The 144179-nt window shown below is 42.6% G+C and overlaps 5 protein-coding genes across 8 annotated transcripts in view; 4 read left to right on the forward strand and 1 right to left on the reverse strand.

Moving 5' to 3' along the window:
- Positions 1–10053: 10053 nt before the first annotated feature.
- Positions 10054–26765, forward strand: LOC120057364 (sentrin-specific protease 3-like). Of its 2 annotated transcripts, XM_039005956.1 has the most exons (12): positions 10054–10212; positions 10914–11138; positions 13294–13982; positions 14254–14433; positions 22478–22592; positions 22855–23002; positions 23330–23377; positions 23617–23694; positions 23960–24097; positions 24660–24743; positions 24835–24885; positions 26214–26765. In XM_039005956.1, the coding sequence occupies exons 3-12, from the start codon at positions 13343–13345 to the stop codon at positions 26322–26324; spliced, it is 1593 nt and encodes a 530-aa protein (XP_038861884.1). In that variant the 5' UTR covers positions 10054–10212; positions 10914–11138; positions 13294–13342; the 3' UTR covers positions 26325–26765. The 2 variants fall into 2 exon arrangements, with proteins under 2 accessions (XP_038861884.1, XP_038861885.1); XM_039005957.1 differs by lacking the exon at positions 10914–11138.
- A 13751-nt stretch (positions 26766–40516) lies between these two features.
- Positions 40517–77273, forward strand: LOC120057365 (eukaryotic initiation factor 4A-I). 2 transcript variants are annotated; one of them, XM_039005958.1, is made up of 11 exons: positions 40517–40592; positions 51851–51908; positions 52120–52252; positions 52882–53021; positions 53722–53890; positions 55757–55866; positions 66390–66533; positions 70373–70510; positions 72003–72092; positions 72465–72544; positions 76199–77273. In XM_039005958.1, the coding sequence occupies exons 1-11, from the start codon at positions 40570–40572 to the stop codon at positions 76341–76343; spliced, it is 1230 nt and encodes a 409-aa protein (XP_038861886.1). In that variant the 5' UTR covers positions 40517–40569; the 3' UTR covers positions 76344–77273. The 2 variants fall into 2 exon arrangements, with proteins under 2 accessions (XP_038861886.1, XP_038861887.1); XM_039005959.1 differs by lacking the exon at positions 40517–40592 and having other exon boundaries at positions 51845–51908; positions 52067–52252.
- Positions 77274–90552: 13279 nt separating this feature from the next.
- On the forward strand, positions 90553–92578 carry LOC120056671 (transcription factor Sox-19a-like). The gene is made up of 2 exons (XM_039004880.1): positions 90553–91199; positions 91475–92578. The coding sequence occupies exons 1-2, from the start codon at positions 90553–90555 to the stop codon at positions 91785–91787; spliced, it is 960 nt and encodes a 319-aa protein (XP_038860808.1). The 3' UTR covers positions 91788–92578.
- A 35135-nt stretch (positions 92579–127713) lies between these two features.
- Positions 127714–130445, forward strand: tm4sf21a (transmembrane 4 L six family member 21a). 2 transcript variants are annotated; one of them, XM_039005960.1, is made up of 5 exons: positions 127714–128091; positions 128683–128748; positions 129153–129286; positions 129403–129589; positions 129940–130445. In XM_039005960.1, exons 1-5 carry the CDS (start codon positions 127915–127917, stop codon positions 129949–129951), a joined length of 576 nt encoding a protein of 191 aa, XP_038861888.1. In that variant the 5' UTR covers positions 127714–127914; the 3' UTR covers positions 129952–130445. The 2 variants fall into 2 exon arrangements, with proteins under 2 accessions (XP_038861888.1, XP_038861889.1); XM_039005961.1 differs by having other exon boundaries at positions 127716–128091; positions 129943–130445.
- Positions 130446–136140: 5695 nt separating this feature from the next.
- Positions 136141–144179, reverse strand: part of slc25a15b (solute carrier family 25 member 15b) — a 13963-nt gene continuing 5924 nt past the window's right edge. The window contains exons 4-8 of the mRNA XM_039004881.1: positions 141317–141463; positions 141067–141204; positions 137321–137496; positions 136897–137055; positions 136141–136565 (exon numbers count right to left, since the gene is read on the reverse strand). Of these exons, the coding sequence (XP_038860809.1) occupies positions 136444–136565; positions 136897–137055; positions 137321–137496; positions 141067–141204; positions 141317–141463 (742 nt within the window). The 3' untranslated portion in view covers positions 136141–136443. The remainder of the gene's footprint in view (positions 136566–136896; positions 137056–137320; positions 137497–141066; positions 141205–141316; positions 141464–144179) is intronic.

The raw sequence follows: 144179 nt of genomic DNA on the forward strand, positions 1-144179 counted from the left end.
ATTGTCCAAATGTCAGCCACGTTGGCCAGGGAGTTGGTCTTACCCGTGATGAAATGTTTTCCACACATATAGCCACATTGGACACCAGGTCCCCACATTTCCTACACCGAATTCATTGATGATAAGACTTAGACAAGTTGTAAATGCAACAAGTACTCATATGTTATTATACACTGCTCAAAAAAATAAAGGGAACACTTAAACAACACAATGTAACTCCAAGTCAATCACACTTCTGTGAAATCAAACTGTCCACTTAGGAAGCAACACTGATTGACAATAAATGTCACATGCTGTTGTGCAAAATGGAATAGACAACAGGTGGAAATTATAGGCAATTAGCAAGACACCCCCAATAAAGGAGTGGTTCTGCAGGTGGTGACCACAGACCAATAATCAGTTCCTATGCTTCCTGGCTGATGTTTTGGTCACTTTTGAATGCTGGCGGTGCTTTCACTCTAGTGGTAGCATGAGACGGAGTCTACAACCCACACAAGTGGCTCAGGTAGTGCAGCTCATCCAGGATGGCACATCAATGCGAGCTGTGGCAAAAAGGTTTGCTGTGTCTGTCAGCGTAGTGTCCAGAGCATGGAGGCGCTACCAGGAGACAGGCCAGTACATCAGGAGACGTGGAGGAGGCCGTAGGAGGTCAACAACCCAGCAGCAGGACCGCTACCTCCGCCTTTGTGCAAGGAGGAGCACTGCCAGAGCCCTGCAAAATGACCTCCAGCAGGCCACAAATGTGCATGTGTCTGCTCAAACGGTCAGAAACAGACTCCATGAGGGTGGTATGAGGGCTTAAGCCTGATGAATTTACTGTGTTAAATGAGGCCTCACCTCCTGGTTACACTAGTGACCATATCCCCCGTGCATCCCGCAAAGGTGGAGGTGTTGTTAGCATTTACGATAGCAAATTTCAATTTACAATAAAAAAAACACGACGTTTTCGTCTTTTGAGCTTCTAGTCATGAAATCTATGCAGCCTACTCAATCAGCCTATTCAATCACTGTATATGGCCTCCTGGGCCATATACAGCGTTCCTCACTGAGTTCCCTGAATTCCTATCGGACCTTGTAGTCATAGCAGATAATATTCAAATTTTTGGTGATTTTAATATTCTCATGGAAAAGTCCACAGACCCACTCCAAAAGGCTTTAGGAGCCATCATCGACTCAGTAGGTTTTGTCCAACATGTCTCTGGACCTACTCACTGTCACAGTCATACTCTGGACCTAGTTTTGTCCCATGGAATAAATGTTGTGGATCTTAATGTTGTTCCTCATAATCCTGGACAATCGGACCACCATTTTGTTTGCAATCGCAACAAATAATCTGCTCAGACCCCAACCAAGGAGCATCAAAAGTCGTGCTATAAATTCTCAGACAACCCAAAGATTCCTTGATGCCCTTCCAGACTCCCTCTGCCTACCCAAGGACGTCAGAGGACAAAAATCAGTTAACCACCTAACTGAGGAACTCAATTTAACCTTGCGCAATACCCTAGATGCAGTTGCACCCCTAAAAACTAAAAACATTTGTCATAAGAGACTAGCTCCCTGGTATACAGAAAATACCCGAGCTCTGAAGCAAGCTTCCAGAAAATTGGAACGGAAATGGCGTCACACCAAACTGGAAGTCTTCCGACTAGCTTGGAAAGACAGTGCCGTGCAGTATCGAAGAGCCCTCACTGCTGCTCGATCATCCTATTTTTCCAACTTAATTGAGGAAAATAAGAACAATCCGAAATTTATTTTTGATACTGTCGCAAAGCTAACTAAAAAGCAGCATTCCCCAAGAGAGGATGGCTTTCACTTCAGCAGTAATAAATTCATGAACTTCTTTGAGGAAAAGATCATGAGCATAAGAAAGTAAATTACGGACTCTTTAAATCTGCGTATTCCTCCAAAGCTCAGTTGTCCTGAGTCTGCACAACTCTGCCAGGACCTAGGCTCAAGAGAGACACTCAAGTGTTTTAGTACTATATCTCTTGACACAATATTGAAAATAATCATGGCCTCTAAACCTTCAAGCTGCATACTGGACCCTATTCCAACTAAACTACTGAAAGAGCTGCTTCCTGTGCTTGGCCCTCCTATGTTGAACATAATAAATGGCTCTCTATCCACCGGATGTGTACCAAACTCACTAAAAGTGGCAGTAATAAAGCCTCTCTTGAAAAAGCCAAACCTTGACCTAGAAAATATTTAAAAAACTATCGGCCTATATCGAATCTTCCATTCCTCTCAAATTTTTTAGAAAAAGCTGTTGCGCAGCAACTCACTGCCTTTCTCAAGACAAACAATGTATACGAAATGCTTCAGTCTGGTTTTAGACCCCATCATAGCACTGAGACTGCACTTGTGAAGGTGGTAAATTACCTTTTAATGGTGTCAGACCGAGGCTCTGCATCTGTCCTCGTGCTCATAGACCTTAGTGCTGCTTTTGATACCATCGATCACCACATTCTTTTGGAGAGATTGGAAACCCAAATCATCATTTCAAATAAAACTGTGAAGGACCTCTGCATTACTCTGGACCCTGATCTCTCTTTTGACGCACATATCAAGACTGTTTCAAGGACAGCTTTTTTTCCATCTACGTAACATTGCAAAAATCCGAAACTTTCTGTCCAAAAATGATGCAGAAAAATGTATCCATGCTTTTGTTACCTCTAGGTTAGACTACTGCAATGCTCTACTTTCCGGCTACCCGGATAAAGGACTAAATAAACTTCAGTTAGTGCTAAATACGGCTGCTAGAATCCTGACTAGAACCAGAAAATGTGATCATATTACTCCAGTGCTAGCCTCCCTACACTGGCTTCCTGTTAAGGCAAGGGCTGATTTCAAGGTTTTACTGCTAACCTACAAAGCATTACATGGGCTTGCTCCTACCTATCTTTCCGATTTGGTCCTGCCGTACATACCTACACGTGCGCTACGGTCACAAGACGCAGGCCTCCTAATTGTCCCTAGAATTTCTAAGCAAACAACTGGAGGCAGGGCTTTCTCCTATAGAGCTCAATTTTTATGGAATGGTCTGCCTACCCATGTGAGAGATGCAGACTCGGTCTCAACCTTTAAGTCTTTACTGAAGACTCATCTCTTCAGTAGGGCATATGATTGAGTGTAGTCTGGCCCAGGAGTGTGAAGGTGAACGGAAAGGCTCTGGAGCAACGAACCGCCCTTGCTGTCTCTGCCTGGCCGGTTCCCCTCTCTCCACTGGGATTCTCTGCCTCTAACCCTATTATAGGGGCTGAGTCACTGGCTTACTGGTGCTCTTCCATGCCGTGCTTAGGAGGGGTGGGTTACTTGAGTGGGTTGAGTCACTTACGTGATCTTCCTGTCCGGGTTGGCGCCCCCCTTGGGTTGTGCCGTGGCGGAGATCTTTGTGGGCTATACTCTGACTTGTCTCAGGATGGTAAGTTGGTGGTTGAATATATCCCTCTAGTGTTGTGGGGGCTGTGCTTTGGCAAAGTGGGTGGGGTTATATCCTGCCTGTTTGTCCCTGTCCGGGGGTACCATCGAATGGGGCCACAGTGTCTCCTGACCCCTCCTGTCTCAGCCTCCAGTATTTATGCTGCAGTCGTTTATGTGTCGAGGAGCTAGGGTCAGTCTGTTATATCTGGAGTACTTCTCCTGTCTTATCCGGTGTCCTGTGTGAATTTAAGTATGCTCTCTCTAATTCTCTCTTTCTTTCTCTCTCTCAGAGGACCTGAGCCCTAGGACCATGCCTCAGGTCTACCTGGCATAATGACTCCTTGCTGTTCCCAGTCCACCTGGCCGTGCTGCTGCTCCAGTTTCAACTGTTCTGCCTGCGGCTATAGAACCTGTTCACCGGACGTGCTACCTGTCCCAGACCTGCTGTTTTCAACTCTCTAGAGACAGCAGGAGCGGTAGAGATACTCTTAATGATCGGCTATGAAAAGCTAGCTGACATTTACTCCTGAGGTGCTGACTTGTTGCACCCTCGACAACTACTGTGATTATTATTATTTGACCATGCTGGTCATTTATGAACATCTGAACTTCTTGGCCATGTTCTGTTATAATCTCCACCCGGCACAGCCAGAAGAGGACTGGCCACCCCTCATAGCCTGGTTCCTCTCTAGGTTTCTTCATAGGTTTTGTCCTTTCTAGGGAGTTTTTCGAGCCACCGTGCTTCTACACCTGCATTGCTTGCTGTTTGGGGTTTTAGGCTGGGTTTCTGTACAGCACTTTGAGATATCAGCTGATGTAAGAAGGGCTATATAAATAAATTTGATTTGATAATGTATTATTCCAGCCCAAGCACAATTTAGACTTTGGCCACTAGATGGCAGCAGTGTATCAGGAATCAAGGTAAGACCCAGATGCAGACATGTCGAATTGACAATGGTTTAATATTTCAACAGGGGCAGGCAATAGACAGGTCAAGGCAGGCAGGGGCAGTAAACCAGAGGTGGGGCAACGGTACCGGACGGCAGGCAGGGTCAGCAGAGGTCAACAATCCAGAGATGGGGCAAAGGTACAGGTCGGCAGGCTCAGGCAGAGTGGTCAGGCATGTGGGCTCAGAGTCAGGACAGACAAGGGTCAAAACCAGGAGGGCGAGAAAAAAGAGACACTGGGAAAAGCAGGAGCTGAGAACAAAAACACTGGTTGACTTGACAAACTGGCAACAGACAAACAGAGAACACAGGTATAAATACACAGGGGATAATGGGGAAGATGGGCTACACCTGGAGGGTGGTGGAGATAATCACAAGGACAGGTGAAACAGATCAGGGTGTGACACAGTGTATGTGCAAAGATTTTGATTGATCCAATTGCAGATATGTTCAGAATGTTGTATTACGACTGCCCAAATGTGCCTAATTGGTTTCTTCATACATTTTCAAGTTCATAATTGTGCACTCTCCTCAAACAATAGCATGGTATTATTCCACTGTAATAGCTACTGTAAATTGGACAGTGCAGTTAGATTAACAAGAACATAAGCTTTCTGCCCATATCAGATATGTCTATGTCCTGGGATTTTTGTTTTGTTTCTTACAACCTCATGCTAATCACATTAGCCTACGTTAGCTCAACGTCCCGCGGGGGTCGGGGGGGGGGGGGGGGGGCGACACCATTCCTGTAGAGCACAGGTGTCAAACTCATTCCACGGAGGGCCGAGTGTCTGCGGGTTTTCGCTCCTCCCTTGTACTTGATTGATGAATTAACATCACTAATTAGTTAGGAACTCCCCACACCTGGTTGTCTAGGGCTTTATTGAAAGGAAAAACCAAAAACCTGCAGACACTCGGCCCTCCGTGGAATGAGTTTGACACCCCTGCTGTAGAGGTTAAATCAGCTTCTTGATATGCCACACCTGTCAGGTAGATGCAGTGGCGACCAGTCATTCAGGGCAGGTGGGGCAGGGGAGCAGTGATGGGTGGGGTAGGGAGGGCATAGGCCCACACACTTGGGAGCCAGGCCCACACACTTGGGAGCCAGGCCCAGCCAATAAGGGGTCTGAAAGTATTCAAATTTTATTACAAATAAGAAAAAAACTGAAATATTACATGTACATACAGTACTAGTCAAAAGTTTGGTCACACCTACTCATCACAGTTTCTTTATTTTTACTATTTTCTACATTGTAGAATAATAGTGAAGACATCAAAACCATGAAATAACACATATGGCATCATGTAGTAACCAACAAGGTGTTTGAGATTCTTCAAAGAAGGCAACCTTTGCCTTGATGACAGCTTTGCACACTCTTGGCATTCTCTCATCATACTTCATGAGGTAGTCACCTGGCATGCATTTCAATTAACAGGTGTGCCTTGTTAAAAGTTCATTTGTGGAATTTCTTTCCTTCTTAATGCATTTGAGCAAATCAGTTGTGTTGTGACAAGGTAGGGGTGGTATACAGAAGATAGCCCTATTTGGTAAAAGATCAAGTCCATATTATTAAGGCAAGAACAGCTCAAATAAGCAAAGAGAAATGACAATCCATCATTACTTTAAGACATGAAGGTCAGTCAATGCAGAATATTTCAAGAACTTTGAAAGTTTCTTCAAGTGCAGTCTTAAAAACCATCAAGCGCTATGATGAAACTGGCTCTCATGAGGACCGCCACAGGAAAGGAAGACCTAGAGTTACCTCTGCTGCAGAGGATAAATTCATTAGAGTTAACTGCACCTCAGATTGCAGCCCCAATAAATGCTTCACAGAGTTCGAGTAACAGACACATCTTAACAACAACTGTTCAGAGGAGACTGCGTGAATGAGGCCTTCATGGTCGAATTGCTACAAAGAAGCCACTTCTAAAGGACAACAATAATAAGAAGAGACTTGCTTGGGCCAAGAAACACGAGCAATGGACATTAGACCGGTGGAACTCTGTCCTTTGGTCTGATGAGTCCAAATTGGAGATTTTGGGTTCCAACCACCGTATCTTTGTGAGACGCAGAGTAGGTGAACGGATGATCTCCGCATGTGTGGTTCACACCGTGAAGCATGGAGGAGAAAGTGTGATGGTGCTTTGCTGGTGACACTGTCTGTGATTTATTTAGAATTCAAGGCACACCTAAGCAGCATGGCCACCACAGCATTCTGCAGCGATACGCCATCCCATCTGGTTTGCGCTTAGTGGGACTATCATTTGTTTTTCAACAGGACAATGACCCACCTCCAGGTTGTGTAAGGGATATTTGACCAAGAAGGAGAGTGATGAAGTGCTGCATCAGATGACCTGGCCTCCACAATCACCCAACCTCAACCCAATTGAGATGGTTTGGGATGTGTTGGACCGCAGAGTGAAGGAAAAGCAGCCAACAATTGCTCAGCATATGTGGGAACTCCTTCAAAACTGTTGGAAAAGCATTTTTCATGAAGCTGGTTGAGAGAATGACAAGAGTGTGCAAAGCTGTCATTAAGGCAAAGGGTGGCTACTTTGAAGAATCTAAACTATAACAAATATTTTGATTTACTTAACACTTTTTTGGTTACTACATGATATGTGTTATTTCATAGATTTTATGTCTTCACTATTATTCTACAATGAAGAAAATAGTGTCACGAATCCCGCTTCCTGAGTCTGTTTTTGCCTGTGTTCTGTCCTGGAGTGTTTTTTCCGGTGTCCTGGAACGCACCCTGTCTGGTTGCCGGGCGACGTAGCTAGTTGGAGGATCTCTGAGTACCCGCACCTGTATCCCATCAGCTTTCTGCACACCTGGTCCTGATCATCACCCCTCCACTTCATAAGCGCTGACCTGACATCCATTCCCTGCCGGATCGTTAGCCATGAACAGTATGTTGTGCCAGCGGATCAGCCTCCAGTTTGATAGAGTTTGTTTTGTTGTTTTGTACGTCTTGCTTGCCTTGAACTCCCCTCTGTTTTTTCTGTCTACAGTCATTCACCCGGAACACTCATCCCATCCCTACCTGGTCGTCGGTGACTTCAGTTACTTCCTTGGATCTGCCTATTCAATCCCATCAACTCACCTCCGCTGCCCGCTCCGCCACTTGGATTTTTCTATCACTACATTTAAACTTGTAAATAAATACTCACCTTCGTCTTACTCTCCTTGTCCTGGTCTGCTTCTGGGTTCAACTTTAGAAAACCGTGACAAATAGTAGAAATAAAGAAAAATCTTGAAAGTGTGTCCAAACTTTTCTGGTACTGTAAGTATTCAGACCCTTTACACAGTACTTTATTGAAGCACCTTTGGCAGCGATTACAGTTTTTATGGGTATGACTACAAGTTTGGCACACCTGTATTTGAGGGAGTTTCTCTCATTCTTCTCTGCAGATCCTCTCTAGCTCTATCAGGTTGGATGGGGAGCATTGTTGCGCAGCTATTTTCAGGTCTCCAGAGATTTTCGAATTTCAATCGGCCTTTGAGTGGGTCAAAGAGAATTGTCCCGAAGCCACTCCTGCGTTGTCTTGGATGTGTGCTTAGGGTCGTTGTCAGTTGGAAGGTGAGGTCCTGAGCGATCTTGAGCAGGTTTTCATCAAGGATTTCTCTACACTTTGCTCTGTTCATCTTTGCCTCGATCCTGACTAGTCTCCCAGCCCCTGCCGCTGAAAAACATCCCCACAGCATGATGCTGCCACCACCATGCTTCACCATAGGGATGGTGCCAGGTTTCCTCCAGACATGACGCTTGGCATTCAGGCCAAATAGTTCAATATTGGTTTCATCAGATCAGAGAATCTTGTTTCTCATGGTCTGAGAGTCCTTTAGGTGCCTTTTGGCAAACTCCAAGTGGGCTGTCATGTGCCTTTTACTGAGGATTGGCTACCATCTGGCCACTCTACCATAAAGGCCTGATTAGGGTACTGCAGAGATGGTTGTCCTTCTGGAAGGTTCTCCGATCTCCACAGTGGAACTTTGGAGCTCTGTCAGAGTGACCATCGGGTTCTTGGTCACCTCACTGACCAAGGTCCTTCTCCCCCGATTGCTTAGTTTGGCTGTGAGGCCAGCTATAGGTAGATTCTCGGTGGTTCTAAACTTCTTCCATTTAAGAATGATGGAGGCCACTGTGTTCTTGGGGACCTTCAATTCTGCAGAAATGTTTTTTTTACCCTTCCCCAGATCTGTGCCTTGACACAATCCTGTCTCTGAGCTCTACCGACAATTCCTTCAACCTCATGGCTTGGCTTTTGCTCTGACATGCACTGTCAACTGTGGGACCTTATATAGACAGGTGTGTGCCTTTCCAAATCATGTCCAATCAATTTGTACAAACATCTCAAGGATGATCAATGGAAACAGGATGCACCTGAGCTCAATTTCGAGTCTCATAACAAAGGGTCTGAATACTTATGTAAATAAGGTATTTCTGTTTTTAATTTTTTATAAATGTGTAACAATTTCTAAAAACCCGTTTTTGCTTTGTCGTTATGGGGTAATAAGTGTAGATTGATGAGACATTTTTTTATATCAGGCTGTAACGTAACAAAATGTGAAAAAAGTCAAAGGGTCAGAATATTTCCCGAATGCACTGTAGATAGTAAGTTCACATTAGCTAGCCAACTTCGCTGGTTCATTGTACTTACTGTATGACAGAGCCATAGACTGTTTTGCCAACATTGAAGAGAGGTGGATGGCATTGCTGTTCAACTAGTCTACAAGTAAGGTGAGTCGACATTTTAGTTTAACTTGCGCACGCCAACAAACACACACACACACACGGAAATCAGTACCATGGACAGCCATATGATATTTAGCAACGTTGATTGGACTAAATTGTTTTTGGTATCTTTAAGTTGGTTTTCGGTATATATTTAAGTTGAAATAGTACTGGAATAGCGGAGGCAGTGCTCATATTGACTTTGTGCTGACTTGCGGTAACTACGTGGTTCTAAATCAGTAGGTGTTTAGTAAACTTTTGAAAACATTAACTTGCTTGACCATGCTACAGGTGATATAACTGTTTGTATGCAATATTTGCTTTGTGGACTTCATCGGACTGATGTTGCTTTCCGGTTTTGTGATTAAACAAACTAATGTGTAGTTGAATTTATTCCACCACCCTGTTACTGTTGTATTTTTGTTGGCACGGCCTTATTTTATATCAAGGTGTCGTATGAACAAATGGGTTATAGAGCAAACAATGCAATAATCACACCATAGGTTGTAATATGTATTTTTTACTGGCTTGGCTTCCTCAGTGATTTTACACACCTACCGCTACTGCCATACCATAACCCCACCGTGGGGCACTCTGTTCACAACATTGACATCAGCAAACCGCTCACCCACAGGACGCCATACACGTGGTTTTCCGGTTTGATATACTGCCAAATTCTTATGGTAGAGAAATTAACATTAAATTCTCTGTCAACAGCTCTGGTTGACATTCCTGCAGTCAGCATGTCAATTGCACACTCCCTCAAAACTTTGGCGTTGTGTGATACATATCTTTTAGAAATACTTTTAATTATTCTTTGTATGATAACTAGTATAACATATCGATAATTGTGTACATTTTTGTCCTAATTATTAATTCACAAAGTATACCTCATGGGACACATATTCTGGAGGATTCCAAAAATCCGTGACCCGGAAGTACTTAGTTATTGTTGTCTGCTTCACAGAAGCGTAAGCAAGCGCCAGTTTTCATTGAATGGGAAAGCATTTATCGTTTATTCGATGTATTCAATTCAAATAACGGAAAATACACACAAAATGGACCATTGACAGGTATCTCTTTCGGAGAAACACTAGATCTAAACGGTAAGTAGTTGTTTTCTCCCTCACTCATCCAACCGACACCTCGCCGTGTTGAGAATCCGATTTTATGTGCTCTGCGCGCGCTTCATATGAAAGACAATTTGGCCAGCAAGATACTTATCCTCTGACCTCCTATCCGGTTGGATGAAGTATCGTGTGTTTCATTATATTTTCACTTATCACAACGAAGGTTCTTATTCACGACACACATTTAGCGAATCCCAGTTTGCGAGAAACATTTGCCCGAAACTAAACTAAGCACTAATATTTCAGTAATCCATGCCAGGGCCTCCCGTGATAAGTAAACACTTAACCCATTTAATCTCATCGGTCACAATAGTTGAAACATTTACATTTGCACTTTACAGAGTCAAGAGAAGTTAAAGTTGTACTTATAAACAAATAAGTTATATATTATGCATTATTACGGTGTCAAGTATGATTCAGGGAAGTTTCATGATTTCTCAAAATGGTCAAAAGACCCCTAAGTATAAATCTCATACGTGTACTTTTATTGACGAATTTGGTACCAAAGGTCTGTATTAAACAGCTTAAAAAATAAATACATTGTTGACTTATGTTGATTTTGTAAATATAATGTTTAGAGTGTCTAGTTTACATATCTGCCATTTTCAATACATTGAATCTATGACCAAGAGTATGTAGACACCTGCTTGTTGCTATAACAACCTCCTTTTGTTAAGGCTTTCCACTAGATGTTGGAACGTTGCTGCGGGGACTTGCTTCCATTCAGCCACAAGAGCATTCGTGAGGTCGGGCACTGATGTTAGGCCTGGCTAGCAGTCGGCATACCAATTCATTAAGTTCAGGGCTCTGTGCAGGCCAGTCAAGTTCTTCCACACCGATCTTGACAAACCATTTCTGTATGGACCCGCTTTGTTCACGGGGGCATTGTCATGCTGAAACAGGTAAGGGCCAAACTGTTGCCACAAAATTGGAAGCACAGAATTGTCTAGAATGTCATTGTATGCTGTAGTGGTCAGATTTCCCTTCACTGGAACAAAGGGGCCTAGCCCGAACCATGAAAAACAACCCTGACCATTATTCCTCCTTCACCAAACTTTACAGTTGGCACTATCTATTTGGGGTAGGTAGCATTGTCCTGGCATCCGCCAAACCCATATTCATCCGTCGGACTGCCAGGTGGTGAAGCGTGATTCATCACTCTAGAGAATGCGTTCCCACTGCTCCAGAGTCAATGGCGGCAAGCTTTACACCACGATGCTTGGCATTGTGCATGGTGATCTTAGACGTGTGTGCGGCTGCTCTGCCATGGAAACCCAGTTCTTGACGCTCCCGACGAACAGTTCTTGTGCTGACGTTGCTTCCAGAGGCAGTTTGGAACTTGCCGGTACCGTTCCGTGAGCTTGTGTTGCTCCTAGATGTTTCCACTTCACAATTACAGCCCTTAGAGCTGACCGGAGCAGCTCTAGCAGGACAGACATTTGACAATGACTTGTTGGAAAGGTGGCATCCTATGATGGTGCCAAGTTGAAAGTCACTGAGTTTTTCAGTACGGGCCATTCTGCTGCCAATGTTTGTCTACGGAGATTGCATGGCGGTGTGCTCGATTTTATACACCAACGGGTGTGGCTGAAATAGCCAAATCCACTCATTTGAAGGGGCATCCACATATTATTGTATATATAGTGTATAGCGGTCACATTTGCTCCAATTTATTTAATACATTTTTATACATATTTAATTATAGCAGATGTATTTATTTTTTCAGTAGATTTGAGTTGGGTTATGGATATACTTGACCAATATGATCTGACAGATTATTTTTCCATTCTCCATTATCCTTCACATTTGTTTTAAATCAGTGATTCTGACAAAAACTTCATATTTTGTTACTTTGGGGAATTGGCCATGTATAGATACATCATAAACTGAATTAGTTTAATAACTTAAAAAGTATTTAATGTCTAGGTTTCTCTTTATCAATGGTAGACCTGGTTTATGTGAGGTTTGCTGAATAATCACAAGGGTAGACCTGGTTTATCAGTGTTGGGACATAGCCACAGGTGTAAACCTGGTTCGTAGGGGTATTTTAATCTGAAATATGCAGGTGTAGGTCTTTATATTAGAATTGGGACTCAAAGGTGTGGACCTGGTTTGTAAGAGTTCTGGAGCTGAGGTGCAGGGGTGGTTTACAGTTTGAGTATTCAGGCTTGGAGGACATTTAGACCTTGCTTAGTTTGACATTTTAGTCGTTTAGCAGACGCTCTTATCCAGAGCTACTTAGAGTTGTGAGTGCCTATATTTTCTAACTGGTCCCCCATGGGAATTGAACCCACAATCCTGCCGTTGCTAGCACCATGCTCTACCAACTGATGCACATGGGACCAATTGACTAATTGGGTTTATGCACAGGTGCAGACTTTGTAGGTATGTAATTTGGAGCTGAAGTACAGGTGTGGACCTGGTTTGTATGAATATTGGGGCTGAAATGCAGGAGTACACCTATTTTTACAATTGGGGCTGATGTAGCAGTAGACCTTATTAAAAAATAAAAATGTAATCTTTTTTTAACTAGGCAAGTCAGTTAAGAACAAATTCTTATTTTCAATGACGGCCTAGGATTTTGACAGACAGATTTTTACCTTGATAGCTCAGGGATTCGATCTTGCAAACCAGTTTTTTAAACCAGTTTTCACTGTCATTATGGGGTGTCGTTCTGTAGATTGATGAGGAAAATGTTTTATTTAATCCTTTTTAGAATAAGGCTGTTACGTAACAATGTGAAAAAAGTCAAAGGGGTCTGAATACTTTACGAATGTACTGTATTGGGGCCAAGGATTAGGGGAAAATGTCAGTTAATTTTATTATAGGCAGAGCACTGTATGTTTCACTCTCTCTACTCTCCTCTCTCTAAAAAGCAATATGGGTTACATGTTAGGGTTACTAATCGCATAAGATTTGCATAGTGGCTTGTCTGGAGAAAAATGTGGGAATGAATGGTTTAAGAGTATTACCTGGTCTAATACTACTATTACTATTGTTACAGTAGTTACTATCACTTGTTCCTTAACTACAATTTCCACTTGTTTTGTATTCCAGGCAGAGGCTATAAGCAGGTGTTGTTGGTGGGGTGCCCGTGGAGAGAGAGATGCGAGACAGTGGAGACAGCTTGGCACAGAACCACTGGACCAATGAGCTGACACTGGCAGGGGACCCTGAGACAGTCAGACAGGAGGCCACTGGACCACGATATCTGTTGGACTCCAGAACGCCTCACCATGTTCATAGAAGTTCCATGCATTTCAAGCTAGGACGGCCTGAGGAGGAAGCTAGCATGTGGGGCATGGAAGAACGTATGGATATGGACCACGGTGAAGAGGATAAGGAGGAGGATTTCAGTTGGGAAGAACCAGGAGAGGATGATTGGACTGCACCACTTCTATCGCCATCACATCATCAGAGTAGATCCACAGCCAGTGACTCTGGTAGCCCCTCACAAATAAAAACACAGCCCAATGGGTTCAGGATGCGGAGGCTGCTGCGCTGGTATAGACTCAGTAGGACTGTGAACCGCCGCACTCGCTTGGCCCTGCATTGGAGGACATGGTGCCAGCTGGCTAAATGGGCTGGGTCTTTGGGCCTGGGGTACAGGCGAGCTAGGCCTAGGAGGTGGCACCTCAGGAGCAGGAACAAACATCTCCACAACAGACAGAAGCCAGGAAGATCCTGTCTGCATGGGGGAACTCAGGGCTGCTTTAAGGGAAGGGAAGATATAGAGGCTGGAGATGGTATGTATAATGTTGTTGTTTTTGGACCAAATTTAATGTTGGATGTGGCATGAAACATGAATATATATTAATATATGCCAACATGTAAACTGGAAGTTGTATCAGAATGACTTGTTTCCCTCCACCCCCTTTACTTAATTTGTGTTTTCAAAAATGAGCAGTAGCATTTCATGAAAGAAAGAATGATCACAGACTGTTCTGTAGAGCTGAAATGGTTAATAAATGTTCATATTTTTTACACAATCTGCACCCATCTCCTATTTTTCCTCAGACCCTTGGGTGTGTGGGACGAATGGACACATAGGGAATGAGGTGGCGAGTAATGCAGCCAAGGTTGGGGACAGGGACGGGCTGGGCTTCCGGGAATCGCCTATAGGCCTGCCAACCATCCACAGGGATAAACCACCACCTCAGCAGCAACTCAGCAGTGAACACATCTCCTGTGTACAAGGTAAAACAGCTTTGAATACTAGTCTACTTTTCTGTTAAAAACAAATGGAAAACCACACTAGGTAGGGCTGAACCCATTTAGTCGACTGGTCGATTCTTTGGACTGAGATTTCTTTAGTTGAGCAAATTCATGGTGCGCAAGACACCTGTCTGATTCGCTCCTGTCTCAGTGAACTAATCCATTGTGGGGGCCCACGGGGATTGCACAGTCCATCACTCTAAGACATGTAATACTGAAGTTGTATATGGTTATATTATGTAAAAATAATGGTGCAACACTAATAAATTGAATATTATTTTATAACATGCGCTTTCTCCAGCGTTGGATACATTCGCTGTCCGCGGTTCTGAAACAATTTTCAGTGCGCCGTAGAATTGGCACCTTTCCCTATGTTGCTATGTGCATAATAGCAAAGTTAACCAGCGTATTAGGATTGAGAACAATGCGGCGAAGGCAGCAGCAGCAGAGACGAGGACACAGCTCTTGCCTAAGAAAATTGAGGAGAGAGGAAACCCAAACTTAATTAGGTCTATAGACAATAGCTTAACTGTTAAATGTGCCTGGCTTTATAAATCATCCATATACAGTATATTCGGAAAGTATTCAGACCCCTTCACTTTTTCCACATTTTATTACGTTACAACTAGGGATGTCCAGTTTAACGCCGATGTGCAAAACCCATGTCAAAGCTGACGTGCATACCTATATAACGTAGGTACAGTGGGGCAAAAAAGTATTTAGTCAGGCACCAATTGTGCAAGTTCTCCCACTTAAAAAGATGAGGCCTGTAATTTTCATCATAGGTACACTTCAACTATGACAGACAAAATGAGGGGAAAAAATCCAGAAAATCACATTGTAGGATTTTTAATGAATTTATTTGCAAATTACAATTACAAACAAGCAAGATTTCTGGCTCTCACAGACCTGTAACTTCTTCTTTAAGAGGCTCCTCTGTCCTCCACTCGTTACCTGTATTAATGGCACCTGTTTGAACTTGTTATCAGTATAAAAGACACCTGTCCACAACCTCAAACAGTCACACTCCAAACTCCACTATGGCCAAGACCAAAGAGCTGTCAAAGGACACCAGAAACAAAATTGTAGACCTGCACCAGGCTGGGAAGACTGAATCTGCAATAGGTAAGCAGCTTGGTTTGAAGAAATCAACTGTGGGAGCAATTATTAGGAAATGGAAGACATACAAGACCACTGATAATCTCCCTCGATCTGGGGCTCCACGCAAGATCTCACCCCGTGGGGTCAAAATGATCACAAGAACGGTGAGCAAAAATCCCAGAACCACACGGGGGGACCTAGTGAATGACCTGCAGAGAGCTGGGACCAAAAGTAACAAAGCCTACCATCAGCAAGGGCATTGAAGATGAAACGTGGCTGGGTCTTTCAGCATGACAATGATCCCAAACACACCTCCCGGGCAACGAAGGAGTGGCTTCGTAAGAAGCATTTCAAGGTCCTGGAGTGGCCTAGCCAGTCTCCAGATCTCAACCCCATAGAAAATCTTTGGAGGGAGTTGAAAGTCCGTGTTGCCCAGCAACAGCCCCAAAACATCACTGCTCTAGAGGAGATCTGCATGGAGGAATGGGCCAAAATACCAGCAACAGTGTGTGAAAACCTTGTGAAGACTTACAGAAAACGTTTGACCTCTGTCATTGCCAACAAAGGGTATATAACAAAGTATTGAGAAACTTTTGTTATTGACCAAATACTTATTTTCCACCATAATTTGCAAATAAATTCATTAAAAATCCTACAATGTGATTATCTGGATTTTATTTTTCTCATTTTGTCTGTCATAGTTGAAGTGTACCTATGATGAAAATTACAGGCCTCTCTCATCTTTTTAAGTGAGAGAACTTGCACAATTGGTGGCTGACTAAATACTTTTTTGCCCCACTGTACATGACGTAATGACGCCACGTAAAATGCTGCGCTACACGTGCAACACAGCATTCCTAACCTAGCCCACAATGTCTGCAGTGTGGACCGAGAAGTCAACAAGTCGAGCAGTCATTTGAAAGAGTAACAAAATTTCAGCGAGACAACTCAAAGGCGAAATCCATTAACGCCAAGATAATGGAATTCATTTCCCTTGACAATCAACTGTTCTCTGTCGTGGGTGATGTTGGCTTTCGCCGACTGGGTGAGCACCGGTACACACTACCAAGTGCGCTATTTTTCAGATGTTGCCCTACCGGAGTTACACAGTAATAGCGTCACTGCTATTAGCTTCACGACATACTATGGAATGCTGTTTGGGTCTTTGCGTGTCAAAAAAGATACATGTCAAATAACACTATTAGACGCGTCAAATAAGCTTTTAATTTGACATGTCAAATAACACAGTTCCATTGTAGAATGTTGTGTGTTCTGAATTTGCACGTGCAAGCCAAGCGCCAACACTACAATCAGTATCACTGTCAAAGCTGTACAAAAGTCTGCAAACACCAGCCACGAACGATGTGTTTACAATACCGCGTTGGTAATAAAGCATTATTTGTTCGACCGCAACTTCTGGGGTAGCTACCTAGCTAGCACCAATACAACCAGCCTGAAAACAATGACCAGTAGAAACTGCAGTCATTGTCATTATTCTTAGCAATGATTTAGGAATCATTGTGAGTAAGTATTAACTAGTGTTGGGTTCTGAGAATATGAAATATACTTATTCATGTTACTGAGGGAGAGAGGGTAATGTATAACATATGTGCCGTTATTTAAAATGACTGGTGATACCTTTATTAAATGTATTAAAGTGGCCAGATATTTGAGTCTGTTGGCAGCAGCCTCTCTATGTTAGTGAAGGCTGTTTTAACAGTCTGATGGCCTTGAGATAGAAGCTGTTTTTCAGTCTCTCTGTCCCAGCTTTGATGCACCTGTACTGACCTCGCCTTCTGGATGATAACGGGGTGAACAGGCAGTGGCTTGGGTGGTTGTTGTCCTTGATGATCTTTTTGGCCTTCCTGTGACATCGGGTGCTGTAGGTGTCCTGGGGGGCAGGTAGTTTGCCCCCGGTGATGCGTTGTGCAGACCGCACTACCCTCTGGAGAGCCTTGCGGTTGTGGGCGGAGTAGTTGCCGTACCAGGCGGTGATACAGCCCGACAGGAGTGTTTTAGGTGACAAGCAAAATTTCTTCAGCCTCCTGAGTTTGAAGAGGCGCTGTTGCGCCTTCACCACGCTGTCTGTGTGCGTTGACCAGTTCAGTTTGTCCGTAATATATACACCAAGGAATTTAAAACTTTCCACCTTCTCCACTACTGTCCCGTCGATGTGGATGGGGGAATGATCCCTCTGCTGCTTCCTGAAGACCACGATCATCTCCTTTGTTTTGTTAACGTTGAGTGAGAGGTTGTTTTCCTGACACCACACTCCGAGAACCCTCACCTCTTCCCTGTAGGCCGTCTCATCGTTGTTGGTAATCAAGCCTACCACTGTAGTGTCGTCTGCCAACATTGATGATTGAGTTGAAGGCGTGCATGACCACGCAGTCATGGGTGAACAGGGAGTACAGGAGATTTTGTCTTTTGTTGATTTTATATAACATTCCAACCTCATTTACCAGGATCTATTCAATTATCGCATAATTATACGATTTGTATTAATTTGCATCACTGTCAATAACGTACTTTTATTTTGAAGGCTAACTGCAAAGTCTACTATTGTGGCTAATCCTTATTGTGGCTAGCTTCACATAAATGGGCCCGACCACCATTAATCAAATAAGAACTGTCTTATAAATTAGGGTTATTTTAGATGACACCTAGCTATATAGTTAGCTAGCTAACTATAGCTACTGAAACAGATTGTCGTATTGCTATGTTTTTGGGGAAGAACATTGCTTGCATCCATGAGCTAGCTAGCTTTTTTTTATGACCATCAGTGTAGGTGCGCGAGACAACTTTACCAGCATCATAGCATACGTATCGATGTATTGTTGTGACATATGAAATACGAGTGATAGTGTAATCAATGTGTAATAACTAAGTAAAAAATGTATGAATGCGTTAAATTATTATGTGACGTGCAGTCATATTCAAGTCCTGATTGGTCAACAAGCTTATTTGACACGTCAAATAGTGTTATTTGATGTATATCTTTTAGACACGCAAAGAACCAAACGGTGTTCCATAGACATCCTGGTTGAGAATGAAACGACTGAACAAATTAACAACGAAACAGCATAGCAAGTAAGTTAAAGAAATAGGTTTTGATTATGTTTTACTGGTAATGGGGACATACGTAAATGCCAACAAAATAACTTTTTGCTCAGTGTGGTGTGTGTGTGTAACCTTTATTTAACTAGGCAAGTCAGTTAAGAACAAATTCTTATTTACAATGACGGCAAGACCCGGACGACACTGACCCAATTGTGCGCCGCCTTACGGGACTCCCAATCACGGCCGGATGTGATACAGCCTGGATTCAAACCAGGGACTGTAGTGACGCCTCTTGCACTGAGATGCAGTGCCTTAGACCGCTGCGTCCATGTGTGTTAACTATTTAACTGTACTAGAATGCTTAAGGCCGCAAAAATGTTTAATATCGCATATCAGTAACAGGTTTTTTGGCAAGGAAAATATCGGATATCGGCCCAAAAATGTCATATTGGTGCATCACTAGTTACAACCTTATTCTAAAATTGAAGGGGATTTATTTTATACACAAAAGCCCAAAATGACAAAGTGAAAACAGTTTTAGAGAAATTTTAGCAAATGTATTAAAAATAAGACAGAAATATCTTATTTACATAAGGATTCAGACCCTTTGCTATGAGACTTGAAATTGAGCTCAGGTGCATCCTGTTTCCATTGATCATCCTGGGGATGTTTCTACATCTTAAAAGGCACACAACTGTCAATATAAGGTCCCACAGTTGACAGTGCATGTCAGAGCAAAAACCAAGTCATGAGGATTTGTCCTTAGAGCTCTGAGACCGGATCTGAGAACCACCAAGACTCTTCCTAGAGTTGGCTGCCCGGCAAAACTGAGCAATCGGGGGAGAATGGCCTTGGTCAGAAAGGTGACCACGAACCCTATGGTCACTCTGACAGAGCTCAAGGGTTCCTCTGTGGAGATGGAAGAACCTTCCAGAAAGAAAACCATCTCTGCTGCACGCCACCAATCAGGCCTTTATGGTTGAGTGGCCAGACGGAATTCACCCCTCAGTAGAAGGCACATGACAGCCCTCTTGGAGTTTGCCAGAAGGCCCCTAAAGGACTCTGACCATGATAAACAATATTCTCTGGTCTGATGAAACCAAGATTGGACTCTTTGGCCTGAATGCCAAGCATCCCGTCTGGAGGAAACCTGGCACCATCCCTACGGAGAAGCATGGTAGTGGCAGCATCATGCTGTGGGGATGTTTTTCAGCGGCAGGGGCTGGGAGACTAGTCAGGATCGAGGGCAAAGATGAACAGAGCAAGTACTGAGTGATCCTTGATGAAAACCTGTTCCAGATCGCTCAGGTCCTCAGACTGGGGTGAAGGTTCACCTTCCAACAGGTCAACGACTCTAAGCACACAGCCAAGACAACGCAGGGGTGGCTTCGGGACAAGTCTATGAATGTTCTTAAGTGGGCCAGCCAGAGCCCGGACTTGAACCCAATCGAACATCTCTGGAGAGATCTCAAAATAGCTGTGTAGTGACGCTCCCCATCCAACCTGACAACGCTTGAGGATCTGCAGAGAAGAATGGAAAAAACTCCCCAAATACAGGTATGCCAAGCTTGTAGCGTAATATTGAAGGCTGTAATCGTTTCCAAAAGTTCTTCAACAAAGTACAGAGTAAAGGGTCTGAATACTTATATAAATGTCATTTTCCCGTGATACATAAAAATAAAAATAAATGTGCAAAAATGTCAAATTTTTGCTTTGTCATAGATTGATGAGGAAAATAAAACAATTTAATCCATTTTAGAATAAGGCCGTAACATAACAAAATGTGGAAAAAGTCAAGGGGTCTGAATACTTCTACAGAAATAAGACGGATTTTGCCTGTTTGAGTGTTTGTTTAATAGCCTTCTGATTCTGTGAGCACCAAGCCTCTTGCATCGGCAAAATGGCGGATAAAGCAATTTCACAGATTCGTCTATTTTTAATCTTTGCTATGCTGTAATAAAGGCTTTACAAATAATTCCCGTTAGAACAGACTGGTGTTACTTATTTACACTGTTCCAAACAGGCATAAAATTATATTGTAATCTAACAGCACCTGTTTGTCACACAATATGCACACAGCTCTCGCTCCTATACCCTCCTTTTTATTGATCTCCTTATTGTTGTTATTAAAATTATTATTATGATCATTATAATAATAAGTAATGTTATCATTAGTAGGCTTTGTATAGTATCCTTGTATAACCACCATCAAGCTGTAGGCCTAAGAGTGCGTCCTGTTTAGTCTTAATACCATACCTTACTTAGGCCTATATTTCAATATTTAGGCTACTGTATCAATCAATCATGAATTCGTTCATGCCATCACACAGCATACATTTTAGTTTTAAAATTAAATAACAAATGGAGCTTTTGAATAATTAGCCTAAACAATAAATAAACCTCAATTCACAAATGCATGCAACTGTTTTTAGTCTGCTGTGATAAAGGCTTTATATATCGCTTTTTGCTCCTATACCCTCCTTTTTCTGGATCTCCAGTAGTTTCCCCAACTAAGTCAAATGTCTTCCACAGATCTGAATTCCCCTTTCCCTCCTCAGCAACCAGTAAACTAACATTTGCCCATTTCAAGTTTATTTTTGACGTCCTCCTTGTTGTTACTGTGTTCAGAGTTTTTTTTGTATTACCAATTTATTGATCTGATTATGATAGGCCATATTGGTCACATGCATGCGATGCTTACATGTTTCACTTAAAGAGAGCAAGGGTTGAGGGAATAGGGAATGTTTTTCCTAAATTAGGGAGTTCGGTAACAGAACATTTCAGTCAGAAATGCAGCTTCGGGGCCTCCTGGGTGGCGCAGTGGTCTAAGGGCACTGCATCGCAGTGCTAGCTGCGCCACCAGAGTCTCTGGGTTCGCGCCCAGGCTCTGTCGCAGCCGGCCGCGACCGGGAGGTCCGTGGGGGGACGCACAATTGGCATAGCGTCGTCCGGGTTAGGGAGGGTTTGGCCGGTAGGGATATCCTTGTCTCATCGCGCTCCAGCGACTCCTGTGGCGGGCCGGGCGCAGTGCGCGCTAACCAAGGGGGCCAGGTACACGGTGTTTCCTCCGACACATTGGTGCGGCTGGCTTCCGGGTTGGAGGCGCGCTGTGTTAAGAAGCAGTTCGGCTTGGTTGGGTTGTGCTTCGGAGGACGCATGGCTTTCGACCTTCGTCTCTCCCGAGCCCGTACGGGAGTTGTAGCGATGAGACAAGATAGTAATTACTAGCGATTGGATACCACAAAAATTGGGGAGAAAATGGGATAAAAAAAAGAAGGAAAAAAAAGAAATGCAGCTTCAGCACGGACAGAGCTGGTGTGGTGCCTTTTCGCTGCAGTAGTTAGGAGAGTGAGACAACAGCGCCAGTCACAGGCACTCGCTGTCATTGTTTTTAACACCGTGTGAGTCATTTGCGTGTCTTCATTATTTAATCAAACAGTGTGCTTAAAGCATCAGACAAGCTCAGTGCATATGTAGTTGATTTTATTCAAACTCATAGGGTGTCTGTCTATATGGAAAAATTATTTGAAACATTTCGATTGGTCGAAAGAACTGGATGTCTCTCGGTCGACCAAGATCTATTTTAGTCAGGGACAGCCCTTAATTAATTCACTCCAGATCTGGTAGGCTATTGAAGAAATATTCCTAAATGGTCCATTAATGGGTTAGGGTCAACGTTGACTGGGCAAATTGTTTTTACTATTTATACCAGAAATTATGCATTGATTGAGCTCAATCTCCAGACTGAAGCTTTAACCATAGATACAATATAATAAGGTGATTTAAAACATGTCATTTGGTGATTATATAATAAAAGGTGTCATTTAATTTGTGTGGCTTTGTGACTGTCTCCGATCTCTCCCAGGTATGTTGAATGAATTCCTGCACCAGTACGGGAGCATGATCCCTATCCATGTGGATGAGGTGGTGGACAAGCTACAGGACATCTTCCCCAGCAAGAACTTCTCCGATCCACACAGGTTTGTCACGATTATTGGCCTTTAACCTCATCATGCTCATTGCATTCCAGCATCCTGGGTCATTTTCATTAGGCACACGATGGGAATTACTTTTCAGTGTTTTGCAGTGGGAAATGAAAACAAGCGTTTCTTATTGTACAAGTAGTCCAAGTAGTCCCTCCCCGTCACACTGCTGTTCGAAACGTTTGGTGTCTGTCTAATGAACATGTTTTGTATTTTCATGTTGAAAAGTGTCTCATTAAGTGTTGTGTCCCTTCCAAAGGAGAGTTGTTGTGCAGCACCTCATCCAGTCTTACCAGCGTCTGTCTGGGACTGCCATGGTGAGGGGGTTCCGTGTCAACTACAAGCGCCACACCCTCACAATGGATGACCTCAGCACATTGTATGGACAGAACTGGCTCAATGACCAGGTACTTCTACTCTTTAACATTTGAAAAGAACACTGTATTCTCTGAGCCACAATAGCACATCTCAGTTGGTCTGTCTTGGTCAGGCCAAATCACCTCACATTTTTTACTTTTTGTGAGTTTTTTTACATGAGCAGTTTATTAAATATTTCAAATGTACTTATGATTTGCCAATTCTATATATGATTCAGTATAGAATAGAGTGAGATTTTCATTTCTTTTTCAGTGTGTGATTTATGTAAACATTGGGACTAAATAATATAAATATTTGTGTTTTTAAGAAATTATATTAAAGTTTTGTCTTTAATAATATCTTGTCTTGAACCACAGATCATGAACATGTATGGTGATATGGTTATGGACTCAGTCCCAGAAGAGGTGAGAAAATGAACATGCCTAGTAATATGAATGTAAAATATATGTTTAGGAGAGAGAAATTCGGATGACATTTAGGTGCTCTTACCTCATCGGTCATGTTATGCCCCATTCCCCATTTGCCATTTGCCTGCATTTTTCCCGCCAACACAGGAAAGCCCCGCTATTGTGTGTGCGCAGAAACTCAACTTGTGTATTATGTGTTCCCTTTCACACCATGGCTACTCTCCTCTTTCTTTCAGGTTCATTTTTTCAACAGCTTTTTTTACGACAAGTTGAGGACAAAGGGCTACGACGGGGTCAAACGGTGGACAAAAAATGTGAGTTATCCCTGGCGGAATTTTATTTAGCAGGAGTTCTATAGTTATGTTGTCAAGTGTGTTTGTTGGTTTGTTTGTATGCATTTTTTTTGTTTGTTTTTGAATCAACATGCCAGAAGTATTATTATAATGTATTTTACGTGAACAATGCACACTAATCAGCATTTCTGTAAATGTATCACTGTAGTCCCTAGAGAGTAAAGAAAAGTAGAGGGGGGGAAAATATGTAATAAAATTACAATTCCATCCATATCTTTTTTTCCAGGTGAATATTTTCCAGAAGAGGCTACTGTTGATCCCTATCCATCTGGAGGTGCACTGGTCTCTGGTGTGTGTGGACGTCCCACAGCGCGCCATCACATACTTTGACTCCCAGCGCACCCTCAACCGCCGCTGCCCAAAGGTCTGTGTAGTGTACCTCCCTGGGCTTAAAGTCTATCTGTGCAGTCAGACCCGTGCAGTTATACGAATGTAGAAAGTATAAATCTGCCTTTATGCCAGTACAAACACTCCATTTGGTCAGTCTGTAATTTTGATCTATAGAAGTGGTATTCAAACTTTTTCAGGGGAAACCCCATTTTTTCCCCCCCAAGAATTTCTCACGAGCCCACCCCAAATCTAATGACACAATCTTAAAATCTGTACATTTAGATTTTTACAGATTTTTACAAATAACCTTCAATTCATTGCATTTTTATCTCTTATCAAGATGAAAAGAAGCCAGTAAATAAACTTTTGAGTAAACGTTTCACATGATCTGTCTCAAACCTTTGTATACTGTCAAATACAATAATCTGTACTCTTGATTTTTTTGTTCATAAAATGTTTTGTTCCCCCGCGACCCACGACTTCGAATACCACTGATCTATAGGATTACACATCTGCTCCTCTCAGTGGATATACCTGTATTTTTGTTATCCCTCAGTGGATTCATATTCACCCCTGTATTTCTCTTGGTTTTTTAGCACATTGCAAAATACTTACAAGCTGAGGCAATCAAGAAAGAGCAGAAGGATTTTATCACAGGGTGGAAGGGTTTCTTCAAAATGGTAAGAGGGCTTTTGGAGTTTTGGTGGGCAATGTTTATTTGTCAGTTGATCCTTTGTTTATGTGATTGTTGTTGTCCCATGTGTTTCCCAGAACGTGGGCAGGCAGAACAATGACAGCGACTGCGGAGCATTTGTCCTCCAGGTGGGTTAACTTAAGTATCACTATTCATATTTCAATAACAGAACCTAAAGCGCAATCTGTCTATCTAATCATGTTGTGTGTTGGTAACAGTTTTCATACTTCATTGTATGCTACACACAAACCGGTAGAAAAGTAATTTGCTTTGATATCTATCATAAATGCAGTACTCTAGTAAACTCAGCAAAAAAAGAAACGTCCTTTCACGTAACAGTCAGTATCTGGTGTGGCCACCAGCTGCATTAAGTACTGCAGTGCATCTCCTCCTCATGGACTGCACCAGATTTGCCAGTTCTTGCTGTGAGATGTTACCCCACTCTTCCACCAAGGCACCTGCAAGTTCCCGTACAATTCTGGGGGGAATGGCCCTAGCCCTCACCCTCCGATCCAACAGGTCCCAGACGCTCAATGGGATTGAGATCCGGGCTCTTCGCTGGCCATGGCAGAACACTGACGTTCCTGTCTTGCAGGAAATCACGCACAGAACGAGCAGTATGGCTGGTGGCATTGTCATGCTGGAGGGTCATGTCAGGATGAGCCTGCAGGAAGGGTACCACATGAGGGAGGAGGATGTCTTCTCTGTAACGCACAGCGTTGAGATTTCCTGCAATGACAACAAGCTCAGTTCGATAATGCTGTGACACACCGCCCCAGACCATGACGGACCCTCCACCTCCAAATCGATCCCACTTCAAAGTACAGGCCTCGGTGTAACGCTCATTCCTTTGAAGATAAACGCGAATCCGACCATCACCCATGTACCTGTCCCGCAGGTGTGATGTTCGGATGTACTGATCCTGTGCAGGTGTTGTTACACGTGGTCTGCCACTGCGAGGATGATCAGCTGTCCGTCCTGTCTCCCTCTAGCGCTGTTTTAGGCATCTCACAGTACGGACATTGCAATTTATTGCCCTGGCCACATCTGTAGTCCTCATGCCTCCTTGCAGCATGCCTAAGGCACGTTCACGCAGATGAGCAGGGACCCTGGGCTCTTTCTTTTGGTGTTTTTTAGAGTCAGTAGAAAGGCCTCTTTAGTGTCCTAAGTTTTCATAACTGTGACCTTAATTGCCTACCGTCTGTAAGCTGTTAGTGTCTTAACGACCGTTCGACAGGTGCATGTTCATTAAATGTTTATGGTTCATTGAACAAGCATGGGAAACAGTGTTTAAACCCTTTACAATGAAGATCTGTGAAGTTATTCGGATTTTTACGAATTATCTTTGAAAGACAGGGTCCTGAAGAAGGGACGTTTCTTTTTTTGCTGAGATAATATCATTACATTTGCCATTGACATTAACTTTGCTTCGTTTTTCTGTTTTTTCTCTCCACAGTACTGTAAGTGCCTAGCCTTAGAGCAGCCTTTCAGTTTTGGCCAGCTGGATATGCCAAAGCTAAGGAGACTCATGTACAAAGAGTTGTGTCATTGCAAGCTCTCACTGTGAGTTTGAATGAAAGAACTATCGTAGAACGAAAGAAGACAAAGGCTATTCACCCTTCCCTTCCCCCAGCTCTCTAGGCAGATATGTTTTTTACAAGATGGACATTGTTGCATTTTTATTTTCTTTCTATCTGTTTATTTTCCTTTTTGATATAAGTAAACTGTACTCCTATGAGGATACTAAACAAAAGAACGGTTGTTGCACTTAGAGTGTGATGTAGGAGATTATTATAATATTTTTTTAAATATATCTTAACATATTTTACTTTTTCTCCCCAATTTCGTGATATCCAATTGCGATCTTGTCTCATCACTGCAACTTCCTAATGGGCTCGGGAAGGTGAAGGTCGGGTCATGCGTCCTCCGAAACATGACCCGCCAAACTGCTCTTCTTAACACCCGCCCTCTTAACCCAGAAGCCAGCCTCACCAATGTGTCGGAGGAAACACCATTCAACTGATGAACAAAGTCAGCCTGCAGGCGCCCGGCCCACCACAAGGGGTCGCTAGAGCGCGATGAGCCAAGTAAAGCCCCCCCTGGCCAAACCCTCCACTAATATGAACGACCCTGGGCCAATTGTGCTAGCCCAAGGGGACTCCCAGTCACGGCCTGTTGTGACACAGCCTGGGATCGAACACGAGTCTGTAGTGACGCCTCAAGCACTGCGATGCAGTGCCTTAGACCGCTGCGCCACTTGGGAGGCCAAGAGAGATAATTTTTTGGTCCTTGATGTTGTTGGGGGATAGCCAGGGGTATAGTGTTGAAAATAAAATAACTTTCATTTAAGTCAAATCAAATGTATTTATATAGCCCTTCTTACATCAGCTGATATCTCAAAGTGCTGTACAGAAACCCAGCCTAAAACCCCAAACAGCAAGCAATGCAGGTGTAGAAGCACGGTGGCTAGGAAAAACTCCCTAGAAAGGCCAAAACCTAGGAAGAAACCTAGAGAGGAACCAGGCTATGAGGAGTGGCCAGTCCTCTTCTGGCTGTGCCGGGTGGAGAATATAACAGAACATGGCCAAGATGTTAAAATGTTCATAGATGACCAGCAGGGTCAAATAATAATAATCACAGTAGTTGTCGAGGGTGTAACAAGTCAGCACCTCAGAAGTAAATGTCAGTTGGCTTTTCATAGCCGATCATTAAGAGTATCTCGCTCCTGCTGTCTCTAGAGAGTTGAAAACAGCAGGTCTGGGACAGGTAGCACGTCCGGTGAACAGGTTCTATAGCCGCAGGCAGAACAGTTGAAACTGGAGCAGCAGCACGGCCAGGTGGACTGGGGACAGCAAGGAGTCATCATGCCAGGTAGTCCTGAGGCATGGTTTTCCGAGAGAGAGAAAGAAAGAGAGAATTAGAGAGAGCATACTTAAATTCACACAGGACACCGGATAAGACAGGAGAAGTACTCCAGATATAACAGACTGACCCTAGCCCCCCGACACATAAACTACTGCAGCATAAATACTGGAGGCTAAGACAGGAGGGGTCAGGAGACACTGGCCCCATCCGATGATACCCCCGGACAGGGCCAAACAGGCAGGATATAACCCCACCCACTTTGCCAAAGCACAGCCCCCACACCATTAGAGGGATATCTTCAACCACCAACTTACCATCCTGAGACAAGGCCGAGTATAGCCCACAAAGATCTCCGCCACGGCACAACCCAAGGGGGGGGCGCCAACCCAGACAGGAAGATCACGTCAGTGACTCAACCCACTCAAGTAACGCACCCCTCCTAGGGACGGCATGGAAGAGCACCAGTAAGCCAGTGACTCAGCCCCTGTAATAGGGTTAGAGGCAGAGAATCCCAGTGGAGAGAGGGGAACCGGCCAGGCAGAGACAGCAAGGGCGGTTCGTTGCTCCAGAGCCTTTCCGTTCACCTTCACACTCCTGGGCCAGACTACACTCAATCATATGACCTACTGAAAAGAAGTCTTGATGAAGTGTTGATGGATCACAACCTTATTTTCAGTTGATTTGTATTCATTTTTAGTGAACATGGTTTGTGGTCCATTTAGCTTTTGGTGAATTAATATTTCCTATTAGATGACAAGATAATTGATTTATTTTTATTTGAATCTGAAATCATTCAACACAAACGGTTTTGTTTTGTCTAAAGGAAATATTAAATAATGAGAAAATTAATGATTTGATTATTCAAATGTTGTGTTTTTAATTATCGGTTCTGGTTCTGCCTGTGCACCAGTACGTTTTGGCCAATGAATAGTCATGGCTTGCTGACACAGAAAATTATAAATGGGTCGTTCTTCATGTTTTTGATTTGACATATGTAATCGAATAAATGGATAAATGTTATTTATTTTGTAAATATATTATTTTCATTCCTTTGATTTGATGATTGACAGTCACTATAGTGGGTCATGTGCCCAGTCCAAATTGGCCTAGGTCAATGAGAAAGCCACTTTTACATCCCTAAACACTTTAACTTGTAGTCAATATAATTGTGGATAGGCTCAATAACATGCAGCTGATCACCACAAGCTTCAGTGCCTATGAGCTTAGAAAACATAACCGCTTGATTTTACAGGAAAGCACGAATGTCATTCAATATTCCGTTATAGAGACATTTAATCATGGGAAGTCAGCCGCGGACTGGTGAAATTTGCGAGTTCATGATCTACACTGTGGTCATGACCCATGGGGAACAGTTTCTAGTTTTGCCCATTTCAGGATCTGGACATTTCTGATGAGCCTATAAACTATACTGAACAAAAATATAAACGCAACATCAAACAATTTCAAGTTATATACAGTTCATTTAAGGAAATCAGTCAATTGAAATAAATGCATTCGGGCCTAATCTATGGATTTCACATGACTGGGCAGGGGCACAGCCATTGGTGGGCCTGGGAGTGCATAGGCCCACCCACTTGGGAGCCAGGCCCAGCCAATCAGAATGAGTTTTTCCCCACAAAAGGGCTTTATAACAGACAGAAATATGGAGGTCCTGGGCTGGCGTGGTTACGCATGGTCTGTGATTGTGAGGCCAGTTGGACGTACTGCCAAATTCTCAAAAATGATGTTGGAGGCGGCGTATGGTTGAGAAATGAACATTACATTCTCTGGCAACAGCCCTGGTGGACTTTCCTGCAGTCAGCATGCTAATTGCACACTCCCTCAACTTGAGACATCTATGCCATTGTGTTGTGTGACAAAACTGCACATTTTAGAGTGGCCTTTTATTGTCCCCAGCACAAGGTGCACCTGTGTAATGATCATGCTGTTTAATCAGCTTCTTGATATGCCACACCTGTTAGGTTGACGTATTATTTTGGCAAAGGAGAAATGCTCACTAACATGGATGGTAACACATTTGTGCACAATTTTAGTTAAGTAAGCTTTTTGTGCATATGGAACTTTCTGGTATCTTTTATTTCAGCTCATGAAACATGGGACCAACACTTTACATGTTGCGTTTATATTTTCATTCAGTATACATCAATAATTAGGTATGATATAAAAACTGAGCTCTGTCCACGGACCTATGAGCATATGACGTGTCCTTTGAAACTCTCCGATGCGCCACCAAGCGTTTTTAAAAGGCGCTGCATTGTCAATCTGATGTCTGCACTGGCTGTGCAGCATTTAAGGTGATATGGCCTCTGCAGAAGTCAGGGCAATCATACTTCTTGCACTTCGCGGAGCATAGTAGAGCTTTTGTGAAGGAAGTTGTCAAGGAAGTGAGTTTGTGTTTATACAGGACTTCCCGCCCTCACCTACCATCAACCAACCATGTCAATGCGGAGCTATACGGAGCCCTCCGCATTGTTACAAAATTTGAGAGGCGCACAGCGATGCGGTACAGAGCTCAATTTGTTATCTGCATGCCTCCAGAGGCTCCGCAATTGCGTCACCCCGTCCATATTGCAAGCATAAATTGGCTTTTTAAAAATGTACTTATTTTTTTAAACCTTTATTTAACTTTAAGGCGCTGCATGGTCAATCCAACATCTTCATTGGCCGTGCAGCATTTACGGTGATATGGATGCAATATGGACGCAATTTTCGTCACACCATCCACATGGACCTCCGACCACACGTCGGGTCTCTCCTGGACGGCGTCACCTTCAGTGATAGTTTTGGGGAAAAGTGCCTCAGTTCGACAACCAAGTTGGCAATGCTATTAGGCTATGGTTTACAATGTATATCTATTAAAATATGCTGTTACAGTGCAGGGGTGCAGATGCCACATAGCTGGATGGGGGACGTCAGATACATTACTTTCCAGGGATTTGGGATGTTGGTATTTTTGCAGTAGCCTAGCCTTGATTTTCAGGTAAATGTTTAGTGGAAATATAGGCTACTGGGCGATTAGCCTACAATACGAAAAAGCCACTATTGAATAGGCCAAACGTATAGCCTATCCATTTAGTTAAATTAATGATTGAGGACGGGGTTTATGTAGTATATCATGGTGTCCATCTCTATACCAGTGGTGTCGGTCAAGCGGTAATGCATCCATAGGCATATTGAGAACTGTGCATCTGGCCCGCTTGAGGCTGGTCTCAAATGCTACATTGATTTAGGACCTATGCCCTCCGCCGATGGGTTACATAGGCCAACCTGTGGTAGGCTATGGATTGTATAACTGCACAATCATTATTTAAATGCAGTGTTTTTCCAGGCTTGTGTTCATATATAGGCCTATGCATAAGCGCTAATATGCGTATGTGGGTTTTGAATTTATCATCACCTTAGGAAGCTCATTCCATTTAGTTGTTTTAGGCATTGAAGCAACATCCACAACGGCCATGTTTTCACTCAGTTTCAACCTGTTGAACTTAATTCTTCACATTGATCAATCAGAGTGAGCTGAGTTTTAAAAACAGTTATGATAAGTGTTTGTGATTTTCGATGCATTTGTATTGATGTCAGTGGTTAGAGGGACAATAGCGCCCTGAGTACCAGGCCTTTAGCGACCTGATGGTTGATAAACAACGCATGTCCAGAGTGCATAAGAGGAGATTATCATGACTCAACTGGTCACCTGGAATTTTACTGTGGTCATGACAAGTGGTGGAAACAGTACCCCATACCTCATACTTGAGTGAAATTAAAAATACCTTAATAAAAAAATTACTAAAGTGAAAGTCACCCAGTAAAATACTACTTGAGTTAAAGTCTAAATATTTGGTTTTAAATATACTCATGTATCAAAAGTAAATGTAGTTGCTAAAATATACTTAAGTATCAAAAGTAAAAGTACGAATAATTTAAAATTCCTTATTAAGCAAACCAGACGGCACAATTTTCTTGTTTTTATTTATTTATGGATAGCCAGGGTCACACTCCAACACTCAGACATAATTTAAAAACAAAGCATTTTTGTTTAGTGAGTCTGCCAGATCAGAGGCAGTAGGGATGACCAGGGATGTTCTATTGATAAGTGTGAACTGGACCATTTCTGTCCCGCTAAGCATTCAAAATGTAATGAGTACTTTTGGGTGTCAGGGAAAATGTATGGAGTAAAAAGTGCATCTTTAGCAATGTAGTGAAGTAAAAGTTGTTAAATATAAATGGTAAAGTACAGATACCCCAAAAAATGACTAAAGTAGAACTTTAAAGTATTTTTTACTTAAGTACTTTACACCACTGCTCATGACTGCCGGTGTGGCTGTAATATGCGGTCTCCGCAACAGCCCTAGCAGCCACCACAATGCTTGCCATTTAAATGTAAGAGTGGTACTCAGTGATGTTGTGGTGGATTTGCCCCAAACATAAGACTTTGTATTCTGGACAAAAAGTTAATTTCCTTGCCACGTTTTTACTTTAGTGCCTTATTGCAAACAGAATGCATGTTTTGGAATATTTTTTATTCTGTACAGGCTTCCTTCTTTTCACCTTCATTTATGTTAGTATTGTGGAGTAACTAAAATGTTGATCCATCCTCAGTTCTCTCCTATCACAGCCATTCAACTCTGTCACCGTTTTAAAATCACCATTGGCCTGCTGGTGAAATCCTGAATTTATTAAGGCTTGCCATAACAAAAGGGTTGAATACGTATTGACTCAAGACAACTTTTAATTTTTTATCAATTAATTTCTAAAAATATTCCACTTTGACATTATGGGGTATTGTGTGTAGATCAGAGACACACAATCTCAATTGAATCCATTTTGAATTCAGGCTGTAACAACAAAATGTGGAACAAGTCAAGGGGTGTGAATACTTTCTGAAGGCAGTGAAATGTGTTGATGTTCATTTTACATGCAACCACTATAACAACAAACTACAGTATGATATGCGGCTGTGCATGTTTTCTGTGTTTTTCTTACATTTTTAAGATGATTTTTATTGGGATATTTTACAATTACCAAGACAGTAGGAAAATGAGTGACAGGGAGACAGGGTGGCGAACCCAGGTGTTTGGGTGGCACTAATAGCATATGCCTTGATGTCTGGCACATTACCGCTAAACCACGACGTTAGCATTACTGCGTTAGTTTTATGTCACAATCTATAATGCGATGCTTGAGATTAAACAGGTTCAGCTACCAGGAATTGAAGTTCTTCCTGATAGCCCATTTCCTGGATCCAAGTAGAGACCTCATCTCAGCAGTGCTAGAATGGTATGCACGCAGTGCGGTGTTATACATGGCAACTCACAGTAGCTGTCCTTTATAAAATGCATTACGTGGCCACAGTATGTATGTTTGCTGCATTAATTTAATCTCTAACAATTTGTTATTACCTCTTTGCTACTATTTGCCGTACCAGGCGGTGACACAGCCCGACAGTAAGCTCTCAATTGTGCATCTGTAAAAGCTTGTGAGGGTTTTAGTTGACAAGCCAAATTTCTTCAGCCTCCTGAGGTTGAAGAGCCGCTGTTAATGAAATGTGTTGTTTCAAGCAACTACATTCATTTTCTAGTGCATTTCTTTAATTTAATTCATACATTACATCGGTCCAAAAATAATGATTACACACACACTAACACAAACACTGACTGCTACAGTAGCTTAATGACATGTACAAACACACGGGTGTGATGATTCTACCGTTATCCATGCAGCGGACGCTCAACCGGTGTGATTAGAACATTAGAAACGTCTCGTTACAATTGACACATCAGTCAGCATTTGAGCTGGCCACACAGTTTTTTCACAAACATTTTCCTCAATGTGAGTTGTTCATTTTTTGATGCAGATGTTCAGACGTAGCAGTTCTCATCCAAATCGGAAAATGTAGGCTACATTAGTCTGAGGAAAGCTGCTGTAATATTTAATTCTGGGGGGAATAGCCCTAGCCCTCACCCTCCAATCCAACAGGTCCAAGACGTGCTCAACGGGATTGAGATCCGGGCTCTTCGCTGGCCATAGCAGAACACTGACATTCCTGTCTTGCAGGAAATCACGCACAGAATGAGCAGTATGGCTGGTGGCATTGTCATGTTGGAGGGTCATGTCAGGATTAGCCTGCAGGAAGGGTACCACACGAGGGAGGAGGATGTCTTCCCTGTAACGCACAGCTTTGAGATTGCCTGCAATGATAAGCTCAGATGATGCTGTGACACACCGCCCCAGACCATGACGGACCCTCCACCTCCAATTCGATCCCGCTCCAGAGTACAGGTCTTGGTGTAACGTTCATTCCTTCAATGATAAAGGCGAATCCGAACATCACCCCTGGTGAGACAAAACCGCGACTCGTCAGTGAAGAGCACTTTTTGCCAGTCCTGTCTGGTCCAGTGACGGTGGGTTTGTGCCCATAGACGACGTTGTTGCCGGTGATGTCTGGTGAGGACCTGCCTTACAACAGGCCTACAAGCCCTCAGTCCAGCCTCTCTCAGCCTATTGCGGACAGTCAGAGCACTGATGGAGGGATGGTGCGTTCCTGGTGTAACTCGGGCAGTTGTTGCCATCCTGTACCTATCCCGCAGGTGTGATGTTCTGATGTACCGATCCTGTGCAGGTGTTGTTACACGTGGTCTTCCACTACGAGGACGATCAGCTTGTCCGTCATGTCTCCCTGTCTTAGGACATTGCAATTTATTGCCCTGGCCACATCTGCAGTCCTCATGCCTCCTTGCAGCATGCCTAAGGCACGTTCACGCAGATGAGCAGGGACCCTGGGCTCTTTCTTTTGGTGTTTTTCAGTCAGTAGAAAGGCCTCTTTAGTATCCTAGGTTTTCATAACTATGACTAATTGCCTACCGTCTGTAAGCTGTTAGTGTCTTAACGACCGTTCCACAGGTGCATGTTCATTCATTGTTTATGGTTCATTGAACAAGCATGGGAAACAGTGTTTAAACCCTTTAGAATGAAGATCTGCGAAGTTGTTCGAATTTTTACGAATTATCTTTGAAAGACAGGGTCCTGAAAAAGGGACGTTTATTTTTTTGTTGAGTTTATATACAGTGCATTCGGAAAGTATTCAGACACCTTGACTTTCTCCTCATTTTGTTACCTTACAACCTTACAAGACTCAAGGCTGTAATCATTGCTTCAACAAAGTACTGAGTAAAGGGTCTGAATACTTATGTAAATGTAATATTTCAGTTTAGAATTGTTTTATACATTTGCAAAAATATCTAAAAACCTGTTTTTGTTTTGTGATTATGTGGTATTGATGAGGAAAAAAACTATTTAACTCATTTTAGAATAAGGCTGTAACATAAGAAAATGTGGGAAAAGTCCAGCTCTGAATACTTTCCGAATGCACTGTATAATGACGAGGTGCTCATGTCTCTGCCCTAACGTTGTCCCAAAGGCGGGAAGGCAGGCAATAACCTTAGGTACAAAATAAGCCAATAGAAACACATTGGGCTTATTTTGGACAGTTTTGGAGATGGATAGTAAAACCTGCTTTGCCTCTTCCTCTCTGGTGATACCCAGAATGCATTGAATTATGTCAACCAACATGGCTCCACACATAGCCGGCAAATATCTTAGCATAATCAATACAACATTTTAGTATTTTACACACGTGTCCATTACAATCTATGCAAGAATCGGAATGCATGATTTATCACCACTACTTGAAAATGTGAATAAAAAACAGTAAATAAAGAAATGATTACCACACAAACCATGTTGATAGTTATTTATTGATACAAGTGGTGTGTGTTACTGTTATTCTACTGGTGATTTGACGCAACGGATGGTTGGTTTACGTTTCTACCATTGTGGCTAGATGGAGTTGCTAGGCCTAAAATGTCTCTATCTAGTGGATGCGTCAGGGACAACAGTTGTTGACAACTGTAGCATTGTAGCTAAGCCTAACCCTTTTCCTAACCTAACCTCATTCTCTTAACCTCGTACGACAATTGGTACAGCAGACCCACGCTCTTCCAGCATCTTCCAGTTCAAGGACAACGGTCGACAGCTGGCAGTAAAGTGGCATGACAAACGAGACGTCCATGTCCTTTCCACTGTCCATACAGCAACCATGTCAGACATGATAAACAGCTTTGTGGAATGCCATTGGGAAAATGCCAGGTGGTATAAGAATATATTTTTCCATCTGATCGACACTGCTGTCTTCAATGGCCACATAATTTACAGTCGGCTAACAGGTGAGATGATTACTGAACAAGTTATTTTTTGTACTTGGATATACAATTCACATACAAATAACATACAGTTCCATTATACAATTATATTGACAATATCTCACCCACCTGCCCACTCACTTATCCTCTCCACCCACTCTCCCCCATAAGTGAGGTGATTACCTACCAAAAGTACAGAGAGAACCTCATGAGAGAGCTGCTGGAGGAGCACCACACCCCTCAAAGTCCATCCACTTAGGGCCATCCTGCTGTAGACAATCCCCTACACCTCACTGCATAGCATTGTCCCTCCGAAGTCCCTCAAACTGGTGCTCAAGGCAGTCGCACACGGAGGAACTACAAAGTCTGCCTGTCTGGCACCAGGCGAAGGTAGCAGAGGAGGTTGACAAAGAAAATGTGTTTAGTTAGTGACACGACCCTGTGTGTTGCACCATGCTTTGGTGAGTACCATACGCTCAAGCACTATTGAGCACATCTGCAGAAATTACTGACGGACTGACTTGACAGGTGATCTGCCATGGTACTATACCTTTAGGGGTGGGAATGAATATTGGTTGTGCATATTAATAAGTTGTCAGTCTTTTCTTGCAGTTTTTTTCCTCTAGTAAAACTTTTTGTTCTGTTGTTCAACCACGACCAATACTTAAATAAAATAGACAACCATTACATATAGGCCTATGTCTTTATGTTTTTTTCCTGTAGAAAAACTGTAAATGAGTGTATGTTCAAACAGTATGTTGCTGGCATCAATCTCAAGAAAGATGTCCGTTTCCAGTTATGATGTTGACAAATAATGTTCAACATGTGTGTGGTTTCTGAAAGTACAGAATAAAGGAGAATTATAATCAGAATACAATATCAAGATACAGCAATAAAACAATATTACAATGAAGTAACATAACACAGCTATAAAAATGATAAGTTGCATTGACAAAATCACAATTATGAATGATATAAAACACAGTAAGAAACGGTGATGGTGTTGGAGGTGTACCCCCACAAGTGCAAGCTGGGCTACACCGAGGTGGAGTACCTGGGCTAACAAGCCCCAATATTTTTTTTTTGCTGCCATTAGGTAATGGCTGGTCCCCGAACCAAGAGGCAGGTGAAGTCGTTCCTGGGGTTAACAATCTACTACAGTCGATTTGCCGCATTAGCTTCTCCCCTCGCATACCTAATGAAGGTACGCCCCAGATGGTGAGATGGACGGAGGACACAGAGGCGGCGTTCCAGGCCCGGAAGGAAGTGCTATGTTCGCACCCGGTACTCGTTACCCCGGACTTCTCAAAACACCTCCTGGTCAAGAAAGACACGTCTGACACAGGGGTTGGGGCCGTCTTGTCCCAATAGCAGGAAGGCGAGGAGCACCCCATGATGTATGTCAGCAGGAAGCTCCTCCCGAGGGAGAAGAAGGACTCAATTGTCGAGAAGAAGTGCCTCGCCGTGAAGTGGGCACTGGACACCCTCAAGCATTACCCCCTCGGGAGGAAGTTTACCCTGATCATTGACCATGCCCCCCTTGTCTGGATGGCAAGAGGTAAGGACATGAGGAATGATCGTGTCACCCGCTGGTTCCTGTCCTTACAGCAATTCTCTTTCTCTGTCATCCACAGGGCCCAGCACGTCAATGTGTACGCCTCTCCAGGAGGGACATAAATAGAGCCCTGATCATGTCTCCCTCCCGGTCAGGGCTAAGGGGGGGGGGGGTTGTATCCCGGGAGGTTTACCCGGGGGTTGGTGATTGGCCTTCCTCTGACACCGCCTGGTATTGAGGTCCTGGATGGCGGGAAGCTTGGCCCCAGTGATGTACTGGGCCGTACGCACTACCCTCTGTAGTGCCTTGCAGTCGGAGGCCGAGCAGTTGCCATACCAGTCTCCTGAGGGGGAATAGGCTTTGTCGTGCCCTCTTCACGACTGTCTTAGTATGTTTGGACCATTCTAGTTTGTTGGTGATGTGGACACCAAGGAACTTGAAGTTTTCAACCTGCTCCACTGCAGCCCCATCGATGAGAAAGGGGGCGTGCTCGGTCCTCCTTTTCCTGTAGTCCACAGTCATCTCCTTAGTCTTGATCACTTTGAGGGAGAGGTTGTTGTCCTGGCACCACATGGCCAGGTCTCTGGCTTCCTCCCTATAGGCTGTCTCATCATTGTTGGTGATCAGGCCTACCACTGTTGTGTCATCGGCAAACTTGATGATGGTGTTGGAGGCGTGCCTGGCCATGCAGTCATGAGTGGACAGGGAGTACAGCAAGGGACTGAGCATGCACCCCTAAGGGGCCCCCGTGTTGAGGATCAGCGTGGCGGATGTGTTGTTACTTACCCTTACCACCTGGGGGCGGCTCGTCAAGAAGTACAGGATCCAGTTGCAGAGGGAGGTGTTTAGTTCCAGGGTCCTTAGATTAGAGATGAGCTTTGAGGACACGAATAGCATTCTCACATAGGTGTTCCTTTTGTCCAGGTGGGAAAGGGCAGTGTTGAGTGAAATAGAGATTTCGTCATCTGTGGATCTGTTGGGGCGGTATGCAAATTGGAGTGGGTCTAGGGTTTCTGGAAGAATGGTGTTGATGTGAGCCATGACCAGCCTTTCAAAGCACTTCATGACAACAGACGTGAGTGCTACGGGTCTGTAGTCATTTAGGCAGGCTACCTTAGTGTTCTTGGGCACCGGGCCGATGGTGGTCTGTTTGAAACATGTTGGTATTACAGACTCAGGCAGGGACAGGTTGAAAATGTCAGTGAAGACACTTGCCAGTTGGTCAGTGCATGCTCGCCATACACGTCCTGGTAATCCGTCTGGCCCTGCGGCCTTGTGAATGTTGACCTGTTTAAAGGTCTTAATCAGACGAGCTACGGAGAGCGTGATCCCACAGTCATCCAGAACAGCTGATGCTCTCATGCATGCTTTAGTGTTACTTGCCTCAAAAGCGAGCATAGAAGTAATTTAGCTCGTCTGGTAGGCTCGTGTCACTGGGCAGCTCGCGGCTGTGCTTCCCTTTGTTGTCTGTAATAGTTTGCAAGCCCTGCCACATCCAACGAGCGTCGGAGCCGGTGTAGTGCGATTCAATCTTTGTCCTGTATTGACGCTTTGCCTGTTTAATGGTCGGAGGACATAGCAGGATTTATTTGAAGCATCCGGGTTAGAGTCCCGCTCCTTGAAAGCGGCAGCTCTACCCTTTAGCTCAGTGCGGATGTTGCCTGTAAACCATGTCTTCTTGTTGGGGTATGTACGTACGGTCACTTTGGGGACGACGTCATCGATGCACTTGTTGATGAAGCCAGTGACTGATGTGGTGTACTCCTCAATGCCATCGGAAGAATCCCGGAACATATTCCAGTCTGTGCTAGCAAAACAGTCCTGTAGTTTAGCATCTGCTTCATCTGACCACTTTCTTTGACTGAGTCACTGGTGCATCCTGCTTTAGTTTTTGTTTGTAAGCAGGAATCAGGAGGATAGAATTATGGTCAGATTTGCGAAATGGAGGGCGAGGGAGAGCTTTGTACATGTCTCTGTGTGTTGTCTAAAGGTGGTCTAGAGTTTTTTTCCCCTCTGGTTGCACATTTAACATGCTGGTAGAAATGAGGTAAAACGGATTTGCATTAAAGTCCTTGGCCGGGGCCTCCCGGGTGGCGCAGTGGTCTAGGGCACTGCATCGCAGCGCCAGCTGTGCCACCAGAGATTCTGGGTTCGCGCCCAGGCTCTGTCGCAGCCGGCCGCGACCGGGAGGTCGCTAATATACAACAGCCAAGGGCTGTTCTTAAACACGACGCAACCTGGAGTGCCTGGACACAGCCCTTAGCCGTGGTATATTGGCCATATATCACAAACCCCCAAAGAGCCTTATTGCTATTATAAACTGGTTACCATCGTAATTAGAGAAGTAAAAAAATATATTGTGTCATAGGTGGTATATATATACCACAGCTGTCAGACAATCAGCATTCAGGGCCTGAATCACCCAGATTATATATATATATATTTTTTTCAACCTAGGCAGGAAACACACCTCCTAAGCCCAGTGAATATTCTATTAGGAGCCGTGTATGAAAAAAATCAGACGAGCTATATATATATATATATATACACACACAATTTTAAAAATATATATATATATTTTTTCGTTATTACATTTCCAATTTTGACACAATAAATTAGAAAACAAGTTGTTTTCCGTTTTTCCACTTGTTTTGAGTAGGAATTCAAAATAATTAAATGTATTCACGGATCTTTCTGACACATTTTCGGTTTTATTGGTGACCCACTCTTTGATAGTATGCACATCCTTCTCATGGTGTGGCTTTAAAATATTTATTTCATTATTCTGGAGAAAAAAATCTAGCCAGAACATGACTGTTTTCAGCACCTGAATATCTTTTGCCAGGTTCAGTACTGGCAGCACTGTATTTTGTCATTCGCCGGAGCCAAAATGATGTCTACTGCGTCATAATTAAGAACTTTGATGAACTCATTTCCCCTTGTGTTTCTTCAATGGTGTTGTTGCAGGGGTGGAACGAAAAGACGCGTCCTTTCACTCCTATTATGTTGAAAAAGGCGTAGACCACAAGTTTAATGACGTCTTACATACCCAATAAAATATCACAATGGGTGTGGCCAACATTGAACGATAGTCCCCTTCTGCAATCAAAACTGTACTTTCCAGATCACGTTGTGGTACCTAAAACATTTTTGCGGCGTATTCGCCCTTTGTGACAATGTCGGCAGATTATGAAGAGAGGTAAAGAGCCTAGCAATTTTTTTATTATAACCAGTTATACGTTGATATAATAACACTGTCAGTCCAGGAATTCCATGATTTTTTCCCCGCTATAAAATGCAGCATGCAATTTTATCTAGCTTGCGTTAGCGATTTCCTTGTGCTGTCGTTTTAGTGCAACGTTAGCAACTGTAAACTAGCTTCTGGTAGTCTGGTTGGAGTTGCTAGACATGTCTCTAACGCCAAGCCGTTTGCACATTTTATCACGTTATAACATGTTAACTAGCTAGTTAGCGAATATTGTGCCATGAATTGTAAACACTGATTTGCTGGTCAGCTCACGAATTGACTGACTTTGAAGGCGAACTGCTAATCGGTTAACTAAAATAGTTAGCTACCGTTACCTAACGTTAGCTATAATTTGGCAGGCGAACACCAGACAGAGGTTGCGGGAAAATGGTGGCCTGTCTCACCACCAGCGAGCCCCGCAATCGTGCACAAATTATGTTCTGCCCCAGTGAGTGTCTTTAGTCATGTTTAGCTACATTAGCTAACGGACGTTGTCTAATAATCCCAAAACTCGAGCTAATTTGCTAGATAATTTAGTGTCTAACGTTAGCTGGCTAACGTTACATTTCTTAGCTACCCCAAATGTTAACGTTATGTGTACGAGTTTGTACAAAATGGAAGGATTTGCTATCGGATAGGCCATTTGATTTACTGTTAGTATTTGGCTAATTTCAGCTAAATTAGTATGATTATCCCTGCTGAATGTGTAGTAGTGACGTTTTGCAAGCTAGCTACTAGTAGTAGGCTATGCGTTTAATCACGGGGTTTAAATTTCCACTGACGCCTAGCCAGCGAACCCCCACCAATTTTGTTATCCACAATGATCACTCGTGTTGTTCTCTTCAAAACCTCTGTCTGAACACAATAAACTGTATTTGTGTGGGCGTGTCTAAATCGTCTGCATTGGGAAGACGTGATCAAATGTATCAGAAAACACGTTTCCATCCACCGTTTTTATGTGAGTAAAGTCATTAAAAAAACATAAGTGTGATGGAAACAGGAAGTTGTTGGTACAATGCTATAAATGTCAACAGACTACCAATATGTTTGTGTCTGTAAAATGTATCATGTGACGAATTGCGGTGGAAACGTTTTCTTTCACAATTGTTGCTAGAATAACCATGTGTAGGTGCATTTCAGGGGTTATGGTTCTGTCACTGTGTACGGTTACATGCACACAATGAGATTATTGTGGATAGTCGGATTAATATAATATTTCGATTAAAACGTTTACATGCTTTGCACGAACGATTTCCCTAACAATCCTATTTACATGGACATATTTTCATGATAGATGCCGGTGCAAATAAACGTTCTACCACAGCGACCATGCTATTTTTGGGTAGCATATTTGATTGAGTTTAGACATAAAGTTTGTATGTGAAAACTACTTCCATCGCGCGCATGTTGTGTTTGTCCATCCACACCAGACGCGATCAGGACACACAGGTTGAAATATCAAAACGAACTCCGAACGAACTATATTAATTTGGGGACAGGTCGATAAGCATTAAACATTCATGGCAATTTAGCTAGTTTGCTGTTGCTAGCTAATTTGTCCTGGGATATAAACATTGGCATGTTATTTTACCTGAAATGCACCAGGTCCTCTACTCCGACAATTAATCCACAGATAAAAGGGTAAACCAAGTTAGTTTATAGTAATCTCTCCTCCTTCAGTTCTCTTTGGACTTCATATGGCGGTTGGCAACAAACTTTAATGTGCATTACCACCCAAATGGACTTGAGTGTGGACCTCAGTAAATATTTCAATCACCCATGTGGGTATGTGCTCCTAAAAACCAATAAGGAGATGGGAGGAGCAGGACTTGCAGCGCATGAAGCATCACAAATAGAACCAAGTTCTATTGTAGTGCCTGGCAACGCGGATGCTCGTTGATGCGCGGAGCAGTTTGGATGCAATGATTGAATAACATGTATGTGTAAATTTATTTTGCAACACTCGCGCACATCACGTGAGCGGTGTAGTCTTATATCATACATTGGGTGTTTCTCAAAATGCATATTACTGTGCTACAAGCATGCAAATTGGAGCACTGGAGGGTTGGAGTATGAGTCCAAATCAAGGCAACATTTCTTGAAATCAATGGGGCCATTATTTGAGCTGAAGCGAGATAAAATATACTCTGACTAAGGAATGAAATGTTGCCAATTAGTCGACTGGTCATCATTGTTTGGTAGTTTGGCTGTTGGTCGACTGAGATTGTTTTAGTTGAGCTGTAACAAATTTATATGTATATATATACATATATATTTGTTACAGCTCAACTAAAACAATTTTAGTATATATATATATATATGTGACTTGTTATAGCATTTTTCCCCTGATCAATCTACACAATACCCCATAATGACAAAATGAAGAGGTTAAGACATTTTAGCCAATTTATTTAAAAAACTGATATCAAATTTTACATAAGTATTCAGACCCTTTACTCAGTACTTTGTTGAACCACCTTTGGCATCGATTACAGCCTCAAGTCTTCTTAGGCATGATGCTACAAGCTTGGCACACCTGTATTTGGGGAGTTTCTCACATTCTTCTCTGCAGATCCTCTCAAACTCTGTCAGATTGGATGGGGAGCGTTGCTGCACAGCTATTTTCAGGTCTCTCCAGAGATGTTTGATCGTGTTCAAGTCCGGGCTCTGGCTGGGCCACTCAAGGATATTCAGAGACTTGTCCCGAAGCCATTCCCGCATTGCCTTGGCTGTGTGCTTAAGGTTGTTGTCCTGTAGGAAGGTGAACCTTTGCCCCAGTCTGAGGTCCTGTCTCTATACTTCGCTCCGTTCGTTGTTCCCTCGATCCTGACTAGTCTCCCAGTCCCTGTGTAACAGTATAACTTTACGGCGTCCCCTCGCCCCAACACGGGCGCGAACCAGGGACCCTCTGCACACATCAACAACAGTCACCCACGAAGCATCGTTACCCATCGCTCCACAAAAGCCGCGGCCCTTGCAGAGCAAGGGGCAACACTACTTCTAGGTTTCAGAGCAAGTGACGTAACTGATTGAAACGCTATTAGCGCGTACCCGCTAACCATTTCACATCCGTTACACTCAACCCCCTTTCAACCTCTTCCTTTTCCGCAGCAACCAGTGATCCGGGTCAACAGCATCAATGTAACAGTATAACTTTAAACCGTCCCCTCGCCCATACCCGGGCGCGAACCAGGGACCTTCTGCACACATCAACAACAGTCACCCAAGAAGCGTCGTTACCCATCGCTCCACAAAGGCCGCGGCCCTTGCAGAGCAAGGGGCAACACTACTTCTAGGTTTCAGAGCAAGTGACGTAACTGATTGAAACGCTATTAGCGCGTACCCGCTAACCATTTCACATCCGTTACACCTGCCGCTCAAAAACATCCCCACAGCATGATGCTGCCACCACCATGCATCACCATAGGGATGGTGCCAGGTTTCCTCCAGATGTGACACTTGGCTTTCAGGCCAACGAGTACAATCTTGGTTTCATCAGAACAGAGAATCCTTGACTTTTTTCATATTTTGTTACGTTACAGCCTTATTCAAAAATGAATTACATAACATTTCCTCATCAATTTATACACAATACCCCAAAATGACAAAGTGAAAACAGGTTTAGATTTTTTTGCACATTTATATATATTTTTTTGTTGAAATACCTTATTTAAATAAGTATTCAGACCCTTTGCTATGATACTTGAAATTGAGGTCAGGTGCATCCTGTTTCCATTGCTCATCCTTGAGATGTTTCTACAACTTGATTGGAGTCCACCTGTGGTAAATTCTATTTATTGGTCATGATTTGGAAAGGAACACACCTGTCTATGTAAGGTCCCACAGTTGACAGTGCATGTCAGAGCAAAAAACCAAGCCATGAGGTCGAAGAAATTGTCCGTAGAGCTCCGAGACAGGATTGTGTCGAGTCACAGATCTGGGGAAGGGTACCAAAACATTTCTGCAGCATTGAAGGGCCCCAAGAACACAGTGGCCTCCATAATTCTTAAATGTAAGAAGTTTGGAACCACCAAGACTCTTCCTAGAGCTGGCCAGCCGGCCAAACTGAGCAATTGGGGTAGAAGGGCCCTGACCAAGAACCCTATGGTCACTCTGACAGAGCTCTAGAGTTCCTCTGTGGAGATGGGAGAACCTTCCAGAAGGACAACCATCTCTGCAGCACTCCACCAATCGGGCCTTTATGGTAGAGTGGCTAGACAGAAGTCACTCCTCAGTAAAAGGCACATGACAGCCCGCTTGGAGTTTGCCAAAAGGCACCTAAAGACTCTTAGACCATGAGAAACAAGATTCTCTTGATGAAACCAAGACTGAAGAAAAGAAACCAAGACTGTTTTTCAGCGGCAGGGACTGGTAGACTAGTCAGGATCGAGGCAAAGATGTGACTAGTCAGGATCGAGGCAAAGATGTTCATCTTTGCCTCGATCCTGACTAGTCTACCAGTCCCTGCCGCTGAAAAACACCCACACAGCATGATGCTGCAACCACCATGCTTCACAGTAGGGTCACTCTGGTACAGAGAGATCCTTGATGAAAACCTACTCCTGAGCGTGCAGGACCTCAGACTGGGCGAAGGTTCACCTTCCAACAGGAGAATGACCCTAAGCACACAACCAATACAGCGCAGGAGTGGGTTCTGGACAAGTCTCTGAATGTCCTTGAGTGGCCCGCCAGAGCCCGGACTTGAACCTGATGGAACATCTCTGGAGAGACCTGAAAATAGCTGTGCATAATGCTCCCCTTCCAACCTTGAGAGGATCTTCAGAGAAGAATGGGAGAAACTCCCCAAATACAGGTGTGCCAAGCTTGTAGCGTTCATACCCAAGAAGACTCAAAGCTGTAATTGCTGCCAAAGGTGCTTCAACAAAGTACTGAGTAAAAGGTCTGAATACTTACTTATGTAAATGTTATATTTTTGTTTTAAAAAATTATTCTAAAAAACAGTTTTTGCTTTGCCATTATGGGGTATTGTGTGTAGATTGATGAGGGGGGAAAAACTATTTAATACATTTTAGAATAAGCATGTAACAAGACAAGGTGTCTGAGTACTTTCCGAAGGCACTGTATATATGGAAAAGTTATTGTTTAAAAATGTTGACCAATCGATTGGTCGAAAGTACAGACGACTTCCGGTTGAACAAGACAGCCCTATTGGCTGACTACAATATTTTATATTGACATGTTAATAAATATTTACATTTACATTTAAGTCATTTAGCAGACGCTCTTAGCCAGAGCGACTTACAAATTGGTGCATTCACCTTATGATATCCAGTGGAACAACCACTTTACAATAGTGCATCTAAATCTTTTAAGGGGGGGGTTAGAAGGATTACTTTATCCTATCCTAGGTATTCCTTAAAGAGGTGGGGTTTCAGGTGTCTCCGGATGGTGGTGATTGACTCCGCTGACCTGGCGTCGTGAGGGAGTTTGTTCCAAATATCTGCTGTGTTAATTTTGGCATGTTTACCTGCCTACTTATCGTAGATTGCAAGCCCATAATAAATCAATAGGGCTAACTGGCTAGCTACTAATGTTACCAAGCCAGATAGCCATGAATAATTGTTAGCTAGCCATCTACCTTGAATAACATTAGTTTTAGGGCCATTATTTTAGCTACATTATTATGATTCACAAATAACTAGCTGATAGTTATGAAGTAAAACGCTTGTTTAATCTCTATTGTGGGAAGAATGTTCAGTGAATGGTTGAGGCCATAGTCAAGTCAATAGGGCTAAGTTATAGTTAGCTAGCCACGAAGAATTGGTAGCTAGCTACCCACAATTTTTTTTTACATCTACCTTGCTTTGTGTATATCTTGTTTTGTCTTTATTGTTGTCCTGGATAGAAGAAGGTTCAGTGAATGTGGAGGTGCAGCGTGAGGTAATACAGTAGGGGGAGTGAGAGTCCTTTTCAAATGTAATGTTTCATGCGTTCTCCACACTCGTCCTCACAAGAACGTACTCAGAGAACGTCCTCGGAGAATGCACTCAGAAAGTGTGGAGCACTGCATATTGAGAAACAGCCATTCAGTTGTTCCAAACTCACTTCATTCGCGCTAAAGAGGGAGGCTCGCTCAGTTGGTGCTAGAACACGTGCAGATCAAATACACAACTGGAACTCCGATAAAGGCGTTTTATATGTCCTAATCATTTGAAAGATTGCTCAGAAAAACAGGTGTTTTAATCAGTGTATGCTTACTTCGATTTTGATCTGAAGTCGAAATGTTTTATTTTCCTCTGTTACGCATTGTGCACTGAACTGTCATGCATGATTATTGCTCACACTCCGATGTTCAAATGAAGGGAATTAAGTCGTCTTTAATGCGCAACACCGCAGCGCTCAACTCAAACAGCAGTGTGTAGGCAACTGTAGCAAGAGTTTACAATCTTTGCTGTAGCTGCTGGCAAAGTACATCAAAGCCTATACTTTATCATTCAGGATGTAACTTTCCAGTGCTACTATTATTGCCATGTCGCATTGGTCCTTGATCTGAACTGTAAGTTATGCATCAAAGTAGCCTGTTTTGCATTGATAACCCAATATAATCTCAGCAACTGCTCAAACAATAATCCAAACAATATTGGTTATTGCTTATTTGAATTCCCCCAAAAAGGTATTTTGTTTAGAAATGATAACTAATGATTCCAGGCTATTATGAAACGGTACTAACTGCTGTTGCCGTGTGCTTTTTTTCTCTCTCTGTGACCAAAACATGACATTCTATTTTTAGCTAATATGGGAGTGAATACATACAAGCAGCATATCAAACTAGGATCATTTTGTAGGTTACACTGACAACTATACGAATATTTGCCAGGTCATATTATTTAATTATAAATCTGAGATGTGGGAAGCTGAAAAGGCTAAAGCCAGCTAACTACTACTAACAAGGGAAGATGACTCTTCCTTGCTTTCACCACAAATGAGAAGACCAAAAAATAACAAAGCTATCGCCCCCTTGTGAACAAGAGTCTAGGAAACATGGAACGGCTAGGGTATCATGTTACCAAAAGTTGCGCTGCTCCAAAAAATGGACTCCACCCAATCAAAAAAATAGACTCCACCCGAATGGTCACGGAGGGATCTGCATATTGGCCTTTAGGCCAACGGAGCTCTTAAAGGGACATTGGTGTCTTAGAAGGGCAGTGACATACTTTGTAGGGTGTTCACCCATAAAATGATAAATTCATTCAAGGTTTATACAAATATGCCCACTCAATAGAACATTAGGTTAGAAAAACAATAGTCCAAACCCCATGTCTCTACCATTTATGGTTAAAAAGTTAGAATATTTACAATGACAATACTTGAATATTAAACCATTTTTTTGTGAGTAATAATAATACTCAGGATGTTTCCAATGGGGTAAATGCAGATGGACAAGCCCCATTTTCCAGCCTGCCGGTAGGCCTATGTATTTATAGCCCTTATCTTGTGTCATCACGCAAAGCCTTTTTTTTTTTTTTTTTTTTTTTTTTTAAATTTTTATCCCATTTTCTCCCCAATTTTTCATGGTATCCAATCGCTAGTAATTACTACCTTGTCTCATCGCTACAACTCCCGTACGGGCTCGGGAGAGACGAAGGTCGAAAGCCATGCGTCCTCCGAAGCACAACCCAACCAGCCGTACTGCTTCTTAACACAGCGCGCCTCCAACCCGGAAGCCAGCCGCACCAATGTGTCGGAGGAAACACCGTGTACCTGGCCCCCTTGGTTGGCGCGCACTGCGCCCGGCCCGCCACAGGAGTCGCTGGAGCGCGATGAGACAAGGATATCCCTACCGGCCAAACCCTCCCTACCCCGGACGACGCTATGCCAATTGTGCGTCGCCCCACGGACCTCCCGGTCGCGGCCGGCTGCGACAGAGCCTGGGCGCGAACCCAGAGACTCTGGTGGCGCAGTTAGCACTGCGATGCAGTGCCCTAGACCACTGCGCCACCCGGGAGGCCCGCAAAGCCTTTTATCTGATGGAAACACACCTCTGGTGGGGAAATGCAAAAAAAATGTAATGCACATTTTCTGATAGTCGTAAATTGCTTGGCAACCTAGCTAGTGATACTCTATATCAGAGGTGCACAATTGGCCGGACTTGGCCACAACGGGTCCGGACCGAGTGAAGGTTCTATCTGGACATCGACACATTTCTCATAAATAATTGTTAAATTAAATACCGATGAAGCAACCCTTTTTTTCAATGTACACATACAGCGCAGATTGTAAGGTCCCAGACAGTTCCCCATACTACTGTGTGTTGTCCAATCGCGTGGGTTATTTAAATCACTTCACGAAACTCAGCCAATCAAAGCGAATGTTTACAATGCATGTTAGGAGACTGATGTTGTCAGAGAGAGCAAGACCGCAAGAGAAGCAAAGGCGGAAGCGAGAGGAGAAAGTGTCCAACCACTCTGCCTGATATGTTCAGAGACCGTGGCTCTAATAAAAAGTGCCAACGTGACGCGACACTACGAGACAAAGCACAGATCTTTTGAGCAAACATATCCACAGCAGTCTGAGGTGAGGGCACGCAAAATAAACAAACTCAAAGCCCAGTATGATCGGTCCACCAGAGTCCTCTCCCATGCATTCACTGCACAACAACGTGCAAGTGAATGTTCACTAAAAATAGCTTGGATTTTGGGTCAACACCAAAATCCGTTTTACTGACGGGGGAGTGGCGATGGAGTGCATGAATGCTGTTGCTGAAACTTTACTTGACGGTAAACAAAAAGACGAGCTGTGTGAAAAGATCCAAGCAAATCCCAATGTCACGTACAACAACAGCAAGAAAGAGTGAAATACTAACAGAGGATGTATTATTGCAGCATAATGAAGCTATTCGGGGTGCACCATGCATTGCATTAGCTGTTGATGGACCTACTGATGTGAGTGATAATGCCCATCTTCTGGTGTATGTTAGATTTTACCACACAGAGAAGAAGGAATTCTGTGAAGACCTGTTAGGTGTAACACCACTCGAGACACATACAAGAGGAAAGGACATATACATGGCCAGAAAGGACATGCTGAGAAAGAGGGGGATAGATCTAAAACAAGTGGTCTCTATCACCTCAGACGGGGCCCCTGCCATGACAGGAAGAGAGAGAGGAGCTGTGGCATGGCTGAAAGAGGAAAACCCTGATCTCACAGCTTACCACTGCATCATTCATCAGTCTGTCCTCTGCGCCAATCTGTCAGAAGAGTATGCTGAAGTGATGAATACAATGATGAAACTCATTCACTTCCTCAGGGCATCCTCGTCTCATCAACATCGCCTGCTGAGAGAATTCCTGAAAGAAGTTGAGGCAAATGCAAATGACCTATGGCTGCACAACAACGTAAGATGGCTCAGTAAAGGCAGGGTGTTGAAACGCTTTTGGTCCATTCAAATGGATATAACAGCTTTCCTAGTACAGCTCAAGAGTCAGAAGGCAACACAGTTTTCACTTTTGTTGCAAGACGAGCAAAATGGATATTGTTGCTTTTTTGGTAAACATCACATCACACCTTAATGAGCTCAATGTGAAACTACAGGGCGAGAACAATTCAGTTTGTGATCTGATGACATCTGTCCTCTCCTTCCAGAGGAAACTGGAAGTGTTCAATGAAGATCTTCAAGGAGACTGTGCACACTTCTCAAAAGTGCAGGAACAGATTCGGGGTGAGAGAGATGCTTCTCATGTTGACTTCATAGATAAGCTGATTGGAAACTTCAGAAATCGCTTTGACAGCTTCAGCCTTGGATCGCATCTCCTTCTAATCGAGAATCCATTCCTCATCACAGATGTCAGGGGATTTTCAGAGGAGGTGACACAGACCTTCAAGTGGGCACATGCTGGATCTCTACAGATGGAACTGATTGATCTGCAAGCAAATGTTGCACTAAGAGAGCACTTTCAACTAACTGATCATGACCCTTTCTGGCTGCAGGCAGAAAACAGGTCTGAGACTGTTTCCCCTGGTCTAACCAAAGTAGCACTACACACCTTGACCATGTTTGGCTCCACATACAGTTGTGAGTCTTCTTTCTCCGCTATGAACATCATTAAAAATAAGTACTGTTCTAGACTCACCAATGAGTACCTACATATGTGCATGAGAATGGCACTGACTCCATTCCAGCCAAGGTTCAAATGACTGGCAGGGCAAGCAAAAGCCTATTTCTCTCACTAAAGAAGAGAGATGGAGAAGTGAAGTGGGAGAGAGTCGTAAAGATAAATATTAAACCTGTGGTTTCTTATTTGTTCAAAAGTCAAAGCACTTTTTTCAGAAACAGGCGCTCTTGTTATTTTTTTGTTAAGATGCAGTCTTGTTTTACTTGAAGTAAAAACATTTGTGATAGGCCTACTTTTATTTATGATTACGCTGCATATTTATTTTTACCTCATGTTTAATGTGTCTACATTGAAAATGTGCAATAAATATTGTTGAAATGCTATTGAAATGTAGTACTTTGTTTATTAGCTATACATATACAAGAACTACATATGTCCCCAAAACTTAGCGCACATTAGACAATTTAATGGTTTGGACCTGTTGTTAATCACTGGACCTCTTTGAATTCTAATTGTGCACCCCTGCTTTATGTAATGACAAGATCCGTCTTATCTATGCCCTAACAATGGGAGTCGTTGGCGGAAAGTCAGGCGGAAGGAGGCGAGATCAGGTGGGAACATTCTAGCCAATGGGAGGGCATAGTTTTTCTCAAAGTTGCGGAGATACCATGTGCGTCCACTTATATCAGTACGTTCATAACAAACTAAACATTACGGAACTTATATTAGATCAAATAAGCCTCACTTAGCAAATTAGCAATAAAAAATGTTGTTGACCAAATCTGACACTCATAGACCTCCATAAAAAAAATCCCCAATTGGTCTGCGTATCGCTGTATTTTCGCATTGACAGATTTAAGGGAGTGGAGCTTCTCGCTTCACCTCGTCCTTAGAATGTATCACGCAAGTTAGGTGTGTGCCCCAGCTTTTGCATTGCTGTTCGTCAGCAACGTTATGCAAGTTTATTGAACATGGCTGCCTCAATGCAATCATTGTAATGAGCCAATCACATTCTGACAGACCCCTTATAGATTTTTGTTTAGAAATGTAGTTTTTTCCCAAGATATCATTATAATTAGCAAATGTATGCAACATGACATGTATCATAAAGTATCAACATTGAACGTTATCCTACAGAGACCTCTCCAACAGAGACAATGGCCCAGAGGGCATGGAGCCAGATGGCATCATTGAGGTAAGTGTTTGTGTGTGTGTCAAGCTACACTTTGTTAAATGTTGGATAAAGGACAGGTTGCATTGTTGAATATCGAATGGCATGTTGTCTAATAGAATGGAAGAAAAGATGCATGTATCTCACACTTGGTTTTCTGTCTCCGCTGGCTAAAAAAACAGTACCGGCGTGCTATTTATACTGACCGTGCTCTACGAAAAAAAAATCTCCACAGAGTAACTGGAATGAGATCGTGGACAGCTTCGATGAGATGGCCCTGCGTGAGACTCTCCTGAGAGGAATCTATGCCTATGGTTTTGAGAAACCCTCTGCCATTCAGCAGAGGGCCATCCTCCCTTGTATCAAGGGTAAGTACAAGCTTCCTCAAATATAAACTCACACACAAAGGATATAACCTCTGCAAGTTGTTTATTTTGTTCACGTCTCAGTCAGACCTTTTTCAAGATGGGTATAAGCTAAGGTTCCAAAATGCCTATTATGTGTTGATTCTTGAACATTGCTTTTTGCTTCAAGATGATCTAGCCTAAATTGTCGCTGACTGAAGTTGCATGGGCATCTGTACTTACTTACTTAAAAATTGTATTTAAAAAAACAAACATTTAACCTTTATTTAATTACTTAATCGTCTTAATTCCTGTGTAGAACATAAGGTTTTCTTGAGAGATCATACTATACTGCCCTTTATTCCAGAGTATCCTACCGGTCAGGTTTGGAGACGTTCACAATCTTGCCTTTCATTTTTTATTATTTTCATGCAAGTTAATGATTAAGTGTACACATTTCCTAAGCTTCAAAACAGAGTGACCCAAATGCCTTTAAAGTGTATCCTTGATTTTAGCAACTAGGAACCAAATGGGATGAAACAGGGAGGGACCTACCTGAATTTGTCCAATAAGAAACACTTGTTTTTCTTTTCTGTTACAAAATGTTTGGCTACGGTGTGAACAAATGAATACGACCCTTCATTCCCCACCAGGTTATGATGTCATTGCACAGGCCCAGTCCGGCACAGGGAAGACTGCCACGTTCGCCATCTCCATCCTCCAGCAGATTGATATCGAGCTGAAGGGCACCCAGGCCTTGGTCCTCGCTCCTACCCGAGAGCTGGCTCAGCAGGCAGGTTGCACAAACATTAAATTGCCATAAAAACAGTTAACTGTGAATGCAACTCCTGTACCCTTTACACAGTCGTACCGATGCTGTACCATGGTGCCTCTGGTATTGTAATATGACATGGTCCTTTCCAGTACGGTTCTAGCAACTGGTGGATGAGTAACCAGACCAGTACTGTAAAGCGTGGCTCGGCTTTGCTCCATAGTGTGAATCAAACCATGTACTATATTGTGCGATCTCTGTCTCTGGGCAAGGAAGTGTCTTTGAGTGGCACTGAGTGTTATATCTGACAAGGGGAAAGGGACAATGCCATATTCATCCCAGCCGACTCGGTGCAGTGAGCAACTGGCTGGTTCATGCTATGGGCACAAACTCATAATTGAGTTGCAAAAATCTGATTCCTTATGAATATTGTTGCTTGCCAAAGTAATACGAATTTGTATTAAAAAGCTAAAAGTATCTTGACCATGGAATTACCTCGACTTAAGAACATATGGAATAGAATTGTAATGTGGGTCTTCATGAGTATTGTGTGCATGTAAATGTAGTAAAATGTGTGCCAGAGGGGGAGCTTTCTCTTGCCACTGTGCTTCTGCTTGCTCTCTGGGGTCTAGGCTGGGTTACTCTAAAAGCACTTTGTGACAACTGTGGATGTGAAAAAGGGTTTTAATAAATTGTATTGACTCCCTCTCCTCTTCAATAGATCCAGAAGGTGATCCTGGCCCTCGGTGACTACATGGGAGCCTCCTGCCATGCCTGTATTGGCGGCACAAACGTCCGTAACGAGGTGACAAAGCTCCAGGCTGAGGCTCCGAACATAGTGGTTGGAACGCCAGGCCGCGTGTTTGACATGTTGAACCGCAAGTTCCTCTGTGAGTAATGACCTCAGGGTCTTTGTTTACTTTTGTGTTATTCTGCATTCATTTTCTTTTTTTTGTGACCAGATTTGTATAGATAACAACAGGTTGGAACCGGTTCAGGGAACAGAACCGGAAAATATTTTTTTCCCGAAGAACAGAATCAGAACAGCGAACGAAAGTGATCTATACTGTTCCGGAACAGAACAGTTCTTTTAAAAGCATGGGTACTGGTTAACCCTGTAGGTCTAAGCCCTTAGATCGCAATATCTACTATGCTAACATATGAAATTGTTTTAAAATGATCATAAAATGTATAATTTAGCCATTTGATTTGGAATTTTGGGACCTCTGTAGGTATAGATTTCTTTTTTTGATGACACATTGAATTTAGACTTTACTGCTATAACCCATAGGAACGCATTGAATAACACCATTCATAAATGGCAAAACACAAAGTAAAAAAATAAATCATAAGGAACAAGGTTTTGAAGTGTTTTTTTACCTTTTGGCACATTTGACCCGCTAATGCACTTTTTTGCCATTTTTACAGCCCGGTAATGGCATAGAGCAGAATAACCGACACCTTCTTTTTTGTGAGAGTCCCCTTTTGATATTGGTGGCATATTAGTTTGTAGCTCCAACGGTTCGGTCTGGACAGTCAGTTTTTTGAGAAGACCTCTTCGAAATGAGGACATCTGTGACAGAGTTCAGACAACTGCCGTAAAGCTTGTGGATATCATAGACCCCAACAACAGAGACTGTCGTGTTCGTGGGAATCTCCACTTTCGATATTGGTGACATATTAGGTTTTACAGATGTGAAGCACGGGTGCATCAATCGACTCTATTTAAATAAAGAAATAAATTATTTTTACGTTCTCTGGCATTTTTTTCAGTCCCACAAAAAAACGCAACAAAGTGCCTATGCAAAGCCCACACTTTGCCACTCAGAAATGTATTCCCGTGTCTGTCTGCCTGCCAGCTGAAAATCTTTGCCAGTATGTGTGCGTGTAGACAACCTGCCCCTCCCCCTCCGAAGCATAGTCTCGTAGCCTACTGACGTTACAAGCGTGATTCACAAATGAGGTGAGAGATTTTTAATTTGAGAATAGATTAACCTATTCAATGCTAGTTAAGGATACTGTTTTCATGTTTCACATTGGATTTATTAACTACAAAAAGGTAAGACTTGTTTTAAATTAAAATTCTGGTGCTGCTCTGCACACACATGCTTGCTTGCTAGCTAGCTAGCTGGTCCAACGTTGAGCCAACTCTGAAGTTCAAAGACATTCAAAATTCCTTCATAGAAGCTGCTCCTGCGTTGGTATAATTGTATAAATGCTTGTCACAACAACATGCCCAGCACTTCAAGCCTCTTCCTCCACCCTCTCTCGCTCTCTCCCCACCCACAACATTTCTGGCACATCTCGCACCCTACACTCATCTGTCCAATGCATGTAAATAGCTTGCCTGCTCCATAGCAATTAAGCTGCTCTATCCCCACTGATTGGTAAGGTAATGTAATGGCAAACTAAATGTTAATTTAAAAAAAATATTTCTCAAGTTTAAAAAGGAACTGAAAGGAACGATATAAACTGTTACTTTTTTTTTGGGCTCGAACCGGTTCCGAACTTTATTTTATTGGTTGGAACAGTGGAACGGAACGAACAAAATAATTGTTCTGTTCGGAACGAAACGATTGGAAAATAATCTCGGTTCTAACCACTGGAGATAACATAACTGTTTATGTCATACTTTTCTCAAGTTGTTGTTTACATCAGTATGTTTTATTTAATTATTTGTTTACTGAATGGAGTATTGGGATTGGACTATTTTGTGTTCAAGTTGTCTGAACTAAGTGCTCATCTTCCCCCTACAGCTGCTAAGTACATCAAGATGTTTGTCCTGGACGAGGCTGATGAGATGTTGAGCCGGGGTTTCAAGGACCAGATCTATGAAATTTTCCAGAAGCTCGGCACCAGCACACAGGTAAGAGGACCACACGCACAAGTAAGGGCCTGTCAAACAGTCCGTTAGAAAGCTATGACCATGACAAAATTGCGCCGACAGACACGGTCACCCCGCTTCTAGCTCCTAGACAACTTTGCAGACATTTTCGGAGGGTTATTTCTTACATTATTTGCTCAGAATGTTTGTAGTATTATTTCCTACAGCCGAAAATAACTTTTGGACATTCGATCGGTGGCCACTCACCAGAAATTTGACTTCTCTGACCTGGATCCTTCCCGAGGCAGCCCCATTCATCCTGGGTGTTACACCAAACCGTTGACGTTGGAGGAGAGGGAGAAGTGGGGTTCTAGTCAGGCTCAGTCGGCGAGCAAATCATCCACTGCTTCATAGTATATTACTTGCTAACGAGCTCAGGCCGAAGATCTCCTTTCAGAGAGACATAAGGGACTGTAACATACTCAGTTTTACAGAATCATGGCTCTCTGGATTTATTGTCTCCATACAGCCAGCGGGGTTCTCTGTTCATTGCGCGGACAGGAAGAAATAACCATTTGGTAAAAACAAAGGTGGAGGGGTATGTCTCATGATTTAACAACTCATGGAGTGATTGTGGTAACGTACACCAACTCAAGGCCTTTTGTTCCCCCGATCTGGTATACCTCACCATTAAATGCCAACCGCATTACCTCCAGAGAGAATTTTCTTCGGTTGTCACTGCCATGTATATCCCCCCAAGCAGACACCACAATGGCTCTCAAGGAACTACACCGGACTTTGTGCAAACTAGAAACCGCATATCCTGAGGCCGCATTTATTGTAGCTGTTGACTTTAATAAAGGAAATCTGAGGTAAATACTTCTGAAATTCTACCAGCACATCTCCTGTGCTACACGTGGAGAGAACAAGGCCTTCCTCCGCCCTCCCTTTGGCAAATCAGATCACACCTCCATCCTGCACCTCCCCACCTATAGACAGAAACTTATTCATGAAGCACCCGTGGTAAGGGCTGTTCAATGTTGGTCTGACCAATCGGAATCTATGCTTCAAGACTGTTTTGATCACTCGGACTGGGAAATGTTTCCGGTTCGCCTCTGGGAATATTATTGACGTATACACTGACTTGGTGACTGGATTCATCAGGAAGTGCATAGAGTATGTTGTTCCTACTTTGACGATTAGCAATTATCCAAACCAAAAACCGTGGATAGATGGCAGCATTCGCAAAACTGAAAGCGCGAACCACCACATTTAACCACGACACGGTGACTGGGAACAGCTATGACCTCCGTAAGGCAATGAGGCGAAATTATAATACAGGGACAAAGTGGAGTTGTAATCTAACGGCTCAGACACAAGATGCATGTGGCAGGGACTCCAGACAGACAATCACAGATTATAATGGGAAAGCCAGCCACGTCGCGAACACCGATGCCTCACTCCTGGGCAAGCTAAACACCTTTTCTTCGCCCACTTTGAGGAAAACAAGCAAATTGGGCCACCGCCGCTAACGAGGACTGTGTGCTCCCTATCTCTGTGGCCAACGTGAGTAAGGCCTTCAAGTGTGTTAAACGATGAGAAAAAGTCATACAATTCCAGGTGAACTTACAATGCAGTATAATGGTCCTGTTACGTTTGTTTGACCGCTAGGGCCAGGCAATGAAGTTATATACTGAACAAAAATATAAATGCAACACGTAAAGTGTTGGTCCCATGAGCTGAAATAAAAGATCACTGAAATGTTCCATATGCACAAAAAGCTTATTTCGCTCAATTTTTTTTCCACAAATGTGTTTACATCCCTGTTAGTGAGCATTTCTCCTGTGTGAAGATAATCCATCCACTTGATGGGTGTGGCATATCAAGAAGCTGATTAAACAGCATGATCATTACACAGGTCAATATCCAGCAACTTCGCACAGCTATTGAAGATGAGTGGGACAGCATTCCATAGGCCACAATCAACAGCCTTATCACCTTATCACCAATCAACAGCCTTAACAGCCTTATTATCTATGTGACGGAGATGTGGTACAGTACCAGTCAAAAGCTTGGACACACCTACTCATTCCAGTGTTTTTCTTTATTTTTACTATTTTCTACATTGTAGAATAATAATGAAGACATCAAAACTATGAAGTAACACATATGGAATAGTGTACAGTAGTAACCAAAAAAGTGTTAAACAAATCAAAATATATTTTGTATTTGAGATTCTTCAAAGTAGCCACCCTCTGCCTTGATGACAGCTTTGCACACTCTTGGCATTCTCTCAACCAGCTTCACCTGGAATGCTTTTCCAACAATCTTGAAGGAGTTCCCACATGTGCTGAGCACCTGTTGGCTGCTTTTCCTTCACTCTGCGGTCCAACTCATCCCAAACCACCTCAATTGGGTTGAGGTCTGGTGATTGTGGAGGCCAGGTCATCTGATGCAGCACTCCATCACTCTCTTTCTTGGTCAAATAGCCCTTACACAGTCTGGAGGTGTGTTTTGGGTCATTGTCCTGTTGAAAAACAAATGATAGTCACACTAAGCCCAATCCAGATGGGATGGCGTATTATTTCATAGTTTTGATGTCTTCACTATCATTCTACAATGTAGAAAATAAAAACCCTGGAATCTGTAGGTGTGTCCAAACTTTTGACTGGTACTGTATATGTGACCAACATATGCATATCTTTATTTCCAGTCAGCCCTTCGATTAGGGCCTAATGAATTCATTTCAATTGACTGATTTCCTTATATGAACTGTAACTCAGTCAAATCTAACTAGTAAACTCCTTGAAATTGTTGCATGTTGTTTTATATCTTTGTTCACTATAAATATAAATGTCTTTGTGTTTAACAAACAATTTTTTTTAGCAGAGCAGCTCAAGATTATTTGATTGACAGTTCTGGTTGCCTATTGATGGACTTTAGTCCCGCTTCAAAAGGGGCATTCCTTTACAGACAAGTAAAATGTTCATTCATATCACCAAAGAAGGCTCCATGTCGGCATTTAAAAACTGTAGTGTAGCCTACCCTAACAGACAGATAAACAAACAAACATGCCGTAGCCGAGGCTGAAACGTGTAATCAATACAGGCTACATGTGGTCATGGTTTTAAAAGTTATTCAATCTTACGTAGGCTAGTAGCCTATTAAACTTGGCTGTGGCCAGGGTCATGGAAGCTCTGTAGCCACAGTGATTTGAGCTATCCGATTGGGCAGCGCAGTAGGTGCACTCGATTTAGTCACAGATTTGACGGTCCGCCGGGTAGGCGGATTTTGTCTCATGGGAACGCTTTGCTTACCCGGTGCGCAGGACTTTTGAATCAAGTGCACCTACTGGCAACAGCTCAACATGATTTAAATAAAGGAGTGCAAGCCTTTATTGTTTGTTGGGTTTTCTACAGAAATATTTGGTGATCAACTAGGAATGCCTTGAAGATCGACGATCGACCGGTTGGCGACCACTGGATTAGGATATTCTAAATGCAACAGACCAAAGACTGAACACACACTTGCATCATTAGCAATGAGACAGAGCAAGTAGAGCAGGCAGGCCAGCTTGAGGAAGAGAGAGGCAGAAGCTTGCTCTTATGTTTTGGTAATCTGCATCTCGCAATGTCTTGTCTTGCATGACTTCCAAATTCACCAAGTAGCCTAAAGTTCCCTTCTTCCTCTTTAGTTTTATTTGAGTTACACAACTTCCCCAGGCCTTCATAGCCGATCGGCTGTATCTCGGAAAATGTTTTGTGATAAATGAACTGTGATTTTAATTAAGTGGGGGGGGGGAAACAAAGAAATATGTTCGGTTAGGGATTTTTCTTAATGTTAAGGATCCAAACTTTGTTTAAACATTTTTAATGTTGAGGCATTATATATTTTTAATGTTTAAACATTCCCACCCTTAGTTTTGGTACTAGTTCATTTTTGTTTATTTAAGAAAATAAAAAAGTGTTGTTATTCCTGATTCCATACAGTGTATGATCATGTAATATAATGCCTCATGAGAGCACAATATGGAATACCAACACTTTGTATTTTCTTCAATGAAAACACACGATTACGCAAACAACAACACTCAAATAAAGTGCAATATGCATTTGAAATCAATATGTAAACATGTTTCAGACATTGTATAGGTTTCTGCTATGTTTTGTAACAAAGAGAAAAATATGCATGCTTGTGTGACTCAAAGGGCATGTCTGTAGTACGGTACTTCTCATTTCCCACTCCAGGCTAGTGTGATGGGCTGTCACTGTTCAGTAGCTTTCTGTAGCCTTGGGGGTCTATCCATCTGTAGTAAGCTTGTAGTGGCCAATTCATTGACAACTTCGGCTTTAGCTTGGTCATTGCTAATGCCTTCAGAAAGTATTCACACCTCTTGACTTTTCCACATTTTGTTACAGCTTGAATTTAAAATTGATTACATTTTGATTTTGTGTGACTGATCTACACACAATACCCACAGTAAACCTGGTTCAGTCTGCTTTCTACCAGACACTCGGAGACCATTCTGTATGGTTGAAAGAGATGGGGGGGGGGGGGGGGGGGCTAATATGTCTGGCTGCACATCTGACTGGCATACTTACTGCAAATTGAGAAATTATGTGACTAAACGCAACAAAAGGAAGAAGAAACTGTATTATGAAACCAAGATCAATGAAAAAAACTTGTACTTTCAATTAAATTATGGGCAGAAAGACAAATTCAACTCCATCTTTCATCGAATCAGATGGCTTATTCATCACTAAACCATTGGATGTTGCCAATTATTTTAATGATTATTTCATTGGCAAAGTGGGCAAACTTATGCAGGAAATGCGAACAATTGTATTCATGCATAAAAAAACTAATAATGAAAGAATAGTATTGCCAGTTTGAATTTTGCAAAGTTAGTGTGGGAGAGGTGGATTTTTTTTTGTTATCGATCAATAATGACAAACCTCCTGGCATTGACAACTTAGATGGAAAGCTACTGAGGATGGTAGCTGACTCTATAGCCACTCCTATCTGTCATATCTTTAATCTGAGCCTAGAGGAAAGTCTTTGTCCTCAGGCCTGGAGGGAAGCCAAAGTCATTCCACTACCCAAGAGTGGTAAAGCGGCCTTTACTGGTTCTAAATGTCAGGAATTGTGAACAACAGAGTTTAAATGTATTTGGCTAAGGTGCATGTAAACTTCCGACTTCAACTGTATATAATGAATATGAATTGGGTGTGTTGAGATTATTACATATAAAAGCACTAAACCTCTCTAAAAGCTTCACTTATTCAAAAGTTTTATTTGAACCCTAAATGGTTCTCAAGTAGATTACTAAGAAAAGCTCATCCATTCTTTAAAATTTGCCTTTGTGCAGATTTCCATGTCTCATTTTCGATTAATTGTCACGGTTGTTAGAATGGACTGACCACGGCGCAGCGTGATTAGAGTTCCACATCTTTTATTTAAGTGAAACTTCTACAAAACAATAAACTAACAACGAAACATGAAAGTAGTGGCGCCACATACACAAAACATCCAACGAACGTGAAGTACAGCGCGCGCACATAGGCACTAACTGAAACAATATCCCACAAAGCAGGTGGGAGAAAGGGCTTCCTAAATATGATCGGCAATTAGAGGCAACGATTACCAGCTGCCTCTAATTGGGAACCATACAAACCACCAACATAGAAATACAATGACTAGAACACCCCCCTAGTCACGCTCTGACCTAAACACCATAGAGAACCAGGGGCTCTCTATGGTCAGGGCGTGACATTAATAGAAAATTATACTTTTTTTAAATAGCTCTCTTTTTCAAACAAGCATTGCAGAGCTGGCTACTATTTCAATTTCATCCCCCTGAAAAGATAGAACAAATATTATGGCTGAACTCAAATGTGCTGGTTGATAAAATACCTGTATTTATGGGAAAGATGTTTGAAAAGGTTATTTTGTTCTTAAATGATATTGTAAATTGTAATGGTAGAGTTATGTCCCTCATGAAGATTTTTAATGTACCGATTCCATGGTACAGGGTGTATGAGTTGATATATAAAACAATGCAAGATTCAAGACTTCGTGCTTTTCAGATAAAATTATTATATAGAATTCTTGCCACCAACAAAATGTTGAATATCTGGTGCATAAAAACCTCGAGGATACAGAATCAATAGACCATTTATTTTGGTATTGCCCTCTGGTAGCCTGTTTCTGGTCTCAGGTTCAGGAATGGCTGAAAATGAATAGCATTGATCTAAAATTGACCCTAGAAATAGTACTGTTAGGAGATCTGGAGAGACCGGGTCAGTCAATTACTAATATACTAATATTCTTAGTAAAAATATTTATCTTTAACTCGCAATCTGTGGATTCTATTCGATTAGATAGATTGAAATTGTACGTTAAACATCACAGTATAGTTGAAAGATGTGTGTTGCGTAGGAACCCGAAGTGGGTGGCCAGAAGAGATAGATGGGATGGGCTGAGGGAAGCTGAGGGTTGGGATGTGGAATTGGAGACAAGTGGGAGTGGAGTTGCTGCGCGGGAGATAGAATGGATTGTCAAAGATACGTTTTTTTTTTGTTAAGTCTCAATAAAACATAATAAAAGTACGTTTGAATGACACTAAGGGGCAGTGTTTTTACACCTAATGCTGGTTTGCCTGAGGCTGATGACGTGCAGGTGTTTGTACACATGCATATACACACTCTCATTCAAATAAACGCATACAAGAACACACACATATATTTTATAGTGCCAGACACGCACACAAACATATACAGTTGGCATTGCTGTATGATTTTAGGTGTCCTTGATGTCCTTTGTTTTAAATGTATTAATTTTTAAAATTATTTATTTTGCATTGCTCATCATTAATCACTAGTCAGGCTCTGTCCTGTACCCCACCCTCAACCTTGAGGCTGCTGCTTTATGGTCATAGTCATTGAACACTGGCCACTTTAATAATGTTTACATACTGTCTTGCCCACTTTATGTGTGTATATACTGTATTCTAGTCATGGCTCATCCTATATAACTACTGCTGTACACACTTTTTCTATTCATATTAGTCCCCGACTAAAAAAAATCTTTGTCGACCCGAGTTGCTCTGTTCTTTCAACCAGTCGATTGGTCGAAAAGTTGGATTGGTCGAAATGTTTAAGCTTTATTTTTCCATATATAGACAGGTGATTCAATAAAATAAACGACATATGCACTGAGCTTGTCTGATGCTTTTAGCACACTGTTTGATTAAATAATTAAGATAAATGACTCAAAGAGCGTAACGCTCACACTGTGTTAATAAAAATGATAGCGAGTGCCTGTGTGACTGGCACACGTTGTCTCGCTCTCCTTCCTACTGCAGAAAAATGGCAGCACAACAAGTGTTTATTGCGCAGCCTATCGACCAGTCGACTAAATGGGGTCAACCCTAATTTACTGACCATACTGTCTATATACACCATTTATATACTATATATTTATATTCTGATCTCTGACATTGCTCGTTCTGATGTTTACATTTTTTGTTGTCTTTATTACTTTTGGATTATGTGTGTATTGCTGTACTGTCACGCCCTGATCTGTTTCATCTGGCCTTGTGCTTGTCTCCACCCCCCACCAGGTGTCTCCCATCTTCCCCACTTATACTCTGCCCCTGTTGTTACAATAAACATTGTTACTTCACACAGTCTGCACTTGGGTCTTACCTTGATTCTTGATAGTGAGAACTGGCTATGACTGACCCAGCAGACTTGGACCAGCTCCGCAACGCCATCTCCTCCCAAGGAGCCACCATTGAGAGGCACGAGGAGTTGCTTCCCGGTCTGATGGAAGGGTTCCAGGCTGTGGCCGAACGTCACGACCTAGCCTTGGACGCATTGCGGGAGAAATTCCATGGGTTGTCTACTAGGCAGCCTACCACGACGGTAACTTCCCAGCCCCTCTGTAACTCCCCGGTTTCCCGGGAATCCAGCTTGCCTCCCTTGGAGCGCTACGGTGGAGATTCCATAACCTGCCAGGCATTTCTCTCCCAGTGCACTCTCGTTTCCGAGCTGCAGCCTTCTTCGTTCCCCTTGGACCGCTCAAAGATAGGGTACATTATTACGCTGTTGTGCGGGAGGGCACTCGCCTGGGCCACGGCAGTGTGGGAGCAACAATCCACCGTCTGCCTCAGTCTGGTGGTATTCATGGTGGAGGTGAGAAGTTTTTGAGGCTCCGGTGTCCGGGAGAGAGCCTGCCCGGAAGTTACTCCAGCTTGGCAGGACACCCTCAGTGTGGCAGACTATGAGGTGGAGTTCCGCACACTAGCAGTGGAGGGTACCTGGAACCCGGAAGCGCTGTTCGACACGTTCCTGCACGGATTATCGGAGGAACTAAAGGATGAGCTGGTAGCCCGAGAACTACCGATGGATCTCGAATCACTCATCGCTTTAACCATCCTGATCGATGGTCGGCTACGGGGAATGTAGGAGGGAGAAGAGGTCCGATTGCGATCCCAATAGCTCACTCAGGGATCCCACCTTGCATCTGATGAACTCTGGAAGTCCCCGGCGTCTACGTCCCCGAGAGGATCCGAGCTTACCTGAGTCCCTCCAAGAGCCTCCGGAGACTGCCGATTCACCTCTTCCCGAGCCGATGCAGCTCGGCAGGGCGAGGCTGTCTCCAGCCGAACGCATATGCAGACTTGAGACCCAGAGTTGTCTGTATTGCGGTACTGCTGGTCATTTTGTGTCTACCTGTCCCTTCAAGAGACCGAGCTCATTCGTTGGAGTGAGTACACTGGTGGGTCTTGAAGATAATTGTTCTTCTCCCCTTACTCGCCCCCCTCTCCATGCCATCCTGCTGTGGGGTGACCAGTCCAAGTATCTTCAGGTACTCATCGACTCAGGGGCCGATGTGAGTCTCATAGCCGTTACCCTGGCGTCCAAGCTGTGCATCCCCACTCAACCCCTCTCCATTCCCATGGGTGTTAGAGCGCTGGACGGGCGCTCTATAGGCCGGGTCACCCCCCAGACCACCCCTTTCAACTTACGATTGTCGGGAACCACAGCGACACGATTCAATTCCTGCTGGTTGAGTCTCCGCAGGGTACTGTGGTATTGGGATTCTCTTGGCTCCAGCGACACAATCCCTCCATTAACTGGGCTACTGGTGCCAGTACTACTGGAGCCTGTCCTGCCACACTCATTGCCTGAAGTCAGCTCTGCCTGCCCCGGGAAGTGTTCCTGGGGGCTTGGAAATTGCCCCGGACCTCTCCGCCAGCTTCGCAGAGTACCAGGACCTCCGGGAGGGGTTCAGTAAGGCCCGGGCCACTTCGATTCCGCAGCACCGACCGGTATCCAAGAAGGTCAAGCCTGAGGCGCTGGCATGCCACTATAGTGCCGCGGCTACACCCCCGGAAGCTGATGCCTTTCCCCCCTGCTCCAAGATCATTTGCCCCTCTGCTTTTCATCTTCTGTTGCCCCATACCCTCTGTATTTTTCCTACCTTTTCTGTGTCTAGAGTCAAAACCATGTCTGACTGCCCCTTGTCTTCTGTTTCTAGGCCCATCCCTTCCCCCCGTGTCATTGGTGGCCAGCCAGCGTACACGGTGAGACGCCTCCTGAGGGTTCGGGGCAGGGATTTCCAGTACCTGGTTGACTGGGAGGGTTATGGCCCGGAGGAGAGGTGCTCGGTTCCCGCTAAAGACATCCTGGACCCGGGCCCTCATCGCCGACTTTCACCGCCGGCACCCCAGTCAACCAGGTATCCGCCCAGGTGGAACGCCAGGTGGCGTCCCTAGGGGGGGGGGGTTACTGTCACGCCCTGGCCTGTTTCACCTCTCCTTGTGCTTGTCTCCACCCCCTCCAGGTGTTGCCCATCTTCCCCACTTATCCTATGGGTATTTATACCTGTATTTTCTGTCTGTATGTGCCAGTTCGTCTTGTTTGTTCAAGTCAACCAGCGTTTGTCTCTGCTCCTGTTTTTCCCCAGTCTCTCCTTTTCTCATCCTCCTGGTTTTTGACCCTTGCCTTTCCTGACCCTGTACCCGCCCGCCTGACCATTCTGCCTGTCCCTGGCCCTGCCTGCCGTCCTGTTCCTTTGCTCCGCCTCTGGATTACCGACCTCTGCCTGACCTGAGCCTGCCTGCCATCCTGTACCTTGGCCTCTACTCTGGATTATTGACCCCTGCCTTTCTTGACCTGTCGTTTGCCTACCCCTGTTGTTACAATAAACATTGTTACTTCACACAGTCTGCACTTGGGTCTTACCTTGATTCCTGATATATAGATTACTGCAGTGTTGGAGCTAGAAACATAAGCATTATGCTGCACTTGTGATAACATCTGCAAATCTGTGAATGTGACCAATAAATTTGATTTGATTTCATGCTCTTCCTGCTGCCTCTCTGGAAATTCAGGACTTTTAATTAAGATTGTTTTGCTGACAAATATCGCAACAGAATTAAGCATCATCTTGGTGAATATAGAATATTTATTTCTGAGAGAGAGAGAGAGAGACTTTCCTCTGTCAGGTATTTTGTTCTATAGAGCCTAGCTAATACCTTTCTCAACCCTATTTTCCAGGTGGTGCTCCTGTCTGCCACCATGCCTCAGGATGTGCTGGAAGTCACCAAGAAGTTCATGCGTGACCCAATCCGTATCCTTGTGAAGAAGGAGGAGCTCACCCTGGAGGGTATTCGCCAGTTCTACATTAACGTGGAGAAAGAGGTATTGCTGTTCTCGATGCTTGTTCTAGAAAAGTATATATAGATACAAATATATGGCTCTTTATATATGCTTGTGATACAAGAGTTTCGTGAGGCCCCTTGCCCCTTCTAGTAATAAATAAAGTCATGGAGCAGCCTATTTAACTAAAACAGTTGATTTTAACATTTTAAAAAATGTATCTAAAAGAAGAACAAAGGTCATGAAGTAGACACATTTTGTCAATACAACACAGTAACTCTTTGGGCTCGGAATTGCCTGGGGCCTCAAGATACGATATGCAATTCTGTGATTTTATTGCGATTCGAGGTTTCAAACATATTGCTCACCATATGTCTGCTTCAGAGGGACAAGAGAGAGCCGTGAGAAAACAAGTTTTGATCAGTTATGGAAATAAGTGCTCAAAACAAATTGGCTCCCTATTTAACACCAGACTGCAACATTCTAACAGTGTAATTGATAAATGTAATATATGCTATCTCAAAAATATTCATTTGATTGTGTTTATGAAGGCCTTGGATAGCATTGGAATAGGATTTGTATTTAATTTAAAATAACACAATAGCATTTTCATTAGTTTGTTACTGTAGGCTATATGTAAAAACAAAACAAACAAACAAATTCATTAGAGTGTTCAATCTATTGTATTGGTTGAGTGCCTGTGTTACAACTACAGTATGACACAGAAAGCATATGTGTTGGAACACGGTAACAGCTTTTTATAATGACAACATTTTAAAAAAATACCCCAACCACGAGCCGTCTAATGATGAAAACATCTGTAACCTAAACATCATTAGAAGTGCCAAGTGGCCTTGTTAAAATCAGAACAAAAGCAATAATGGCATTATAGTGGGCTCCAAATGTATTGAGACAGTAAACAAAACGTGTTTTTGTTTAGGTTGAGTTTCGGGGTGATTATCAGCTGGGAAATGCACTTTCACTTGTCGGGAGAAGGAGCGGAGCAGGCCCTACTGTCGGGAGAAGGAGGGGCAACGGGGGGAACCATAAAAATATGACACGCCCTCCTAAAACTGGTTAGAACTCCAGTTCTGATACTGTATGTAACTGTCGATTTTTGCAACCCCCCCCCTTCACTAGTAACTGTTCTGATCACATACAGTTGTAGTCGGAAGTTTACATACATACACAATAGCCAAATGCATTTAAATTCAGTTTTTCACAATTCCTGACATTTAATCCTAGTAAAAATTCCCTGTTTTAGGTCAGTTAGGATCACCACTTTATTTTAAGAATGTGAAATGTCAGAATAATAGTAGAGAGAATTATTTCTTTCAGCTTTTATTTCTTTCATCACATTCCCAGTGAGTCAGAAGTTTAGTATTTGGTAGCATTGCCTTTAAATTGTTTAACTTGGGTCAAACGTTTCAGGTAGCCTTCCACAAGCTTCCCACAATAAGTTGGGTGAATTTTGTCCCATTCCTCCTGACAGAGCTGGTGTACCTGAGTCAGGTTTGTAGGCCTCCTTGCTCGCACACCCTTTTTCAGTTCTGCCCACAAATGTTCTATGGGATTGAGGTCAGGGCTTTGTGATGGCCACTCCCATACCTTGACTTTGCTGTCCTTAAGCCTTTTTGCCACAACTTTGAAAGTATGCTTGGGGTCATTGTCCATTTGGAAGACCCATTTGCGACCAAGCTTTAACTTCCTGACTGATGTCTTGAGATGTTGCTTCACTATATCCACATAATTTTCCTCCATAATTTTCCTATTTTCATCTATTTTGTGAAGTGCACCAGTCCCTCCTGCAGCAAAGCACGCCCACAACATGATGCTGCCACCCCTGTGCTTTACGGTTGGGATGGTGTTCTTCGGCTTGCAAGCCTCCCCCTTTTTCCTCCAAACATAACGATGGTCATTATGGCCAAACAGTTCTATTTTTGTTTCATCAGACCAGAGGACATTTCTCCAAAAAGTACAATCTTTGTCCCATGTGCAGTTGCAAACCGTAGTCTGGCTTTTTTTATGGCGGTTTTGGAACAGTGGCTTCTTCCTTGCTGAGTGGCCTTTCAGGTTATGTCGATATAGGACTCGTTTTACTGTGGATATAGATACTTTTGTACCTGTTTCCTCTAGCATCTTCACAAGGTCCTTTGCTGTTGATTGATTTGCACTTGTCGCACCAAAGTACGTTCATCTCTAGGAGACAGAACGCGTCTCCTTCCTGAGCGGTATGACGGCTGCGTGGTCCCATGGTGTTTATACTTGCGTACTATTATTTGTACAGATGAACGTGGTACCTTCAGGCATTTGGAAATTGCTCTCAAGGATGAACCTGACTTGTGGAGGTCTACAATTGTTTTTCTGAGGTCTTGGCTGATTTCTTTAGATTTTCCCATGATGTCAAGCAAAGAGGCACTGAGTTTGAAGGTAGGCCTTGAAATACATCCACAGGTACACCTCCAATTGACTGAAATAATGTAAATTAGCCTATCAGAAGCTTCTAAAGCCATGACATAATTTTCTGGAATTTTCCAAGCTGTTTAAAGGCACAGTCAAATTAGTGTATGTAAACTTCTGACCCACTGGAATTGTGATACAGTGAATTATAAGTGAAATAATCTGTATGTAAACAGTTGTTGGACAAATGACTTGTGTCATGCACAAAGTAGATGTCTTAACCGACTTGCCAAAACGATTCTTTGTTAACAATAAATGTGTGGCGTGGTTGCAAAACGAGTTTTAATGACTCCAACCTTAGTGTATGTAAACTTCCGACTTCAACTGCAGAATACTAATCAGTAAGCAGGTTTCCAATGACTCAGGTTTATTAGACAAAAGCTCAAATCTTTGCGACATCTGTAATGGAAACGGCAGATAGAAAACATTTTCTAAAGATTAAAAACAAAATGTTTTTACATACATTCAACAGGGGTTGATTTTTCTTTTGTGGAACTTTTGTTGTGACAAATGATGCTGGAAACGTTTTTTTTTGGAAATCATTTTGAAGTCGTGGGGCACGTGGTGTCATCACATAACTATTAAGCTCCACATTTAATTCTAAATTATACTGCTTGCAGAATAATTTTTTCGAACTATAAAAATGTTTTTTTGCAGGACAATGATTGTCCTGACTTTCAAGAATGCCGGAATTGCTTCGCTTTTCTTTTCTGGTTGGCTGGCAAGTTTCACCGCTACAGGAGTGCAAGTTTCACCATGCCACGGATCGTGGCATACGTTAACGCATGAGAATTATTAGAATATGGCAAATATTAGTAAATTATTGCATTCTATGCATGCTGGTATGAGGGCATACAGGCTGTCGGCAATGTATTAATGCGCAATTTAATGGTAACACTTGAATCACTTCATTCTTTTTCGACACTAGGGTTTTTGCGAAAGTGTGATGTAAAGTGTGACGTCATTCCATCAGCTGAGTTTATCGATACAGGATATTTCAATGAAACGCACCGTAGCAGGCAATTGTCGCATGTATTTTCTATGCAAGCATTCTAAATGTTGACCATCACTGGAAAGGTTAATGAAAACATAGCTAGTGATGAGTTTAGAGATCGCCTCTCCTTCGTTAAACTTGTAGTACTTGATTATTTGATTATCAAGATGGTTGATTTTGTATGAAAATATCTTTCTACAGTGATACTAATAATGTATGGCTGTATCCTTTTAAGCACCCTTTTAAATGTGTTTGGGGTCCCAAGTTCCCGCCGTCTCCCGTGCTGTTAGAGGAACGGCGTTCTTTGGCAAAGAAAGCAGACTGCTCTCCACCGTGGCTGGGATCTCTGTCCCTCTCCACTACTTAGCTTTAAAGCAACGTTACTCCCATGTCTTCGGTCTCAATTCAACCCCCTTTCCATTGTTAGGAGTGGAAGCTGGACACCCTGTGTGATCTGTACGAGACCCTGACCATCACCCAGGCTGTGATCTTCATCAACACCCGCAGGAAGGTGGACTGGCTGACTGAGAAGATGCATGCCAGGGACTTTACTGTCTCTGCCCTGGTAAGAGCTCCTGCACCTCCAGCTCTGTGTCCATGTCCCACAGTGTTGTCATACCTAACACCCAGGTATGTGTTTGGTGATGGACATATGGGTTGATAATGGTTAGTGTTATGTGCGTTGATGTTTTAGTAATAATATGTTGTCATATACCACTCAGGTATGTGGATGATGATGATGATGAACAAAGGCATACAGGGCCTTCAGAAAGTTTTCACACCCCTTGACTTTTTCCACATTTTGTTGTGTTATAAAGTGGGATTAAAATGGATTTAATTGTCATATTTTATCAACGATCTACATGAAATACTCAAAGTGGAAGAAAAATTCTAACATTGTATATAAAAAAAGACAAGCGAAATAAAACCCGAATATATCTTGATTAGATTAGTGTTCAATCCCCTGTGTCAATACATGTTAGAATCTCCTTTGTCAGCAATTACAGCTGTGAGTCTTTCTGGGTAAGTCTCCCATTTATTATTTAAAAAACTCTTCAAGCTATGTCAAATTGCTTGTTGATCATTGCCCGACAATCATTTTCAGGCTATAACATAACAAAATGTGGAATAAGTGAAGAGGTATGAATACTTTCTGAAGGCATTGTATTATGTGACTTGTTAAGCAAATATCCAAACCTTTGCATTGCTTGCTCTCTGTGGTTTTAGGCTGGGTTTCTGTATTAGCACTTTGTGACATGCTGTTGTGAAAAGGGCTTTATAAATACATTTGATTTGATACTCCTGGACGTATTTAGGCTTGCCATAACAAAGGGGTTAAATACTTTTTGACTCGAGACATTTCAGCTTTTCATTTTTTATTTATTTGTAAACATTTTGAAAAACTTCATTCCAATTTGATATTATGGGAGCGTTGTGTGTAGGCCAGTGACAAACACATCTAAATATGATACATTTTACATTTAGGCAGTAACACAACAGAATGTGGATAAAGTCAATGGGTGTGTGAATACTTTCTGAAAACTGGTAACAGTTTATGAGCTGGGTTTCCAGGTGCCGATTTATGCCTAGTCCTGGATTAAAAGCACGATCTCTCGGACTAGCTTAATCTGTGTCTGGGAGAGTGAGTGGCACTGAGTCTTATCTGCCAGGGGGAGAGAGACAAAGCCATATTCATCCCAGCCGACTCTGCCGTGAGAGCAACAGGTTGGTCCATGCTATCGGCACAAACTCGTCATTGAGTTGAACACTTAATACGGGGCACAGGGTTGAAGTGTCTGTAATTTATCCTATTGCGATGTCATTGTTTACATTAAACACGTTAGTTTGCAATATCTACAGAAGCCACGGCCTTCGATCTCCACAGTATAGTTCCTATCTTTGTCACAATGTTCCTCCTGTACTTCTTGGTGCCTCTATTTGTGCAGAAAACGTTCGTTCACTAAAGTGATGTCAGATCCAGGCTAACTATCTTGTCTGACTATAAGTGGCTCGGTTTAAGAGTGTCTGCTAAATGTAACGTCGTCCTTCCTCCCCAGCACGGTGACATGGACCAGAAGGAGAGGGACCTGATCATGAGGGAGTTCCGCTCTGGCTCCAGCCGTGTCCTCATCACCACAGATCTGCTGGTGAGTTGAGTTCAGGACTACCTTGGTAGAGCACGCTGTGCCCTGAATCTTTTCATATGTTGGATGTAAAATTATGTTAATATCTTATTATATTAATTGAATGTGTAAGTGGGCTCTATATGATTTATTTAATTAGCCTACTCTTAATGAACAGTGATGACAAAGTTTGAATCAAGTGGCAACATGTATACATTTTTAGTATGTGATCACTGTTGGATCTGAACCCATAACCTTTGGCATTGCTATCACCACACTCTCTTACCAACTGATCCACACAGGACTGAGCTAGCCTGCACCAGTGTTCAGGGTAATAAAGCAATGGCAGCTAGAGGTCAGGCATTGCAGGAGTGTTGATCATGTTTCTCCTTTCAGGCCCGAGGAATTGACGTTCAGCAGGTGTCTCTGGTTATCAACTATGACCTGCCGACCAACCGTGAGAACTACATTCACAGGTAGGAGGGACCCTTAGGGATGGGCGTTATAGCGTATTTGACTATATACTGGTATTGATGCAGAAGCCTGAATGTTTGGTTTGTTAAATGTGATATGCTACTCCGCTAAATGTGATATGCTACGACCACTTGCGCTCAGTCTGCATGGTTAATACAGCACTTGCGACAAGATGTTGATGACAACGATGCTCATTAATATAAATCCACAAGCGTTCTATAATTACACTATTAGGTTGTGTGTCTTGCGGTGTGCAAACAGCTAGTGTCTTTTTTTAGCAAGTTGTTGCTAAAATTGTATAGTTTTAGCCGCTAATGCTAATCGGCAGTTAGCTAATACATTTACTGAGTCGGAGCAAACGTAACTAGCTAATACAGCCTGATACCAGTGCTGGTGTAGGCCTAAGTCATCATTGTTTTTGTGCAACAGTATCTTCTAAATCAAAGAGGAATAGGCGAAGCATGAAAATGTTAGCTATATGAAGTAGCTAAGAGAAAACATTTAATGTAGCTTGATTATAGGGTCCCCTAGGTAACACTGACCAACACTTTGGTTCCTACCCTGTCACAATAATTCCTCCCTGGCCTTTTTCATTCATTGTCATGTCAAACAACACTGTATTCAAAGTGCTCACTATTGTGTTGTAACTATAGAATTTGAATAATCATTCTATTGCCTTGATTCCATCAGTTCACCCAAGTGTTTTGATCTAAATCGCAATTACACTGTTTTGGTAAATTTGAGATTTTTGGGGCACATATCGTGCAGCCCTATGTAGCAGTGTGGAAATGATCTCAAAGGAGTGCAGAAATTGATTAAAATGCTGAGTATTTAGTTTGATTTAACAATATTAAGCAATCAGAATGGAGAACGCCCCATTGAAATCACTTAGTGGGGAATTCCGACCCGAGTTAAGCGTAAATTTAACGGAATTCCCTTTTTATGCACTTTTCTATCAATGCGTATTCTGACTTTAAATTTAAGCATGAGAATAGCATGCTATTCACCCGCTTTTCGTTTGGGCTGAATATCAAAGAAATGGTTTGGTGGAGCTGCGTCTACAGATACTGTATTCTCATCGTGACTTAATTCCAACATAATTCCACCACCTTTACGGACGATGAAACCTGTCCGTTCCATGCGGAACATTTTTTTAAATATAGAGAACACCATTCTTCATGCATTGTAATTGATAAAAGCAAATTGATAAGAACTAGGTAAATGAGTAAGATGTTTTAAATAAGGCATTTGTAAATATAAATTACAATTGTTTTTGATCTATTTTACCTTAACGATGGAGACAAATGTGAAACCAGTCATATGGCAGCAATTTCCACAATGAAGTTTATATGAAATGCTGGCCTTGGGATAACATTTGGAGACGCAAGCTATAGGCCTCTGCAGCCATGCGCAAATTACAGTATAGCAACAAGCCTAAAGAGTTGATTCATGATTTCTAGAATATTTTAATTATACCCAGACTTTTCACTGTATTTTTTACAATTTGTATCATGTTAAATATTAGCTACTATCAGTAGCCACTGTCAGGTATACCCGCATACATTTACAGTGCCTTCAGAAAGTAGGCTATAAAAATGGCACCTTGAGGAAAACCTGGTTCAGGCTGCTTTCCAACACACTGGGAGACTAATTCACCTTTTAGCAGGACATTAACCTAAAACACAAGGCCAAATCTATCCTGGAGTTGCTTAACAAGATGACATTGAATGTTCCGGAGTGGCCTAGTTACAGTTTTTACTTAAAATTGGCTTGAAAATCTATGGCAAGATTTGAAAATGGCTGTCTAGCAAAAGACAACTTGACAGAGCTTGAAGAATTTAAGAATAATGTGCAAATTTTGTACAATCCAGGTGTGCAAAGCTCTTGCAATGTTTTTGATTCATCCGCAGTTTTCTCCTTTCACAGCCATTAAACTCTGTAACGGTTTTAAAGTCACCATTGTCCTCCTGGTGAAATCCCTAAGTGATTTCCTTCCTCTGAGTTAGGAAGGACGCCTGTTTCTTTGTTGTGACTGGGTGTATGGATTAGGGTTGTCCCCGACCCCCAAAAATATTGGTTGACCGAACGTAGTCTCTTCTTTTGACCAATCGATTGGTGTACTTTTCCATATATAGACACACTTTGTGTTTTAATAAAATCAACTATATCTACTGAACTTGTCTGATGCTTTAAGCATGCAGTTTGATTAAATAATTAAGACCCACAAATGTCTCGAGGAAGCCAGAGATCAAGATGGCCTAACCAGAAGAAAAAAACTTGCCTCCCCCCTTGCGCATGCTGAATGAATGCGGAATAAATTTAATTCAACCGCTGAAACGATTGTCAATGAGGTTTTCAGTACATTTATCTAAAGCCATCCTTTTAAATTTGCTGTACCTTTTTAAAAAACACTCACTAACGCTTCAGAATATTAGGGATCAATGAAAGAAAGCCATGTAAATACACTCATTCCTCTCCTTTTCAGCACCAATTGATCCTGATACTCTGATTGTTCAATCCATGAAATATTGGAAGGTGAGAAAGTTGTACAATAGGTTGGAGCAAAAATAAGTTGATGTTGGCTAGTGAACAATGCCGGGAAAATGCAAAACAAACTTGGTGCAAAACGAACTTCAGAAGTAATCAAGGCACAAGTGAATTTTTCCCAGTACTTTTGGTCCCTTAAAATGGGGGGGACTATGTACAACAATTGCTGTAATTTCTAAACGGTTCACCCGATATGGATGAAAATACCCGAAAAGTAAGGCTGATAGTCTGCACTTTAACTTCCTTGTATCATTTCAATTCCAAAGAGCTGAAGTACAGAGGCAAAACAACAATGTGTCACTGTCCCAATACTTTTGGAGCTCACTGTAATTAAAACATTCCAGAAATCATAAATGAACTCTGTAGGTTTGGCGTTCTACTGTCATTTGTGCATGGCTACAGAAGCCTATAGCTCGGGTCTCCAAATTTCACCCCAAGTTACAAGGCCAGCATGTCATGAACTTCACTGTGGAAAAGGTGATATGTTGATATGCTTCAGTTTGCTACCCTATGACTGGTTTCACATTTATTTAGATTTATTTACAATCCCCTTATCCAAACGGTTTACTATTTTACCTAGCTCTAATCAATAGTGCATGGAGAATGGTGTTATTTGTGTTGGATAAAATCAAGATGTTCCACTTGGAACCGACAAGTTGCTCGACGTTATTCGTTGTGCCTAAAGGTATTGGAATTATGAGGGAATTAGGTAGAGGTCAGAATATGGCGTATAAAGACACCTTTGCCACAACTTCATTTTTTGGACCTCCACCCCAGAATGAACAAACAGCGTGTGAATAGCATGCTATTCTCATGCTTAAATTAAAGGTCAGAATATGCATAGAGAGAAGTGCATACAAAGGGAATTATGTATAATTTACGTGTGCTTAACTCGGGTTTGAATTCCACCCGTAGAATTTGTTGCCACCCTAAGGTCATGCACTAGTTATAAAGCAAATTTTTTTTTTTTACATTTCCAGAGTTTTCTATATTGATCTGCTCACATTCCTCCTGGTTTGTTCATTTCATGTTTATTTCACTACTGTTTTAATTCTAAATGCAGAGCGGCAGGGTTCATATTAACCTTGTCTTTAATTGTTGTGTGCCAGGATCGGGAGAGGAGGCCGTTTCGGCAGAAAGGGTGTTGCCATCAACATGGTGACTGAGGAGGACAAGCGCACACTCCGAGACATTGAGACGTTCTACAACACCACAGTAGAAGAGATGCCCATGAATGTGGCTGACCTGATCTAGAGTAGAGTACCCTGCCCCTGGCACCCTGCCTACTGGTGGTCTACATACCACTATCATCATCTCACTGTTCTCTAAAATCTCCCATTTCCTACCTATCACCCACCTATATTCCCACCTATCCAAGCCTCTCCCGTGTATCCCAATTTTGCGCTCTTAAATGGGTTGGGGAACCCCCGGTTTCCCTCCTTTTCCATGCCCTCTGCGGTCCCTCAGCTCAGCCCCACTCATTTGGTTCTCTATGGCTTAAAGGAAAGAGACCACCACTCCTGCTAGCCTTGCATAATAAAAACCTAGAATTGTATGTTTACTTGGCCACAGACGAGGATCAGTATGTTTGCATTAGCAGCAGACTTCATGTCCTTATGTTGTATACAAGGACCCCTTGGGACTCCATTTCAATAGGAAATGGTCACTTCTTTGGGGAATGGGGATTGCGCTATGCAGTTGCAGTCTTTGTTATTTGCATTGGAGTTGTTATATTCTATCACTCTCCATTGCTGATATGCAGTAGATTTTCTGCAGGAGAGTTTTTAAACAAACAAAGGATGACATTGTTTATAAAAAATAAATAAAAAATCCTCCATGTGCCTCCTTGAAAGTAGAGCTATTCATTTGAACACTGTTAATGAGTGGTAAGACACAAAATGTTGGTAGATATTTTGACTGAATATATATAAAACTACCAATATTTAATTCTAAAGTGTATAATTTACATTTCACAAAGGTTGGCATTTTGGGGGAGAAACTGAAGGTGTACAGAGGGGGCTATTGGGAGTTTTGCTTTGGGTGCAAAGACATTTGATGGACTACATGGAATGAAATTCCAGTATAAACATTTTATTTATTTTCCACACCTTTTTTTATTCATTAGTTTGGTTTCATTTTACAAATTGGGGGAGGGGGGTGACTTCAATAAAGTTACCAAATAAATAATGCGTCTGTTTTGCCAGTTATTTATCATCTTATTATAATCAGTAGCTATGTTTCCATTAACTTGTCCAGCGATTTTATTTAATTTTTTTGAATTTTGTCGACACTAACCAGGTTTCCATCCAACCTTATTATGCGAGTAAAGTACATGTTGCATAAAATATGTCATGACAGGCCTGATGGAAACAGAACATTCTCCGGTTAACTTTCCAAATGCCGACAACAAAATACGCTAGACAAGGTGGGATCTTTTTGTGTCTACCAAATAACCATCATATTGAAGTAAACTTGGGTGTCACGCGATGACGTGTTGTCCTTCCACAACGACTCATCGGGAAAGCGTGCAGTTTATTAGGCTACATATGAAATAAATGACGATGAACTTCACAGGGTGGTGAAAGTGCAATGTGATGAGCTTGATGCTTCTCTCCAATATCGAGGGTATTCATGGTGACATGATCATCGATGCTTGGCTGCCCTTTGACAAATAAAAATAATATTGGTCTGCCAGATTCCATCGATCCAGGCCAGAAGGATCCACCGGCTGTGGCACTCTTCTGATGAGTGCACCTGGAGGATAACTCGCAGCATGGTTGAGGAATCAGTGTTCAAGGGAACATGACTGAGAGCCGGTGGGAGTGACACAGGGAGGCCCTCCCTCGAAGACAACTTAACCGGCTTAGTGACGCCGCGGTGCCCAATACCGTGCGATTGGAGGCAAGAAGAAATGCGGAAATGGATCAGCCTGGCAACTCAAGGTATAGGGCCTTTGGTAATAGGCCTTTGGTAATGGCAAGACCAGCAATACTTGGCTGGCTAATCCTTCCTCAGTGGGATTCAAGCAAGGCCAGTACATCGAAGGGCTTAAGTTGAGGGCCAATATTTATCCCACCCCGGAGATGCTTGCAAGAGGAAGGCAAGAGATGGATTCCTCATGCAGACGCTGTCCAGACCCGTACGAATCTTGTTCACACATCTTGGGTCGATGCCCGTCGATCCAAGGAGCCTGCATAAATAGGCACAACAAGGTAATTGACCTATTAGCAACAGAAGCCGAAAGCAACGAATGGAACGTTATCAAGGAGATAAGTTTCTTTTCCCAGAATGGGAAACTGAGGAAACCAGACTCGTGAAAAAAGCTGCAGCTTTGGTGGTCAATGTTACAGTGCCATACGAATTCAACTCTTGAGTTGGCTAGATCTAAAAAGATAATGCACTATCTCCATACTGCCCCAGAAATCCTAGAGAAGCTTCCGGGAGTCAACAAGGAAACATTTGGCTTCCCGGTAGGGAACAGGGCCATGTGGCCCACTCGTAACAACCAAGTGCTGCGACCCAAGGGAGTATAGCAGTCCCGAAGGGCAGCCTTCGCAAAGCTGGTAAGCCAGAGAGTCCTGCTGTACTCCATAGATCTGCTCGAGGAAAAGGCTTTGAGTGACGAGGGTGCTTAAACCACCCGGGGCTACATCAGGTCAAGTGGGTTTGACATTCCTTGGTACTCCTGACAACGAAAACCCCAATCACGATTGGGAGACCACTTTGGCGGTCGTCAGAGCAAGGGGGCACTCTGACGATTGTGCAGGCCGAAGGGAGTGAACAAGGGATGGCCTGGTAATGAAAGTGCCTTCTCTTCCGCTCACAACACACAGCCACCCACACCCACACAGAGACGAACACAAGGTAAGGTGCGAAGGGATGGAGCGGTAACAAGTATCACACACACACTCATATTGGCAAAGCTCAAACATTTTCTTATATAGTACCAGTCAAAAAATTTGGACACCTACTCATTCAAGGGTTTTTCTTTATTTTTACTATTTTCTACATTGTAGAATAATAGTGAAGACATCAAAACTATGAAATATTACATGTGGAATCATGTAGTAACCACTCTTTGACTTGATAGCAGCTTTGCACACTTGGAATTCTCTCAACCAGCTTCACCTGGAATGCTTTTCCAACAGTCTTGAAGGAGTTCCCACATATGCTGAGCACTTGTTGGCTGCTTTTCCTTCACTCTGCGGTCCAACTCATCCCAAACCATCCCAATTGGATTGAGGTCAGGTGATTTTGGAAGCCAGGTCATCTGATGCAGGACTCCATCGCTCTCCTTCTTGGTCAAGTAGACCTTACACAGCCTGGAGGTGTTTTGGGTCATTGTCCTGTTGAAAAACAAATGATACTCCCACTAAGCGCAAAACAGATGGGATGGCGTATCGCTGCAGAATGTTGTGGTAGCCATGTTGGATAAGTGTGCCTTGAATTGTAAATAAATCAGACAGTGTCACCAGCAAAGCACCCCCACACAATCACACCACCTCCTCCATGCTTCACAGTGGGAACCACACATGCGTAGATCGTCCGTTCACCTATTCTGCGTCTCACAAAGACACGGTGGTTGGATCTAAAAATCTCATATTTGGACTCATCTGACCAAAGTACAGATTTCCTCCGGTCTAATGCCCATTGCTCGTGTTTCTTGGCCCAAGCAAGTCTCTTCTTATTATTGGTGTCCTTTAGTAGTGGTTTCTTTGCAGCAATTTGACCATGAAGGCCTGATTCACGCAGGCTCCTCTGAACAGTTGATGTTGAGATGTGTCTGTTACTTGAACTCTGTGAAGCATTTCTTTGGGCTGCAATTTCTGAGGCTGGTAACTCTAATGAACTTATCCTCTGCAGCAGAGGTAACTCTGGGTCTTCCTGTCCTGTGGCGGTCCTCATGAGAGCCAGTTTCATCATAACGCTTGATGGTTTTTGTGACTGCACTTGAAGAAACTTTGAAAGTTCTTTAAATGTTCCGCATTGACTGACCTTCATGTCTTAAAGTTATGATGGACTTTCGTTTCTCTTTGCTTATTTGAGCTGTTCTTGCCATAATATGGATTTGGTCTTTTACCAAATAGGGCTATCTTCTGTATACCCGCCTGACTGATTGGCTCAAACGTATTAAAAAGGAATTCCACAAATGTAAGTTTTAACAAGGCACACCTGTTAATTGAAATGCATTCCAGGTGACTACCTCATGAAGCTGGTTGAGAGAATGCCAAGAGTGTGCAAAGATGTCATCAATGCAAACGGTGGCTACTATATATTTAGATTTGTTTTTTGGTTACTACATGATTCCATATGTGTTATTTCATAGTTCTGATGTCTTCACTATTATTCTACAATGTAGAAAATAGGTAAAATAAAGAAAAACCCTTGAATGAGTAGGTGTGTCCAAACTTTTGACTGGTACTGTGCGTCCTTACAATGGCCGAGGGCGCTACCATCCGATTCCCAGACGAATAATCCCTCTTATGTTGCCCTGAGGTGTCTCAGAGTGTCAGACGGAGACAAGCAGTAAGAAAACGGATGCCCACCCCAGCTGAAGGACGACCGATAGCATTGTCAGCCCCAGTGTCAAGCTCTCTTTTCCATGTAAGTAGTGCGTAGCACATTGATGACTAAATCAAATCCAAATCAAATTTTATTGGTCACATACACATGGTTAGCAGATGTCAATGCGAGTGTAGCAAAATACTTGTGCTTCTAGTTCCTACAGTGCAGTAATATCTAACAAGTATAATAGTCTACCCGGCCATGTGGCGCAACCGAATGACAAATTGATGATATTCAAAGGAGACGAGCCCTGTTTCGCTGGCGCTCCTCATGTCAAGTTAAGAAATCAAATGAAGCGGGGTAAACGGCGGGTAATATGACTCTCGAGGTAGCCAAATGGTGACACACTGCTATAAAATGGCCAGTGGAGCGAAAGCTGGTCTCGTGTGTCATTTTTTTCATTCATAGAAGTCATATGTGATGAAAGTAATTGAGGTTTTTAAGAAGTATTTGTAATGTAAAACCGATTAACATTGATAAAAATAGACTAAGTCAAAAAGGCAAAAATGCAGGGGCGCAACTTTCCACTGGGGATGGGGGGGACATGTCCTTCCCCACATTCTGAAATATGCATTTTTGTCCCCCCCCCCAGTTTCATCATTGGAATGATATACAAAACGAGTTAACGGTGTGCTTTATGACCATGCGGATGCCTCCGCGCGGTCAGGTAGGTTGTTTGGAGTGTTTATCCGTTTTTTTTATTTTTATGTCACCCCAATTCTAAAACCCTGCAAAAATGTATTTCTGTGGATTGGTGGGAAGAGGTCCCTGGACCAATAACAGTTGGTTGTATTCATGCAAGTCACATTGGGTTAAATATATTGAAGTATAGGAAGTATTTTCAACATAAAAAGCCCTGGAAAGCATTGCGGTTCTGACAGTGTCCGGTGAGCTCTCGCTGCCCCTTGAAATTCCAGAAGACAGGGTAGGGTGTAAATCTCTCCCCGGACAGTACCCATATCCGTAGCATCTCTACAAGGTGAACAGCCTCTGGCATGTTAGAACAAAGTATGTAAGGGAAGTCGGCAAGTCAGATCTAAAGGCTGGGTCGGTCGGGCTGGCGTGCGAAGCAGGGCTCGAGCTGGGGAGAAGTCGCTCTGAAGCCCTCCTCTCGCAACCGTCGGAAGTTCGTTGTGCGGGCCGTCTCGCGTACTCTCGTGCATGGTCTCGCAAGGGGCTGCGTGCGGAGGTTCGTCTGAGCAGTGACCCCGGGCGATGGCGGACCGGTGGGGGTTTGGTCCGGCGGGTGGCGGCGGCTACTCTGGACGCGTGCCAGGCCCTTCTCGTGGATCTCCCCAGCTACGGCGCTTGCCTGCCCTGTTCGCGTATGGGTCTCCGGCGGGTCGCCTACCAGCTGACTCAGAACTGGTGCGGACCAGGGGAATCCGACTGTTTAATTAAAACAAAGCATCGCGAAGGCCCGAGGTGGGTGTTGACGCGATGTGATTTCTGCCCAGTACTCTGAATGTCAAAGTGAAGAAATTCAATGAAGCGCGGGTAAATGGTGGGAGTAACTATGACTTTCTTAAGGAGACCTTAGCCCAGGATGATAGTAAAAGGGGCATTAAGATACATTATAAGAAGGGGAACACATATATAAACATAAAAGACAGTTGCAGGTCGTAGGGCCATCTTACAAAACAGGTCCACTAGATAGGGCCTTACCCTCTAGAGTTTGCAAGGAGTGGGGCTTTAAGCTATGAGAAACTAACCGTGAGAGGCACACAGGCACGGCACATAGAATGCATCATTCTGGGGATAATAATTACCCTCGTGGTGACTAGATTCGAAAAGAGTGCAGGCCGAAGGGAGTAGACAAGGGGTCTATTAGATGAAGGCGGCTCGAACAAATCCCCGGCTCAGGCCAGGAGGAACAAAGGCGGTTGTCAGAGCATGAGGGCACTCTGACGACGGTGCAGGTCAAAGGGAGTAAACAAGGGATGGCACGGTAATGAAAGTGACTTCCGCTCACAACACACATACACCCATACTCACACATACAGTTGAAGTCGGAAGTTTACATACACCTTAGCAAAATACATTTAAAATAATTTTTTCACAATTTCTGACATTTAATCATAGTAAAAATTCCCTGTCTTAGGTCAGTTAGGATCACCACTTTATTTTAAGAATGTGAAATGTCAGAATAATAGAGAGAATGATCTATTTCAGCTTTTATTTATTTCATCACATTCCCAGTGGGTCAGAAGTTTACATACACTCAATTAGTATTTGGTAGCATTGCCTTTAAATTGTTTAACTTGGGTCAAACGTTTCGGGTAGCCTTCCACAAGCTTCCCACAATAAGTTGGGTGAATTTTGGCCCATTCCTCCTGACAGAGCTGGTGTAACTGAGTCAGGTTTTCTAGGCCTCCTTGATCGCCACACGCTTTTTCAGTTCTGCCCACAAATTTTCTATGGGTTTGAGGTCAGGGCTTTGTGATGGCCACTCCAATACCTTGACTTTGCTGTCCTTAAACCATTTTGCCACAACTTTGGAAGTATGCTTGGGGTCATTGTCCATTTGGAAGACCCATTTGCGACCAAGCTTTAACTTCCTGACTGATGTCTTGAGATGTTGCTTCAATATATCCACATAATTTTCCTCCCTCATGATGCCATCTATTTTGTGAAGTGCACCAGTCCCTCCTGCAGCAAAACACCCCCACAACATGATGCTGCCACCCCTGTGCTTCACGGTTGGGATGGTGTTCTTCGGCTTGCAAGCCTCCCCCTTTTTCTTCCAAACATAACGATGGTCATTATGGCCAAACAGTTCTATTTTTGTTTCATCAGACCAGAGGACATTTCTTCAAAAAGTACCATCTTTGTCCCCATGTGCAGTTGCAAACCGTAGTCTGGCTTTTTAATGGCGGGTTTGGAACAGTGGCTTCTTCCTTGCTGAGTGGCCTTTCAGGTTATGTCGATAAAGGACTCGTTTTACTGTCGATATAGATACTTTTGTACCTGTTTCCTTCAGCATCTTCACAAGGTCCTTTGCTGTTGTTCTGGGATCGATTTGCACTTTTCACACCAAAGTACATTAGCCTATCAGAAGCTTCTAAAGCCATGACATCATTTTCTGGAATTTTCCAAGCTGTTTAAAGGCACAGTCAACTTAGTGTATGTTTACTTCTGACCCACTGGAATTGTGATACAGTGAATTATAAGTGAAATAATCTGTCTGTAAACAATTGTTGTAAAAATGACTTGTCATGCACAAAGTAGATGTCCTAACCGACTTGTCAAAACTATGGCTTGTTAACAAGAAATTTGTGGAGTGGTTGAAAAACGAGTTTTAATGACTCCAACCTAAGTGTATGTAAACTTCCGACTTCAACTGTATATGTACACTTGGTAAGGTGCGCGGGGGCAGGACTGTAACAAGTATCACAAACGCACACTCAAACCAGCAAAGCTCATGCTTCCATACATTGGCCAAGGGCGCTACCATCCGATTCCCAGCCAAGTAATCCCTCTTGTGTTGCTCTCAGGTGTCTCAGAGTGCTGGACAGAGACAAGCAGTAGGAAAAGGATGCCCACCCCAGCTGAAGGATGCCGGATAGTAGCGCTATTCCTTGGCTCTCTCTTCTCCTGGTAAGTAGTGCGTGGCACATTGATGACTAGATAGGTCGACTGATGGCCAGTCTGTAAGCCGGAAAAGGGTCTACTTGACCATGTCGCTCTACCCGAATGACAAATTGATTATATTCAAAGGAGACAAGCGGTGCTCCTCATGTCAAAGTGGAGAAATTCAATGAAGTGGGGGAAAACTGGAGGTAATATGACTCTTAGTGTAGCCAAATGGTGACACACTGCTCTAAAATGGCCAGTGGAGCGAAAGCTGGTCTCTGTCATTTTTTCATTCATAGAAGTCATATGGGATGGAAGTAATTGAAACTTTTAAGAAAGTATTTGTCATGTAAAAACAAGTAACATTAAAAATAAATAGACAGTCACAAAGCCAAAAAGTAATTGCTGTGGATTGGAGGGAAGAGGTCCCTGGACCAATAGTTCATGCAAGTCAATATTGGGTTAAAGCTATTAAAGTATAGGAAGTATTTTAGACATACAATTGTAGAAAATGTATAGAAAAAAATGGTGTATTCATGAAGGTATTATGGGTTGGAAGCTATTAAAGTTTTAAGGAAGTCAATTTGAATTGATTGAAAATCACCATAGTAAAAAAGTATATATTACAGTTGACTTGAGAGTTCTATGTCATCTGATTGTTTTTCTACGTTCCAATTGCAATTTTAAGATGGTCCCTGCCATAGAAACGACTGTAAATGGACTGAAAACAGAACGGAACCGAGAAAAGGGGTGTATGTAGCTTGTTCACTATCGTCAGGTGACTCAGAATATGTCATTTATTTCATCCTGGCATATTCTGTTAAAGAGGTATTGATGAGCAAAATCCGCATCTTTGATATAAAGCAGTCTCATGAAGGAAATTGGGTTGCCTGCTTCCACACCAGTTTCAAGTCCTGTGACCCGCACATTGAATTTAAGGAAATCATTTTTGGTTTATTCTGTTTTCTCTTTTAGGAGTATGATTATCCCTTCCAATTTAGGTTGCGCTTTTTCCAGGTCATGGATTAGCACCTCTGTTGCATTGGCTGTCATGTCCAGACTTTCCACTTTAGTTGAAAAGTTATCCTCTTCAGCAGTGAGCACTGCCAATGATTCATTTAACATTTTTAGTGGTAAGTCAAGGGCAGAGGTAATCTCCTCATGAACAATCTCTTGTATAGTAGCGGACAGCTCTTTCTGTTGTCTGGTGTTGAGAGCCTCCATGTTCCCACAGTTTAATTGTGGACGGACAAATTCTAGCTGCTGGAGCGAAATAGACCTGCTAGTTATTTCTTGTCACACAATGAATGTCCCACACCTTAATATTTTGTTTAGTATTAGAAAAATAATACATTTTAGGAAATAAGTCCATTAATTCATGGTAATTTGCAAAAGAAAGCCACGATAAGGCCACATGTTTCAATGCATGCCAACGGAACCGGATGTCAAAATTCAAACATATACACTGCATGACCAAAAGTTTGTGGACACCTGCTCGTCGAACATCTCATTCCAAAGTCATGGGCATTAATAGGGAGTTGGTCCCCCCTTTGCTGCTATAACAACCTCCACTCTTCTGGGAAGGCTGTCCACTAGATGTTGGAACATTGCTGTGGGGACTAGCTTCCATTCAGCCACAAGAGCATTAGTGAGGTCGGCCACTGATGTTGGGCGATTAGGCCTGGCTTGCAGTTGGCGTTCCAATTCACCCCAAAGGTGTTCGGTGGGGTTGAGGTCAGGGCTCTCCAGTCAAGTTCTTCCACACCGATCTCGAAAAACCATTTCTGTATGGACCTCGTTTTGTGCAAGGGGCATTGTCATGCTGAAACAGGAAAGGAAAGGGCGTTCCCCAAACTGTTGCCACAAAGTTGGAAGCACAGAATAATCTAGAATGTCCTTGTATGCTGTAGCGTTAAGATTTCCCTTCACTGGAACTAAGGGGCCTAGCCCGAACCATGAAAAACAGCCCCAGACCATTATTCCTCCTCCACCAAACTACACAGTTGGCACTATGCATTGGGGCAGGTAGCGTTATCTTGGCATCCACCAAACCCAGATTCGTCCGTCGGGCTGCAAAAAAAAGAAAATGCGTCTCCACTGCATGGCGGTGAGATTTACACCACTCCAGCCGACGCTTGGCATTGCGCATGGTGATCTTAGGCTTGTGTGTGCGGCTGCTTGGCTATTCTACTGTCAATGTTTGTCTATGGAGATTGCATGGCGATTTTATACACCTGTCAATAACGGGTGTGGCTGAAAGAGCCAAATCCACTAATTTGAAGGGGTGTCCACATACTTTTGTATATATTGTGTATTTTGTGGAAAAGAGATGTTGTATGTTTCTAAATGATGCATCATGCTGCCTTGTTGACAACATGACCGAGCGGTGCAGATTACTGTTCTATTTGAGAAGGGTGCTCCTCCCTCACTGTTTTTGCCCATTTACGTCACTGGCTATAGACCTGTGCACTGCAGTTCATCTTAATCGATCTCCCTCAATATGACCCATATTAAGAGATGTAATGATCCTGTTTTTTGGAACATCCGAATGGTCATGCAGGGGGGGTTTATTGCAAAAATAGTGGGGCCATGAAAGAATTGCATTCTTGTCTTGTATAAACCCATATATTTTGTTTTCAGATGCATTCTCGGATTGTCTCTAGGACCAGGCAAATGTCGTACTGTGAGCAAATTTGGCTGCATTTACACAGGCAGACAAATTCTGATATTTTCCCACCAATTGGTATTTTGACCAATCAGATCAGCTCTTTTGACAATAATTTGGCAAAACTTCAGAATTAGTCTGCCTGCAAGCGTTTTAAGATTTCTGCTCAAACACAGTCCACAACATTGACGTTGTAGACGAGCTGAAACGTAATGAAACAACAGCAACAATCATACAAACGTAGACTAGCTGAAATAATTGATGTACCTTTTTTTTTTACAGAAACAATGTAAGAAATAATTTCTGCATTGGATTTTGCTCTATGTAAGTGTGGATGTCTTTGATTTAATAAAAATGTTCAGCTTCTTTGGATGTTTGCAATTGAACTGATTTGATCACCACAGAGTGCTCTTAATCACATTCTTAATCACATTCTTAATCACATTCTTAATCACATTTGGTTCATTGAAATGCACATGCAGTATGCTTGACCAGTACCATTTTAGGAATAGAATTTAGAATGTTACTGCTTGTTTGACATTACATATCAGAGGAAAAACAAATGTATTATGACAATGGGGTTGTTATACCTGTGTCTGCCACCAGATGGATTCCAAATACTGTCCAATTTTGGGTGCCTTCCATCCAGTGCTGCTGCTTTAGCAGTGCCTATCATTCAGGCATTTAGATTTTAAAACATAAATCACTTTTTATGTTTAAATGCACCCACGGAAAAGAGAGATGGACCCAAGGTGGTAGATAAGTCAGAAAGACTTTGAACAAAGTGTCAAGTGTCATTGATAAACCACTGAAGGTATTCGTGAGTTAGAATTTTTACAAATTTACATTGTTTTACTGGACTAGTTACTAATGGAGTTACTGACAGTCATAAAGTGGATCTGGTGAATAATTCCATGTTTTTCTGAAATTATTTTCTAGTATATTTCTACAATTTGTATTATCTCTGCTGTGTGTCTTTATGTTTGTCCGGAATAGGCCTACGTGCTCTTTAGAAATGTTGAAGGTCTATAGGCTACAGCCCCTTTTAAAGATCTCTCAGCGTGTCAATTGAACAAATCTACATGAATCAGAGTTATTAGAAGGTAACAGCATGTCAGCGTCCTATTTCTTAAGAAACAAATCCTCACCCTTTAAACTTTTACAGTTGAGAATGGCATCGAACAGCCTCTTGTCATTCTCACACACGGTTCCTGTTGTCATTTCATCACTTTTCCTTGTGTTATTAAACGCAACCAACCTAGACCAATGTATACTTCTCTGGCTCAGTGTAGGTGGTCATTCCTCCAATTTCTCTCCCCCCCCCCCCTCCGGTATCCATCCTTCACTATTTCTCTCACCAGGATTGGCCTCCCAACCGTGACCCCCCAACCCCCCACTGGCACCCCAATTGTTGGCAGGGCAATTGTGTGTGCGGGAGGCTCGTAAAGGGCCCTGCCTGGGTTCCCCTGCCCTGTGACGGATAGCTGGGAGACCGCAGGGCCCATTTACATGAGAAGAGCCGGAGGAGAGAGCGATGAATAGAGCGACTTTCAATCTGCTCGTCTCTGAGGACTTTCTCTTCCAACCACCAACCCCCCATCACCAACCCTTTGTTTGTGCTACTCTCTGTTTCTTGGCCTCCCTCTCTTTCTATCCTCTTTCTTCTCCTCAACCTCTCCACTTCATTTTCCTTTGCCTCAAATCTGTCATTGCCAATCTCTGTTTTTTCTTATGTATATAATGCTAGAGGCTTTCAAATCTCACCCCCTCTGTCCTGTCGGTCTTTTATTTGCCCACTTTAATGTTGAATTGATTGTCACCACCACAACACCAGGAAACATACATGTATTTCCTCTCTTTCCCTTATCTTCTGCTCACAAAAAGCATGACCCTGGCACAATGGGAGAGGCATACTCCAAGTACAAATAGTAAAATAAGTTGCATAATGGCTATATTATCTTGGTCATTGGAACCAGTCCAAATAAATAGGATAATGGCTGTGTTATTGTGGCCATTGGAACTAGCTAGTCCAAATAGATTGGATAATGTATATATTATTGTGGACTTTCAGTCCAAATTAACAGATCGATCTCTCAACCAACTAAATCTCTCTGATGCTAAGGGGGACTGGGATTTATTGAGCAGATTGTGGTCTATTTAAGCAATAAGGCACCTCTGGGGTTTTTAGTATATGGCCAATATACCACGGCTAGGCTGTTCCTAGAAACTACGCAAAGCGGAGTCGTGGTATATTAGCCAAATACCACAAACCCTCGAGGTGCCTTATTGCTATTGTAAACTGGTTACCAACGTAATTCACCAGTTTATAGTTTTTGTTATATTTGTCATTATCCCATTTGATTATATCACTCTAACATTCTACTTGTATCACTCTACTCAGTGCTTGAAGTGGACTGAAATAGTAGGTGCCAGCTGGTACTCATTTTGGGTGCCGGCCCAGTAGTCTTTATATGTAGGTGTCAGTAGTCATCATATTTTATTGACTGTATTCTATAGGAGATCAGATCAATTCAAGCCCTGACTTAACCCTGCAAAGCATAATGAATGAGCTATTTACTGATGGATGGCTATGGGCAAACACCTAGCCCCCGGTGGAGGTGTAAAGTGGTGCCCATAGAAACTAGAAAAAGGTGTAATGGGTATCTACTAGTAATATCACACCTAGCCTCATTTTAGAACCGCAGGGAGCTGCTACTGGATAGAGGAGGCATGGACCATGCATGGGCTATACTGTGCAATGGGTCATGTTTTGTTGACATGCTTTCTCTCTGAAAACATAAGCCTACCAGGCTTTTGACAATGGAATCCAATGGAATGTACATTGTAATATGTTATTAGGTCGTTCATATATGCTACAGATGTCAGTCTGACATTACATTGATTTGAAAAGCCTAGACTTATTTTGATTACTGTCAACAAGTGTCATTAATGTGGTGGCCAATATTATAGAGACAGATCTGAAATAAAATAATGATATACCTTAAGTAAATAAGAATGATGAATCTGAAAATGTAAACTCGTTTTTTAAGTTTGTATTGGAGAGAGAATTGGGTGAGTGTTTCCCTGCCTTCTCCCTCCCTTGCCTTAAACATGTCTGTTGGCCAATGTTATGGAGAGAAGCCTGAAACAAAAGTATTCTTTATCTTAAATAAACAAGAACTATATATTTAATTTAACAAACTAAAGTTTGAAGTTTGCGTTGCAGAGAGAGAAAGAGTGTGTGGGGGGGGCTGCCTCCCTCCCTCCCACAGCGATTCCGCCTCTCTTCATATTCACTCAAGTGCATTCCAAATTCACCGCACCCCTTCTATAGTGATGTAAATGAGTGGGCTGGAGGGAGGGAAGTTAGGAGCAGATTTGCTTGTGAAGAAGTTTTATAATCACCAGCTACCAGTGGGATAGTGAGTTATTTCAAGAAGGAACTCTACAGCAGTATCTCTCTTCTCATTGTAGTTTAAAGGCCTGCATCTGAAGTCGTGAGTTGGAAGCAGGATGTTTTTGCTCCGATTTTGTTTCCATCTCTGACAATTTGTTTTATTATTATTGTTTTCAACTTCTGCTTGGGATGCTTGGTTGACATTACACAGCCGGTGTAATTTTAAAACTGTTCAAACTTTGTATATTTCGTTTATGGTAAATATGTATAACATTATAGAGCACCAACTCAAGTCCTCTGTTCCTTCACATCATCCTGGAACAGGGATGCCACCTGCGAACGGAGTAGGGGGGCACGAGGGCGGCCACACAGGTTCCAAATTACCGACAATCCAACCTGACCCGATGGACAAAGTCAAGCGGCCCATGAATGCCTTCATGGTCTGGTCTCGCGGTGAGCGACGGAAAATGGCCCAGGAAAATCCCAAAATGCACAATTCTGAGATATCCAAACGGCTGGGTGTCGCGTGGAAATCTCTAACAGACGCCGAGAAAAGGCCCTTCATTGACGAGGCAAAGCGCCTCCGCGCGGTGCACATGAAGGATTATCCGGACTATAAATACAAGCCCCGTCGTAAAACCAAACCGATGCCGAAGAACAATACTCTAGCCGCCCAGTATCAGATGTCGGCCGGTAACCACCTGCTGAGTGCGTCCGCGGCTCAGGGACAAGTTGGAAACCCCAGAATGGACGCATATGGCTGGGGCCACACAGGGGGCTACACTGCGGCGATGCAGAGCGAGGCGCTCGGCTACAGCCAGCAGCTTCACCGCTATGACCTCTCAGCACTTCAGTATCAGTCCAGCATGGCCCAGGCCCAAGCCTACATGAATGGTGCCAACGCATACAGGTGAGTCTAGATTGTTTGTTACTTTTTCTATGATTTGAATGGCTGTCTACAGTTTATTCAGGTATATTTTCTTTCCAATGTACCATTGGCAGTTATAGGCCTAAACTGTTTTTGGATATACAAAACCTATGGCCAGGTGGTTTTATTGGCACGAATAGTCTATACCCATCTTGTCAATTTATTTTTGGTCAGTGACCCTTTTGTGACTTTTTGAAGTCAAATAGTTACTCTCATTAGTTTCTCAATTGATCAGTAACCCAATCTCTCTCCCCCAGCCCCATGTCCTACAACAGCAGCCCACAGCAGGTCAGCCCAGTGATGTCCATGGTGAAGCAGCAGTCTGATAGCCACAGCATGTCCCCCTCCCCCACCGGGCCCCACAGCCCCCTCCAGCAGCACCACCACCAGGCCCACCAGCAGCACCAGACCCAGCGTGGTATCCAGGTCCAGGGAGACCATCTCAGGGACATGATCAGCATGTACATGCCTGGAGGAGATGCCCCAGAGGCCCAGAGAGGGTACTCCGTCTCTGCAGCAAACATCCAGCAGCATTACCTGGGAGGGTCAGCTCCACTCACCCACCTTTGAATTCCCTCTCACACACCTCTAAGCTGAACTCACCAACTCGCACACCTCTGAACTGAGACATTATACTGATTCAATCAACCTTGTATCATGTTGGTTGAATTGCTGTCGACTCCCCGCCTAACTCTTGTTGGTCCCTTATCCACATCTGACCTACAGGGTCTGACCCTGTTATTGTGGAAGTCCAGAAGGATGGATGTTGGCAAACAACGTGATCTGACTTGATATGCTGGCATTGACTGGTGGCAGCCCAATTGGGTCAGTAAATGTGCAGGGACTGAAGAAAGAAAATGTTCATTTTAATACAAAGATGAGATCACTCACTGACACAGACAATATTTTGTGACAAGATGATGTCATCATTGGTCGTTGATTGGTTTCAGTGTACATTCCAGTTGGAATGCCTTGATGGTTAGGAGTGATTCCAAACCCCAGATATTGTCCCATTCTGCTATTTCTCTAAACCCACCATCTGAAAGAGTATTAATGACTGCAATGGGAACTCGAAAAAGTTGAAGTGGAAGTATGAAATTTTGTTTTTGTGAATTCTGAACGAAATGGCTTCGACATTGACAATCTCAAATGTTTCTCTCAGACAACTGCCATTTCTATAACCGTTCAGAAAATGAATTTACCTCTAAATGGGTCTACACCCTGTAATTTATATAAAAGTTAAACAGCAGTTGGTTTTTATTTCACAACTTTTTGAAACACAAAACTGAACCAATATTTGAGGATTTTGTTACTGTTTAGTTTAAATCGATGCTGCTTTCTGAGGTTTAGGCCTTATTTACCGTTGTGAAATGTATTGAATGTTTTATTAATACCCTTATAGTAAGGGTATTGTTATTTCAAGTCACTTGACAAGAATGATGTAAAAAAAAAAAAAAAAGTAATAAAGTGTTATTATTTTTCTATTTTCTACTGTCACATAATGTGCCTATGATAAATTCCTAAAACTAACACCATTTACATAAAACATAACTAAAGTCTACCAATGCAACCGTAGAATAAACTCAAGGCCTATAATGATTTAACATGGAGATAGACGGAACTTTCACCGGGCCTTTGCCCGCTTTTCTTTCCCAACAGAAAAGGAGAGTGGAAAGCCATCCAACTCCAGAGCATAATTACCCGTTTCGGTAAATCTCATTGTTCCCTCACTGCTTTAGAGCATGCAGGTGCACACAGTAAACCGTGGTTCTCAGCGTGTCTTATGGCTGGCTTTGTCCTCTTTTCTCTGGGTGCCCCATGGGGCAGAAAATTAGCGTTGCATTGAATGCCCCTTCTTCCTTATCCCACAGTCCAGGCTTAACCCTTTCCCTGCCCCTCACCATTCTCATGGAAATAAGGTCTGCCATCACATCACTGACTGACTAGTCAAACTAGGCTAGGGAATGTCGTAGGGTAGGACATGGATTCATATTAACGGACCTCAACAAACTTTTGTGACAAAACGATTTCCTTAACTGAAGACAAAGTTAGTTTTATTTAAAAAATATTGTCTGAGTTGGGGCAACTAGGAACATGTAAACTAACAGAGTGCGATTCTGCATGTAAGCTATACTCTTGGAGGAAGGGGGGTCCACTTTTCTGAAGAGATCTCTTAGCAACGAGCAGTCTTCCACAGGTTGTTGTTACCAAGGGATACCCCTGTCACCAAACCACCCCCTCCAGTTAAATGACTACGCCATTCCATAGACACTCTTGTCCTCTTGCATCATAGCAAAACACCTCTAAATCTACCCACCCAACATTTGTTTGTAGATGTAAAATTATGTAGGCCTAGACAGCACAATACAACAATTTTATAATATGCAATTGATAGTTAAACATTGATCTGTGAGTCTCGCAAACTGATGATGTTAAAACACAATCTGTGTGTAAGGGGTATACGGTTAAGATCTAGACAGAAGGCTTTCATATCTGCTCTCAATTTTTTTCTTCACATTTGGTCTGTTCCTTAAAATTTGGGCAAAGTAGAAATTGTGCAAAATAATTGATTTTTAAAAGCCTGTTGTATTAAATTGCCTTTTAATATAAACCACATGGAAAATTCAATACATGTGATTTTTGTTATATAAATAAAGACTTGCTAAAGTGCCAAAATTCTGCATTTTGATATGTCCCTCCGTGCACCCTCTGATTTCTAGGAGGATTTTAACCCACTTAACACCAACATTTCTCCAAGTTTTCACCATCAATGTAAAGCCCTAGTTATCCTGCTGCTTTGACATAGTCATTTCTGAAGATTATTTGTTTAACGTGATTAGTGATTCATTTTAAAGGTCAACCCTGTTACATAAAACTGAACTCATTTTAATATGGTTAAATATTCCTCTTAAATTTATTTTACAAAAGAAGCTAATAATAGTGTTAAAGCAGGTGAGCTGGTTCTACTTTTTTTTTGTGTGGTGGAAAACTGAGTGGCTCGAGTGTAACACGTCAACCCTGTTACCCATAGACAGGCTAGAAATGTTTTAACAATGTGATTTTTTTTAGTGAAGCTTGCATTCAATTGCCCCTCCCTGTTGTATACAACAAGCTCCATTCCCCCTGTCACAAGGGGATTCATGGATGATTTAAGATGAAGTTGTCAACCCTGTTACTTTATTTGGTACTTAATAGACACTTATTATAGTACTTTTTTAATTTCACTTCTTGAGATGGGAAAACTTTTTTTATTAAGTTGAACGTGTGCTATTTATGATAGTATATCCAAATTAGGTGAAATAAAAGTGCTTTTTTCACCAAGTTACACTACTCAAAAGGCACCTACTTGGTGGAATGACACATTTAGTTTCAAATACTTGTTCAATTGTTTTTTTCATTTTCTTCGGGTTAGAGTGAGGGAATGAATAAAACTTGCAAAAGCAAGAACCACTTCCATGTGCATTGGGCAGACAAGGTGGTTTTACCCAAGTCATAATGAACAATGTTTTGGTGGCAGGCAGGCAGACAGCAGGTGAGTGCTATGAGTGGGCGTCTTCTTGCGTTAGTAGAATGGCTGCCACGCTTCAGTGCTATGTCACAAGAGGGGGCTGGATCTGCAGCATATTTTACCACAACTGTGAACAGTCACCAAAGATCAGGGCTGTGCTCTGTCACGGGTGACAAGCTGGCATGGGCAGCCGTTTGTGTGTGTGTGTGTGTAGCCAGGGCCATGCGTGATGGTGGAGATAGGAAAGATGTTGTGTCTGGCTCCCACATAGTAATCCTTTGCCTCAGAAGTCATTAGCTGGTCAAAGCAAACAGTCATCTCCATTTTCTACAGAACAAGGTGAAAACACTCAAGCACTCCACAAAATAGCTAAATTACACGTCAGATGGCAATCAACTGGCAACCGATGAGATGTGTCGTAGCAGTAGTAAATCAATTCCTATTACGTAAATGGTTTCAGAGAAAGCTGGTGACTGTCATGTTGACTAAATGTATGATGGTTAAAATTTTGGTTAGGAATAATGGTCTTTGGACCACCTGGAACGACATACTCATGACAATCTCTTACCCCCAAAACTGGTCTGATTTTGTTCAAATGAATCACTGACAATTATCTTCTACCCCCATTCTATAAGCATTGTAAGGTGTTTTTCCAGTGTAAACTCATTGCTCCCCTCCCACCATCACCACCACACTTTAGTTCTCACAGAGAGAGGGACCACCCTAAGGTTGGGCTGGACTGGTCTATCCAGTTCCCAGTCTCCCCATGACGTGCCACGCCACACAAAGCCAACACATCGAGGTCAACAACTCACAATTCCCGCCCAAGAAACATGGCGTGGAGTTAGCACAGGTGTTCCTCAAATGAATGCACCGGTAAACCCACGTTTTGTTCAGGCACGCAAACAGATCCTTTTTTTTGTTGAGTTGATCCCTCCAAAAACTTTCACAGCACTCAACTGATTTCTTAGAAAGGCTGGCTGTGCTTAGATGTTCTTTTGTGTACACATTTTCATGGAATTGTCTCTTAATTTAATTCTAACGCGTTACAGTCCTGAAAATCAAATATTCTTTTGGAAACCCTAACTGAACAAAACGTGGACAAGTATTGGCCGCAGGGACATGGACACAAAGATCCTTAGATCAGAGCTGTGAAGGGTGAGTCTGTACACAGCACATCAAAAAGCAGTGCAGAGGCATAGAAACTCACTGACGCATTCATGCGTCAGAGAGATTGGAGACACATGAGCTTGTACAGGTAGATAAGGACAGGACAACACATTGGGCCTCAAGAGTTCCAGCAGATATGAGCCAGTCTAGATATGAAGCTTAACTTCAAATGAAGACCTCCCAAGATGATCTACCCAGGTGAAAAAACAACAATTTCCACAGCCTTCCACACAAACAAATAAGATCATTACATGTTTGCACCCACACAGTGACACTACCTTTCTCATTAAAGGGCTAGTGCAGTCAAAAACATGATTTATATATATTTCCACACTATGAGGTTGGAATAATACTGTGAAAATGATAATGCCCTTTTAGTGTAAGAGCTGTTTGAAAAGAGTGCCTGAAATTTCTGCCTGTTTTGGTGGGAGGGAGTTTTGGCCTTCTATGGTGACATACCCATGCGGTAAATCAGTAAGAAAGAGAGTTCCAAACCGCTGATTTTCAGTTTTCCCCTCCCCAGTCCCAGCAAAAGTATTGCTTGAGAAATTGCTCTTTGCTAAGAAGCTATTTGTTTCTTTTTTAGCATTGTAATTGAAAACAATCACAGTAAGATACTTAATTGTTGCCCAGAAATGATTTGATATTGAGATGAAAAAAAACAGCTACACTGGACCTAGGATGTTAGCGCATTCAACTGTAAAGCTGACCATGATGCCACATATCTGATTGCTGTAGGGTCAGTCCAATACAGTTTAGTTAGAGTAACTTGGTCAAAATAAACTTTTAATTTGACCTAATTTTAACATTGTCATAAAGAGCACGTTCCACTTCATAAAAACATGGTTTCCCATCTCAAGGGCTTAAATAAACAAAATTACTATAGTAAGTGCTAATAAAGTAACATGATTGAGCTTCTCATCTTAAAAACAGCCATAAAAAATATATAATAATCACCTTGTGACAGAGGAAATGGAAACTTGTGTTCAATAGAGAGGGGCAATTGAATACGTGCTTCAATGTTTTTTTAATGGTTTAAAAACCTATCTATGGGTAACATGGTTGATGTGTAATGCTCAACGCGCTCAGTTTTCCGCCAGAAAACAGAAATTGGCCAAAAATAGTAAAACCAGCTTTTTTAAAGGAATAGTTTCACCATATTAAAATGATAGTTTCGTTCACGTAATAGGTTTGACCTTAAAATGGAGGGACAGACATGAATTAATCACATTAAATTATAATCTTCAGAAATTACTTGTCAAAGCAAGAAAATAACTAGGGCTTTACAGTGATGGTATAAACTTGGAGAAGTGTTAGGGTTGAGTGGGTTAAAATCTTCCTAGAAGTTGGAAAAACATGACAAGTACGATAATCAATTCAACAGTTTTAATTTGCAAGAAAAGTCAACCCAATTATAGTTCTGCAGAAGCTTTCCTCAAGATGACATGAACATTGTGCTCTGTCTCTCTCTAGAGGCATGAATGAGAATCGCAGTGCATTTGTCTCGTAGCAACAGGGCATTTACTGACAGAACAAATACGGTTTATGTAGTTAGAGTATTATATTTTGTGACCTGAAATGTTATGGACTAAACTTTGCCATAAAAGCACCTCAAAACAAGCATGCGCACACGATGGAATGATTGAAGTAACATTGAATATTTGGTACCATTTACTATAACAGTGGGTCCTTGGATTGAGTTGTGGTTGACTACTAATCAGTCTTGTCTTTAGCGCTGCTGGTCTTGCAACACCAGGAGTAGGCAGCTGTGCGGACCCAGCTCCACAAAGGGGGCTTAGCCCCCTCAGTTTTAATGTTATGTCCCTATATGAAAATAGCAAATAAGTTCAAATGATTGAGTGACAGGTTGGCGCAAAATCTGTATCTCCGATGTGCTGTGTCAGCACAATGGAGAGAGCGCGCCACGGTATGTGTAGAGGGGCTATGGGAAGTCACTGGGGTAGGCTAAAGGAATAACGTGATACGCCTCCGCCTGTAATATTTGATTAATAAGGTCGGGGTCAAGTTTACCATTGAAGTTGCTTCACTCAATTCTGCCTCACGCCCTACCACTACAGAGTTTAGTTAGCTTCTTAGCTAGCTGTAAAAAGCGTTATTGTTATTAGCCTTAGCATCAAACTAGCGAGAGAGTGGCTGGAATTACTGCAGAATTCCAACGCAAGAACCCAAATGACGCCCCTGGGTAAAGCGGTATGTTTCAGCATATAGATAGCCACATTCTATTGTAGTTCTTGGTAGCCTATTGGTTTTCGTGGTTGTAAATTGAACTGTACGTATTGGAAACATGTTTATGTTTGGCTGGCAATGCTCAATTGATGGGTTGAATTTGAGCCACAGAAGTGTATTGTGCCATATCACAACGTGTTGCTGTACTCATGAGCGGCATGGTTTTCCATGTTTGAAGTGGGCCTTTTTGTCTGGCAAGAAAGCTGTGCAAGGCTGCATCTCACAGGAACTTTACTTATCTCCATTCACCTTTTGTTTACTGCATTTACTTACTGTTAATGTAACTACCCTAAATATAGATTGATAAATGCATGACATAATCTGATATTTTGTTTACTAGGCCTACTTGGTACCACCATTTTGTTTGCATTCATTCGCAGTTGTGTCTGTATTCTAAGCCAAATACTGCTATTTAGTATTTTTGTTTGCATGCATGAATAACTAGGCTACGACTTTCAGCACCTCGTTTGCGTTATTTTTGGTAAAGCACGGCTGCATTCACATAGGTTGTTTGTAATAGGTGAATTACCCTACCCAATTACCCTATCCATCCATTATATTCATTACCAAAACGGCCTTGCTTTAGTGTGTAGGTCACTGTCCATTGTGCTGATACAGCGCAGTGGAGATTGCAGCGAAATCTGTAGCCTACCTGACACTTCAAAAGCACTCCATCAATGTTCTCGTAGTCTCGGCATTTGAACTTTGTTTATTGCGGTGTAGCGTGATAAGCGGAATTCAATGTAATTCCAATGCAAGAATCCCCCAAAATTGTGCCCGATTTCAACTGCCCCCTCACCGATTTCACTTTATTCTGGAGCCAGGTCTGCAGCGGTGACAGGCACATGGGTCAGAGTGGAGACAGAGATCCAGTCTCCTACAGAGAGGGATAGGACCAGGGGAGTAGAGAGGGAAATTATGAGGAACAGAGTGAGAAGGGAAGAGAGACGGTGTGGGTAACATGAGAGAACAGGGTCAAACACAAAGAGGATTTGAAAGGGGATGTAATGATAGGGATTGTTTTTGATAAGAGTAATACAAACAGAGAAACACTGCTTTCACCTTTTTCAAAGTGTGTGTGTTCTAAGTGTCCCTTGTTGCCATGGGAGTAGTTCCTGTCTTGATCACCTGGCCAAACACACCCAACATAACAAACACTAAGCAGCCAGTCTGTACAAGTCAATATAGGCAACTTATTACAGCCCAACACATGCAGTTAGCTTCCTCTTAGCAGTCAGTCTGTAAACGTCTATAGGCACATGTTTATTATGACCTAACATAAGCAGTTACCTCGCTTGTTTTCTCACCATTGACAAAGACCCAAAAGCATTGCCTTCCTTTGCCGCAAATTAATCAAATGGTGTACTTCTTCTGCTAAGTTTTGCACATGCATTCTTATCCCATACGCCAGCTCCTACAGTATACCATCTGCTGACTGTACCGTATCTGCCAGAAGCCTTCCAGCTGATTATATTTCCATGTAAATGGACAATAAAAGCATTGTATGGTATCATACCCGACTAGCAACAACAGCCAGCGTGCTGGAGGCCTGCGTCGCAGAGATGAAATGTTTATGGACCAGAGAAGAGAAATCAGCGCAGAGGTCAGGAGCAACATCACACCACTGTAGGCCAAGATTAACAACACACCTGCGGGACACAAGGACAGTTAGGACACAGCCACTGTACAGAACATAAACACATTATTCCTGTGAAATGTAGCCTAAAATAAACTGTTAGGCATTAACTCTTTATGTTGTACTCCCATGGCTGACATATTGTTTCTTTTACCAATGGGGTGGTGAATTGTCAAACTTTATCTGATCGAATGCTTGTGTTGAAAACATTTCAGAATTACTAGTATTGATTTAAAATGTTGGGGACGTTTTTGTTGATGCAAAAGAGTACAGGAGCTGTGATGTTATAGACCTGCAGTAGGACAGACCCACCAGCTGATCCCTGATTCACTCCTGGCCTAAAGTACATTCCACAACTGAAGGGAGCTGTGCTCTAGGGCAGAGGGATGAAGGAGCATGAGAGGGGAAAAAGCAAAAAGGCATAGCGACAGAAAAAGAAAGATTAAATATATGTTAATAGAACGATTTAAGCACATACATGAAACATGCGTAACAGAGGTTTCACGATTATTAATCTTAGCATAGTCACCTCAAATTATTGTCACTGTTGTCTAAGCTATATATTGTATTTTTAAATCATTATTTTAGACTAATACAATTTGCTTAGAGAAAGATTTTTCTCAACAAGTACTATTTTTTTTTTTCTACGAAGAGTTATTTTTTCAATACTATGTGCACCTTCCACTGAGCCTTTTTCTATAATGAAGGCCAAGAAGATCCTTAAGGACCTCAGCCACCCAAGAACAGTCCACAGATACAGTACAGGTGCATCAGCACTAAGACAGAGAGACGAAAAAAACATTTTCTATTACCAGAATATCAGACTGTTGAACAGACATCACTAGCAGAATTGTTTCTGTGTTCATGTTCAGACGCTACTCTTGTTTGTGTGTTCACTTTGTTAGTTCATATTAAACTCACCGAAAGCTGCAGCAACTCACTGCCTTCCTGAAGACAAACAATGTATATGAAATGCTTCAGTTTGGTTTTAGACCCCATCATAGCACTGAGACTACACTTGTGAAGGTGGTAAATGACCTTTTAATGGCGTCAGACCGAGGCTCTGCATCTGTCCTCGTGCTCCTAGACCTTAGTGCTGCTTTGATACCATCGATCACCACATTCTTTTGGAGAGGTTGGAAACCCACATGGGTCTACACGGACAAGTTCTGGCCTGGCTTAGATTTTATCTGTCGGAAAGATATCAGTTTGTCTCTGTGGATGTTTGTCTTCTGACAAATCAACTGTACATTTTGGTGTACCTCAAGGTTCCGTTTTAGGACCACTATTGTTTTTACTATATATTTTACCTCTTGGTGATGTCATTCGGAAACATAATGTTAACTTTCATTGCTATGCGGATGACAAACAGCTGTACATTTCAATGAAACATGGTGAAGCCCCAAAATTGCCCTAGCTGGAAGCCTGTGTTTTAGACATAAGGAAGTGGATGGCTGCAAATGTTCTACTTTTAAACTCTGACAAAACAGAGATGCTTGTTCTAGGTCCCAAGAAACAAAGAGATCTTCTGTTGAATCTGACAATTAATCTTGATGGTTGTACAGTCGTCTCAAATAAAACTGTGAAGGACCTTGGCGTTACTCTGGACCCTAATCTCTCTTTTGACGAACATATCAAGACTGTTTCAAGGACAGCTTTTTTTCCATCTACGTAACATTGCAAAAACCTGAAACTTTCTGTCCAAAAATTATGCTGAAAAATGAATCCATTCTTTTGTCACTTCTAGGTTAGACTACTGCAATGCTCTACTTTCCGGCTACCCAGATAAAGCACTAAATAAACTTCAGTTAGTGCTAAACACAGCTGCTAGGATCTTGACTAGAACCCCAAAATTGTATCATATTACTCCAGTGCTAGCCTCTCTACACTGGCTTCCTGTTAAGGCGAGGGCTGATTTCAAGGTTTTACTGTTAACCTACAAAGCATTACATGGGGTGCGCCTACCTATCTTTCCGATTTGGTCCTGCAGTACATACCTACACGTACACTACGGTCACAAGACGCAGGCCTCCTTACTGTCCCTAGAATTTCTAAACCTCAACCTTTAAGTCTTTATTGAAGACTCATCTCTTTAGTAGGTCCTATGATTGAGTGTAGTCTGGCCCAGGAGTGTGAAGGTGAACGGAAAGGCACTGGAGCAACGAATCGCCCTTGCTGTCTCTGCCTGGCCGGTTCCCCTCGTTCCACTGGGATTCTCTGCCTATAACCCTATTACAGGGGCTGAGTCACTGGCTTACTGGTGCTCTTCCATGCCGTCCCTAGGAGGGGTGCGTCACTTGAGTGGGTTGAGTCACTGACGTGATCTTCCTGTCTGGGTTGGTGCTCCCCCTCGGGTTGTGTCGTGGCTGAGATCTTTGTGGGCTATACTCGGCCTTGTCTCAGGATGGAAAGTTGGTGGTTGAACATATCCCTCTAGTGGTGTGGGGGCTGTGCTTTGGCAAAGTGGGTGGGCTTATATCCTGCCTGTTTGGCCCTGTCCGGGGGTATCGTCGGACTGGGCCATAGTGTCTCCCGACCATCGACCTGCTAGCAGACTCTGCGTCTCCGCGGAGCTGCGTCTACCCCCTGTCGGTGGCTGAAACAAAGGTTCTGGAGAGGAGTACATCCAGGAGGCTTGCCAACAGGGTTTTATCTGCCCATCCATCTCCCCTGTGTCAGCAGGCTTCTTCTTCATGGCCAATAAGGAGGGTGGTCTACGTCCGTGTATCAACGACAGAGGTCTCAACTCCTTCACCACCAAGTACCGCTACCTCCTACCGTTGGTACCGGCCTTCATTGACAGCTCTGTGGGGCCTGGTGTTTTACTAAACTGGATCTGCGGAGTGCCTACAATCTGATCCGCATCCGGGAGGGGGATAAATGAAAGACGGCCTTCAGCACAATGTCTGGGCACTACGAGTACTTGGTGATGCCTAATGGATTAGCCAATGCTCCGTCGGTGTTCCAGGCATTCGTGAACGAGGTGTTCTGGGACATGCTTGGGTGTCAGGTGGTTGTGTCTATCGTCTACATCCTGATCTACTCGGCCACCTTGGAGGATCATATCGCCCATGTTCGGGTAGTCCTGGGACTCCTGTACAACCACCTGCACGCCAAAGCGGAGAAGTGCCAGTTTCATCAGGCCGCTGTCTCCTTCCTGGGATACCGGATCAGCCCTCAGGGAGTGGTTATGGATGAAAGGAAGGTTGAGGCAGTCCGGTCATGGCCAGTCCCAACCACCATAAAGGGACTACAGCGTTTTTGGGGGTTTGCCAACTTCTATCGTTGCTTCATTAAAAGCTTCAGCTCCATCGCCTCTCCTCTCACCTCTCTCCGCAAGGGTGGTCCCGTAGGTTAATGTGGAGTCCTGCAGCCGATGAGGCCTTACGTGTTTCACCTACACCCCGTTGCTGAAACACCCAGATCTTACGCTGCCCTTCGTGGTGGAGTTCGACGCCTCAGAAGTGGGCATGAGGCTGTCCTGTCACAACTTCAAGGCAACCCACAAAATGTTTATCCATGTGCATATTACAAAAAAAACCTGTCCTGCAGAGAGGAACTCTGATGTCGGCGACCGGGAGCTCCTGGCGGTGAATTTGGCACTAGAGGACTGGAGACACTGGCTGGAGGGTGCCAAGGACCCATTTCTCATCCTCACTGACCATCGGAACCTGGAGTACATACGGACAGCGTGGCAGCTGAACCCGTGCCAAGCAAGGTGGCCCTTTTCTTCACAAGATTCAACTTCACTCTGTCATACCGCCCAGGTTCAAAGAACATCAAGGCCGATGGCCTGTCCCGTCTAAACGATTCGGGAGAGGTCCCTGTCCTGAGTGAGCTCATCATTCCACCCTCCCAAATCGTTGCCCCCGTGCTTTGGGGCGTAAAAGTGGGCATCCGCCAGGCTCTGGCATCCGCCTGCTACTTGCTCTCCGGAGGTCACCTACATTACCATGGAGGGAAGGGTGTTGACTTGGGCGCACACATCCCTTGTCACTGGACACCCAGGTATCACCCGCACCATTCAATCCATCTCTGCTATGTACTGGTGGCCCACCTTGGTGCAGGACGTTGCTCGCTACGTCAACTCCTGCTTCGTATGTTCCCAAACCAAATTTCTCCGGCACGCTTCAGCAGGGAAACTCCTTCCCCTTCCCATGCCTCAGCGGCCTTGGTCGCATCTGTCCATTGATTTCATCACTGATCTTCACTCTTCTGATGGTTACACTACTATTATGGTTGTTGTGGACAGATTTTCTAAATACTGCCGTACTGGGGGTCACTGTCAGCCTCACTTCGGAGTACTGGCCTCAGTCCAACGGGCAGGTGGAGAGGATGAACCAAGAGCTGGGGAGGTTCCTTAGGAGTCACTTTCATGATCGGCACGGGGAGTGGGCCCGATTCCTTCCCTCGGCGGAGTACTCCCAGAATTCATTGACATTGCCGGTCTACTAACTCCATGGACCCAAGCCAGATCGAATGATGGCATCACATCATTACGCACACCTGGCAACACTCATTACGCACACCTGCGCCTCATCATTAGGCTCACCCTTCCCTGATTACTCCCCCTTTATCTTACACTCCGTTGTTATCACCCATCAGGCAGTATTGTTTATGTGTTCATGCTCAGACGCTTGTTTAAGTATTCACTTCATGTTTGTTCGTATTAAACTCTGACTGCACCTGCTTCCTGCATCTTCGTCTCACACACACACACACACACACACACACACACACACACACACACACACATATACTAACTCATACTAACAAAACTCATACTAACAAACACACACATATACAGTTGAAGTCGGAAGTTTACATACACCTTAGCCAAATACATTTAAACTCAGTTGTTCACAATTCCTGACATTTAATCCTTGTAAAAATTCTCTGTTTTAGGTCAGTCAGGATCACCACTTTATTTTAAGAATGTGAAATGTCAGAATAATAGTAGAGAGAATTATTTCAGCTTTTATTTCTTTCATCACATTCACCGTGGGTCAGAAGTTTACATACACTCAATTAGTATTTGTTAGCATAGCCTTTAAATTGTTTAACTTGGGTCAAACATTTCTGGTAGCCTTCCACAAGCTTCCCACAATAAGTTGGGTGAATTTTGACCCATTCCTCCTGACAGAGCTGGTGTAACTGAGTCAGGTTTTTTGGCCTCCTTGCTCGCACACACTTTTTCAGTTCTGCCCACAAATGTTCTATGGGATTGAGGTCAGGGCTTTGTGATGGCCACTCCAATACCTTGACTTTGTTGTCCTTAAGCCATTTTGCCACAACTTTGGAAGTATGCTTGGGGTCATTGTCCATTTGGAAGACCCATTTGCGACCAAGCTTTGACTTCCTGACTGATGTCTTCAATATATCCACATAATTTTCCTGCCTCATGATGCCATCTATTTTGTGAAGTGCACCAGTCCCTCCTGCAGCAAAGCACCCCCACAACATGATGCTGCCACCCCTGTGCTTCACGGTTGAGATGGTGTTCTTTGGCTTGCAAGCCTCCCCCTTTTTCCTCCGAACATAACGATGGTCATTATGTCCAAACAGTTCTATTTTTGTTTCATCAGACCAGAGGACATTTCTCCAAAAAGTACGATCTTTGTCCCCATGTGCAGTTGCAAACCGTAGTCTGGGTTTTTGATGGTGGTTTTGGAGCAGTGGCTTCTTCCTTGCTGAGCGGCCTTTCAGGTTATGTCAATATAGGACTTGTTTTACTGTGGATAAAGATACTTTTGTACCTGTTTCCTCCAGCATCTTCACAAGGTCCTTTGCTGTTGTTCTGGGATTGATTTGCACTTTTCACACCAAAGTACGTTCATCTCTAAGAGACAGAACGCATCTCCTTCCTGAGCGGTATGACGGCTGCATGGTCCCATGGTGTTTATACTTGCGTACTATTGTTTGTACAGATGAACGTGGTACCTTCAGGTATTTGGAAATTGCTCCCAAGGATGAACCAGACTTGTGGAGGTCCACAATTTTTTTCTGAGGTCTTAGCTGATTTCTTTTAATTTTCCCATGATGTCAAGCAAAGAGGCATTTAGTTTGAAGGTAGGCCTTGAAATGCATCCACGGGTACCCCTCCAATTGACTCAAATGATGTCAATTAGCCTCTCAGAAGCTTCTAAAGCCATGACATCATTTTCTGGAACTTTCCAAAGCTGTTTAAAGGCACAGTCAACTTAGTGTATATAAACTTCTAACCCACTGGAATTGTGATACAGTGAAATAATCTGTCTGTAAACAATTGTTGGAGAAATGACTAGAGTCATGCACAAAGTAGATGTCTTAACCGACTTGCCAGAACTATAGTTTGTTAGCAAGAAATTTGTGGAGTGGTTGAAAACGAGTTTTAATGACTCCAACCTAAGTGTATGTAAACTTCTGACTTCAACTGTACCAACGCTGCTGTCCCATGCTTTACCAACATTCAACATCTGGTCACTTCGCATTTTACACTGTGTATTTAAATACTGTATCCCCAACGTTGCTCATCATAATATTTGTACTACTGTACATTGTATTTTAGTTACACTGTTTATACACACTGCATATTTATTTATGTCCTGGATTATTGACATACCATAGTATATCTACTGCTGTACATATCGTTCTTAGCTGATCTTGTGTAAATTCTCCCAGTGTACATACATATAGATTGCATTTGCTATTGCTAGAGTGCTTTTTGGATTGTGAATGATATTTGTCCCACCCTTCTTGATTTCTTCTCATTTTTGTATTTTTTTCCCCTTACATTTTAGTTGTTTGACATTTTACTGCATTGTCGGGAGCTAGTAACATAAGCGTTTCGCTGCTCCCACTATAACACCTGCTAAACTGTGTACGCTACCAACATTTTTAATTTGATTTGTAATGTTTTATGAGATTGGAGAACACATTGGCATGGATCTTAGACCAATCCACCATGCAGCATCTTTCATATCCTTGATGTGCTTATGAACTGCCCTCTTCAGTTCAATTAAAGGTTTTCAATGGAGTTCAAGCCTGGAGACTGAGATGGCCATTGCATAATGTAGATTTTGTGGTCAATTAACCATTTATTTGTGGATTATGATGTGAGCTTGGGGTCATTGTCTTGCTGTAAGAGTCAATCGTGGCCAAGTTGCAGCCTCCTGGCAGAGGCAACCAGGTTTTTGGCTAAAATCTCCTGGTACTTGGTAGAGGTCACGATGCCGTTGACCTTAACAACCCACTGGGCGCAGGCTTCATTTCAACGTCTAGTTTTGATTCACATTTGGTTGAGTTGTCAACTAACGTGAATTCGATGTGAAATCAACAAAAAATGTACCATGTCATTGGATTTAGGTTGAAAATGAGGTGAAAAAAAATATGAAATGACCTTACGTTGATGACTTTTTGCAAATCCAATCAGTTTTCCACGTTGATTCAACGCCATCACATGACTTTGAAACAATGTTGATTCAACCCCCCCCCCCCCAGTAGGACCAGTGGAAGCAACTGAATTAAGACAATATTGGAATAAAGTATGCTAATGAAATTGAAGGTATCAAATTCTAGCTTATACTTACACTCCCAAAGTCATATCCTACCAATTTAAAGCAATAGTCGTGTGGTCAGATAGATGATCATTTCAGCACCGTTTTGATCGGGACAGCGCCATAGTGCTGCTTTGAGACAAGCGTGGGGGACTTATCTGGATAAATCAATCAATGTCAGATTGTTTTCACTGAATCTCCGTTTGGATATTTGGTTACAATTAGGCTGGGGAAATGTTAGCTATGTTCAGGTATGCTAATGATTATCTTTATTCTCGTTTGCTCATATATTAGCTAATCAGAACCTTTTTTCTAGCATGTTATACAAGTGGATTTAGCTCTTTACTCAAGTAGTAAAGTAGCCTGTCCTACCAATTCATAACTTATCATGTGAAATGGGTGATGGACATCCACATATTAATACATACCATACGAAACGGAACACATCATACTAAATGGAGTGTCTCGGATTTACGTACAGAATAATATGAAATGCTCTGAGACCAGTTTGGTCCTACTCCCGACCAAAAGACTGTGACTTGTCTGATAATCAATCAATGTGATTTTGTTTCACTAAATCTCGGGTCTGTATGTTTGGTTAATTGATCTCTGGCTAGACAAGCAGACGTGGTAGTTTATTAGTTTGCTAATCTATCACTGATAAGAAACATTTAGCATGGAATATGTAGCCTAAATCAAGTGTATTATTTATCTATTGTCTCACGGAGTAGCCTTATATAGTCTTATATAGGGCCTAGGCTATTTTCCTATACATGACAAAATACAGATATAACATTTCCCCCGCTTCTCTGCGCCATCTTGTATTGCTGCCCATATGAGAGCTTTGGTAGAGAATGTGTGATCAACAAACAGTATGAGAGTAGATATGGATATTTTTTTTAACAGAGTCTCTCCCCGTTAAGATACCTTGATGTTTAAACAATTTCCTCTCTTCATCTCCCCGTTATTCATGAGCTGATTCGCTATCTGTATAGCACAGGAGGTTGGTGGCACCTTAATTGGGGAGGACGGGCTCATAGTAATGGTTGCAATGGAATAAATGGAATGGTATCGCACTCAAACGCATGGTTTCCATGTGTTTGATACCATTCCATTCACTTCATTACTATGATCGGTCCTCCCCTTAACAGCCTCCTGTGCTGTATAGGCCTAATCAATTTTTTTTTTTTGCCAAATAGGAAATATTCTGTCATTTGTCATTTGTTATAGGTTATCTAGCAAGCTTAGCAACTTTAATCATATGACCTACTCATTCAAGGATTTGACTTTATTTTTACTATTTTCTACATTGTAGAATAATAGTGAAGACATCAAAACTATGAAATAACACATATGGAGTCATGTTGTAACCAAAAAAGTGTTAAACAAATCAAAATATATTTTATATTTGAGATTCTTCAAAGTAGCCACCCTTTGCCTTGATGACAGCTTTGCACACTCTTGGCATTCTCTCAACCAGCTTCATGAGGTTGTCACCTGGAATGCATTTCATTTAACAGGTGTGCCTTGTTAAGTTAATTTGTGGAATTTCTTTCCTTCTTAATGCATTTCAGCAAATCAGTTGTGTTGTGACAAGGTAGGGTTGTGTTAGCTAATCCATTATCATTTTAAAAGGCTAATTGATCATTAGAAAACCCTTTTGCAATTATTGTTAATACAGCTGAAAACGGTTGTCCTGATTAAAGAAGCAATAAAACTGGCCTTATTTAGACTAGTTGAGTATCTGGAGCATCAGCATTTGTGGGTTCAAATACAGGCTCAAAATGGCCAGAAACAAAGTTCTTTCTAATGAAACTCATCAGTCTATTCTTGTTCTGAGAAATGAAGTCTATTCCATGTGAGAAATTGCCAAGAAACTGAAGATCTCGTACAACGCTGTGTACTACTCCCTTCACAGAACAGTGCAATCTAGCTCTAACCAGAAAAGAAAGAGGAGTGGGAGGCCCCGGTGCACAACTGAACAAGAGGACAAGTATATTAGTGTCTAGTTTGAGAAACAGATGCCTCACAAGTCCTCAACTGACAGCTTCATTTAAGTATACCTGCAAAATACCAGTTTCAATGTCAACAGTGAAGAGGCGACTCCGGAATGCTGGCCTTTTAGGTAGAGTTGCAAAGAAAAAGCCATATCTCACAGTGCCCAATAAAAATAAAAGATTGGGATGGGCAAAAGAACACAGACACTGGACAGAGGAAGATTGGAAAAAAGTGTTATGGACAGACGAATCTAAGTTTGAGGTGTTCGGATCACAAAGAAGAACATTCGTGAGACGCAGAAAAAATGAAAAAATGCTAGATGAGTGCTTGATGCCATCTGTCAACTATGGTGGAGGCAATGTGATGGTCTGGGGGTGCTTTGGTGGTAGTAAAGTGGGAGATTTGTACAGAGTAAAAGGGATCTTGAAGAAGGAAGGCTACGACTCCATTTTGCAACGCCATGCCATACCCTGTGGACGGCGCTTAATTGGAGCCAATTTCCTCCTACAACAGGACAATGACCCAAAGCACAGCTCCAAACTATGCAATAACTATTTAGGGAAGAAGCAGTCAGCTGGTATTGTGTCTATAATGGAGTGGCCAGCACAGTCACCGGATCTCAACTCTATTGAGCTGTTGTGGGAGCAGCTTGACCATATAGTACGTAAGAAGTGCCCATCAAGCCAATCCAACTTCTGAGAGGTGCTTCAGGAAGCATGGGGGGAAATCTCTTCAGATTACCTCAACAAATTGACAATGAGAATGCCAAAGGTCTGCATGGCTTTAATTGCTGCAAATGGAGGATTCTTTGAGGAAAGCAAAGTTGGAAGGACCCAATTATTATTTCAATTAAAAATCATTATTTATAACCTTGTCAACGTATTTTGCCATTAATATGAGTCACATACCAGTTTGCAAACAATGTAAAATAAATCTATATCATTGAGTTAATAAAGCCGCATACAAACATGGGCTCTTTTTAAAAATCTATTTTACTTTTTATTTAACCTTTATTCAACTAGGCAAGTCAGTTAAGAACAAATTCTTATTTACAATGATGGCCTACCTCTTTTTTGTTTTATTGAGTAAGGTAGCTATAAAATGCAGGTGTTTCAGCCTAGCTCAGTGCTTTCTGTGGTGGTGGTGGGGAAAGCCAGAAAAGAGGAGTGTTGCGCTGTGATTGGCTCAGTGTTCTGTCACTCATGGGGCCGCTACGTCACGGTCAAGTAGTAAGGGTAGACATTGAAAATTCAAGCCCTTTTGCTCCTGCCATAGAATTACATTAGTAGTGCCCTTCCAAGGAGGCTCAAGGTCATTGGCCACAGATAAAATGATGTCAAATCACGTTATATGTACAGTAGCTTTGATTGGACTGATCATCATCATCTTACTTTCAAAATCTTAGCTAGCAGTCATCATGAATCAATTTGATAATCTACTAGCAAGTCCTTTTTAATCCTTGTCATATGAAGAGAAATAATGAAGAGAAATTATAGATAAAACGTGTCTGTGCTCATCGACCATTGTACATAAAGATTACACAAGTTAGAAATCGCAAATGCAACAATGAGTCGTTTGGAAGGAATCGGTGACAGTGGCTAACTGGGAAGTTGCAATAAACAAGCTTAGACTGGGAAAATACGTTTTGAACGGTCATCCAACTTGTAATTGTAAATCCGTCCTCAGTCACTTTGACGACAAAAATTTGCCCACGAAGGACCGCCGTGCCACCTTCCTGTTCAAGTGAGCACATTACACCAAGGTTAGTCCAAAAATGTCTTATATGCTGCTGCATAAATGATGTAATATGCAAGGGAGACATGTATACTGTAACTAAGTGTCACGTTCGTTGACGGAAGAATCAGACCAATGTGCAGCGTGGTAAGCGTACATCCATTTATTTTGATGAACACGAAAAAACAATAAACTAACAACCGAATGTGAAGCTACATGCAGTGCAGAAAGCAAATACACACAAACAAGATCCCACAAACTAAAGGTGGAAAAAAGGCTGCCTAAGTATGATCCCCAATCAGAGACAACGATAGACAGCTGCCTCTGATTGGGAACCATACAACAACATAGAACAAAGAAATAGAAAAACTAGAATGCACACCCAAATCACACCCTGACCTAGCCAAATAGAGAAATAAAAAGGCTCTCTAAGGTCAGGGCGTGACAGTACCCCCCCCCCCCCCCCCCAAAGGTGCGGACTCCGGCCGCAAAACCTGACTCTATGGGGGAGGGTCCGGGTGGGCATCTAGCCTCGGTGGCGGCTCCGGTTCGGGACGTAGACCCCGCTCCGCTTGCTGATCCCTCCACGTCCTTGGAGCCGGACCGTGGATCGTCACCGGAGGAACCGGACCGTGGATCGTCGCCGGAGACTCCGAACCGTAGATCGTCGCCGGGGACTCCGGACCGTAGATCTTCGCCGGGGACTCCGGACAGTAGATCGTCGCCGGGGACTCCGGACCGTAGATCGTCGCAGAAGGCTCCGGACTGGGAACCCCCGCTGGAGGCTCCGGACTGGGAACCCCCGCTGGAGGCTCCGGACTGGGAACCCCCGCTGGAGGCTCCGGACTGGGAACCGTCGCTGGAGGCTCCGGACGGCAGACCTTCGCTGGAGGCTCCGGACCGTTGACCTTCGCTGGAGGCTCCGGATCGCCGACCTTCGCTGGAGGCTCCGGACCGGCGACCTTCGCTGGAGGCTCCGGACCTCCGACCGTCACTGGAGGCTCCGGGCCATGGATCGTCACTGGAGGCCTGTTGCGTGGAGCCGGCACAGGGCGTAACAGGCTGGAGAGACGCACTGGAGACCGGGTGCGTGGAGAAGGCACAGGGCTAACCAGGCTGGAGAGACGCACTGTAGGTCTGGAGCGTAGAGCTGGCACAACCCGTCCTGGCTGGATGCTCACTTTAGCCCAGCAAGTGCGGGGCGCTGGTACAGGACGCACTGGAAACACAGTGCGTAGAGCCGGCGCTGGATATCCTGGTCAGAGGAGGCGTACTGGAGACCAGGAGCGCTGAGCCGGCACAACCCGTCCTGGCTGGATGATGCTCATTTTTGCACGGCAAGTGCAGGGAGCTGGCACCGAGCGCACCGGGCTGTGAATGCGCACTGGAGACACAGTGCGTATCACCGCATAACATGGTGCCTGAACGGTCACAAGCTCCTTAAAGTGAGTGCGGGGAGTTGGCTCTGGTCTGAAACCTGGCTCCGCCAACCACCCCGTGTGCCCTACAAAAACGTTTTTGGGGGGCTGCCTCTCGGGCTTCCTTTGTGGTCGCGAACCCCGGTGTCGTCGTTGTTCCTCCCTCGCTGCCTCCGTCTGTTCCCATGGAAGGCGATCCCTTCCGGCCTGGATCTCCTCCCATGGATCCCTTACCATCCAAGATATCCTCCCATGTCCAGGATGTCTGCTCCTCCTGGCCACGCTGCTTGGTCCGTTTGTGGTGGGATCTTCTGTCACGCTCGTTGACGGAAGAATCAGACCAAGGTGCAGTGTGGTAAGCGTACATCATTTATTTTGATGAAAACAATAAACTAACAACCGAACGTGAAGCTACATGCAGTGCAGAAAGCAACTACACACAAACAAGATCCCACAAACTAAAGGTGGAAAAAAGGCTGCCTAAGTATGATCCCCAATCAGAGACAACGATAGACGGCAAGTCAGCCATATCAGCAATTTTTTTTTAAAGGCAGTAAATGAATGAACTGTATCACTGCCAGATAAGACTCCACTGATAGCCAGGTGTAGCGGGTGTTGGGACTGCTGTTGTGACTCTGCTGTTGGGACAGCTTTATGTAGGCCGTAACAGTTTGTGGGCACCGTTTGTCAGCGTTATAGTGCAATTCATGTATTATTTAGTGTTGTGCTATGTAGTGACTTTGCTGGCATGCATCCCACTTTTTTATTTTATTTTGCCCCACCAAGATTTACATGCTAAAATCACCACTGGAAATAACACATATGGAATAATGTATTAACCAAAAAAGTTTTAAACAAATCAAAATATATTCTATATTTGAGATTCTTCAAATGGCCACCCTTTGCCTTGATGACAGCTTTGCACACTCTTGGCATTCTCTCAACCAGCTTCATGAGGTAGTCACCTGGAATGCATTTCAATTAACAGGTGTGCCTTCTTCAAATGTTATTTGTGGAATTTCTTTCCTTAATGCATTTGAGCCAATCAATTGTGTTGTGACAAGGTGGTGTGTGTGTGTGTGTGTGTGTGTGTGTGGGGGGGGGGTATACAAAAGCAGTAAATGTCTTTGCTAGGTAAAGCTCCGCCTTATCTCAGCTCACTGGCCACCATAGCAACACCCACCCGTAGAACGCGATCCAACAGGTATATTTCACTTGGTCATCCCCAAAGTCAACACCTACTTTGGCCTCCTTTCCTTCCAGTTCTCTGCTGCCTATGACTGGAACGAATTGCAAAAATCACTGAAGTTGGAGACTTATATCTCTCTCACTAACTTTAAGTGTCAGCTGTCAGAGCAGCTTACCAATCACTGCAGCTGTACACAGCCCATCTGTAAATAGCCCATCCAACCAACTACCTACCTCAACCCCATATTTGTTTATGTTTTTCTGCTCTTTTGCTCACCAGTATTTTTACTTGCACATCCTCAGCTGCACATATATACCTCCAGTGTAAATTGCTTTGTAATTACTTCGCCACTATTGGCCTATTTATTGCCTTACCTCCTTACTTCATTTGCACACACTGTATACAGATTTTTCTATTGTGTTACTGACCGTACGTTTGTTTATCACATGTGTAACTCTGTGAAGTTGTTTTTGTCGCACTGCTTGCTTTATCTTGGCCAGGTCGCAGTTGTAAATGAGAAACATACAGAAGATAGCCCTATTTGGTAAAAGACCAAGTCCATATTATGGCAAGAACAGCTCAAATAAGCAAAGAGAAACAACAGTCCATCATTACTTTAAGACATGAAGGTCAGTCAATACGAATCATTTCAAGAACTTTGAAAGTTTCTTCAAGTGCAGTCCTTAAAAACCATCAAGCGCTATGATGGAACTGGCTCTCATGAGGACCGCCACAGGACAGAAAGATCCAGAGTTAACTCTGCTGCAGAGGATTACTAGCCTCAGAAATTGCAGCCCAAATAAATGCTTCACAGAGTTCAAGCAACAGACACATCTTAACATCTTTTCAGAGGAGAATTGCTGCAAAGAAACCGCTACTAAAGGACACCAATAATAATAAGAAGAGACTTGCTTGGGCCAAGAAACACGAGCAATGAAACTATTAACTATAAACTACCCAGCTAACAATTCTAGGGAGAGAGAACGTTTTTGTAATGTTACCCGTAATGTTCCTCTAATGAGTATCCAGTTTTCTGTTAGTTAAGGGAACATTCTATTTACAGTATGTTAGCAAAAACCTTCTGAGAACCTTTTTAGCCTGTTTTGGCATTAGAGTTGGGGAAACATTCCCTTAATGTCAAACAGAACAAACCCAGAATGTGGTTACCATGTTCTCCGAAAATACAATATTAATGTTCTAGACTCATTTAATGAGACATTGCAAGAACATTCATATGTCCAGTTTTCGGAGGGTTAGGAGAATATTCCATCAACGTCACAAAACATACATAGAACATGGTTGCCATGTTCTCAGAATATAAGATATTAATGTTTGAGAATGTTGGAACGTTGCAAGAACATTCCTGTGTCCAGCGATGTTTAAAAACACAGGACATTCTGTCATGGTACTCTGGAGATTTTTGTATTGTTCCCGTTCCCATCCCTAAAGACATTTTTAGGACGTCGCCTGATGATCTCAAAGAAACCTTCTCACCCCCAAAAAACTAGTTTCATTACATATTACTCCTTGTTACTGTTGCAGAGCCCATCAAGGCCCTGATTGGTGAACCACTGATCCATTCACAGGTCTTTGTCTGTTGGCAAGGTCAGAGACACCCAACACACAAAAAAGTGTTTTCAACATTTTCAACTTACATATTTGACATATGATTACATTGTGCATGTTCATTTATACATTATTTATTTTTCAACATGAGCCCAATTCAGACTCAGGTAATGTATGTCTACCTATGCATGCCTTTCCTATGCACTTCTCATTTAAGGGCACAAGGCGAGACCCAGATGCAGACAAAGGAGGCAGATGGTTGTAGTCTTAGATGTTTATTCATCCAAAAATGGGTAGGCAAGAGAATGGTCGTGTACAGGCAAAAGGTCAAAACCAGTTCAGGGTCCAGTAGGTACCGAAGGGCAGGCAGGCTCGAGGTCAGGGCAGGCAGAATGGCCAGGCAGGCGGGAATGGAGTCCAGAAAACAGGCAAATGTCAAAACCGGGAGGATTAGCAAAGAGAAGAGAAAAAGGAGTGGTTGACTTGACAAACATACCAGATGAACTGGCACAGAGACAGGAAACACAGGGATAAATACACTGGGGAAAATAAGCGACACCTGGGGGGGGTGGAGACAATCACAAGGACAGGTGAAACAGATCAGGGTGTGACATCTCAGTAGTTGGTATTCAGACTTACCTTACGCAGGTGCGTAACATAATTTTCCGGCGTGGTTCCCTTGCGAGCGCTGTATAAATTTAATTCAACTAATTCAACCAATTTCCTGGCCAACAGATTTTCTCTGTAGTTTTCATTCAGTACATTTATCTAAACCCACTCTTTAAATTTGGTGGACATTTAAAATACATTTTCTTGAAAGACTCACTGGAATAAATGGAGAGAACGGTTCAGAATATTACGGATCAATAAAAGGAAGCCATGTAAATACACATACTCTTAGTGTACAAAACATTAGGAAACATCTTTCCATGACATACTGTAGAGACTGAACAGGTGAATCCAGGTGAAAGCTATGATCCCTTATTGATGTCACCTGTTAAAAGGGGAGGAGACAGGTTAAAGAAGGATTTTTAAGACTTGAGACAATTGAGACAGATTGTAAACTCAGCAAAAAAAAACATCCCTTTTTCAGGACCCTGTCTTTCAAAGATAATTCGTAAAAATCCAAATAACTTCACAGATCTTCATTGTTAAGAGTTTAAACAATGTTTCCCATGCTTGTTCAATGAACCATAAACATTTAATGAACATGAACCTGTGGAACGGTCGTTAAGACACTAAAAGCTTACAGACGGTAGGCAATTAAGGTCACAGTTATGAAAACTTAGGACACTAAAGAGGCCTTTCTACTGACTCTGAATGTGCCTTAGGCATGCTGCAAGGAGGCATGAGGACTGCAGATGTGGCAAGGGCAATAAATTGCAATGTCTGTACTGTGAGACGCCTAAGACAGCGCGAGAGGGAGACAGGACGGACAGCTGATCGCCCTCGCAGTGGCAGATCACGTTTAACAACACCTGCACAGGATCCTGCACAGGATCGGTACATCCAAACATCACACCTGTGGGACAGGTACCGGATGGCAACAACAACTGCCCGAGTTACACCAGGAACGCACAATCCCTCCATCAGTGCTCAGACTGTCCGCAATAGGCTGAGAGAGGCTGGACTGAGGGCTTGTAGGCCTGTTGTAAGGCAGGTCCTCACCAGACATCACCAGCAACTACGTCGCCTATGGGCACAAACCCACCGTCGCTGGACCAGACAGGATTGGCAAAAAGTGCTCTTCACTGATGAGTCACAGTTTTGTCTCACCTGTGGTGATGGTCGGATTCGCGTTTGTTGTCGAAGGAATGAGCATTACACCGAGGCCTGTACTCTGGAGCGGGATCGATTTGGATGTGGAGGGTCCGTCATGGTCTGAGGCGGTGTGTCACAGCATCCTTGGGCTGCGCTTGTTGTCATTGCAGGCAATCTCAAAGCTGTGCGTTACAGGGAAGACATCCTCCTCCCTCATGTGGTACCCTTCCTGCAGGCTCATCCTGACATGACAATGCCGCCAGCCATACTGCTCATTCTGTGCGTGATTTCCTGCAGGACAGGAATGTCAGTGTTCTGCCATGGCCAGCGAAGAGCCCGGCTCTCAATCCCGTTGAGCACGTCTGGGACCTGTTGGATCGGAGGGTGAGGGCTAGGGCCATTCCTCCCAGAAATGTTCCGGGAACTTGCAGGTGCCTTGGTGGAAGAGTGGGGTAACATCTCACAGCAAGAACAGGCAAATCTGGTGCAGTCCATGAGGAGGAGAAGCACTGCAGTACTTAATGCAGCTGGTGCCACACCAGATACTGATTGTTACTTTTGATTTTGACCCCCCCCCCCTTTGTTCAGGGACACATTATTCCATTTCTGTTAGTCAGATGTCTGTGGAACTTGTTCAGTTTATGTCTCAGTTGTTGAATCTTGTTATGTTCATACAAATATTTACACATGTTAAGATTGCTGAAAATAAATGCAGTTGACAGCGGGAGGGCGTTTATTTTTTTGCTGAGTTTATATGTGCCATTCAGAGTGTGAATGGGCAAGACAAAATATTTAAGTGCCAGGCGCACTGTTTTGAGTCTGTCAAAAATTGCAACGCTGCTGGGTTTTTCATGCTCAACAGTTTCCTGTGTGTATCAAAAATGGTCCACCACCCAAAGGACATCCAGCCAACTTGACACAACTGTGCGAAGCATTAGAGTCGACAAGGGCCAGCATCCCTGTGGAACTCTTTCGACACCTTGTAGATTCCATGCCCCAACAAATTGAGGATGTTCTGAGGGCAAAAGGCGGTGCAACTCAATATTAGAAAGGTGTTTCTAATGTTTTGTACACTCAGTGTATGTTTGTCTCTTTTTCAGCACCAATTACTAAATAAAAAATACTCATCGAGCTAAGCGTGCATAAATGGATTGCAATTCTCTTTTTATACACTTTTCTCTGAGTATTCTGACCTTGAACTTAAGCTTGAGAATAGCATGCTATTCTCCCGCTTTTCATTTGGGGTGGAGATGAATGAAAAATAAATGAATGAAGGTGTGGCAGAGGTATGTCTACAGATACACTTTGTTCTGACCTTGACTTAATTCCCTCGTAATTCCACCACCTTTACGTGCGAGGAAACCATGAATAAGGTTTAGCTAACCTACTGGTTCCAAGTGGAAAAAGCATCTACTTTATTTTTTCAGATAATAATAACACCATTCTCCATTCACTGCCATTTACAACTTGATAAGAGCTATTGATAAGAGCTAGGTAAATGAGTAATATATTTAGATAAGGGAATTGTAAATATAAATGACACATGTTTTAGATCTATTTTACCTTTAACGCTGGAGACAAATGTGAAACCAGTCATATGGCAGCAAACTGAAGCATGTCAACTTTGCCGCAGTTGTAACATAGACGCATGGAGTCAGGAAGCGAAACGTCTGGACATAACTGAACCAATGCTGCCTGAAGAGTGATGCGAGGGAGTGCTAGATAAAGGGGGAGTAATCAGGGTAGAGATGGAGTCCAGGTGTGCCTCATGAAGGGGCGCAGGTGTGCATAATGAGGGTTGCCAGGTGTGCGTAATGATGGGTTGCCAGGTGTGCATAATGATGGGTTGCCCCCCCGACGCACAGCTCCAGCCGCAGGACGAAGCCGTCGAGGAGCGGGCCGGATGACAAAGGTGGAATTCTCGGATAATGTTGAGATCTAGAATGTTGTACACCGGAACCAAGCACCTCTCTGGACCATACCCCTCTCAGTCCACCAGGTACTGGAGCCGACTCACACAACGCCCAGGAGTGATCGGACGTCATAGGCAGGGCTCCCCTCAGTGTGTTCAAGGGAGGCGGAGGGGTGTTGTGGGCGATGGCATCAGCCAGGGGACCGGGAACCACCGGCCTGAGAAGGGAAACATGAAAAGATGGTGAGATCGTATAGTTAGTTGGGAGTTGTAATCTACCTCGTTGACCCTCCGGATGTACCTTGAACAGCCCCACAAACCAGGGACTCGGCTTCTTACAGGGCAGGCTGAGCAGGAGGTTCCTGGTAGAGAGGCAGATGTGATCACCAGTATGGAACATGGGAGCCTCACTGCGGTGGCGATCCACCTGCTCTTTCTGATGGCGGACGGCGCGCTGGAGTCTCAGATGGGCATCGTTCCATACCTCTTCTGCACGTTTAAACCACTTGTCCACCGCAGGAGCGTTGGTCTGGCTCAGAGTCCTCGGAGCCAGGGCCGGCTGATAACCCAGAACACACTGAAAGGGAGTCAGCCCAGTGGAGGAGTGTCGCAATGAATTCTGGGCATATTCAGCCCAAGGAAGGAATCGGGCCCACTCCCCCTGCCGGTCCTAGCAGTGACACCTCAGGAACCTCCCCAGCTCCTGGGTCATCCTCTCCACCTGCCCGTTAGATTGGGAATGGTACCCGGAAGTGAGGCTGACCATGACCCCCTGCTTCTCCATGAAAGCCTTCAGTCATGTGATGTGAATTGCGGGCCACGATCGGAGACGATATCCTCCGGAAGGCCATAGTGCTGGAAGACCTGCTGGAACAGTGCCTCGGCAACCTGGAGAGCAGTAGGGAGACCAGACAGAAGGATGAAACGCCATGATTTTGAGAATATGTCCACAACCACCAAAATGGTGGTGAAACCATCAGAGGGGAGATCAGTGACGAAATCAATGGACAGATGAGACCAGGGACGCTGAGGCACGGGAAGCGAAAAGAGTTTACCTGCTGGAGCGTGCCGGAGAGATTTAGTACATACTGAACATGAGTTGATATGTTGTGCAACGTCATGCACCAAAGTGGGACACCAGTATTTCTAAGAAAGTGATTGAGCGGTGCGGGTGATGTGTGTGTGCCCAGGTCAGCAACCAATCTCTGACCCCCCTGGGGACGTAGATGCGCTCCGGAGGGCAGGTGGCAGTAGCGGCTTCCCTCTCCAGAGCCTGGCGGATGTCCACATCTACGTCCCAAGACACGGGCCAACGATACGGAAGGACTGATTGATGGGCTGGTGGACACTCACAGGGCCCTCCACCGATGTGGAACCACAGGGTGTGGGAAAGCAGGTCTTCCGACATCCTGGTCCCCGGGCGGTAATCCTCCTCTCTGACCAGGAGATGGTGGGAGGCTGAGGATGACTTTGTGTATGGGTGCGGTGATGAAGAAGGGAAGGCTTTCCTGGTGCTTGGGTCCCACTGTGAGGGTGAGTGGTGCTGTGACGTGAGTAATTGTGCTGGATCCCATGGTCGCATATCCAGAGCTTGGACAGGAAAAGGAGAGGAGAGTTGTTAAGAAGTTGTGTTCAGGGAGGAGTCAGGTTGATGAAGTTGGTTGATGAAGTTCCCAGCGGCACCGGAGTCCACTAGAGCTATAGAGACAGATGAGGGAAAGCCAGCCAGTGAAATTGAACCCAGAAAGTGTTTGGCGGAAAGTGATGATGGAATACCGTAGGGATGGAAGGTCACAGGGCCGCCGCTCTGCTCTATTGGACCCCGGGTTAGGATGCACCGGGCACCGCTGAAGCTGGTGTCCCTCCTGGCTACAATAGGGACAGAGCCCCAGGTGTCTCCAGCAACGCCGCAGAGAGGTGCGTGGCCCCCACCTCCATGGGTTCAGGCTCTGCCACAGGACAGTCATAGGAGGGAGGCAAGTGGCGAGGTGGACACCGACGCTCCCGAAGAAGGTTATACGCATGGATGGCCATCGAGATGAGAGCGTCCAAGGTTAGGTTGTCATCTTCGACATGCCAACTCCGTCTGGACCTCCTCGTGCAGTCCACTGCGGAATAGAGTGAGGAACGCCGGCTCATTACATCTGCTGGAGGCTGCCACAGTCCGAAAGGTGGGGTGTACTCAGCAGTCTGGGCACCCTGCTGGAGTTGAAAAAGTTGCTCATCTCCTTCTCTGCCCTCTGGAGGATGGCCCTGAACAGAGCCATGAACCGCGCATAGGAACCCAACTCATCCGCTCCTCTCTCCCAGACGGCCGTAGCCCACTCCAACGCCTGTCCGGTCAGCTGGAAAATGACAGTGGCAACCTTGGACCTCTCGGTGGTGGGGGCTCCTGTCTGGTAGGCGAAATAGAGGGAGCACTGGAGTAGGAAGCCACGGAATTTCGAAGGAGTACCGTCATAAGTCGGGCATCGCTGACCTGGGCGGACGGCTGGGGGACTGGCTCACTTTGACGACCAAAGGTAAGAGGCCCTCCGTCAGAGGTATGGAGAACCTCGCTGGTGGAGTCGAGGCGGTGGAGAACGTGGAGGACATCCTTCATGGTCGTATCCAGTAGAGCCAGCTGGTTGCAGTGTTGGTGTAGTAGATGACCCTGTTTCTTGAACGTCTGGAAGATGGTGTAATCTTCCATCATTTCTGAGGCAGTATTATGTAACATAGACGCAAGGAGTCTGGATGCAGGTGCAGATGGTGAGTTTAACCTCTAACGCCTACCAAACCCGGATCCGGGAGCACCCCCATCACAAAAGCTGACTAGCATAGCCTAGCCTAAAGCCACAGGGATATCATATAATAAAATGTTCATGAAATCACAAGTCCAAGACACCAAATGAAAGATACACATCTTGTGAATAAAGCCATCATTTCTGATTTTTAAAATGTTTTACAGGGAAGACACTATGTAAATCTATTAGCTAACCACGTTAGCAAAAGACACCACTTTTCTTACTCCACCATTTTTTTACTCCATCAGTAGCTATCACAAATTCGGCCAAATAAAGATATAAATAGCCACTAACCAAGAAACAACCTCATCAGATGACAGTCTGATAACATATTTATTGTATAGCATATGTTTTGTTAGAAAAATGTGCATATTTCAGGTATAAATCATAGTTTACCATTGCAGCCACCATCACAACTCTCACCAAAGCGACTAGAATAACTACAGAGACCATCGTGTATTAGCTAATTACTCATCATAAAACATTTCTTAAAAATACACAGCGTGCAGCAGATGAAAGACACAGATCTTGTGAATCAAGACAATATTTCAGATTTTCTAAGTGTTTTACAGCAAAAACACAATATAGCGTTATATTAGCTTACCACAATAGCAAACATCACAACTGCATTGATTCAAGGCAAAAATAGCAATAACGTATAAACCACCAAAATATATTAATTTTTTCACTAACCTTCTCAGAATTCTTCAGATGACAGTCCTATAACATCATATTACACAATGTATATAGAGTTTGTTCGAAAATGTGCATATTTAGCGGCACAAATCGTGCTTATACAATGAGAATAGTGTCCAAAACCTCAAGCAATCTGTCTGGCGCCATCTTGGAGAGGCACCTATTCTAATCGATAACTAATCATAAACTTGACTAAAAAAATACAGGTTGGACAGCAATTGAAACACAAATTAGTTCTTAATGCAATCGCTGGGTCACATTTTTAAAATTAACGTTACTTCAAAATACAGCGTGCGATAAAGCAAGGCTACACTGCAAGTAATGGCGTCTTATGCATTTGACTTTTTTCAACAGAACAATGAATTATCAGCATAAATAGTTCTTACTTTTCAATGAACTCTCATCAGAATCTTGGGATAGGTGTCCTTTGTCCAAAAGAATCGTTGCTAGGTTGGAGAACGTCGTCTTCCACGTTGCAATTAGCAGTAAACAATAGCATGAGAGAGAGAGATACCCAACTTCCTACAGCGCCAAGAAAATAAATACCCGAAAATCGCAATATACTGACATAAACTGATATAATTCGGTTCAAAATAACAAGATTATGATGTCTTTAAAGCATATATCGAATAAAAACACAGCCGGAAATGTCTAAGATCTATAACCGATGTTTCCAGAAGAACGTGCCAAGGTCCTCAGTGCGTCAAAGCGAAGGGGAAAAGAACGATACACCTCGTTTCCAATCAATTTATAGACTTTCAGCTCTGCCTAGAGACTCCATTTCAAGACCCTCTATTCGCTGACACCCAGAGGAAGGCGTATGCAGTGCATCTCAACCAATAGAAGACAGGCAGATTTATAAACAGGTCTGAGAACAGGTTGGAAAATTCTGCATTCTCAACTCCACATAGGGAAATTGCTCTAAGTCCAGTTCTGTTTCACTCACAGACATAATTCAAACGGTTTTAGAAACTAGAGAGTGTTTTCTATCCAATAGTAATAATAATATGCATATTGTACGAGCAAGAATTGAGTACGAGGCAGTTTAATTTGGAAACGAAATTGTACTATGTCGAAATGGCACCCCCCTAGTGGCAAGAAGTTAATAATAACGAACATGGAGAGTTACAAATCAAGAGAAACGTCTGGACATGAAAACTGAACCAATACTGCCTGTAGTCAGATGTTAGGGAGTTCCTAGATTTAAGGGAAGTAATCAGGGTAGTGATGGAGTCCAGGTGTGCCTCATGATGGGGCGCAGGTGTGCGTAATGAGGGTTGCCAGGTAAGCGGGAGTAGACGTGCCAGCAGTAAAGTTTAGGAAATGCTGTGGCATTATGCAGAATTTTTATTGTAAGACCTTTTAACTTGCAGGCAGTGGCGATTTTAGCATGTAAATCTTGGTGGGGCAAACTCCCCCAATTTTTTTTTGACGCATGCAAGCAAAGACACAACACAACACTAAACAATACATTAATTGCACTATAACAGCGACAAGCGGTGCCCACAAACTGTTAGGGCCTACATAAAGCTGTCCCAACAGCAGAGCTTTCTTTCCAGCACAATGGAGTGAATCGTTACCACCGTTGCACCTGGCTATCAGCGGAGCCTTGTCTGGCAGCGAAACAATTAATTCAGCCTTGAAATTAAGAGGTGAAAATAGATCAAATTATTAGGGTGAGGCACATGGGCTACTAACAGCTTACTACACAACATACACTTAGTATTACTTTCTTAGCTACGGTATACATATCTCCCTTGCATATTAGATCATTTATGCAGCCGCATACAAGACATTTTTGGACTCACCTTGGCTTGTGCTGTGCTCACTTAAACATGAAGTTGGCACGACGGTTTTGTCATCAAACTTTGTCCACAAAGTCTGGCATTCTCTGCATTTATGGTGGGAAAAAACACACAGCTACATTGAATAGGAGGCTACTGTTACTGATTGCTTTGCACTGTTTGCAGTTAGCCACTGATTCCTTCCAAATGACTCATTGTTGAATTTGCGATTTCCAACTTGTTGTGTAATGTTTATGTCCAATGGCTGATGAGCACCGATATGTTTTATCTAGAATTTCACTTCGTTATTTATCTTCTTATGACATGGATTAGAAAGGATTTGCCAGTAGATTGTTGACTTGATTTATGATAATGACTGCTAGCTAAGACTTTGAAAGTCCAATCAAAGCTACTGTAGATATAATGGGATTTGATGTCATTCTGTGGCCAATGACCTTGAGCCTTCTTGGATGGGCACTTCTAATATAACTCTATGGCAGAACCCAAGGGGCAAACATTTTTGAGCTCTAACCTTAGGCTTGTGGGTGATGTACTGTCCCATGAGTGACAGAAAACTGAGCCAATCAGGCGCAACGCTCTGTATTTTCTGCTGGCTTGCCCCACCACAGAAAGCACTGAGCTAGGCTGAAACACCTGCATTTTGGAGCTGCCTTACTCAAGAAAGCAAAAAAGAGACCATGTTTGTATGTACCTTAATTAACTCAATTACATTTTTTTGTTATATTGTTAGCAAACAAATTAGTATTAATTTGCCTCACTTGCCCTGAATGACTGGTCGCCACTGCTTGCAGGGATGGGCACTCTCGAATGTCTTAATCATAGTCTACCCCGACTTTCTCTGTTTCCTTTTTCTATTGTGTTAAATATTAGCCACTATCAGTATCGACCATCAGTAGGCCTGATAACAACACATCAAATAGGGGGTGTTTATATTTGTCCTGTTTCACACATGTACAAGTGTTTATCCTGTACAAGTGTGTGGTGTGAAATGGAAATATGTTTTTGCATATCCCCCTCCCCTAAAACACCTTCAGAGAGTGGGGTAACAGCCAGGGATAAGCCATCATTGACGGCGACCCTGGAGCAATTAGGATTAAGTGCCTTGCTCAAGGGCATAGTTGTCGATGTTCTAATTCATCCCCAAAGTGTTCGATGGGATTGAGGTCAGGGCTCTGTGCAGGCCAGAGAAGTTCTTCAACACTGATGTAACGGCAGTCTAAGTCGTCCTCCTCCTCAGACGAGGAGAGGCGAGAAGGATCTGAGGACCAATGTGCAGCGTGGTAATTTTCCATGATTTAATTAACACAAAACAAGACACTATACAAAATGACAAAACAAACTAACCGTCACAGTCCTAGCTGGTGCAGACAAAACACAAAGACAGGAAACAATCACCCACAATCCCCAACACAAAACAAGCCACCTATATATGATTCTCAATCAGGGACAACGATTGACAGCTGTCTCTGATTGAGAACCATATTAGGCTGAACACAGAAACAGACGAACTAGACACACAACATAGAATTCCCACCCAGCTCACGTCCTGACCAACACTAAACAAGCAAAACACATAAGAACTCTGGTCAGGACGTTACAACTGATCTCAAAAAAACATTTCTGTATGGACCTCGCTTTGTGCACACGGGAATGTTTCTTTGGGACCATCAGGCGATGTCCTACATTTTTTTTAAAGGGGATGTCCCCTAAACAAGCTGGGAACTAGACAAAACCTCCAGAGCGGCATATGTTTTAAAGTAACTGTCCAGTGAAAATCTCACTTTAAAGGTTCATATTCTGTTAACTCATAGCCAAATAATGTTGTTGACTCATCCTATACTAGTATTTGTGGCCAAAGCATAAATTGTAGGGGGGAAAAAACACTTCAAAAACCCAACGTCAAAGATCGCAAAGAGACCATTTAAAAAATGCTTGCTATTTCCTCATAGAGTATGATGTCATGGCCAATCAGCAGTCTAGAGCAGGATGAGCTGGCCAATCAGAGGTCTACTTGCTTGAATATTTGTAATGACCGGTATACGCCCACATCATCTATTGTTGGGGTACACCCACACCATTCCAATGCAGAACAGTTGCTTTTTAACATATTTAATTTTAAAATGTTGGAAGGAAAACTATTTCACTCATTTTCGAAGTAATTATAGGTCATATATCATAGAAATCTGAAACCACTAAAGGTCATTGGAGACAGGAATGTTCTTACAACATTCCCATGAAACATGTCTAGAACATTAATATCTTATATTCTGAGAACATGGCAACCATCTTCTGTAAATATTTGGTGGGACGTTGTTGGAATATTGTCCTAATCCTCAGAAAACTGGACACATGAATGTTCTTGCAATGTTCCAATGAAACGTGTCTAGAACATTAATATTGGATATTCTGAGAACATGGCAACCACGGTCTGGGTAAGTTCTGTTTGACATTTAGGGAATGTTCTCTTAACTCTAATGCCTAAACATTGGTTCTCAGGAGGTTTTTGCTAACATACATAGATGGTTCCCCTAACTAACAGAAAACTGGACACTCAAACATCTGGGGAACATTGCGGGTAACATTACAAAAACTTTCTCTCCCTAGAATTGTCACCTGCGCTAACACCAAAGAGCTCCCTTAATTACTTCTCACAGGTTTTAACTCATGGTAATCTTCAAAGAAAAGAGAAACCTGCACACTGCTTTTGCTAGTATCACTTATTTTTTATTCAGGCTTACATGTCGGCCTCTTGGGTTTTGTCAGATCCTTTTTTTTGTAATCAAAAAGATGCTCATTGCTCATCATCCTATAACGACAGACTAAATCATATAACTGAGTATGTAACTGAGAAGTCTTTGGTTAGCGGTGCACACAAACGTTTCCAATTAATATCTCAATTTGGAAGTTACAGTTACGCAATTCGAAACGGCTGATATTTGTAAGTGGTGAATGACATTCCTCTATCCGAGCTCACCGTGGCTAGTGTGCAGTCTCTTATTAATGTTTAACCAGTCACTTGTTAATGTTTTACAGCTGATGTCAAAGACTTATTGTATCCCTCCCATCAACAGCATCATGCACTACCGGTCCAAAGTCCACAAGGAGTGGGGCTTTTACAGAAACTCAGATAGACAATACAAACACACACTGGCGGAACACATTCAGTGTAGCTGGGAAGATTTGAAAGAAGCAGAATAACACAAAAACAATGACCTTCTCTTATTTATTAGAGAATATTGTGACAATGAGGGCATACTAAACAGACAAATAACTGTAGTCTGGAGGCTTCGTAGGTTATTTCTCAGGTACCCTATTCTGACTGTGGTTTGGTGTTTATCACCAAAGGAAACCATGCCAACCTCTAGTGTTAATCATAACACCATAATCGATTTGACATAAATGACGCCATTCAAAGTCCCATTGCTGCGTTGGGTGAAGAATAGGTGTCCAATCATAGGCTTTGCTTTACTATGACTCACAGTACACTATTACTCCCCCACAAAACCACTCCTCCCACCTCGTATTTATTCCATTCCCCCCCGTATATCACCAAGTAGAGAGAAAAAAAGGTGAGTGGACAAGACGATTGTTTTCATCAGAAAAGACCCTTTGTGGAATTCTAAGAGTTTGTTTTACGACTTTATACCTACCCTGTTTTTCTTTTGGAATGTTCAAGGCTCTCAAACCTATTGGCTGCACAGTTCTTAGACAAGTCAAACACTAAGTGACAGATAGGATGTGTACAGGTAAATGCTCCCGGTGTATCGGGGTGGCGCTATACCCACTGGCAGTCATCTCAATCATCTGTAACATCATACTGTTCTTCCCGGGTTGGGAGACCAGTTACGCCAAAGATGGATACATTACAGAAGAGGTGAAGTACATGGGTGGACTGGTTGGAGGGGGACTAATGGTAAGTTCTTTCTTCTTAAATAATGAATGGTGTTTAATTTAATTATGCAGTATTTTTTTTTTTAAGTGCAAGCCATTGGGAAATCCCCCGTAACCATTCATTTGAGAATGTCAGAGAAGTTTCATATGGACTTTGTTTTGTGTATTGATGAAACCCTTGTTAGGTTCCACGTGATTCACAAGTATATGTATAATAGGGAGTCGCCCATGAGTTGACACAATTTAGTTTAATCCAGTGATTCAAATATGGTTTGCATGTTTTCGTGTTTTTTACTCGTTTTTAGATTTTGACATGGTTAGGGACAAACTACAGTGTGATATGTAAGTCATCTGGTGAATCATGCTGCTTTATTTGCCAAGCCCTTATCAAAGTGCACATTTGCTGGATCTTCCTACTACTGCCTCATTCAAGAACAAGAGCAACAAAATAATTCACACACAAAAATAAAAACATTCAACCATTCTAACATTCAACCAGAGTTGTTATTGTCAAATGTCGATTTTTTTTATTTATTTTGCCTTTATTTAACCAGGATAAAAGTCATTGAGGTTACATGCATGGTACTGATGTCCTTGCCCATTCCCTTTCCAGGTGTTGGTCCCAGCATTGTACATCCATGTTACTGGACAGCAGGGATGCTGTGCCAACCGCTGCGGGGTAAGTCCTCTTTACAGACAAGAAAACACTGGAGAAGTCTATAAGAATGATAACTGTTGAACTCTAAAAGACTAGAAAACTCTAAAAAGAAGAGCAGGGAATTGAAAGATAACTTTCGAAAGAATTACAAAAGGATCAGAGATGCAGAGATACAGATAGACAGAGACAGATAGACAGATACAGAGAGAGTAAGGTAGATACAGAGACAGAGCAAGAGAGAAAGAAAGGAAGAAAGGAATCGTAAGTGATAGGATGCAAAGAAAACAGGAAATACTAAATAAGATAGTCATCATAATTTGTTATTGTAATTCTGTGTTTTTTAATTATAACTTTATTTAAGAACCTGTAATAATGCTGAAAGACCAATAAATTAAAACTAAACTAAACTAATCTTGTTTCCACAGATGTTCCTCTCCATTGCCTTTGCTGCGGTCGGGGTTGCTGGCGCCCTCTACAGTTTCATAGTGGCAATGCTTGGCCTGATTAATGGGCCATACTGTAGAGTGCTGCTGATCTGGATGACTCCCTTCAAAGACAAGTTAGTGACTTCATAGATCACAAACACACACTCATGCACTTACACGCACGCACGCACGCACACCACCACTACTATGCTTATAATTAATTTCAACCCTCTCCCGCTTTCCCCATCAGAGAGAACAGTTACCTGAACAACCGTGATCTGTGGGGCTTGTGCACAGCGCCTAAAGACGTGGTGGAGTTTAACATTGGGCTGTTTGCCATCCTGCTGCTGACAAGCTCTCTGCAGCTGGTGCTCTGTTGCAGCCAGATGATCAACGGGCTCTTTGGATGCCTCTGTGGAACCTGCACCAGCAAAGGGGTATGGAAGGGGAGGGGGCCCTTACACCTGTTTGTGGACAGTTGTCATTGGATTTAATAGAAATATTTTCTTCAATTAAGTACATTTTTAAATGTAATGTAATTGATGTGATGTAAATCCTTAAAATGTATCAGCTATAGCCTACACTGCTGAAAAGTTCATCGCTATAGGAAAAGGAGACCAATCAACTCTTATAGTATTGTCTTCTAGAGAGCTGAATAGTCCTTCACTGTGGGGAAAGTTTCCTGATTAAATGTGTCTCCCTGTGGGGAAAGTTTCCTTATTAAATGTGTCTCCCTGTGGGGAAAGTTTCCTTATTAAATGTGTCTCCCTGTTATTCTTGTCCCAAGCAGGTTATTTAATGGAAGGAAGAATCGTATTCTACTCTCCATCCATGATGGATTGACTGGCGCCTCTAAGTGGACCAAGAGAGACATCGGCTTCAATATGTTTGCAATGTGATGCACAACATTCTCCCTTATTTTAATGTTTGCAATGTGATATACCTTCTAAATTGACATTTTAGCCATTTAGCAGACACTCTTCTTCAGAGTGACTTACAGTTAGTGAATTCAACTAAGGCAGGTAAGACAACCGCATATCAAACGTATACCAAATTAGCATTTGTCAGTATAGTTAGATGCAAAAGTATAATGTGTTTAACAGAAAGTAACGCTTTGTCCGATACATGGATTGGTGTCATTTCAGAATCTTTCAGTAAACTCTTCAGTGACATGCAATTGCTATTCTGTGGTGCAGCATATAATATACAATATCAATTCTTTGTGTTCATTATATACATGCATTGTATACATTTTCTGAAATAAAATGAAATCTTTTTTATTCTTTAATTCTATTTGTGCTCTCTTCTCCATTATATTGATACATAGACACTTTCTGTTGAAAATAAGAGAGACAAATGTATGATTTCTACTAATTGAGTCCATTACTAAGTAATGGTTAATGATTGTCTATTCTCCATTACAAGAGACATGAATTAATGCATTATACGGTGCCTGCAGAGAGTATTCACACCCCTTTGTCCAAACGTTGTGTTACAAAGTGGGATTAAAATTGATTTAATTATCATTTTTAGTCCAAGTGGAATACAAATTCTAACATTTGTAAAACATGAATGAAAAATAAAACACTAATATATGTTGATTAGATAAGTATTTAACCCACTGAGTCAATACATGTCAGAATCACCTTTTGCAGCAATTACATCTGGGAAAGTCTCTAAGAGCTTTGCACACCTGAATTGTACAATATCTACACATTATTATTTCAAAATGATTCTAGATCTGTTAAGTTGGTTGTTGATCCCCAGCTAACAATGACCTGTCGATCCGCCAGTATTTTTTGGGTGGCACGCCGTTAGCGGCTTGTCGCGGTCGGGCCTCCGGTGGCAGATCATTGGCATGCCGAAAGTCGGCAATCCAGACACTCAACTACTCAACTAGTGATCCAGACACTCAACTAGTCTAAAGAAGGTCAGCTTTATTGCTTCTTTAATCATGACAACAGTTTTCAGCTGTGCTAACATAATTGCAAATGTTTTTTTTAATGATCAATTAGCCTTTTAAAATTATAAACTTGGATTAGCTAACACAACATGCCATTGGAACACAGGAGTGATGGTTGCTGATAATGGGCCTCTGTACATCTATGTAGTAATTCCATTTCAAAAATCTGCCGTTTCCAGCTACAATAGTCATTTACAACATTAACAATGTCTACACTGTATTTCTGATCAATTTGATGTTATTTTAATGGACAAATATTTAGCTTTTCTTTCAAAAACAAGGACATTTCTAAGTGACCCCAAACTTTTGAACGGTAGTGTACAGTTGAAGTCGGAAGTTTACATACACCTTAGCCAAATGGTCCGGCGGTTGGCGGCGGCTACTCTGGACGCGTGCCAGGCCCTTCTCGCGATCTCACCAATGTAACAGTTTAACTTTAGACCGTCCCCTCGCCCCGACACGGGCGCGAACCAGGGACCCTCTGCACACATCAACAACAGTCACACACGAAGCATCGTTACCCATCGCTCCACAAAAGCCGTGGCCCTTGCAGAGCAAGGGGAACCACTACTTCAAGGTCTCAAAGCGAGTGACGTAACCGATTGAAACGCTATTAGCGCGCACCACCGCTAACTAGCTAGCCATTTCACATCCGTTACACCAGCTACGGCGCTTGCCTGCGATAAGAAAGAACCCCCCCAACAGAGGTGAACCTGCGAGAGGTGGTTGCAAAATCTCTGAAGGGAGCTGCTGACAGAGAAGAGGGTACTCATTATTTCGTAGTCCAGGACATGATTTTCTGTAATAAATTAGAAAGCCTAAATGTATAGATATTTATTTTATTATTATTACTAATTGTATAATACTTACAACAACAACAAAAAATATATAATGCATATTCTTCGTTACCATGTATTCAATGTAGATCTTTTTATTTTGTAATGTGTTTTACAATAAATTTGCAACGATTATTGAGAGTGGTGTACATTATTTTGGAATCATTACTGTGTGGAAAGATACTGATAATATGAACGGTGGAGCGACCGTGGACCGCCAACAAATACGTATTATGAACCAGCGGCTCAGTAATGGACCTCTGTCGGAAAAGTGTCGGCTGCCGCTGGTGGTCCGCTGGAAAAACGATGAGCAAAACTCCGGCGAACTGCAGGCTTTGCTACCGGTGGACCGCCGGCCATATTTGCTGGGTCATTTCTGCCAAGTTGGTTGTTGAACATGGCTAGACAGCCATGTTCAAGTCGTGCCATAGATTTCAAGCCAATTTAAGTCAAAATTGTAACTAGGCCACTCTGGAACATTCAATGTTGTCTTGGTAAGCAACTCCAGTGCATATTTGGCCTTGTGTTTTAGGTTATTGTCCTGCTGAAAGGTGAACTGGCCTCCCAGTGTCTGTTGGAAAGTAGACTGAACCAGGTTTTCCTTTAGGACTTTGCCTGTGCTTAGCTCTATTCTGTTTCACAAAAAAACTCCCTAGTCCTTTCCCATGACATGATATAGCCTCCACTATGCTTGAAAATATGAAGAGTGGTACTCCGTGGTGTGTTGTGCTGGATTTGCCCCAAACATTCAGGACATAAAGTACATTTCTTTGTCATATTTTTTGCAGTTTTACTTTAGTGCCTTATCGCAAACAGGATGCATGTTTTGGAATATTTTTTAGTCTGTACAGGCTTCCTTCTTTTCATTATGTCAATTAGGTTAGTATTTTCCTATTACAGCCATTAAACTCTAACTGTTAGGGCATTATCACATCTGAAATTCAGTACCCTGGTTTGGTTACCTGGAGCGTTTGTTATAATTCTACAGAATACGTTTTGATTCCACAAAACCTGAAAATAAGAGTTTACATGACATGAGCGAGCTAGCTTGTTTACCACAGGCAAAAAGGTCCACGCGACTCACGCTGCCGCGTCAGAATACATGGTACTCTGGTCCCGGATCTTGGATCCACTACTCACGCAGGTCCAGGATTCGTTTGCACTTCATAGCGCAGATCAGGGAACCAAACGCCCTAAAGCATTAGCCTTATGATGAAATCCCTGAGCAGTTTCCTTCCTCTCTGGCAACTGAGATAGGAAGGATGCCTGTATCTTTATAGTGACTGCATGTATTGCTACACCATCCAGTGTAATTAATAACTTCACCATGCTTAAAGGGATATTTAATGTCAGATTTTTTTTATATATCTACCAATAGACATCCTTATTTGCAAGGCATTGGAAAACCTCCCTGGTCTTTGTGGTTGAATCTGTTTGAAATTCACTGCGCGACAGCGACCTTACAAATAATTGTATGGTGTGGGGTACAGATGAGGTATTCAAAAATAATTTTTTAAAACACACCATTGTCACGCCCTGGCCTTAGTTATCTTTCTTTTCTTTATTATTTTGGTTAGGTCAGGGTATGACATGGGGGATTTATGTGTTTTGTCTAGTCTAGGGGTTTTGTATGTTTATGGGGTGTTTTCTAGTCTAGGTGTGTGTATGTTTATGGTTGCCTAGATTGGTTCTCAATTAGAGGCAGCTGTTTATTATGGTCTCTGATTGGGAACCATATTTAGGCAGCCATATTCTTTAGGGATTTCGTGGGTTATTGTCTATATGTAAGTTGCTTGTGTCTGCACTTTATATATATAGCTTCATGTTCGTTTTGTTGTTTTGATTAGTTTAAGTGTTCTTCGTTTCGTGTTAAATAAATAGAAGAATGTATTCGTATCACGCTGCGCCTTGGTCCTTCTCTCTTTCTCCCGAAGACGAACGTGACAACCATACAACTTATGTGACGTGTTAAGAACATGTGTACTCCTGAACTTATTTCGGCTTGACATAACAAAAGGGGTTGAATACTTATTGACTCAAGACATTTCAGCTTTTCATTAATTTGTCAAAATTTTGAAAAACATAATTCCACTATGACATTGGAGTATAGGCCAGTGACATCAAAAATCTACATTTTTCATTTAGGCTGTAACAAAATGTGGAAAAAGTCAAGGGGTGTGAAGTACTGAATGCAGCACATGAGATGTCCCACATCTTTGTCCTGCAGTGACACTTTTAATGCAAGTCATGTAATTACAATACAAAAACAAATTTCCCCCAACATATACAGTTAGTATTCTTTACTCTATACAGTATTATTGTACTCTTTACAGTAGGAGAATATAATAGGCTACTCGGTCCTGATAATTTCCTGGACATGAATAAAAGAATATGCATCTTTATTTTAAATAAATATTGCATATTTAAAATGTCTAAAGTTAAAGGCTTGATTAAGGAATATTTGACAATGGAATGATACCTCCTGCAGATCATTGCAATTGGCAGTTTGGATATGATACTTAGTCTGTGTTGCTTGAAGCTGAGAATTTCATGGTCTTTCACATCACATCACAATATAACATTACATGACAAAAAAAGGGGAAGAATAGTGGTTAATAGACAAACAACAGGGTAACACTTCACCCCCAATTCCTCCCCTATGTAATTACAAAACTGCTCAAATCAATTATAAACACAGTTACTGATGTATAACATGTTTGTACAATGTTGTTACTATAATCATTTCAGCATTATTACACAGGTATAAGAGCGACTGAATGTTAAGCGTTACCAATATTAATTACTAACAAAAGGACAGAAAAACACTGAACATTTGAATAATGGAGTTACATTTCAAGGAACTTGGCATAAAGGCAATCCGGCTGCAGTATTGAAGTGCATTTGAATACTGAGTGCTGTTTTCTTGGAATGGCTGGAAAATACAGTACTATTACAGAGCCCTTCTCAAAAGTGTACCAGCACTATGACAAGTAAGCCAGAGGGGTATACAACAAAGGATCAATGAGTTACCCAGCTTACTTGCCTAAATATTCTGAAATATTTTTTTTTTCTTTTTTGAAGGATAAGCTTGAAATGGCACGGTCTAATTGACTCAACAACCAAAATCCCATCTTTCTTAATGAAATCAGAAAATCAATAGTTATTTCTGGTTGTTTATCAAAGTTAGCCGGCTAATTCGTTGAGCCCGCTTTGTAGTATACCCCTCAGGTCAAGTCCACTCTAGTGGAGTGTTGAGAATAGGAGGAAAATAATGGTTGGCTGTGTATATGCACTACCCTTCTGCAGTAGACAGACAAGACCACAAAAGAACAGTAACAACTCAGGGGTATGCTACAAAGGGGTATGCTACAAGGCAGGATCAATGCATTAGCCAGCTAACTTTGATAAACAGAGAACTAATAATTTTCTGATTCATTAAGAAAGCTAAACTTAGATATGTGTTTTGGTTTGTGGAGTCAATTAGACCATGCCCATTTCAAGCTTATTTCTTTAAAATATCAAATGTGTTTTTCCTGAATATATAACCAAGTTAACTGTCTAACTCCTTGATTCTGCTTTGTAGTATACCCCTCTTGCAGATTAAGAAATAGACTAGGACTATTCTGAGATTCTGCTCTGACGTACCACAGACAAATGCTAATGTAAAAAGGGCTTTATAAAGTAACATGTATTTTATTAATACTGTAAAATAAAAAATTCAAACACTAATACTCCACTTCCAGACCTTACACCGAGTGTACAAAGAATTAGGTCCATGACATAGTTTTCAACTGGATTCACCCAGTCAGTCTATGATCCCTTATTGATGTCACCTGTTAAATCAACTTCAATCAGTGTAGACGAAGGGGAGGAGACAGGTTAAAGGATTTTTAAGCCTTGAGACAATAGAGACATGGATTGTGTATGTGTGCCATTCAGAGAAGATTTAAGTGCCTTTGAACGGGGAATGGTACTGTAGTAGGTGACAGGCGCACCGGTTGAAGTGTGTCAGGAACAGCAATGCTGCTGGGTTTTTCATGCGCAACAGTTTCCTGTGTGTATCAAGAATGGTCCACCACCCAAAGGACATCCAGCCAATTGACACATCGGTGGGAAGCATTGGAGTCAACATGGGCCAGCATCCCTGTGGAACGCTTTGACACCTTGTAGAGTGCATTCCCTAACGAATTGAGGCTGTTCAGTGCAAAAGGGGATGCAACTCAATATTAGGTTCCTAATGTTTTGTACACTCAAGTCAAGTATCTAAAAACATAATATTAGCCACAATGCTTCACTCTGAGGAGTGTGGGTTCCAAGGCCAACCCAGCGGGCAAAGCTCAACCCACTTACAACCAGAACTCATTGAAATCAGGTCATTTCAACCAGTTCGGAGTGTTGTAGGAAGTTAACGACACAACGTAGTAGGGTTAACCAGAACAAATGACAAGGCAAAAAAAGAGATGGGGGACATCGTTGTCGGAGGAGGACCAGGTCAGCTGTCAAACTGTTTCATCATGAACTTACGGCTGGCCTCGTACCCCAGGAACAGGGCTCCGTTGGCGGGGAACGTGCGGATCATGGTGGGAGTCAAACCAGAATAGAGCGCCCTTACACCTAAACAAAAGGGGAAGACAAGAAAGGATCATATTTCCTATTGTCCTCAACAAAGCGTGTAAGAGGAGTGATGCATCTTGCTTGAAGCACAGAGCGGATTTTTTCAAAGTCAGAATGTTGGCTTGGTCGATCGCTCAACAACTGCTCTGGTACTGCTCACCCACAAGCACATCACATACAGATGTAGAATTTGTTCTCGCTGCATCTCAAAAAAAAAAAAAATTGGGGGGGGGAAATCAATTATCTATAATGTTTGAAAGTAGGAATTTTCTTTACAATTCATGTTTAAAAATGTTGCTCAAAACCATAAAACATCCCACACAGCGCTTACCTTCCGTCCTCATGATGGTCATCATGGTCTTGAAGAAACCTTCCTGGCGCCCCATCATTGACATGACCTGGATGCGAGACTTGACACAGTCAAAGGGGTAGACCACCAGCCACAGGCATGCACCCCCGAAACCCCCACTGAACACAATAGGGGCCACTCCTGTAACATAGACATAGCCACAAGTCATCAGGAACACAGGAGACTAACCAAATTAGGTTGAATGTTTTGGAAGAGTTTGGCACAAAAGGTGATTGCTTTACATCGGCCAATTCCGACATAATCCCAAAAGGAATCCCAATCAAGTATATTGCTACACAATTCATCTTTAAAAGCATTCTCCTTCATCCCATCCCCCCGGGAAGGCCCAGGACTCTAACATCTAGGCTACTTGCCATCCCTTAATAGTGAAGTAGCACTACAGTACCTATGTCCTCCTTGCTGCACTTCATGTTGTCAGCGAACGTGGTTCGGCAGAGCTCGTAGGCCCCGAAGAAGCAGAAGTACCCAGGCACCTCTCTGGCGATGGTTGTGGTCAGGCCTGTGAAGAACCCCGTAGGACCATTTTGCTTCATCACTGACTTCACCACCGACCACACCGTGCTGCAGGCAGACAAAGAGAGGGAGAACATGGGAAGTTTATACACTTCGTATATGCCATTTAGCAGTCGCGTTTATGGAAAGTGACTTACAGAACAGTGAGTGCATACTTAAAAAAAAAAAATTGTATGGGATCCCTGCGGGAATTGAACCAACAACTTTGGCACTGTTAGTGCTACACTTTTACAAACTCAACCACACCGGACCACTCCTCCAGTTCAGAGGTAGAAAAGCTAATTAATAAGAGGTAATATGAAAATCAAAACATGGCCATTTTGTAACAATAGTTTACACAACCTTGGAAACCCTCAAAACAAAACAGCAAAAAAAAGAAAAATGGTTTTAAAATAGCAAAACTTAAGTGAAAAATGTAAGCAATTATGTGACTATCCTTTTAAAAAAGGGCCAACGCAGCCGTTTTTTTACATCAATATAAAATAATTTCTGGGTAACAACTAAGTAACTTACTGTAATGGTTTTCCATTAATATGGTCAAAAAGAAAAAAAGTCAAGCAAGATTTTTGCTAGGACTGCCTTGGAGTGGTCTGAGCGGGGAGGGGAAAACTGAAAACTAGCTGTTACTGAGCGAGTTTGTTTTGCATTAGCATAGCTCGATGCCCCGGGTGGGTAGAGATTTCACTTTAGGACCAATGGAAAGGTCTAAAAATGTGCGAACCCTGCCCTCCCGAAGCACTAGGTGATGCAAAACGATCTCGCCCATCGGGAGAGAGGTTTGGAACTCTGTTATTGGTCTATTAACTAGAAGTCGGCCGATTATGATTTGTCAATACCGATTATTGGAGGACCTCCAGCAGGCCACAAATGTGCATTCAAAAGTGACCAAAACATCAGCCAGGAAGCATAGGAACTGAGAAGTGGTCTGCGGTCACCACCTGCAGAATCACTCCTTTTTTGGGGGTGTCTTGCTAATTGCCTATAATTTCCACCTTTTGTCTATTCCATTTGCACAACAGCATGTGAAATTGATTGTCAATCAGTGTTGCTTCCTAAGTGGACAGTTTGATTTCACAGAAGTGTGATTGACTTGGAGTTACATTGTGTTGTTTAAGTGTTCCCTTTATTTTTTTGAGCAGTGTATTTGTAATAATGACAATTACAACAATACTGAATGAACATTGAACACTTATTTTTAACTTAATAAAATACATAAATAAAATCTATTTAGTCTCAAATAAATAATGAAACATGCTCAAATTGGTTTAAATTATACAAAAACAGTGTTGGAGAAGTAAATTGCAATATGTGTCATGTAAAAAAGCTAACGTTCAAGTTCCTTGATCAGAACATATGAAAGCTGGTGGTTCAATATTCCCAGTTAAGAAGTTTTAGGTTGTAGTTATGACACGTCGACTATTTCTCTATATTATTTGTATTTCATATACCTTTGACTATTGGATGTTCTAATAGGCACTTTAGTATTGCCAGCCTAATCTCAGGAGTTGATAGGCTTGTAGTCATAAACAACGCTGTGATCAAGCATTGCTAAGAGCTGCTAAAGTTTGAATGAATGCTTACAAGCGTGCTGCTGCCTACCACCGCTCAGTCAGACTGCTCTATCAAATCATAGACTTAATTATAATAAACAGAAATACGAGCCTTAGGTCATTAATATGGTCAAATCCGGAAACTATAATTTCGAAAACAAAACGTTTATTCTTTCTGCGAAATACGGAACCATTCCGTATTTTATCGAACGGGTGGCAACCCTAAGTCTAAATATTGCTGTTACATTGCACAACCTTCAATGTTATGTTATAATTATATAAAATTCTGGCAAATTAGTTTGCAACAAGCCAGGCGGCCCAAACTGTTGCATATACCCTGACTCTGTGTGCAATGAACGCAAGAGAAGTGACACAATTTCCCCGGTTAATATTGTCTGCTAACATACATTTCCTTTAACTAAATATGCATGTTTAAAAAAATACTTCTGTGTATTGATTTTAAGAAAGACATTGATGTTTATGATTAGGTACATTCGTGCAACGATTGTGCTTTTTCGCAAATGCGCTTTTGTTAAAACATCACCCGTTTGGCGAAGTAGGCTGTGATTCAATGATAAATTAACAGGCACCGCATTGATTATATGCAACGCAGGACAAGCTAGTTAACCTAGTAATATCATCAACCACGTGTAGTTAGCTTCATTGGGATAGGGGGCAGCATTGGGAAGTTTGGATGAAAAGCATGCCCAGAGTAAACTGCCTGTTACTCAGGCCCAGAAGCTAGGATATGCATATCCTAGATTTGGATAGAAAACACTCTAAAGTTTCCAAAACTGTTAAAATAATGTCTGTGAGTATAACAGAACTAAAATGGCAGGTGAAAACCTGAGAAAAATCCAACCAGAAAGTGGGAATTCTAAGGTTTGTAGTTTAAGTGAATGCCTATCCAGTATCCAGTGTCTGTGGTCAGATTGCACTTCCTAAGGCTTCCAGTAGATGTCAACAGTCTTTGGAAGTTGTTTCAGGCTTCTATTGTGAAAGGGGAGCGAATAAGACCACTCAGAGCAAGTGGCTCAGCTGAAAGCCATGAGTTGTTTATCGCGCATGGCCGTGAGCACACCGTTCGTTCTCTTTCCTTTCTAATGAAAACGGTATTGTCCGGTTGAAATATTATTCAATATTTATGATAAACAGATCCTAAGGATTGATTATAAACATCGTTTGACATGTTTCTACGAACTTTAATGGAACTTTTTTGACTTTTCATCTGGATGTTGTGAGCGCGCTTTGTGCCTTTGGATTACTGAACTAAACGCGCGAACAAAACTGAGGTATTTGGACATAAAGAGGGACTTTATTAAACAAAACAAACATTTATTGTGTAACATGGAGTCCTGGGAGTGCCACCAGATGAAGATCAAAGGTTAGTGATTAATTGAATCGCTATTTCTGACTTGTGAGTCCTCTCCTTGGCTGGAAAATGTCTGCATGATTATTTGTGGCTAGGCGCTGTCCTAACATAATCGCATGGTGTGCTTTCGCCGTAAAGCCTTTTTGAAATCGGACACGGTGGTTGGATTAACAAGAAGTTTATCTTTAAAATGGTGTATAATACTTGTATGTTTGAGGAATTTTAATTATGAGATTTCTGTTTGAATTTGGCGCCCTGCAATTTCACTGGCTGTTGTCGACGTAATCCCAGAGAGGTTTTAATTAGTGATTATGTTAAGATTACCTTGGCTCCTTGCTGCACTCGCATAACAGGTGGTCAGCCTGCCACGCAGTCTCCTCGTGGAATGCAATGTAATCGGCCATAATCGGAGTCCAAAAATGCCGATTACCGATTGTTATGAAAACGGCCCTAATTAAATCGGCCATGCCGATTAATCGGTCGACGTCTAACATTAACTAATTTACCGCCTGTCGAAGCTCCACTCATGCAAAATCTGCTGATTAGAAGGTCCTGTGTAGATTATATTTTCAACCAGCAACTATCAGGAAATAACACTGAAATTACACTTTTACAGTGTTAGTTTCATCAGCTGTTATACAATATGATACAAAACACAGGAAAATGTTGACTGCACTGGGCCTTTAAAACACTCACTGTTGGCCCTTTGCGATCTTGCCAGACGCTTCCATCTCGTACATGGCTTGAAGACGACACTTGACCAGCTCAGTGGGGCACAGGACCAGAGAGGAGAAGATGGATGCTACCGACCCAGCACATGCTTTTTGCATGTCACTGAAAGACAGAGACATATAGAGAAAGAGAGAACATACAGTAGGAGATGGTATGCCTACTACTGAAAGAGAGCGAGCATTAATTAGGCCTACATCCCAGTATCTTTCCTTACCTGAGTGGAGCCTCAGTTCCCAGTCCTGCCATTGTGCGAACCACCTCCTGGCAGAATCCATAGCTCATGAAGAGGACAGAATTCTCAGCGATGTTAGCCATCAGGGCTGGGCTGGTACCCTGGTAGAGCCCTCGGAGACCCACCTGTCTGTACAGTTTAGAGTAGTTTATTAATGTGGCACTCCACAAGATTAGAAAAATTTACAAGATATTGTTTACAATAGTTTACAACACTATAAAACAACCACAGGCAGACAATACTTAATGTCATCCATATTAGTCAAAATACATTGCATTCGAAAAGTATTCAGACCCCTTGACTTTTTCCACATTGATTATCCATTTTATAGTAAGGCTGTAATGTAACAATCTACACACAATACCCTATAATAAAAAAGCAAAAACAGGTTATACCTTTTTGTAAATTTATTAAAAATAAGACCTACCGTTTAAGTATTCAGACCCTTTGCTATGAGACTCGAAATTGAGTTCAGGTGCATCCTGTTTCCATTGGTCATCCTTGAGATGTTTCTACAACTTGATTGGAGTCCACCTGTGGTAAATTCAATTGATTGGACAGAATTTGGAAAGGGACACACCTGTCTATATAAGGTCCCACAGTTGACAGTGCATGTCAGAGCAAAAACCAAGCCATGAGGTTGAAGGAATTGTCCGTAGAGCTCCGAGAAAGGATTGTGTCGAGGCACAGATCTGGGGAAGGGTACAAAAAATAAAAAAATAAATGCAGCATTGAAGGTCCAAGAACACAGTAGCCTCCATCATTCTTAAACTGAAGAAGTTTGGAACCCCCAAGACGCTTCTTAGAGCTGGCCACCCGGCCAAACTGAGCAATCGGGGGAGATGGGCCTTGGTCAGGGATGTGACCAAGAACCCGATGGTCATTCTGACAGAGCTCCAGAGTTCCTCAGTGGAGATAGGAAAACCTTACTGAAGGACAACGATCTCTGCAGCACTCCACCAATCCGGCCTTTATGGTAGAGTGGCCAGACGGAAGCCACTTCTCAGTAAAAGGCACATGACAGCCCAATTGGAGTTTGCCAAAATGCACCTAAAGGATTGTCCATGAGAAACAAGATTCTCTGGTCTGATGAAACCAAGATTGAACTCTTTGGCCTGAATGCCAAGAGTCACGTCTGGAAGAAACCTGGCACCATCCTTATGGTGAAGCATGGTGGTGACAGCATCATGCTGTGAGGATGCTTTTCAGCGGCAGGGACTGGGAGACTAGTCAAATCAAATCCAATTTTATTTGTCACATACACATGGTTAGCAGATGTTAATGCGAGTGTAGCGAAATGCTTGTGCTTCTAGTTCCGACAATGCAGTAATAACCAACGAGTAATCTAACCTAACAATTCCACAACTACTACCTTATACACACACGTGTAAAGGGATAAAGAATATGTACATAAAGATATGAATGAGTGATGGTACAGAACGGCATAGGCAAGATGCAGTAGATGGTATAGAGTACAGTATATACATATGAGATGAGTAATGTAGGGTCTATAAACATAGTGGCATAGTTTAAAGTGGCTAGTGATACATGTATTACATAAAGATGGCAAGATGCAGTAGATGAAATAGAGTACAGTATATACTAGAGGTCGACCGATTATGATTTTTCAATGCCGATACCGATTATTGGAGGACAAAAAAAGCCGATACCGATTAATCGGCCGATTTATTTAAAAAAATAAAAATAAAAAATATATATATATATCATACACACACACACACACATTTTTGTAATAATGACAATTGCAACAATACTGAATGAACAATGAACACTTTTATTTTAACTTAATATAATACATAAATACACACACACGCACACAGCTCTGAAGTGACAATGATACTGAAGAGTCTGCTTAGGAGACAAATACTCTCAACTGTTTGAATAAAAATAGAGTTTAAGTTACCTGTGATGAATGTTGAAAACAAAAACTTTAATTTCTATATGCAGGAAATCCTATTTTAATAATGGGCATGGTAAGAATTGACAACCAAAGCGCGAGTCATAATTCCCATGACACCTTTTAGCAAAAGCTGAAAAGCGGTTCCTTCATTTATTCCATAGGATATTTTTAGATTCACTTAAAATAAAGTCTGTGTTTCGTGTAGGCTTACATCACCGTGCCAATTTTATAACTGTGTAGATATCCATAGGACAAGGTAACTCTGATCAATATTGGCTAAATATAAGTGAAGATAAAAAAAAAATTGTAGAGTGGATTTATGAAAATATGTTGACAAACGTTACCTTATCCTAGTGATATTTACACGGGTATCAAAACGCCGAGGCGGTTTAAGCCTGCACGAAACACAGACCTTATTTGAAGTAGATCAAGACATTCTCTATGGAAGACATGAACGGTAAAATAACGAAGGAACCCCTTTCAAATTCAGCCGCAAGTTATTACAGGAATTATAACGCGTCGACTATTTCTCTCTAAACCATATACCTTTGACAAATCCGGAAAATATCACCTCGAAAACAAAACGTTTATTCCGTTCCGTATTTTATCTAACGGGTGGCATCCATGAGTCTAAATATTCCTGTTACATTGCACAACCTTCAATGTTGTCATAATTACGTAAGATTCTGGCAAATTAGTTCGCAAAGAGCCAGGCGGCCCAAACTGTTGCATATACCCTGACTCTGCGTGCAATGAACGCAAGAGAAATGACACAATTTCACCTGGTTAATACTGCCTGCTAACCTGGATTTCTTTTAGCTAAATATGCAGGTTTAAAAATATATACTTGTGTATTGAGTTTAAGAAAGGCATTGATGTTTATGGTTAATTACACATTGGAGTAATGACAGTCATTGATTGATT

The sequence above is a fragment of the Salvelinus namaycush genome, chromosome 12 (assembly GCF_016432855.1).
Source record: "Salvelinus namaycush isolate Seneca chromosome 12, SaNama_1.0, whole genome shotgun sequence".
Taxonomy (NCBI): domain Eukaryota; kingdom Metazoa; phylum Chordata; class Actinopteri; order Salmoniformes; family Salmonidae; genus Salvelinus; species Salvelinus namaycush.

Excerpts from the sequence above, each read along its gene's own strand:
- LOC120057364 (XM_039005956.1), top strand. The coding sequence starts at position 13,343 with ATGCGAGACAGTGGAGACAGCTTGGCACAGAACCACTGGACCAATGAG. Across the intron at positions 23,003-23,329 it reads AGAACTGGCTCAATGACCAG|ATCATGAACATGTATGGTGA; the intron begins GTACTTCTACTC and ends CTTGAACCACAG. Across the intron at positions 24,098-24,659 it reads TCAACCGCCGCTGCCCAAAG|CACATTGCAAAATACTTACA; the intron begins GTCTGTGTAGTG and ends TTGGTTTTTTAG.
- LOC120057365 (XM_039005958.1), top strand. The coding sequence starts at position 40,570 with ATGTCGGCAGATTATGAAGAGAG. Across the intron at positions 51,909-52,119 it reads AGCCAGATGGCATCATTGAG|AGTAACTGGAATGAGATCGT; the intron begins GTAAGTGTTTGT and ends AAATCTCCACAG. Across the intron at positions 55,867-66,389 it reads AGCTCGGCACCAGCACACAG|GTGGTGCTCCTGTCTGCCAC; the intron begins GTAAGAGGACCA and ends CCTATTTTCCAG.
- LOC120056671 (XM_039004880.1), top strand. The coding sequence starts at position 90,553 with ATGTATAACATTATAGAGCACCAACTCAAGTCCTCTGTTCCTTCACAT. Across the intron at positions 91,200-91,474 it reads AATGGTGCCAACGCATACAG|CCCCATGTCCTACAACAGCA; the intron begins GTGAGTCTAGAT and ends TCTCTCCCCCAG.
- tm4sf21a (XM_039005960.1), top strand. The coding sequence starts at position 127,915 with ATGTGTACAGGTAAATGCTCCCGGTGTATCGGGGTGGCGCTATACCCA. Across the intron at positions 128,092-128,682 it reads TGGTTGGAGGGGGACTAATG|GTGTTGGTCCCAGCATTGTA; the intron begins GTAAGTTCTTTC and ends TTCCCTTTCCAG. Across the intron at positions 128,749-129,152 it reads GCTGTGCCAACCGCTGCGGG|ATGTTCCTCTCCATTGCCTT; the intron begins GTAAGTCCTCTT and ends TTGTTTCCACAG.